Source organism: Periplaneta americana, chromosome 8 (assembly GCF_040183065.1).
Source record: "Periplaneta americana isolate PAMFEO1 chromosome 8, P.americana_PAMFEO1_priV1, whole genome shotgun sequence".
Taxonomy (NCBI): Eukaryota; Metazoa; Arthropoda; class Insecta; order Blattodea; family Blattidae; genus Periplaneta; species Periplaneta americana.
In genome coordinates this window covers 152,563,308-152,707,486 of record NC_091124.1, presented here as the reverse complement: position 1 = coordinate 152,707,486, position 144,179 = coordinate 152,563,308, and the positions used below count along the sequence as shown (strand labels likewise).

The 144,179-nt window shown below is 35.7% G+C and overlaps 1 long non-coding RNA gene across 3 annotated transcripts; it reads left to right on the top strand.

Moving 5' to 3' along the window:
- The first annotated feature begins 49,382 nt into the window (after positions 1-49,382).
- Positions 49,383-108,587, top strand: LOC138705154 (uncharacterized). Of its 3 annotated transcripts, XR_011333643.1 has the most exons (8): positions 49,383-49,649; positions 50,099-51,721; positions 51,815-52,733; positions 58,299-58,459; positions 71,561-71,795; positions 76,716-76,965; positions 85,563-85,715; positions 106,952-108,587. It is a non-coding gene; the product is annotated as an uncharacterized lncRNA (long non-coding RNA). The 3 variants fall into 3 exon arrangements; XR_011333644.1 differs by lacking the exons at positions 49,383-49,649; positions 50,099-51,721; positions 51,815-52,733 and adding an exon at positions 52,813-52,897 and having other exon boundaries at positions 106,952-108,581; XR_011333642.1 differs by lacking the exons at positions 49,383-49,649; positions 50,099-51,721; positions 51,815-52,733 and adding an exon at positions 52,949-55,647 and having other exon boundaries at positions 106,952-107,942.
- The last annotated feature ends 35,592 nt before the right edge of the window (positions 108,588-144,179 follow it).

The following is a 144,179-nucleotide window of genomic DNA, read 5'->3' as shown; positions in this document are numbered from 1 at the left end:
GATGAAGATAAACAAGCCATGTCATGGAAGCCAAGTATCGGATCACAACTTAAAATGTGCTGTCACATAATGCACTATGCAAACAATAGTTCCAAACGTTGAGAAATTGCTGAGGGAAAAGAGAATTAAACAAATCCTGAAAAATCAGAGCTAATGCCAGTGTTGAGTGAACTAATTTCTACATTACTATTCCTAGGGTTTATATAATCTTCCAATTCACTGTGGGCTAAAGCAGGGAGATGCACTATCACCTTTACTTTTTAACTTCGCTCTAGAATATGCCATTAGGAAAGTCCAGGATAACAGGCAGGGTTTGGAATTGAACGGGTTACATCAGCTGCTTGTCTATGCAGATGACGTGAATATGTTAGAAGAAAATACACAAACAATTAGGGAAAACACGGAAATTTTACTTGAAGCAAGTAAAGCGATCGGTTTGGAAGTAAATCCCGAAAAGACAAAGTATATGATTATGTCTCGTGACCAGAATATTGTACGAAATGGAAATATAAAAATTGGAGATTTATATTTCGAGGAGGTGGAAAAATTCAAATATCTTGGAGCAACAGTAACAAATATAAATGACACTCGGGAGGAAATTAAACACAGAATAAATATGGGAAATGCGTGTTATTATTCGGTTGAGAAGCTCTTATCAGCCAGTTTGCTGTCCAAAAATCTGAAAGTTAGAATTTATAAAACAGTTATATTACCGGTTCTTCTGTATGGTTGTGAAACTTGGACTCTCACTCTGAGAGAGGAACATAGGTTAAGGGTATTTGAGAATAAGGTGCTTAGGAAAATATTTGGGGCTAAGCGGGATGAAGTTACAGGAGAATGGAGAAAGTTACACAACACAGAACTGCACGCATTGTATTCTTCACCTAACATAATTAGGAACTTAAAATCCAGATGTTTGAATGGGCAGGGCATGTAGCACGTATGGGCGAATCCAGAAATGCATATAGAGTGTTAGTTGGGAGACCGGAGGGAAAAAGACCTTTAGGGAGGCCGAGACATAGGTGGGAGGATAATATTAAAATGGATTTGAGGGAGGTGGGTGTGATGATAGAGACTGGATTAATCGTGCACAGGATAGGGACTGATGGCGGGCTTATGTAAGGGCGGCAATGAACCTCCGGGTTCCTTAAAAGCTATTTGTAAGTAAGTAAGGGTTTATATAATATGTTTTGTTCAACATTTTCTTTAACAGGAGCAGTTTATACATTTACAGTAATTGCCATGCATTGCCCGAATAATTAACATGAAATGTGTATTACATTTCTGAAAGTAATTATAAATTTATTAACTTCTAACTTTGTTGAAAATAGGCTACAATGTTTTTTTTTTTTTTTTTTTTTTTTCAAATTGCTTAAGATAGTTAATTTAGTTATTTCTATTCAGCCCGTATCTTTTTTCATCAGAAAACAATCATAAACCTTTGCAGTAAATTCATATTGTGGTCCCGCTACTGAACATCTTACCTGCCCTGCTACGACTTTCCCTTGCCCAGCAGGCGAGCGGGCAAGGCTTGATGACGACACAGTGCTCTGAGTTGAGGACCACTGGCCTAGGGACTGGACCAACAGCAATATATCACCTGAACAATCTAAGTACAACATTCGTATAAAAATATGCAACATTCAGAAAGGTAAACATTACACTGCAACCAGACTTGCAATCAAAGTTCATGCTGCAAACATGCCGCGTTCCTATGTGGGCTGTACTTTGTAACTTGGGTGTAACTTGGGTGCACAACCCGAGTCTATAGCTTCAATAAAATCGATTAGGCACGTTACCAGGAGCGTATTTAGGCCTAAGCAGACTAGGCAGCTGCCTAAGATGGCTATTACTGATAATTTTTTTTTATATTTTTTAAATTTTATTCATAATTCTTTAAAAGAGTACATGAACTTAAACGCACAATGAAAAAGATATCAGTAACATTGGCAACAATCAGTTAAAATTTAATCAACAGTCTGCCAAGGAAAAATGACAGTTTTTCAATATTAGTGTCACAATGCAATCATTAGTACTTTTTTCAATGTTATGCCCTCTCACTATGAGAGTCTCACATAATAACATTAAAGAACTTATGGTATTATATTACGATACGCTAGGAAGGCAAATCTCGTTGCTCGCAATCATAAGCTTTGTGATGAACTGATGAGAACGCAGCTAACTCTGTCATAAGAGTAGCTAGTATCAACACTCAGTAATCCCCATGCAGACTTAAATTCAAAGAAAATACCGTCAGTCATTATGGCCAGCCAGCCGGAAGCTTGGGAGTTCAGTTTAATTCGAAACAGTAAAGAGTGCAGTTGTTTTGTACCTAGGTGACTTATATTTTAATATTCATTATAATGAGTGACAGTCGGAAAAATCTCAGTGGTTCTCAATACCAGAAACACCTCTTATTGAGGTTCTGGCTGATATGTAAATCTATAATCAGACAGTAATCTTATTTGACGATATATATCAGAGGAAGAACTGCGTCTAAAATCTGATTAGTGTAATATTTTGCTAATCGCGATATAAGCAATGGAGGGGGAAAGGAATTGGTCACCCTACCCCATTATCTCCTGGCCTAGTTACCTTATGAGTGATGCCTTGATGGTGTCACTTGTGGAGTCCAGACCTGTCTTCGGACAGTTGACTAAACAACAATACCGGAAACTCGAGAAAGACAAGGCAATAAAAAGAGAGGAAATTGTGAGAAAAAGTGCAAAAATATGCGTTATTTAAAAAACAAACATAGCCAGCTTGGTCCAGTTCGAGTCCAGATAATAATGTGGCGAACAGTAGTTACCGAAAATAGTGGAGCGTGTGGTTTATTTTAGTCAGGCGTTTCCGATATTAGAAACAGTAATAATGACGCAGAATCAATTATTTCAGTTGATCCAAATGACGCATATAGGGCGAAATAAGGGGCGGGAATATTTTTCTCTGCCTAGAGGCGCCAAGTAGCTAGATTCGACCCTGCACGTTACACACCGTATGGTGCAAGAAACATGATGCATGGCACATGGATTGTGATACATAACGCCATGTTATTTGATCTAATGAGTCATTCAGTATGGAGTCATTGGATGATGAAAATCTTCTGCTGTTGTCAATAATAAGAATGCGAAGATAATGGCATAGGTTTTGGATTCATTGGTCCAAAACGTTGAAAATCATGGTGCTTGTAATGTTTTATTGGAGGAGTTAGCACAGCATCCAGACAAATTCACAGAATATTATAGAATGTCGAAAGACTTATTTGAAGATATGACAAATTGTGGATATTCCTAATAGATGGAAAACATGTGTGAGTATTACACAAGGACATGGAATTTTCACTCTGATTTCTGAGATATAGTGTTGGTGCTAGGGTTGCCAACTATTTTTTAAGAAAATACGGGAGACTAAGTGGTCTACAATATTTGACATAAAAAATTATTCAATTCAGTTAGCGGCACTAAAAACAATTTTATTCTACATTTTGGGAGTTAGGCTTAAATTAAAGTATTTTGAGATATTTTACCTAGCGTAATAGTTTCAAACAAATTGTAAAAATTTCCTACATGAGTAGTTGAAGTTGACTGTGACTTGCAGTTCTGATTTGATTAAAGTGTTGCGCTCCTTTTTCAAACACCTGAGGATTGCGAGACTTCATATGTGAGTATAGGTATATATCAATGTTAACAGTATTAAAAAAAGCTTGTTAAAATTGGCCATAAAGTCATTTAAATATGTGCTCCTGCATATATGACTTACCAGTATATGTCTAAAATGCAGGTAGTAGGCCATTGATGATATAATGAGGAGAGTTTGGCTGGCACCGTGGATCGTGTCTCGGCATAGCTCAGTTGGAAAGAGCGCTCAGCACGCAGAGTTGAGAGGTCCTGGGTTCGATTCCCGGTGCTGGAACGAATTTTTCTCAAAATTAATAGGTATCTACATGTTGACTACTAACAAAAAATAGTAGTCTTGATTATTCAATGAGGATGGCGAGACCTCATATGCGAATGTATGTATATATCTGTTCACTTACTGTTCATAAGAGAAGACACTCTTAGTGTGAGCTTAGCTGCACATTTCAGTGCATCTCTGGAACAACAGAATCCAGTATATAAATCACCTTCAACCATGTAAAAATTAAATGTTTCAATTAATTTTTACATTATGCAAAAAAGGCTCGAATAGAAGAGAAATGCGGAAGTCGGGAGACTGATAAAACTTGGATGGTGCCGTATGTTCAAAAATGGGCGAACCAATGTCCATGATGAAGAGAGAAGTGGTCGACCAAGTACCGTGAATGCAAAGATCTGATTCGTTTGGTTGATGAAAAGGTTAGAGCAAACCGCAAGTTTACCATGTCAGAGCTTAGTGAGGATTTTCCACAGGTTAGTCGTACTCTTCTGTAGGCCTACAAGGTGATTACCGAAGATTTAAGCTACCGGAAACTTTCTGCCAGATAGGTGCTTAACTCCTATCTGAGGAACAAAAGGCTCAGCAGATGGGAGCAGCACTGTCCTTTCTTGAGCGTTACGAAAGAGAAGGTGATGCTTTTCTCGATCAGATTGTGACAGGAGATGAGACTTGGGTGCGGTATGTGAATGCAGAAACAAAGCTTCAATCAATGCAGTGGGGGCATACTCACTCCCCGAAAAAATTTACAAAGTGTTGTCAAACACTTTCCACGAGGAAACTTATGACAACTGTCTTCTGGGACAGGAAAGGAATTTTGCTAGTGGAGTTCTTGGAGAGGAATGCCACAATTAACGCTGAACATTACTGTAACACACTAACAAACTTGAAAAGGGCCATTCAAAACAAACGTCGTGGCATGTTGAGCTTGGGGTGATCTTCCTGCATGACAACGCCCGGCTGCATACAGCGCGTCGTACTGCGACCAAACTGCAAGAGTTCAACTGGGAAGTATTGGATCACCCTCCCTATAGCCCAGATTTGGTGCCTAACGATTACCATCTCTTCATGCACATGAAGACATGGCTTGGCTCGAAGTGCTTTGGTGATGACTAAGAGTTGAAAACCAGCGTTGTAGGTTAGCCGAATTCTACGATTGCGGAATTTCAAAGCTCGTCAAACGCTACGACAAGTGTCTCAATGTGACTGGAAACTGTGTGGAAAAATAAATTAGAGTGTACAATTTCAAATGTATTGTAACCCAATTCTGTAACTTCATTCACAGGTTTGTAAAAAATAAACGGCTACTTTATGAATAGCCCTCGTAGAACAAAGATACATATTGCTTTTTTATATAAAAACATTCTAGCATCCCCAGAATGAGTAAGTTACATACTCGTGCTCAGAGGGCATTCCACATAATGTTAAGATATTTTATTAAATAACAGAGCAAAAAGTAAAAAAAGAAAAAGAAAAAAGAAGAAGAAAAAACATATCACAATAATTGAACTTTAAATTTTCTCTCTAAACAGGAATTTTTAATTGATTTTTTTTAAATAAGGAGCATTAGTAAATTGTACACTATCTACCAAAAAGTAATTGGGCACCCAGGATTTTACGTGCTAGATGTCATGTTTCGGTGGCTACTGTGTAGTGGTATGCAGACAATAATGTTCACTGGTTGAACTGGCCTGCACAGAGTCCTGATCTCAATCACATTGAGCACCTTTGAGACAAATTGGACCGGCGATTGAGGTTTCGGGAAATTTGGCCAACTTCCATTGTCCAACTGAGTGCCATATTGCAAGAGGAATGGCGACGCATTCCAGTGGATATCCTACACAAACTAATGGAGAACATGCCTGACAGGGTGGCTGCTGTTATAGCAACAAGAGGTGGTACCACGAGGTTCTAAAGGGGCAAAATTAGTGCCCAATTACTTTTTGGTAGATAGTGTATATTTGGGAATTTAGCTATTAAGTTATCATGTTATAAAGCCTTGGACCGAAGTTGCTACTGTGATTATATGCTACAGCTGTGATACATTTAGGTTCTGTTAAGCATAATATATGTTTTCTGATCTTTTGGTTTTATATTTATGTCAGTGATGTCAAAGCAAGCGCATTTTTCTGACCTTGACGTCGTGCGCGGGCATCAAGCGCTAAGTATGGAAAGAGGAAGGGTTGTGTATATGAGTAAGCAGCCTGTAGGATTAAGAAAACAGTGGTGCACAAACTTCAAACGGAACGTGACATTTTATGTCGTTATTTTTATATGGCTTCTTTCTGTTTGCTGTTATCTATATTGTCTGTAAAACAAAAGTACTAATACCAATTTTTTAATATTGCAGTTGTGTTTTAAATGTTAATAACATAATTAAGAGATAAGAAGGAATATTCACATAAATTCCATAGTAGTACAACTATACTGTACTAAATGGATGAAACACATCATTCATAAAGAAAGTGATATCCCAAAAAAAGAGATTGAGTATGACATGACAAGTTGTAATTGATATTGATGATACCTTTAGCCCTATAAAAATAATCAATCAACTAATCAAAAAAATATTACAATACAAAGCAAAGTTACCTAGATGCTGTATATGTTTTAAGTGTAACTAATATTCCATAACAAAACTCTTGTCGCATTATGCTTTTAAGGTGATATTGGTGAGCAACTTCCTATCATCAGAATATTAAATTATTTTCGCGAAATGTGCTGAAGCTATAGAGCTGACATTTTTTTCAACACATGGGAATGTATCTTTTGCTTATGATGTTAATTGTAGTTAATTCATTTCCATGCGAATATTTTCAAAACTTTCAATACACTATCTTCAGTAATACGCATTTACGGTATATTAAATTAACGAAAACATTCTGTAAGGCTACTAAATAAATAGGCCCATATCTGAAAATTTCACTTTTCTATAAAGAAAGTTGAGAAAATATTTCTTTTGAACAAAAAAATCAAACTTGTTAAAAATGAACATTAAAATTAAAACTTACACTCTTATAATGCACTTACACTTCCAGACAAATCTAAAAATTAACATGGATACAGTTTTAATAAGTTCTCTTCCCTTTATCTATTGAATCAGTGCTGGCCATCCCTGAACATAGCTCGACCAAGCGGCATATACTACCTCTTTCGTCTGTCTCTTTCCTTTCCTCTGTAAAGCGCTCAGGCTCTCCTGAGCTCTAAAGCGCGCGCTTGCTTCTATGGGCATCAATTGACATCACCGATTTATGTGAATATAAATTAAATATATTTCGGTTTTTATGTACGAAATTCAATAATACATTGTTATAAATTTGATGGAAGTCAAATACTTTAAATCCTGAATACAACAGTTCTGAAGGATAATCAAGAGTTTATTAAGGCATAATTTTATTATTCTTTTCTGTAGCAGAGTTATTGGCATGAGGGAGGTACTATTAGCACTATATTAACTTCACACTTTCTTAAACATCAACCATAGTATACCAACTATTTACTTTTCTAACACATACTGCTACCACCACCACTAAAAATTTTGTATCAACACTTCAACCATTAATGCTTCATTATACTACTATTTAACGACCCTGTATTAACTACTAGGATATTTGGCATTGATTGTATTGGTAATTGCGTGATGGTATTTGACAAGATGAGGCCGAGGGTTCGCCATAGATTACCTGACATTCGCATTCGTCTTATGGTTGGAGAAAACCTCGGAAAAAACTACCAGTAATGAGCACAAGCTGGAATCGAACCCATGCCCGAGTGCAACTTTGGATCAGCAGGATCCTTGTCCTTGTAAGCTTTTTATTTGTTATACACATTAATGATAACATTTTCACAATTCACTTTTTTTGCTTTAAAAAGCTAACAATTTGTGTCTACTTACTGATGCCCACGTTTTTCTTCAGTGATATCGTACACCGCAGCATAGAATAATGAATCCACAGAGAACTTGATTTCTTCTTTTCACTTTTCATTGAAAAATATTCCAGCATAAACTTTTCAGAAATATTCTCTACTTCTTTTTTTACACCACTCTTCAAACTTCTTATATTCCTCTTCGTATCTCTGTCGCGATTTTGTTGGAATTAATAAATCAGTACAGCTGTTAATGAAATACCATTGACACTTATATTTATATGTAGTCATGGTGACAATAACGACAATAATAACATTCTTCAAATGTTTCTTGTACATGGCCCTCTATATGAATCGATGACCTACAAAGCAAATGTATATAGCTTCAAATGTTTCTCGTACAAGGCCCTCTATATGAATCGATCACCTACAAAGCAAATGTATATAGCTGACAATAAAAATTTTACATTTAGACAATATTCAATTTTACATTATTTTTTTTATCAAAGCGGATAAAACTTTGTAGGATACACATGTCGTAACTTCATATTACAATAGTAGACTGGTTATCAAACTCGGCCTGCAGCCTTGTTTGACAAAATCTCGTATTATAAAATAAAACGTTACGACATTAGTATCTAAATAACTATTACATTATGTTTTGTGTAATATTAAAATGCTTGATAATATCGTATTGTCAGTGTTCTTACATCCTGTAAATGCTATTTTTTTTTAATTTAAAACATTTAACAACCAGTTCTACATTGTGGACAAATTAAACAAGCAGTGATCTGACTGAATGACACGACATGTAAAAATGTGATAGCTTTCAATTGCATTATATTAACTTCTACTGAATCATGTCATTGCTATATAGCCTACTATATACCATATCTAAATACTGGTAGGCCTATATACATTTTTTTACATATGATTTATTTCAAAAGTTTCATTTATTGGAACTGACGATTACGACCCTCCCAAGTACTAACCATTTTAACTCAGTTTTTTATGATTTTGCGTTATCCTAGTTAATATGGTCTTAAATTGTTTCTTTTTCTTCGAGTACAATCATTGTAACTCTAAACCTCCCCAATTGTATGTAAAATCTTATTGTTACTCTACATATCTGTATACACTAATTTACACGATCATTTTAAAACTTCATTTTCATCTCCTGAAAAATGTAAGAAAGTGAGTTACAATGTTAGTACTTGTGAGGGTCGATATCAGAATACATGATTTGTATTCAAGACTTTACCGTTTCTATGGAAGGACAAGCCTCGAGAAGGATTAAACATTGTAAGTTCAATTTTATTTAAATACCAACTTGTATAATGCAAGATGTCACATTTTAAACGTATTTTAGTGTGAGCACAAAATTTCCATTTCCTATGACAAATTCATAAATATATTCACGCGAAATTATTTTGCTAAGGAATCCATCCTTCATTATGGGGGGGGGGGGGAAACTGTGTTAACTCACTTGTAATTGAGTATCTACTTAACCTTACAAAAGGACTAAAGAGCCAAATTAAAAATAAATAAGTGCAATTCATATTTTATTGCAGAATGAAGTTATTTCATATTCTGCATTTCCCTACAAGAGTGCTAAGTGAAATTCGTAACTTCGTAAGTAGTTCCTATGAGCATCAAATGGCTTCAATGACGTCACAACCCAGTTAGCCACGCCAGTTTCCTTACAAAAGTGTCAAGTAGCAATGATTTTCGTGTGCATTGCCCTCCTTCAACATATTGTAACAGCTAGTCTGCTGTATTTCGTGTTATAGCTTAGCGAGTATAACTAGGTAGTTGCGTATAATATATTGTTTCAAATTCCTGAACCAGTCATTAAAAAGGGAAGGTTGAAAGAGTCTGGCAGTGAACAGAATGAAAGCAAAAAGTTAAAGGCAGCAGGAAATGAATATATGATTCCAAATAACGTTCATTCATCTACCTGCAAAGAAACCATATTTATTAGAGGTAAATCTAAACTGTGTAGGCTATATGTGTACGTTAACTTGAAAATGTATATGTTACCAGTACTGTTAATCCTTTGCAGCACAAATTAATTTTTTATGTTTTTCATTTCATGGATCATAACAAAGCTTCGATCAATTTTTTTCAACATTTTAACTCTGCACACAATTTCAAAACACAGATGGCACCTCTATGTATACTTAAGAGCTGGTTCCTTGGCAGAATATCTGTGCCATAAAATTTAGAAGGAAAGAAAACTGTGGTTCTTCTGAGCAACCACTATGCAGCAAAGGGTTAAAACCCGAAATCCATTAAAACCAGTTTCAACTGGTAAAAACTAGCTTAATTGTGTGCGTGTATCTAATGCCTACCCACTTCACTTGCGTGATTCGGATTCCGCATATTTTGGATAGATGGCAGGACTATGATCCATTTTCAATTGTACACTACTTCGGCAGGCCACGCTGTACATGATGTGTATCATGTGAAGAGTTGTGTCGTGTACTAGGGTGAGCATATGTGTAAGTGTTCGTGTAAGTGTAGTGTAGGGAATGAGTGAGGATGATGATGAAGGTGAGGAAGGGAGAAGAGGAAACCCGGTGCTGGCACATAGCCTACTCCTGTCGAATAGCAACAAGGGGGCCACCAGGCTTAATGTCCTCATCCAATGGTCTAATCACTATCAACAGTGACATATGCCTTCTCTTCATATGCACTGTAGAGAGATTTGGGATTTAACCCAGGCATATTGGTGCACAATTTAGTGATTAGAAGTTCTGCACTGCCACAAATTTTACATGAAAATCTCTAATCCCACCGGGAATCGAACCCGCTGGCTAGTCTGGAGGCAGACGTGCTGACACAGAGCTAACTTGGCAGACCTGCTTAAACAAATGTACATAGATAAAAAGCGAGTTTTCGTAAGTCTGGAATCAGTGACATCCCCCATAAGGATATACATAAATATACTTGGACTTCTCCAGATGGATTGCCACACAACCAAATAGATCACATCTTGATAGATAAACGGATACATACTAGTATAGTAGATATTCGAACTTTCAGGGGTGCAGACTGTAATTCTGACCATTATTTGGTGATTGGAGAATTAAGAGAAAGATTATCAGTAGCCAAGCGTGTAAAGCAACAAGTTAATATTACTAAATTCAATATTTTGAAATTAAAGGACGAGGAAGCTAAGCAAAATTATCAGGTCGAAATTTCGACTAGGTTTGCCACTTTAGAAAGTTCCGACGAAGTTGAGAAAGAATTAGATGTTAATAGCATGTGGGAAAATATCAGAGATAGTATCAAAATTGCAGCTGAGCAGAGCATAGGTTATTATGAAACTAAGAAAAAGAAACCGTGGTTTGATGAAGATTGTTGCATGGTAGTAGAAAGAAGGAAACAGGCAAAATTGAAATTCTTACAGGATCCAGTTGAGGAGAAGAGAGATAATTATTTCAATGAAAGACGGGAAGCAAGTCGTACACTTAGGAATAAAAAGAGAGCTTACTTGAAGGAAAAACTGAATGAGGTAGAAACAAATAGTAAGAATAAAAACATTCGAGATTTATATAAGGGTATAAAGGAATTTAAGAACGGATATCAGCCAAAGGTAAACGTGATCAAGGATGAGAATGGTGACTTGCTTGCAGACTCTCCATCAATCCTAAACAGATGGAAAAACTATTTTGCGCAACTATAACTATATAAATAAACATATAAATGTAATTAATAAATAAATGTAATTTAACAACACTGTATTGTACTTAAAGCAAAATATACCGATTTTTTTTGCTACTAATATTTTATTTGAGAAATCACACATGCACTGGATATTTTGGGCCCCATTGCGCCTTTATATTACAAGGTAAGTTTCTTAAGAATGTTAAGAATATTGCAAATCATATATAGCTGACAGTTTTATACACTTTCCTCAAAACTAGCAGAAGTGAACATGTGTAGTTTCTCACATAACTGATTGAATAATTTTAAAGCACCACAGAAAATAATAAATCACTAAACTGGAGAATTAGGTACCGCAGCTTTCAACGTGGCAGTGCAATGATAATCAAGTACACAATGTTGCCAACATAAGGGCATGACGTCATTACCAGGAGAAATTTATTTTTTTCTCGTTCGCTCCCTCATTCTCAACATTACTGACAGATAGCTACACTATTATAGTCCATGGAGTGCAGTTTCATAGAAAGGACTTTGCCGACAGACCTTCTACTGCCCCCTACTAATTGCTTGTCATAAATAAATGTGTTCTTACTGTGACGAAAATCTTGTCTTTGCCTGTTAGTAACCAATCACAACCCTCGTTCAGAAGAATTGACAGGATCCTGTCAAATTCACGTGGAGGCAGAGTTGCCAAAGATTTTCTGAATTCCAAGAATCCCATCAGTTAGCATGAAAGTATAATTGAGAGTGTATTCTGTAGTATTCATTGAGCAGTCGGCTCGTGATATTACGTTGTTTTTTTTTTCCAAAACACGTGGCATCCAGATGAGGATGACGGCCACGAATCCTCTCATTTCGAGGGTCGCCAAGATTGTGGCAACTGTGCAATGTTGGGGTGATGGACTGGTCAGAGGTGTTTGTGTAGAAAGTCATAAATCTGTAAGTGGGTGTTCAAAGGAGCCACCAAACTGCACTCTATGATATAAAAATAGACTTTAGCAACAAGGTTAGATAAGGAGATAAGTACGAGGCGTGTTCTTAAAGTAAGTTCCGTTTTCAATTATAGCCCTCGCATTGCTGCAATCGTTATTTTGCGCATGTGTGTTTCCTTCTTCAGTCCTCAGGCAAGCTGTGCATGCAGTTTCAGAGCTTCAGTCCGTGTGTGTGGTTAGTTGTGATCAGTTGAAATCTTTAAAGTGATCGAGCACCCTGCCGACTGTGAGATGCGGTCTGTTATCCATTTCTTGAATGCGAGGAACATAAAACCAGCTGACATTCATCGTCAACTTTGTGAGGTGTATGGTCATGATGCCATTAGTGATGGAATGATCAGGAGATGTGTTAGGAAATTCAATGAGGGCCATGTCTCTTTGCATGACGAGCAGCGTACCGGTCGGCCATATTTGATCAATGACGATTTGGTGCGTGCTGTCGATGAAAAAATTCATGAGGACAGGAGGTTCACAATTTCTTCGCTTTCCTTGAATTTTCCACAAATGTCGCGGAGTGTTCTCTACAAAATTGTGACAGATCGATTACAATATCGAAAATTGTGCTCATGATGGGTACCCCAAGATGCTCACTGAGGAACACAAAACCAAACGAGCTTCCAGTGCATTGAGCTTTCTCACACGTTACAGTGAGCAAGGTGATGAGTTTCTTGACCATATCATGTCAAGTGACGAGACTTGGGTGTCTCACATGACACCTGAATCGAAGCAGCAGTCCATGGAATGGAGGCACACTGCATCACCAAGGAAAAAGAAATTCAAACAAACCATGTCAACACGCAAGATTATGTGCACTGTTTTTTGGGACAGAAAAGGGGTCCTACTCATCGAATTCTTGCCACAGGATGAAACCATTAATAGAGAAACCTATTGTCAGACCTTGAAGAAGCTCCGTCGCGCAATTCAGAACAAGAGACATGGGATGCTGACCGACGGAGTTGTGTTGCTTCATGACAACGCTCGTCCACACACAGCTCGTGACACCCAAAATCTCATCTCGAAATTTGGCTTCGAACAAATTGACCATCCCCCCCTACAACCTGGATTTGGCTCCGAGTGACTTTCATCTCTTCCTTCACCTCAAGAAGTTCCTCGGTGGTGATGGTGACGATGAAGTGAAAACAGCAGTGCGGGAGTGGTTCACATCGCAGGCGGGCGAATTCTACAATGAGGGGATAGAAAGACTTGTGCCACAACTCGGTAAATGCCTCAATAATGGTGGAGATTATGTTGAGAAGTAATTGAAGTGTGGGGAATACAATGCAACAAAAAAGATTTGTAGATATCTTCCCGTTTACTTACTACACCCTTTTGGAACTTACTTTAAGAACACGCCTCGTACATTAGTGTTAATTACACACTTTGCCAGTGATAAGGTTGGAGTTTGACGAGGAGATAATGTATTAATGTCAATTACACACACTGTTGATTTCAACGATATTTCCTGGACCAAATCATATTTCTCATTAATTTCGCCGTGTTAAAGTGTTATGATATCTTCATTCATTCATTCATTCATTTATTTTATTCCATAGATCTTACATGAGCAATGAAGCTTTAAGATGTGGAACATGTCAACATTTTACAATATTACAATTACAATTTTTACAAATTTTTATAGTTTTACAATTTAGTAATTTTCTACAATTTTTACAATTTTTTTACATTTTTTTTTACATTTTGGCGAGATGTAGTGAGATGAGATGAGGTCCGAGGATTCGCCAAAATATTACCCGGCATTTGCCTTTTCGGTGGGGGAAACCTCGGAAAAACCCAACCAGGTAATCAAATCAAAGGGGGTAATCAAATCAAAGGGGTTGATGCCAAGGACTCGCCATAGACCATCCGGCTTCAGTCCCATGGCTGGGGAAAACCTCCGAAGAAACCAAAGTCCAAAGGGGGATCCAACCCAAGCCCGAACGCAGCTCCGGATCAGCAGCCCAGCGAGTCTGCCGACTGAGCTACATCGATGGCTCTACTAAAAGTATACAATACATAGCCAATCAGATTATTAAATTTACAAACGCAAACGATCATTCATAAGTTGAGCTATATTATAATACAAAACAATTTAATTAAATTTACGGCATAAACAATTCAACCAGTTGTGATATACAGAAATTGATAATACATATCATGCAAACTACTTCAAATTACAAACACAAACAATTTATCAGTAGAGCTATATAGATTACTATTCAATTTAAAGCATATACAATTCATCGGCCAAAACTATACAAGTATATACAATACAAAGTAGCATACTTTCATTAAGCTATACAAATTTGTGCAATTAATATCAAGTAGATTAATTCAATTTATAGTCATAAACAATTCATCAGTTGAGCTATACATATTACCATTCAATTTACAGTAGGTCTATATACAATTCATCAGTAGAGCTACACAGACTAGTAATCATTTTAAGAACATATACAATTCATCAGCCAAATTCATTCATTCATTCATTTATTTTATTCCATAGATCTTACATGAGCAATGAAGCTTTAAGATGTGGAACATGTCAACATTTTACAATATTACAATTACAATTTTTACAAAGTTTTATAGTTTTACAATTTAGTAATTTTCTAAAATTTTTACAATGTTGTACAATTTTTTTTTTTTTTTTTTTTTTTTTTTTTTTTTTTTTTTTTTTTTTTTGGCGAGATGTAGTGAGATGAAATGAGGTCCGAGGATTCGCCAAAATATTACCCGGCATTTGCCTTTTCGGTGGGGGAAACCTCGGAAAAACCCAACCAGGTAATCAAATCAAAGGGGGTAATCAATCAAAGGTGTTGATGCCAAGGACTCGCCATAGACCATCCGGCTTCAGTCCCACGGCTGTGGAAAACCTCGGAAGAAACCAAAGTCCAAAGGGGGATCCAACCCAAGCCCGAACGCAGCTCCGGAACAGCAGCCCAGCGAGTCTGCCGACTGAGCTACATCGATGACTCTACTAAAAGTATACAATACATAGCCAATCAGATTATTAAATTTACAAACGCAAACGATCATTCATAAGTTGAGCTATATTATAATACAAAACAATTTAATTAAATTTAAGGTATAAACAATTCAACCAGTTGTGATATACAGAAATTGATAATACATATCATGCAAACTACTTCAAATTACAAACACAAACAATTTATCAGTAGAGCTATATAGATTACTATTCAATTTAAAGCATATACAATTCATCGGCCAAAACTATACAAATATATACAATACAAAGTAGCATACTTTCATTAAGCTATACAAATTTGTGCAATTAATATCAAGTAGATTAATTCAATTTATAATCATAAACAATTCATCAGTTGAGCTATACATATTACCATTCAATTTACAGTAGGTCTATATACAATTCATCAGTAGAGCTACACAGACTAGTAATCATTTTAAGAACATATACAATTCATCAGCCAAACTATACAAACATATACAATCAAATTAGTTCAATTTACAAACTTATTTTCGTTAAGCTATACAATTCATATGAAGTAGATTAATTCAATTTATAAGCTTAAACAATTCATCAGTTGACGTATACAGTACATACAATTCATCAGTTATGCTAAACAAAAAATACAATACATAGTAAACAGATTAAGTCAATATAAAAACATATTTTAGTTGAGCTATATAAAATTGTACATGTCATTTAAGTAGAATAATTCAATTCACAAGCATAAACAATTCATCAATTGTGTAGAAGGTATGAGTATGTAGAAATTTGGTTAATTCTTTTCTGAACCTTTTCTCGTTGTTCTTCAAATCTTTAAGATAATTAGGCAGTGCATTGAAGACTGTTATACATGAATAGCGAACTCCTTTTTTAAAACAGCTTAGACTAACAGAGGGTAGATGAAGATCTGATTTATGTCTTGTATTAAAATGATGAATGTCTTGATTAGTACTGAATTTATCTTGGTTCTTAATATACAGCATCATTAGGGAAAGAATGTATTCACAAGGTAAAGTCAAGATTTCTAAGTTTCGGAAAATATTTTTACATGAGGTCCTTTTATGCACACCGGCCATTATTCTTATAGCTTTCTTTTGTAAAACAAAAACGTGTTTAGCTTCAGACGAGTTACCCCAGAATATTAAGCCATATTTCATTACAGGGTGAAAATATGCAAAGTATGACATTTTAAGTAAGTTTATATCACCAATAGTAGATAAGGATCTTAATGCATAACAGGCAGAGCTCAATTTACGAGTAATACATTCTATATGCCTTTTCCAGTTCAAGTGATTATCCAATTCTAAACCAAGAAACTTTGTGCTTATAGATTCTTTGAGATGAGTTCCATTTAATCGAATACTGTAGGAAACCTGAGCACTATTGTGTGTACTAAATTTGACTGCACTGGTTTTATCAACATTAAGTGCTAGTTTATTTGCATGGAACCATTCATTCATTAGATTCAGCACTGTATTAGAAGTGTTTATAAAATGATCGTATTGTTTGCTTGAAATAATTACACTTGTATCATCTGCAAATAAAATTACATGGGATGAATTGTCTATGGTCAAGGCTAAATCATTAATATAAACTAGAAACAACAATGGACCTAAAATTGACCCCTGCGGAACACCATGTTTAATATTTCTAAATTCTGAATAAGTAACTTTATGACTATTTGGTACATTTACTTCTACTTTTTGTTTTCTATTTGATAAGTACGATGTAAACCAACCCAACATCTCATCTTTAATACCATAAAACTTCAATTTTTTTACTAATATACTATGGTCTACACAATCAAATGCTTTAGCCAAGTCACAAAAAATCCCACCTACATGTAGTTTCGAATTTAATGAATTTAGTATTTCATCCACCAAACTAAAAGCAGCATTCTCTGTCGATTTTTGTTTTCTAAATCCAAACTGTTCTAAAACTAATATATTGTTGGACTCCAGGTAATGATATAATCTATTATACATAACTCTCTCAAACACTTTTGAAAATGTTGTTAATAATGATATGGGTCTGTAATTAGCAATAGTACATTTATCTCCCTTTTTGTATATTGGTTCTACTATTGAATATTTGAGTCTTTCTGGAAAAATACCACATTGCATTGACAAATTGCATAGATAGCTTAACGGAGGGGATAATATTTCAGAACAAGCTTTCAGAACTTTACTTGGAATTTCATCATATCCAGAGGAATATTTTGTTTTTAGTTGTTTTATCACATGCATGATTTCTGCTGCGGTAGTGGGAATAAATTTGAGACCTAAAAACTCAGTGTTAAATGCATCAGTTAGGTAACCAAGTGCAGCATCTTCTGCACAATCTTGAATGTTTAAGTTCTGAATAATATTTATATAGAAGTCGTTAAAATGATTTGCAATTGATTTTGGGTTATCTATTTTACTATCATTGATTTTAATGCAAGTAATATTTTCACTCTTTGAATATCGATTAGTTTCATTTTTAATAATATCCCAAATAGTTTTAATCTTATTATCTGAATTTTGTATTTTTTCATTCAGATACATTTTCTTTGCATCTTTTATAACTTTTGTCAAAGTTTTACAATAATTCTTGTAGTAATTAAGAACATGAGGATCATCACTATTCCTACTCTTTAAATATAGATTCCTTTTCCTAGCACATGATATTTTAATTCCCTGAGTTATCCACATGTTTTTACGTTTACATTTTTTCACCACCTTGACTGGAAAACATTCATTGAAATAATTCGTAAATGTAGTGAAAAATGCATTAAATTTATTATTAATATCAATGGTATTGGTACTATATACATTTTCCCAAGATTCATTTTGTAGACATGTATTTAAATGATGAAGAGATTCAGCATTTATAATCCTTTTTTTTTATTTTTAGATTAACACTTTGGAATTTTTCACTCATATTGAAAACACTTAGAATTTGTGCATCGTGATCAGACAGGCCATTGACTAATGGTACTGTTGAATAGGAATTCAATCTACTTTTATCTATAAATATATTATCAATGGCAGTACTACTTCCAGCTTGTGTTCTAGTTGGAAAACTTACTGTGTGACTAAGATTATAAGTTTCAAGAAGTGAGTTTAATTTTCTTTTACATGAGCTTTCTGATAGATAATCTATGTTTATGTCACCACAGATTACAAATTCGGTATGTGGTTTATAAAGTCTTTTCAATAATGAATCTAAGTTAGTTGTAAATTTCTTATAATCTCCCATTGGCGCCCTATAAACACATAAGATAATTAAATTTGATATCTCATAACCAATTTGTATTCCACAGATTTCAATATCTTGTTCAAGGCAAACATCAGATATATCAATTTTACTAAATAATAGATCCTCTCTGATAAAAATACAGGCACCCCCTTTTTGGAAGACATGTCTACAGAAATGAGAACCTAATACATATCCATGTAAAGACAGTTGTAGTATTTCCTGTTGCTTCATATGATGTTCAGTTATACATAATATCTGAGGTTTATGCTTTTGAGTTGCTAAAGAAGTGATCAATTCATCAGTTTTTTGTTTTAATCCCCTAATATTTTGATGAAAAATAGTGAAGTTACTGTGTTCATTACTAGAAACATCAGAGCATTTACAATTTAGTTGAACTTGTTTCAAACACCTTACTGGTGGGAGGTTTAACCTAAAAAAGGAGAAGCCCTAGCATTAACTAACACAGGAATATTACAACTCTGCTTTTTAACATGGCTGCCTCTGATGCTATTAGCAATAAGAACCGAAAGGTGCTCCTTGCCTCTACCATTCAGATGCAGGCCATGTAACGTATATTCATACCTTCTTATAGGGCTTACATCTATCAAACCAATGTGTGATGCCCCAGGTCTCATCAGAGCCCGCTCAAGCCGCATATTCACGCTCCGCACCCTCCTGTGAAGATACGGCTTGTCGTACCTGCTGAAAAGACTGAGAAATCCCACATTGGTATGGCTGCTCATCTCAATTATGTTGTTGATATCTTTCTCAATAGAATAGTTACAATCGTTATCAATACTATTACCTGGCCCACCCACTATAACTACATGATCCCTCTTAGAAAAATCTGAACTCAATTTCATCATATCCTCAACAACATTCTTGAGAGGAGCATTAGGCTTACATACACTAGATACTTCAAACTCATCGCCCAGTTTCGACTTCAAAAGTGAGGAAATACCTCTTGCATGGCTGCTTCCTAAAATCAATACTTTACTCCTACAATCATTAACCTTATCTGTTTTCTGACTTACCTTTACTAGTGTCGATACTGGGTCTGAGTTCTCCTGATCAACATTCATTGCTTGAAGAGCACTGAATTTGTTGGTGTATTAAAAAGTCGTCATTATACTCCATAGATCTTGCATTTAAAATTGCAGGGATTTAGTATTAAAGAATATCATCACCAATTTTACTAGCAACATTTTGATTCTCTTTTGTTTCACATGGCTTAGTATGGCCTGGTCACTAATGACACATGCAGCTCACGACAGAAAGAACTTACTGTGAGATCAAACTACGCATGCCCGGACTTGGTTAATAAAAACCTAAACTAACTAAACCTAACCTTCGTATATGCAAGATATGTAACTGTAGTACAAAGGTAACTTCATTTGATTTGGAATGTACACGCGAAAATAAATCCAGATAAGGATCACGCTGACACTACAAGAGAATACGTGAATGCACAGTTTGATCTCACAGCCAAGTTCTTCCTGTCGTGAGCCCCAATGGTGAGCATAGTTGGCACTGCTGTATGGCAGGCATTATCCAGTTGTTCCAAATGAATAACAGTTTTTTCTTTTTTTAAGTTGACTCTTCAAATGTTACAGATAGAATAATACAGAGTGGACTCCTCGAACTTCCATGATTTCCATTGCTTCTAAAAAAAATAACACGAGGATTATTTTTTATTTTATCAGGAAGAACAACAATAATAAAGACAATACACCTTCATCTCCACCTTTCATATCTAAAAAACAAAGAATCGAGGAATAGGGACTAAGTATGGAATATTTGAAATTTTAATGGCATCTGCAGCAAGGCAACATGAAGAGGATGAATGCCAGATCTTCGGGAACTTTATAGCTAAAAGATGTAGCAATGTTCATCCATAACATAGAGCAAAATCCAACATGCTATTATAAACGTTTACTTGATGTGGAATTGAGGCAGTGTGTCCAAACATGCCATCCAGTTCTTTCTACAGTTTACCGTATACATTGTTCTCAACATCATACTGTAATGTTCATCCACCACAATGCCCGTTACCATATTAAGAAAATTCCTTCAATTCTCCTGACCTTGTCAAGCAATGTACTGATTACACTCAATTCAAACCCAAATTTTTCTAGCATCAAGTACATCCAATTGCCAAGATGTGGATATGAATTTTCAGGCTTTCTTCATTTTTAAAAATAGTGTTTCATGGTGTTACTTAACCTTTTATATATTGGTAGAAAATAAGAATACCTACCTGTAGACTTCTGACACATTACCTGTGCACTCGGCTGATGTCAGAGTGTTGTGGAATTGCCTCGCTATAACTCACTACAAAAATATCAGTTCAAGGAGGCCTACTTAGCGCAGCAGAAGCAGGAAATATACGCTTTTTAGAACCACATGACAAGTAGACGTGTTTTTTACTCCGAGAGAAAAATTAAAGTTTTCTGGAAATGTAGTAGTGTATGCACAGAGTCTTTCTTCTCTGTCTTTTATCGTTATTTTCTCCATTAACAGTCAGACAATGCACAGAAAAAGTGTCCGAAATCTAAAAGTAAGATTGAATATTCTATTAAAATTACTATACTTGTGTATTTTGTTTAAGTCCTTCATTAACCCTTCTGCTGCCAATAGAACTACCCCACTGATGATTTGTCAATATAATTTTCAGTTTTCTCCATATTTCTTTTTGGAATTCCATGTATTTCTCGTTATATGCCTACTAACAATTTGAATTAAGAATAACATAAATAATTAATCTAATTTAAGATATAATTCACATTATTCATGTGGGGTGATCTTGTTACCCTCCTTCATAGTCTGTCATGAAAATTCCAGGGTATAAAATTCAATCTGTAGCTTAATTCTCTTAATTTCTAAGTTAGTCTGCTTTCAAATTATTTTATTTTGTGAGATTTATACTAATTTTTATATTGTTATGTATATTATCATGATTTTTTGTTCCCTATTTGAATTTTTTATTTCTGTGTGTTATGGTTTTTCTAAAAGTGATTTTGTTTGAAATAATTATTAGTGGAGCCTCTTTTCGATTATGGTTTATTTAACGACCCTCACAACTGCAGAGGTTATATAAGCGTCGCCAATGTGCCGGGATTTTGTCCCGCAGGAGTTCTTTCACACGCCAGTAAATCTACTGACATGAGGCTGTCGCATTTAAACAAACTTAAATGCCATCGACCTGGGACGGGATCGAACCCGCAACCTCGAGCACAGAAGGCCAGCACTGTACCGACTATGCTACCCAGACCAACTTCCTCTTTTCGACTTGTTGTTGTTGCATAGGTGGTGCTCGAATATTTCAATTTCAACAAAGAACTAAAATTTTATTTATTAGTTTTATATTTTTATTATAACTTCAAAAAATTTTTATTTTATTTTATTATAAACAAATGTTTTTGAAATGTTCATTGTTTTATATATGGTGTTCTAATATTTAAATTTCAAGAATGAACTGAATTGATTTCCAATTTATGTTATAGTACTGTGACTTTCATTGCTTGTATGGAAGTGTTTTCTACCATGTCAAAATTATGTAGCATTAAGGAGTTTGTCTTGAAATGAAAGGGAGGTAAATTTAAATTTACTGTTCATGTTACCTCATTGTGTCATTGGTAACATATCTAAAGTTCGTTAATTTTGGTATACTATGTTTTCAGCAAAATGGAAGAGGACTTTTGAACCACTCTGTATTTTTTAAAATAGGATGATTACTTTATATTTTTACTTTTTTTAAAGTCAATAATACATACAGTAAATTGTTTATATTTCAAATGCTTGACAAAGATCGGTATATGTGGTAATTTTATTATCCTCCCCTTGGTAGTACAGTAGTAAGTTGTAAAAAACCTTGGTAGCAAGATGGTTGAGAACTTGATACACTTCAGGAACAGTAATACTTATAGACTGTTAGGAAATTGTGACTAGATATTGCGGATAGTATATGAATCACCAAGCAATCAGAAAATGCATTGTCATTGTTAGATTTTCTTGGACATAAGTAGGTTCTCTATTCTATGTGGTATCCTTTTTCTTGCTACCTAGTAGCGTCCCCAGACGTCCCAGTTTAGCTAGGATAGTCTCGAATTTCTAACATCTGTAGGTACCCCTGTCCCAAAAGAGTGTGTCTAGGATGCCAAATGTCCCAGTTTGCTCCAAGTATAATATCGTTTATGTGATAAGGCATTGCAAAAAATTTTTTTCTTAAATTTCCTAAGTGCATCCCCGCCATGTTATTACAATTATTGAAACATACTTATGTACAAACTTTCAGATGTTTAGGTCATATTTTGACCCTTGCCTACCTCAATAATCAACTTTGCTATAAGGTACACAACATGTACAAAGCAAGCACGAGCTACTTTTAGTTTTGCAAATGAATGAGAGCTCTTTGATAACGTGAGATCTCTCGTTTTTGACACTACAGCTTCAAATTCAGGATGGAAAATCGGAGCACGTGTACAGCATGAAAAATTACTGGACAAAAACTTGTTTGTTGCTTGTCTGCATCACGTTTTTGAGAGAATCTTGTGTTCGGTTCACAAGAGATTGTTTGGTGAAACATCAGGTCCTGAAAATGACAATTTCATTCAATTCAGGTACCGGTACTCTATTTGGAAAACTATCAATACAGAAAAAAAATTAACGACCATACAAATCAAGGACAGGTCACTGAAACTCATAATGGAAAATACAATTCAATCACTGAAGAGAATACTTTCCACCTCAAATAGAAATAACTTATTACCTCGTGCTGATTATTGGAAGTGTGCTGAACTGATGTTGTTAATTCTGGGAGAAATACCTGAATGAGGAATACACTGGTTAAAACCTGGAGCAGCTCACCACACTCGATGGATGCCGTCCATTTTGTATCCAGCAAAGATGTTTGCTTTCAGTGCTCAAGCAGGATATAACAAGATCATGATCGATAAATTAGAAGCACTATGCAAATTCAATGCACTCTTCTATGTTGAAAAATGGCTCTCTTCATCCAATGGTGCCGATGCAGCCTACAATGATCTGAAGCTGTGGCATGAGACTTGACCAAATACCGCAAGCACGATCCTCAAGTTGCTAATGCAGCCATACAAGCCATGGAAAGACACTTGTGGTATTTAACCAAAGAGTGTGCAGTGTTCTCCCTATTTTCAAACAGAGTTACTGATTCGGAATGGCAGAAAATTGCTCGGACATTATTTCGATTTCTGAGATCAAAAGAATTTGAGAGGGGCATTCCAACATTTCCAATCCTGAACCACAGTACGAAACTCTCGTCTCTTATTGCCCCTAAATCTTGGTTCTTGAGGGCCAATGGCTTGGAAAATCCATTAGCCAATGGCATCTAGATCCCAGATATCAAGAAGCTGAGGCATACATACGGCATTTCAAAGTGGTGAATGATCTCTCTGAATGGGCCATAAAGGTGATTCAAGACTTCTCAACTAGTGTTATCAATGACGAAACTCAAAAACAGTACTTATTGCAAGTGGTTAAATATCATTGCAAACAAATTCCCAACTTTAAAAAAGAGACATTAAGGATGTTAACAGCAGCCTCCAACAAACCTTAAATTCAGTAAATCTAGTGATTTGATGTGGATATTGTATAGCTGAGGGCAAGATTTAATTACAGTACTTATTAATTACTATATATGTGGATTTACAGTATTGTATAATGACCTGCATTAAAAGAGAAACATTTAATATTACATTTTCACATTATTTTACTATAAGAAAAGAATGTCTTATTAGTCAGTCATGTTGGGCGGGGTCAAGACATGACCAAATTACCTAAAACTTGGGGTACACTCATATTTTATCAAGTGAAACAACATAGAAGGGGTGCATCTCGGAAATTAAAAAAAAAAATAATAATTTAATTTTAAAAATAATTTTCCCCATATCCTCATGCAATGGCCTACCTATTTAAAATTTCTCAATTTCATTAGCAAATATTCAACTGGTTGCAGTTCTATCCCCTCTGACACTCAATGAGAATATCTTAGTATGAGTATACATTCTTACTATTTCCGGTGTTGGTCATTCTGATTCTGATTGCTTCTCTAACTGGCATTTACAGTTGCAGTTCGGATACATTTGCACATGGGAGTTTTGTTTTAGTTTTATTGAATTTGAATGTTAATCATTATTAGATGAACATTAAAAGTGTAGACCATGTGTAGGAAGTGAAGTCTGTTCTTTGAATGTAGTTATAGCCATTCGTTCTCTTGTGAAACCTACCTGCACATAAGAGGAAGAAGAAAGTGGGCTTAGAAGCTTCCCTCCCTAAAAGCTTCCACTTGCAGCTAGCTAGCTAGCTCACTTACCTCCACCATAGGGTTTTTACTATGAGCAATGGTGCACACATTCATTTGGTTTCACAAGATAACGAATTGCCTATATCAGTTTAGTTTCTTACCAGCATGACTAAGAGAAAGTGCCTTTCTTGTTTTACTGAATATGAATGTTAACTATTATTCAATGAACGTTAAAAGAATAGACAAGTGTAGGAAGTGTAGTATTTTGTTTTATACAGTTCAATAGCTATCAATTCCTTACCATCATGCCTAAAAGAAATTATAACTTTCTAGACAATGTAAAAGTGCGATATCCTTAATTGAAAAAATTTATTCAAGTCAAAAAGTGAAAATCAGTGTTCAGCATCAGTCACGTAGGTAGGACAGATATTGTAGACTATATCAAGACTACAAAGCACAAAACTGCAAAATTGGCAAAATGCTCTCGTCAAGCATTCCCTAAATTCTTCAGGTACAAATTTATAGGTAAGAAAAAAAAAGGAATTGATTATCCAAGAAGCCACTTCTGCATTTAACACTATCGAACATAATCAGAGATTCAGAATTGATGAATTTTATCTCTATTCTCTTTAACCCAGGAGTGGTCGCTAGGAAAAAGTCACGCGCTTGGTCACACTTGTGGGATTCCCTTCACATTACGTTTTCTAGTTCTTTTTTTTAAATAATGTTCAAATCTGTAATAAATAATAAATTGGTACTTGCATTGACTGTTGTATTTATTTACATTGAAGTGAATATGAGTAGGTTAGGATAAAAAAGGACATGAAAATGTGGCACTAGAACAAAATAGTAATAAACTACGCAGTTACAAGACAGACAATTTTAATCAATACGAGTAAAGTAGGCCTATACAAATAAGAATTGAAGGTAACGCAGATCAACGTAAACATAGAAAAAAATGCAATAATTTCCATAAAAGCCTCATGTCTACTACTCCTTCTCTTGGTCAAGTAATAAAATATCACCATCTCTGGTTTTCTTTTCGCTCCTGTCATCATCTATTCGGTCATCATGATGAATTGTTGACAGAAGCAACACACTTTTATTCCTTCTTAGAATAAACGATGCCAACATGCCTATTTTTTTAAAAGCTGAACATCTCGTTCCTGGATGATTGCCACACAATTGTCACACAGGTCATTGCACCTAGTGTAAGATGACACACAGCAATTGTCACATTTCGCCTACTTCAATATAACCTACAGCATATTTTGACATACTGTACTTATATGCAAGTTAAATAAGAATAATATTAACAATTTTTTTTTAAATATATATACATACAGAGTGATTCAGGAGGATTTACTGTCACTTACGGAGCTTATTTCCGAAGACATTCTGAGCAAAAAATGTCATCTAAACATGAGTCCTAATCTAAATATTTTCAGAGTTACACTAATTTGAAGTTATTTGTAAAATACCATTATTCTTGAGTTTTAAGGGTAAAAGAATATTACAGATAAAGAATGAACTATTCAGGAGTATAATTTCTTTAATTAGCTAGAATTCTGAAGCTAAAAATGTGCTGTGAATTCCATAATTGCTTCGTACAGAATTTTTTTTAGATTTTTAACTACAAAATTACCTTTTTCTTATGCATTTATTACAATTCCTACAAATCAATTGCTTGTAAATTCTTTAAGATTGTACATTAGGACGCATAATTAAACTGCAATGAATCAAGTTTATAAAGTCGTATGATTTGTAATAATTTTTGTGATAAGTGCGTGTGAATGATGTACTTTTTAGTTAGAAATTGAAAAACAAAATCTGTAAAAAGCAATTAACACATTTTTAGCTTCAGAACATTAGCCAATTAAAGAAATGATACTTCTGAATAGTTCATTCTCTATTTGTAACATTCTTTTACCCTTAAAACTAAAGAAAAAAGGTATTTTACTAACAATTTTGAAATTAGTGTAACTCTGAAAATATTGAGATTAGGACACATATTTACATGAAATTTTTTGCTCAGAATGTCTTCGGAAATAAGATCTGTAAGTGGCGGTAAATCCTCGTGAATCACTCTGTATATTTGGAAAAGTTATTGAGTATCATAAGTATTGTTTATAATTTTGAGGTCGATAAATTTTACGAGTATTATTAAATTTTATTGTATTTCATACTTAACAAATCGAAGTCATGCTCACAGGAACGTAGATAATCCAGGATTTGGCCCTCATTTTTATACAGTACACATTATAACACTCAGCAATACTGTGCAACCGACAATTGACTCATGCGTGATTCATTCTGTCTCTTCCTTATTCTTCTTCTGGCATTGAGTTAAAAAATTTGTGACATTTCTTCTTGTTCATTTTAATTTCGTTCAATAATAAACACAGAGAGGGGTAACGTTTTTCAACCATTAGCTGGAAACATTGATGCCATTCCTCTGTAACGTTATTAGTTTTTGGCTCTTGCAATATGACTGCATTGTATTGGTTCCATAAATGGAGTGCATACCTCGGACATACAGTTCGTCGTCTTCCCCTTCAATCTTCCTCGAATATAAGTTACATTAAAATAATCTGCAACTTTTAATAACAGTTCTGAAATATCTCCATACAACTAGTCATATGCTAAAGGTATATCTGCTATTGGAACAAAAGCCAGACTTAACAGCTGATGTACTCCATTCCTAAATGCCCTATTGTCTGCATTGTTATATGAAGCTTGCAAATCTGTAGCCTGTACAATCCTATAAACTGATTGTCCCATGTGAAAGAATGAATGTGCCCATTGGGTCGAAAACGACCCACTTCTGTTATCAGTCTCCCTGCATTGTGGAAAACACCATGCAATTATTTCTAACCTAGGTACATGTAGGCTTACATGACTTAGCTCAAAATGTCTGTACTAATTTAAACAAAATGTGTCATGGTTTGTTACCAACCTTGGATTATTTGGGTTCATCTGTAGCGCTAAATGCAACGTGTAGGGCATGTCAGCCACAACAATGCTCATTTAAGGAGAAAATTGCGCAGGAAGAAAGAAATGATCCGCAGTAGTGTAAATAACAATTTCATCAACAATAAAAGAAACAAAGACCTTTAATAATAGAAATGAAACTAACATTTATGGGTGGGTCGAAAATTACCCAGTGGGCATAAATCGCTGATTAAGGTGAATGTCGATGAATGCTGATAACGAGAAATTGCATCATAGCTTCTGCCTTTGTTTATTATTTTTTCAGAGGAGGAATTGATATTTTTGTATGTGTCGCGAATTGCAATGTTGCCAATACAATTCTAGTAGGCCTAAATAGTGCTATCTGTCCAGTACTCTCGCCAACGACAATGATCGGTACCGAGAGGGTGCATATTCACTGTACTTGAGCAATAGCTGAATTTAATACTGTCACAACGATACACTGCATTGATGTCGTGAAAATTAGACTGCACTGTACCGCTACGCCTGAGATAAGAGATTGTCACATACTTCATTCCGAGCAGTTGTCTTGGCTGCCATAGATAATAATTCATCAGACAAGTAATATAAGGGGCATTTTAGAATATCATTTATCTCACTATTATGTATCTTTATTTCTAGGCCACGTTAGTTATTGTGCAGTCACCCTTGTCCTTTTATTGGTTTTACCTCATTGCCAGGAGAAACTATTTTATGTTTAGCTTTCCTAGTAAGTTGTTATTATCCCCTTGGTCGGTGGAGGATAGATGTACCTTGCCTAATTGTTACACAAATTAAGGACTGCTTTCTATATTGTTAAGATTGGCTTTTATGTTATTATAGTAGCCATTATTAGTACAAGTTCGTTAGCGTTTTATTTGCTATTGTTAAATCCCGAGACAGTTCAGAGTTTACTTATTATGTCATCATGTTCTGTATCCTGTCATGTCCTCGGCAGGGAGAAGGACATTATGCCACAGTTACAAAGACATATATGTGCTTTAAAAGCATAAAAAGTCAAGTAATATGTTAAACTCTTCCGAAGTGTTACTTTTACATGGAAGCTAAGATGCGTATTCCTCTCTCATGTATCTTTTACCCTTCTATAAAGAAATTCATGTAAAGTTTGTGATCATGGAGCTCATTGAAAAGTATTTTAAATGCTACCATAGCATAAAATATATTTTATAACTATATATTTTATAACAATACAGGTAATGAGCATCATTATATTTCGAAAACAGTAGTGGAGCACCACAAGTGATTACAAATATTCTCTTCAATTCTTAATTTTTTTCAATGTTAATGTTTGAACTAATACAAAACATATATTACAAATATTCTAATTGTTACATAGGAAATTACATATGAATTTTATGTTAAGCTGCAAGATACAAGGTGCAGTAAACATATTTCCAAACTGTGCTCGTATTTATTATACCATTAAACATATATGTGTCACTGAAGATTGCTGCTTTCATGCCTGTTGAGTCAATCTATCAAACAGTGTCAGATTGTCTTCAAGCCTTCAGTACTCGTGTGGGGAACACCTGTCAACCAGCGTGTTTCTTTTCATTGTTGTATTTCCTAGAAAGGATTTACAATGGTGAGACTTTAGGTACCTTCAAAACCAAGTTCACGTTCTTTAGTTTCAGTCTTGAAGTTCCTCGTATAACTTGCGTAGCTAAGGTTTTATTCTTCTGGGTGGCAATTGTCAACCACGCGACTTTTTACATTACGTTTTCTGTAAAGTTTTGGTAAATATTCATTATCACTTTTGTGAGTTATATACTGTATCTTTAGGGATACAGTGATACCTGCCTTTGCGGTCACTTCATTTAAACGGCCACCTGGCCAAAAGGCCAATTTTCTCTGGAACCAATTGGATTTTCCATAAGATCAATACAAATTCTCTCTTTATGTAGCAGCCACTTCATGTGCCAGCCAGCGGCCGGGGTCTATTTGGATTGGACCTGACTATAACAGTCACTGTCCAACAAAAAATCTTTTCACGGATACTGTCTGACCTATTTTTTCGATGGTTAGAGGACAGGAAGCAATAGCTAAGTGTACAACAGTATACCCTCCATATCTTGGGGTTAGTTGGTTACTGTTTTATGACTCTTTTGTCACTTTCCACTCCGACCCTGCACAGCTATAAATTCTTATTCGTTTTTTAAGGATTGAAACACGGACTTTTTCTATCGAAAATGTCACAGTATGTTTTAGGTAGTTAACCATTCTAATTTTTTTTTTTATTTTCTTTCTCCTCTTTCTATCTTTCTCTATATGGACCAGCTTTTACGAATTTTTCTTCTTTTCATTCACTTAATTCAGAGGAATTGTGAAGTTAGTTTGAGAGAGAAATCATGTCTAACAATAAATTTATAGTGGTGTTAAGTTTAGAGGAGAGACGAAAAATGATTGAAGAAAGTGAGAAGGGAACGTCTGTGAGAAAAATTGCAGAAATATTCAAATATGGAAGGACACAAATAAACGGTATAATTAAGAATAAAGATGAAATATTAAAAGAATGGGAGGAAGAGAGAATCTGTGTTTAGTAATGTGAATGATTTCATTTACGAATGGTTCAAGTGTGCGAGGGTGAAGAAATTGCCAATAAGTGGGCTTATGATTCAAGAGAAAGCTCTTGAAATTGCCAAAGAACTCAATGTAAGAAATTTTGTTGCTAGTAATAGTGGTTAGAGTGCTTTAGAAAACGGCATAACATTGCATTTCGTTCTGTGTCTGGTGAAGAAGGTGACATTACAACCAATGTTATTGAAGAATGGAAAAAATAGACTGCCTTCAATTCTTGCAGAATATGAACTCAGAGACATTTACAGTGTTGACGAAACAGGTTTTTTTTCAGGGCCCTCCCTAACAAAACTTAAGTTTTAAGAAAAAAGAGTGTAAAGGGGGGAAGTTGGCAAGACAGAATAACCCTGCTCTTTTGTTTTAATGCTGCAGGAGAAAAAGAACCACTCTTAATGATAGGGAAATCATTGAAACCGAGATGTTTGAAAAATGTTGACGTGGGCTTATTGGAGGTGAAGTGGACTGCCAACAATAAAGCTTGGATGACATCATCATTGTTTGAGAATTAGCTATGCATTTCAATTCCAAGATTAAACGACAAAAACGCAATGTGATCCATGAAATTGGTGTTTCTTCTCCCAAATACCCCATCACACCTCCAGCCCCTTGATCAAGGTATTATCCAATCATTTAAACTGAGGTACCGCAAGCGAGTTTTGAAACGGCTAGTTGCAAGAATGGAACAGGCTGACATTAATATGCATGATTGTTGTACGCGCACAGTCCTAAAAAGTCAGTAAAATTCAGTATTTTCATGCTGATGCATAAAAAAACGCAACCTTAATCAAGCGGCCACCTGATAAAACGGTCATTTTACAAGGTAACTTCAGATGGCCGCTTTAGACAGGTTTCACTGTAATTCATATAATGAAATTTTCTCATGAAATTTCGGCCAGTGTATGGGACCGGTGCCCACCCAGCATCGTGATGCACTTGGGACCTACGATAGTTAGCGAAATCCGGTTGCGAATGCCAGCTATAACAGCTGGGAGGATCATCGTGCTAACCACACAATACCTCCATTCTGGTTGGATGATCGTCCACCTCTGCTTCTGCATGTGGGCGTGAGGCCAGCAACCGGCTGGTCGGTCTAGGCCCTCCACGGGCTGTAGGGCGGATTATTATTATATTAATTCATATAATGTTAACATAGCTGACATCAAGGAGATGTATGGGCAAAAATTTCAACAATATATTTAATATATTAATAACAAAATCATATAGGCCTAGGTAAACAATATGTATATGACATATTCACACACTACTACAAACTGAAGACTGCATATTTTTGGACGATTAATACTTCCCACTCCGCTCGGCTTGGTTGTAGCAACAAAAGAATCTACCTGCAACCCTCCCCCCCTCACCGATGGCAAGAATACCTCAGGTCCCAGCACTAAACTCGTCGGAGGAAGACAGTAGTTTATTGTCTTTAGTACAGAATGGGTATGTGGTTTGCCACTTATACCTAGGATTTGTTTTGCTACCTGGTAGTGGTTTGAATTTAGTTGTGCCTCTATTTGGGCCTGAGGCTTTGGTAATATGGCCATGGCGTAGTCTTGTAGTGCTATCAAGAAGTTGTTGTATAGTAGGTGACGTGCCATGGGGTGATTTCCACAATATCTGCTGGTTATATACTTAAATATTATTGCTCTCCATTTTAATTTCTGGAGGAGGTTTGAGTAATGTGTTTTTCCCGAGAAGTTATTGCTCATATCTACACCCAGGATTTTGATACAGGTTTGGGTATCTAGTCTGTGTTTCTGGATTTCTATTTCATTCCATAAGTAAGGGCGCTTTCGACTTTTATGGAATATGATATGTTTACTTTTCCTAGGATTTATTGTTAGTCCTCGTTGATTAAGGTAAAACTGGATGGTCTCAATGTCTTCTTGAATGTATTGTTTGAGATTTTCTGTAGGTTTGTCTTGGGGGATTTTGGTTGTTATATATATCAAGGGTATACGGGAAAAACGATCAAGGTCCATCAAAAATCGAAATTGAATTAATAATGCTATCTTATAGTGGAAAAGAAGTACTATCATGTGGTCTAGCTAGTAATAAGAACTCATCGTTCTTGACATTCCACTACGTCAATTTCTATTAAATACACACATAAGAAAGGATAAAGTGCTTAAACTTTAAAATTCGTTTTTCTCGAAACTTTCTAAAATGGACCTTGATCGTTATTCCCGTGTACCCTTCATATGTCATCAGCGAAAATTAGTACGAGTATGTTGCTTTTTTGTAGTGGGAGCTGTGATAGGCCCATGATGTAAATGGTGAAAAGTATTGGACTGAGCAACGAACCCTGTAGTATTCCTAAGTTAGTAATTCTGGTTGTTGTGTTTCCATAGGCTGCCGGGAAGGACACAGTTCTATTGGTCATGAGATTAATGATGACTTAATTCTGTGGCCGGGAGGAAAAAGGTCTTAAGTCAATTTTTTGTGTAAATGATATATTCTGAAAGCGGAAACAATTCTCTACAATCTGGTAAAACGGTTAAAGTCAAATAAGACTCCTGACTGGATTTATAGAGCATTACCAAATGTCCAAAGTATTTTTTGAATCGAACACACACAGAATAAAGGACTTAAGAATATTTAATACTTTATTCCTTACAAACCATCACATGTTTTCTTTCCATGCTTCCCTATTAAGAAGGTCTAAAATGTATTTTAGCCATTTTATCACATACCGATGCCCTTTCCTTTTAAAACTTTAAGCACGAGGGTAAACAGCCCTATAATTGTTTAAGATCCATTTTGCATTCCTAATAATTCACATTTCTCATTTAATGGCTTCATTGCCAAATGCAAGGCACTAGACAACAACATTTCTCATTTATTTTGATATGAAAAAGGTCTTATGTTTAATAGTCCCTTCTACTCAGTTTGGGTTCTAGTCTTAAAAGGGCTTAAGTGCGGCTATTTTTGGAAATAATCAAGAAAATTGTTAATTGAGCAACATTACCTATTTTAAAAGAAATATAAACAAATAATATCCAGGAAAAACGCCTTAATTAAAAAAACTCTATAATTGATACCAATTTCAATCTTTCTACTGCTTTCCTGAAAAGTATAAAATTTCTGCTTAAGACCTTTTTCCTCCTGGCCACAGAAATATATCTGGAGGGAGTGAAATTTTTCCATTTCTTGTTGTAGATTTGAGAGTATCACTGAATTATAGGCATTTGATATGTTCATCGCTTCTAGATTGAGTTGTTGCCTTTGGGTCCATGCTGATAAAATATCTAAGACTATATGCAGTAGACAATGTGTTGTATTGTGTCCCTTTCTATATCCATATTGACATTTGGGCCATTGTCCCATTCTTTCCATATAAACAAATAATATTCGTTGTGTTAGAATTTTTTTCAAATATTTTCCTTATGGTATTTGTTAGGATTATCGGACGAAAATCTTGCACCTGGAATCCTGTCGTTCCTGGTTTTTGTATGGGTATGAAATAATATTGTCTCCATGAATTAGGGATCGCATTTTGTTTTAGAATATGTGTGTATGCTTTTGCTAATATTGTATAGTATTTGTCAGGCAAATTTTTCACAATTTCATAAGAGATTCCATCAGATCCCGTGACCATTCCTTTCTGCACTGTTTGTAGTGCTATTTTAATTTCTTCAGGCGTGATGTCTGTTGTGAGGTTATCTGCCACCCCGTCATAAATGAAATGTAGCAAGCGGTTTTTATTCTGGACCTCATGTGGTGCGATCATGTTTAGGAAGTCCTCCTGTAACTTAGGGTGTCTTTGTATAATGGAGTTTTGGGGACTTTCTTTTCGTTTTATTTGCTTCCACACCATTGAAGTGGATATGTGGCCTGTAATTTGGGAGCAGAAGGTTTTCCAGGCCTTGCGTTTGGCATTGAGAATGAGCCTTCGTATCTTTGCCTTTTGTCATTTGTATGCAATGTAATTGGTTAAATTTTTTTGGCGGATGAAAATTTTTGCCATTTCTTTCCTCTTGTTGATTTCCTCCCTTATCTCCTCACTGCACCATTTGGGTTTGACAGTACTGTGCCAGTTTTTGGTCGATTTGGCTGGTTTGTTGCGATTTTCCTCAAATTGGCTGTAGTCTGTTGTGATTTGCACAAGCTGCTCAATATCCACTTCCGTGCCTGCCTGTATGATAACTACTTTTGTGCTCTGTTGGCGAATTGTTTGTATGTATGTATGTATTTATTCACACCGCAATGGGTATATACCCGGTGGCAGTGGTAACTAATTACACTCAATAATGACAATAATAAACTTATTAATTAAAAATACAATTAATAATAATACTAATAATTAATACTAACAATAATTTATAATAATAATAATAATAATGATAATAATAATAATAACAACAGGGAATATCCTAAATTAACCCTTTGTTACTCGCGTTAAATTTCGTAACGCCAGTACTCACCTGGATTACAATGGTAATCCACATTTGTTTTTGTTTACAGACAAGGTTTAAACATTGCAATTAGATTTAAATGTTAAGAAATATATTGTTTTCAGTTATTACAGTAATGAGAATGGATATGTTACGCATAACGGAACGTATTCAATATAAATATTAATAATGAAATATATTATAGTACACAAATTGCATTCAAGTGACATGTTTGCATAATATTTCCACACTGGACGTGTCTGTGAGTCATATTTATTGTTGCACCATAGTTATGAGTTAGTTCACTATCATCATAATTATGTAGGATATCTAGCATTGTTGCTCACTCGCTGTTTGAAGGTCACCTGAACTCTTGATGTAATCTCTTCCGCAGGAAACGCAAGTTCACTACTGCTGACCTTTCTTACGTCATATTTGATAACTAAATACCTCACTCAGGGGTGTAGCAATGAAAAAATTCAGGGATGTAACAATCATTCTCACTTCACTTGTAATATTTTACTAAATTTTTTGTGTGTTGTAAGAAGGATATTGATGCACTTTTATTTTTATGTTTGCTGTTCACACTTTACACACGTGAGTCTAATCTACATCTGATTCAATTATCTGAGTAGACCTATGCATTTCTTCTATACTGTTCAAACAAATTACATCTGAATGAGTAGGAAAAATTCTCTTCAAGCACTGGAAACAAGATTTTCTTGTGCTCTTGTGTCTTGTTCTACCACACATGTAGCAAATACCAATACCTTCTGGCCGTGTTCCTTCGTCTTGATTTGTTTGTGGAATGCCTAAAAGTTGCTCTCCTCTTCTCTTTATTTGTCTTGAAATTGTCTGTTGGGTGATACGCTCGAAAATTAGTGGCTTCATTAGGTCCAGAGCAAGCGTTTTTAGGAAGTTTTTCCGTAGAATTTTTTTTTTTTTGTTTGCAGAATAAATAACAAGAGCATTGACACCTGCTATGTTTAGTAAGTCAAAGAAAATAGTCAGAGACCAGTGGGGTGAATTTCTGCTTACATCATAGGCTGAGCATAACTGTTTCAGGACATCCACAGCACATTTAGTTCTATTATAGAATGACATTGTTTCAGGTTTCTGGCTTCGTCCCGTTTCCTCATCCATTTCCTTATGATAATGCATGGTTGATAATGCTAACACTGTTTTGTTTTTCTTTGGTACATAAGAAATAATTGTGCACCTTTCATTGAATCCAAACAATGTACTGTTAACTTGCCTGTCTTGACTAGTTATGAAATGGGGAGGGATTTCTCTTTTGTTTTTTTCCAAGGTTCCTACAAGTATAAGTTTTTCATTTTCTAGAAGATCTAAACACAGAGGAATGCTCGTGAACCAGTTACCGGTGGTCACATTTCTTTCTGTTCCTTTGATGGGATGAACCAGCCTTTTCACCACTGCAAGTGCACTGTTACTTTGGTAAAATGGACAATCTGGTTGAATACCAGCATAAATTTCCAAGTTATGAGTGTAATATGTTTTCACATCCATCATAGCAAAAATTCTGATCCCATATTTTGCTGGTTTAGTAGGTATATACACTTTCATGGGACATCGTCCTCTCAACGCAACCAACTGCTCGTCTATAGTTACATATTCGCTTGGAATGTAGCACCTTTGTGACTTCTGAACAAATAACTCGAACACTTCACGTACAGCAGCCACTTTATCAATTTCTTTCCTTTCTTGCCTGTTATGAATGTTATCAAAGCCAATGTTATCGTAACAAAAATTGGAATCTATTGTAGGTCATAGTCTGGTAAATTGACTCTATACCTGTGCCATTTTTATCCCATAGTTCTCTTACGTTCAGTCTTCCCGATTTCAAAGCGCCAGCAAGATACAAAATACCCTAGAGTGCTCGAATTTCAACGTCATTTGTCAATTTGCAAGCTCTGTCACGTCCGTAATTACGCTTCACTTTTTCAATATAAATATTAGTACACCTTACTATTACATTGATTATTGTTTGATCAATAAAGCAGTCAAAACATTCTGTGTGTGTCCGCGCATTTTTTGCAGCTCTTTTAGGGCCCGGTAAATGAATCACTATATTCTGTGCTCTTCTTCTCCCTCGTTGAGCTACTGGTTCTTTCTGCCAAATTGTCTTGTTGTCTCTCCCCTTATAGCAGTTTCCATCATTTATAGACATTAGTCTTTCATCATCATCACGATAATCATCATCCTCCTCCTCCTCCTCATTGTCTTGTTCTGAATTAGAATCGTGAACTTCATTCAAAAGATCTTCTCTGTTGCTTTCATCATCACTTTCATTTTCTATGCCATCATCCAGATCTTCATCTAGCCACTTGCAAAATATATTGCTTATATTTTCCGTACCCATTGCAGCCAACTACAAAGAGGATGGAACGATATCACACATTTTTTTCATAAAGTTACTGCATTGTATCACTCAAAACCATATAAAAACAATTTCACTTATCTGATAAAGTCAGTACTCGCGTGGATTACAATGGTAATCCACTCGGAAAAATTGTGTATCGCTTGATAAAACTCCGTATAACTTTGCAAAGCGTTGCGACAAATATGTCTAAACACCAGTAATGCCTCACTTAGACTGAGACGAGAAATTGCATTGACGCTCAACTACGCAGTGCTGCAGGCGGTGGCGTAATACAGGATTACTATTGTAATCCACACGAGTACTGAAGGGTTAAATGAAACGATCCCTTAAAATAACATTTGAAATAAATCTAATTTGTATCTTAAACTTAAGATCGAACTAAAACCCACGAGTATGATATGTTCATATCTGCACAAGTACCTTTCAACATTACACTCATTTCGCTGTTAACTCACTCACTGCACTGGAACTATGACACATTTCACTGATTCTATCCTGATTTCACTAACACTTCAAAAACATTTCACTCTTCAAATACTTTGCACTACCACTATAAACTATGAAGCTTCACTGACAGGAACACGTTTCACTTACACTACACACTTCACTGACACAACATAATTCTTCACTGATACAACACTTCAATAACAACATATCATTTACACCCTTTATATACTATGTATAATTACCGTCTATTAGTAAAGGCCTTAAGTCTATTTTTAAATACATTTTTGGTTGTTGGTAAAGCCTTTAGTAAGTCTGCAGGTAAAGCATTCCAGTCCCAGATAGTATGATCGAGAAAAGAAAACTTTCCAGTGTCCGTCCTCTGCCTTCTTTCCCTCAATTTATATGAGTGGTCGTTCCTTGAAGAGTAATTTGGCGGCTGCAACCTATTTTTTATTTCTCTCCAGGCAGGCTCACCTCTGTATGTTTTGAACAATGCGCATAATCGAATTCGCGTTCTCCTGTCCGTGAGTGTGTCCCATTTTAATGGTGAATTTTTCCGACAACACTTAAGAGCCCGTTTTTTAATCTTTTCCAGTGTCTTAATATGTTCTAATCTGTAAGGATCCCAACATGCAGCACCATATTCCATTACTGGACGTACTAGTGATTTATATGCAACCTCTTTGGATTTATCAGAACCTTTTCTTAGTACCCTCATCACAAAGTGTAATGCGCTCCATGCTTTTCCTGCTTTGTCTGTAACGTGTTCCCCCCAGCCGAGATCGCTGCTAAATGTTATTCCGAGGTATTTACATTTGTTAACTTCCGTAATGGTTTCACCCCCTAACGTATACGATGCGACTATTTTATTTCTTTTCCTTGTAAAGCTGATGGCTTTGCTCTTTAGAGAATTTATTTTCATTTTGTTGGCTATTGCCCAATCGTTTATTCTATTGATGTCATTCTGGAGAAGAGTAGTATCTTCATAACTTTTTATTTCCCTGTATACCATACAATCATCCGCGAATAAGCGAACCCTAGACAAGATATTAACTGGCAGATCATTTACAAAAGCCAAGAATAGAAGAGGCCCCAAGACACTCCCCTGTGGGACCCCGGAAGTAATTTCAATTGGGTTCGATAATTCCTCTCCTACCTGTACTCTCTGAGTGCGACAAGTTAAAAATTCCTTGATCCACTGGAGCACTCTGAAGTCAATCCCCATTGATTGTAGTTTTAACCAACAATATATCATGTGGGACTACATCGAATGCGCGTGAAAAGTCAATAATCACTGCATCTACTTGGCTACTGGAATCTATTCCGTTTTCTAAATCCTGACATACAGTTACTAATTGACTCTCACATGAATAGCCCCCCCGAAATCCATGCTGACAGTTATGTAACCAATTTCAGTCATCCCAATGCTGCCTTAGATAAGCTGAAATAAAGTGTTCCATCTGTTTGCAAACCACAGAGGTGAGGCTGACCGGTCTGTAATTTTTTGTATCTGAGCGAGACCCTGACTTATAAATTGGCACCACTATTGCATCTTTCCAATCTCGCGGGACAATACCATTGTTAATTGATATTTCAATTATATGCAATGTCGTTTGATTACTTGGTTGATTGATATGGATATGGGAAAATGATCACTGCTCATATTATCCATTTTGATTTGCCAGGTCGCAGTTGGAATGAGATTGTTTGAGAGGAAAGTGACGTCTGGTGAGCTATTTTACTGTCCTTTCTTATCATGAATAAAATTCCTCCACCTTCTCTTTGTAGTCGGTCTAAGTGTATGATTGTGAAATCCTGGATAGTAAATTTTGGTACGAGTGTAACCATGTTTCAGATATGAAAATTATGTCAGGCTCTTCTTGTATAATAAATTGTTGGAATTCTACCTTTTTGTTTTGAATGCTTCGGACATTCCATTGGATTAGTTTAAGACCTCGAAGACCTTCTGGCATTTGAACTGGAGTTTTTTTAGAATTTTTTTTTTTTGACTCTCATTAACATTTGGTAGAATTTGTTGGATCATTTTCTAAATTTCTAGTCTCTCATTTTCCATTTTGTTCGGCTTTTCGGGCTTTGTTTCTCGGTAGGGAGGATTTGTTCCCGCGTCCTTTGGACATTGTGGGGTTGATGCACTACTTTTCTTGTTGGGGAGTAAGTCCTGGGTTATTGTGATTTCTGCTAATTCTGTATATTGGACCTCTTTACCATATAGTTCTTTATACTGTTTGCCTGGTGTGGTTCGACACTGGACCTGCTTGTTGTTTTCCTCTTCGTCTACCTTCCTACTCTGGGGGAGCCCCGGTTTTGATGTAGGTGTTTCTGTGGAGTCTCTTTTTTTCCTACTTGTTTCTGGTTGTGTACTATTTTCTACCTGTGGGCTGTGTATAGTTTGTGTGGTATATATTTTTGGTAGCTCCGGAAAGTTATCTTTATTTGTATTTGAGTTGTTCTGTATTGCAACTGCTGCGTAGGACTTGCAACCAGTTAGTAGTTGCATGGCATCATATCGTGAGATTCATGTTTCATTTGCTATCTGCAAAATTTGTGTTTCCAGCTTTTTGTTTGGACAGTTATCATCTACTAGGGTGTGAGGGCCCTGACAGTTGCTACATTTATGCAGGTGTTGCGACATCGTTCCACCGGATGTGTGTCACCACATTTTCTGCACTTCTGTGTATTTTTACAGAATTTGGCTGGGTGTCCAAATTTGAAGCAGTTTAGGCATTGTAATATGGAAGCTTGAAAATTTTGTATTTCGTATCTGTTGCAATACAGAGTGAGGGCTTTTGGCAGAGACTGTGACCTACATGTTATTGCTACAGTTTGGGTGGGGATATATTCTACTTGCCCATCCTGGTTGATGCTCCTTTTTTTGAAATGATGGATATGCATGATTTTTGCGCCATCTTCCATTTTGGCTGCCTGCAATATTTCCTTATCTTGAATGTTCACTTCCACTAGATGACTCTCGATTTTCAGCAGACGACAGGCTATAGGTGTAGCAGGGATGCCAATATCTGCAAACGAAATGAAACTAATGTGAGGAATGTTACAACAGGTGTGCTAAACGTGAGGAATGTTACAATAGGTGTGTAGTAGATTACATTAGATGACATAACGTGTGTATTGCGTTATATTAGGTTTGGTTAGGTGTGTAATGTTAGAACAGGTGTGTAGTATTTTCTGACAGGTTACAACGTTACATTTTGTGCTATTCTCAGATGTTATTTTATGTTAGGTTAGGTGAGTACTATTCTCAGACGTTAGGTTAGGTTAGGTGTGTACTATTCTCAGACGTTAGGTTAGATTAGGTTAAGTGTGTACTATTCTCAAACGTTAGGTTAGGTTAGATTAGATTAGGTGTATAAGCCTATATGAAAGGTTACGTTAGGTTAGGTTTATATTGTCGGACTATCGGATCTGTGCCCCCGTGAGATATGCGAACTGAACCCTAATTCCTTCTCAGCCTCGGTAATTCATTTCTCTCCCTGCATTTCTATCTCTCCCCTTTCTCTCCCCCACTATTCACAATTTTGAGCCTCCTTGCGGGACAGTTTATTTGCACTTGCAGTCCAGTGTTGTCAATTCAACATGAATACTGCAGCACGGAGTTACAGTCTTGGCTGTGACGCAGTAATGAAGAAAAATATTATTAAGCAAGTAATAGCATTTTGCGATGAAGAGAAACAAACAGGTCATCTCTTTCCTATAAATAAGGCAACGATGAAAACAGCTGCGATCACTTGTGAGACTTATTTTATTTCAATTGATTACGTATTAAAATTACTGATTTACCTAATACTAATACAATATGTTATGTAATTTATATAGGCAAGTCATAGCGCTTAATAAAGAAAATCAGGAGAGGGAGAGTCTGTGGAGGAGATGAAAAGTTAGAATCACCAGGGAAGAACAGACCTAGAGAACCTTTAATTCTTGTAGATCATATGAACCGATGTATATTTTAAGAAAAAAGATACAAGAATTTAATACCTTGCAGAAATAAATTCCGACATTGAAGAAATTACTGAAATTACTGAAGGTTACGAGAGAAGCAATAATTTCCAAGGTTGGAGAGAAACGCTACGGAAAGTGATTCGAGACATGCAGTTTAGGTTTAAAAAATGTAGAAATACAAGATGTATTTTGATTGAAAGAAATGATACTGTAGCATGGAGGACCAGTTATTTATGACAACGTTTGACGGAAGTTTGGCAACATCCCTATTCGGCAAGGTTCGTGGTCTGCTGTTTGATGTGGTGGGAGGAAAGCGGGTGGAATGGAGTGAGTACAGGCGTTAACTTTTTCAAGAAAGATGACAGCGCTGAAGGGGCACAGATCCGATGGTCCGACAATTGTCGGCACAGCATATCTTGAGGTACTAAGATGCAACTTCAACATTTTTCCCCCATTACGTGATCACCAGCTGAAATCTAGTGTTTTTGCAGCCCCCAGGTTCACTTCACTACTGGCAACACTTACTTCAACACCCACATGTTCTGATATCATGATAGTCATTTTGTATTTCTTATTAGATTAGATTTTAGATTTATTTATTTAACCTGGTAGAGATAAGGCCGTCAGGCCTTCTCTGCCCCTCTACCAGGGGATTACAACTATAACATGAATAATAAGATTACAATTAATATTAAATTTACAATTACAATTACAATAAAAATTAAAGTACGACAAGAATACCTGATTAATGAAAGCTAGACATTTTATCATAGAAGTTAAGAACAAAGAATATTTTTGTATGTACTAAATTACAAATTAAACCTACAATAACAAAATTCTATAGTGATGAAATTACCGGATATTGAGATATTTTGTGGTAGATTAAAAGAACTATTTACAAGAAACCATGTCTGAACGAGTCTCAATTACTGACCAAGTGCCTAGTAAGTTTGCGTTTGAATTGAATTTTATTTCGACAGTCCCTGATGCTAGCAGGTAACGAATTCCAGAGTCTTGGCAGGGCTATTGTGAAAGAGGATGAGTATGAGGAGGTGCGATGGGATGGTATTGTTAGTATTGTTTCATGGCGAGAGCGTGTGTTCAGATTGTGGTGGGAAGAAAGGTAAGTGAAGCGAGACGACAGGTACGAAGGAATAGAAGAGTTCAAGATTTCGAAGAGAAAGAGAAGTGAATGTAAATTTCTTTTCTTATCTAGTTTAAGCCAACCTATTGCTTCCAGGGATGGGGTAATATGATCATATTTACGAACATTGCTTACAAAACGTACACACAAATTAGGAGCACGTTGAAGTTTCATTTTGTTGTCGCTGGAAAGGTCAATCAGTAAAATGTCAGCATAGTCAAAATAGGGAAATACAAGGGTCTGCACAAGGGACTTTTTTAAGCAAGAGGAAAGATGAACATTTATCCTTTTTAGCACATGAATAATAGAATATACTTTTCTGCAGGTTTCTGTGATTTGCATGTCCCAGTTGAGATTATTATCCATGTGAATGCCAAGATTTTTTACCGAAGAACTGAAAGGGATATGCACTGTACTTACTTTAACGGGGGAAATGTCGAGGTGCTTTACAGCGTTGGTTTGCCGTTTGTGTCCTAATATGATTGCTTGTGTCTTTCCAGGATTGATATTAAGATGGAATTTCTTTGTCCATGTCACAATCGAGTCAATGTCTTCGTTCAATTTATCTATAGCGTCATTTATTCGATCTAAGCGGGAAGAGATGTAGCATTGAAGGTCATCAGCATACAAGTGATAGTTACAATGCCTTACATGAGATGTAATATCACGGACATATATTGTGAACAACAATGGTCCGAGTACCGAACCCTGTGGTATACCTGATGTTATGTTAAGCCAGGAAGAGCTTCGATTCCCTGATACAACACATTGTTGTCTTTCCCGTAAGTAGGATTCGAACCAACTCACAGCAGTCTCTGACAAATGCAGATTTCTCAATTTATGGGTGAGCAGGTCGAAATTTAGAGTTGAAAGCTTTGCTAAGGTCAAGAAGTGTTAGTATTGTTACTTTATTAGAGTCGATTGCTTCACGAATGTCTTCTGTCACTTTAAGTAGAGCAGTGCTTGTGTTGTGTCCAGCTCTGAAACCTGACTGATACTTGTCGAATAGTTTGTGTTCGTTCATGTAGTTAGTAATTTGTCTGTGTACGATTCTTTCCAGTGCTTTTGATATGGCTGGCAGGATACTGATTGGTCTATAGTCGTTCGGGTCGGTGGGAACTTTGACTTTTGGAAGAGGAAGAACGAAAGCTTGCTTCCATATTTTAGGGAAAGTTGAAGTGATTAAGGAACTATTGAATATGTGTGCAATTGTAGGTATTACTATGTCTTGTATTTTCTGTATGAGTAATATGCTAATGTTGTCTGGCCCTTGAGCTTTCGTCTTGATGCGTCGGATGGCTTTCATTACGTCAATAAGAGTGACGTCAGTAAAATAGAATTTGTCTCGAGTTGGGGGAGCTGAGTCAGGCAAAACTGTGTCTTGTTTCGTTGTGTTGTTTAAGGTCGGGTCCTTTACAAAGTGTTCGTTCAATCGGTCAAGTGGGATGGGTATGTCTGCTTGTTCACTAGCCCTTCCAAGTCCAATGACCTTCAGATTTTTCCATAACTCGGAAGGGGTTGTGTTGGGCTCTATAAGTTTGTAGGAGTATTTGAGTTTAGCGTTTCTTATTAGTTGAGTCGTTCTGTTTCTTAGGTGTTTATATAAGTTAAAATATTCGTCGTTTTTATTGCGGGTGTATTTCCTATAGGCTAAGTCGCGTTCGGACATCAGGCTACGTATTTCAGTCGTCATCCAAGGGGCTGGGGTCTTTCTGGTACGTTTGGTCTTTAATGGTGCGTGTTTGTCATAAAGTTGAAGTATTAACGTATTGAATAAGTCTACTTTCTCGTCTACAGTTCGTAATGTCCAGATCATGTGCCATGGAAGTTGCGCAGCGTCTTCTTTCAGTGCAATATCATCTATTCTTTTGATATCCCTGTAAGTAATTACTCTAGTAGTCGATTTAGGACACTGCAGATTAAACGATAGATAAATGATATCATGCCCTGATAGTCCTGGTGCAGGCAACTGTCCATGCGTCAGTATTTTGTCGGCATTGTTAGTAATTATTAAGTCCAGTAATGTGTCTGTACCTTCCGTGTGATGTGTGGGAGCTAGGGGTAGGATTACCATATCAAGGCACTGAAAGAATGATTTAAGTCTTTTAGTCGTACTAGAATGTAAGTCAAGTAAGTTTGAATTGAAGTCACCCATGATTATAACGTTCTCATATTGCGGCGTTACGTTTAGTAAGGCGGTTTCGAAATCATCTACGTCATATATATGTGGGGGTTTATATACGACACACACTAGACATTTTGTAAATAAGGTGCAAATTTCAATGAACATGAACTCGGGTTTGGCAGAGTACTGGCTTGGAGAATGATGAATAATTTTAGGTCGCAAATCGGATCTAATATAACCAGCCACCCCTCCGCCTCTCTTGCCCTCTCTGTCATTACGGCAAAGCGTATAGCCAGGAAGGTTTACGAGAGTGGAAGGAAGATTAGGATGTAACCAAGATTCGGAGATAAGAATAACGTGAATGTCTAAAGGTGAGAAGATAGAAGAAAATTCGTCAAAATGACACAACAGACTTTGAGCATTCACGTGAACAACATTAAGTGACAAAGGAGAGAAAGAAAGCGCAGCCTTGAGTATGTCTGTGGTACAGGGCAGTGGGCAGGTAGGATTGCTATTGTTCGTGTTAATAGAGGGGACCGGTCTCTGTACACTGACCTCAGGGACTGTCGGGTGAACATGCTGCTTTTTGTTCTCAATTGTACCAACTTATATGCAATTCAAGTTTTTAAATTATTTTCTAGCAATAATAACTTAAAATTACAGTACTAAATGATAAAGAATGTGAAGAAGAAAAATAATTAATTAATTAATAACGTTATTATATGGTAAAAGTTAAAGTGACTTACAGTACTAAATGATAAAAATAAGAATGAAAAAGAATTAATTATTACGTAAAGTTACTGATAGAGTAAAATTTAATATAGATTGAATATTGCAGTATATTAAAATTAGTTGCCTTACTAGTTTTACGCAGCCGACTCGTTCAGATCATGTCTTCTGGGCATTTAATTCTGTGTTTGTGCTCGCCTACTTTGACAATAATGTCTCCGTCTTGTGTCCACACGTTTTTCAAGCTGTATTTAGTTATGCATTCTTTTAACAGATTATGCCTGGCTTTAGTTAGATCTTCACGGACGGTAACAAGACTACCCTTTAACAGTTTTTTGTTTCTGAATACCTCAGCTCTCTTTCTATAGCTGACGAATTTGACAATGATAGGCCGAGGCCTATCACTGTTTCTTCGCCCCACTCGGTGACTTGGTACACTTGAAATTATTATTCAGGCCTGTCTGCTACTCGATTTAAATAAAATTCATTAGATTTATTCAAACGTAATATTGTGCGTGCATTTTATATCGCGATTATAATATATATAATATATTCCGGGAATTGCGAGTTGTACGTGAAGTTACTATTTCCATCACATCACTGGGCCGTAAGAATAAAGTTGAGCATATCCTTTTACTCTACTATTTTGAAGGATGTGCTTCAGATTTTAATAATAAAATGCAGAGCAAAACCTTCTGCTCTTGATGACGCAATAGGAAAAGAGCACTTGCTTCACAGGAAGAAGCATTTGCATGGAGCGCAACCTTTTGCTTCAGAATTAGAAAAAATGTATGAATAAAGTGAAGCATATCCTTAGATTCCGAAGCATATCCTTCTAAAAAGTGAAGTCTGGTCAGGAGCAGACTCATCTCTGTAGTTTACTGATCTGGTTGAATTACCAGTCGCATTACGTCTTGAAAAATACTACAAATTACGTTGGTGTACTGTTAGGGAGCAGTATAACAGTTTATATACACTTAATGAAGAAAATATCCAATGGATTACATCACATTTTCTGGAGGAAACACAGGAAATAAGAGGAGGGGCCCAAGTGCTAGCGCGCTGTCTACAATCCCGGAGGCCCGGATTCGATCCTTGGCCAGGTCGTGTTGGAATTTGTGGTAGACAAATCAGACGTTGCAAAGAGTTTTCTCGGGATACTCCCGTTTCCCTGCAACATTCCATTTCATCTATTATCTGCAATAGTAAAAATAGGTTAGAGTGAATTCTTGGGAGTAGTAGGGGTTTCCAATGCTGATATAGGAAGGGCTTGGAGCTCCGGTATTGCAGAAGAGATGGGTATACATTGGACCACTATGAGTAAAACTATTATTAATGTATTTAAATATAACGGAAAAAGCAAACAAATGGCTCAAGTTGTCACCATCATTACAAGATATAAACCTGAATAGTTATAGAAATTAAATTTTCCGAGTGTAATCAGTGTATTAGACTGCACTCGTGCGTATTGCTAAACATACACAGCATGGTGATATGGTGATAAAATTAGGAGTATGTTGCAAGCTACATGCAAAGCAAAAGAATGCTTTACTAGTGTTGCAGTTGGCCAGGGTCCGTTCTTGACTGTAGAATAAGGAAAAATTCATCAGTTCGTGATGTGTTCAGTGGATTTAAAAATACTTGTCCTATTGAGTGACGGCTTCGAACCATGGCTCATGGTATCATATCGAAATCGGATTTTTAAATAAAGAGACAGTTATTTATAACAGAACGTTCCTTTGGCCAACTATGAAGCAGGTTTCCCATTCCACAATACGCCTGTACGATGCTGCCTCAAACATCCCAACAGTCATATTGTTTGTTGCTTTGTGTTGCACAATGTAAGCTAGCGAAGTACCTATATGATCATAATTATGACTTTACAGACAATATATAGGATTTAAATGAAGATGAAAATACTGAAGAGCAAGAGGAACCTGCCACTAGAAGGACTTCAAATACATTCACGTCACTGCATTGGTATAATTTTACTACTCGTATTTTATTGATGCATACAGATTAACGTAGAAACTTTAATTAACTATCAGTATTTCTTATAGTAGGCTTAATTATAATATTTAATAATGCTGTTATGGGTACTTCAAAGACGCATGTTAAGAGGAATTTATTAGTATGCCGAATTTTCTTACAATAATTTTTGTCATTTTCTGAAATGCTACCTCTTTTTTTTTCCTTTTCACTTCTGGAACTTGTCACTTTTTTCTAATATTCCAGGATGTGTAGCTAAAAATATAATTGTACTTTCAAGGGGCACAAAGCTACCGCTGTCTGAATCGGAAGATGCAGTTTTAACCACGTGGAATCCTTATTTAGTTGTGATTGAAATGTAAAGTAAAAGTAAATCCATGGCTTAACAGCCCTGAAGGGCCAAGACCGACCAGCCGTTTGCTGGCCTCACGTTCACATGCCGAAGTAGAGGTGGGCGATCATTCAACCAGAATGGAGGTATCGTGTGGTTAGCACGATGATCCCCCCAGCCGTCATAACTGGTTTGCGAAACCGGATTTTCGCTACCTATCATAGCTCCCCAAGTGCATCACGATGCTGGGTGGGTACCGGGCCCATACACTGGCCGAAATTTTATGAGAAAATTTCTTCCCTCACGAGGACTCGAACCAGCGTGCATTCCGTAACGCAAGATGCCTTAGACCACGACGCCACGGTGCGGGACTGTGATTGAAATGAGTGTGGTTTATTATAATCAGAAGGAAACTTGCTATGTCATTGGGATGCCTACCATTGCTGCTTATCGCATTTCTTTATGAAACCGAACACCCGCACTCAGCTGACAAAGAGCGCCGACAAATACACAGTACTGCAACATGAAACGACACAACAACATTCGTGAGCACATGCTCCTGTCTTAGAAGCATAAGGTCGAAGGATAAGGTAGAGGTTATTCTTACAATTCGAAGCATATGCTTATACTTCAACCTCTTGCTTCGGAGCACATCCTTATACTTCAACCTCTTGCTTCGAAGGAAATCCTTCAGTTTTATTCTTATGGCCCAATACTACTCTGTGGCAGGGGCGGACCGTCCTTATGTGCTACAGTGCTACAGCACAATGATAATTTTGGCTCAAATAATGTATTTGTAATACCACCATAGTATTTGATCTGTCATTTGACAATTTTCCGTGGTTATGTTCATGACGCGTTATAAAGTGTTTAGTCTTCGTGCCTTCTTTGGTGCCTCAGGGGGTTCGTTGTGCTACTCAAAGCCATAGACAAATCTCAAAGCTCCACATGAAAAATGTAGACAGTTATGCGCATGTGCGAAGCTGAAACCACTGCTCTGATTGGCTATTTTTACGCGGGAAAGTGCTGTAGTCAGCTTCAGCACAACACAGCTAGGAGATTGCAAAAGTAAAGCGTAACGAAAGAATGCTTGTTTGTGGAAGAATTCGGAACTATGTACAATGTATTTGGTAATTCAAGTGTCCGACTGCTGCTGCCATCTACCAGTAAAAATTCCTGTCAACAGCTATACTATACTGAACAAAGAGTGTTTCAGATATAAGTTGGATTTCTATACAGAAGACCTGACTTCCGAAATATAGATGGCTGTTCAATCGAAGTTGTTAAATATTTTGGTTACAACACCAATGACCACTGCTGAGCCAGAAATATGTTTTTCTTCCTTGAAACGCAGAAAAACGTTTTTAAGGAACACTATGTCCCAGGATCGCCTCACTGCTCTTGCAATACTGTCAATAGAAAAGTGTATGATGTCCAAGATGGAGGGGTGTAACACCAAATGACAACTTCTGCAGTACGAAAGAACGTCGTATGGACTTCACATTTCATCACTAGGCGAGACTCCAAATTAAGATAAATACATGAGTGTAGGCCTCTACAGTAGGCCGATACATATGATTCTGCTGAGGTAAGAGCATTATTTTAACTTTAAAACACTATTCATATAACAATTACATTTTTATCATAATATAAGGTATTCTCCATAGAAGCTACATCAAAGAAGGCATGTTTCACTGGCTTATGAGAGATGTATATAGTGGTAAACACGTGGTTTATTAGTTTGCTGTAATAACAACTTCCAACTATCCATTAGAATATACAGGTATCAAATGACTTTTATGTTGAAAGTATTTATAGCTCCAAACTAAAACCATGTGTTACTAGTATCATCTCACAGAAGTCAATGGAACAAAAGAAAATAGTGTCTCCTATGGTGTAGTTATTTTGGAGAATTACGTAATATAATTTTACATAACCTTACAAATATTTAGTCTAATGAAAGTGAATAAAATCAAGGTTGAAGTTAGGTTAATGTGTAGTTCATATTTTAAAATGCAATAACCATTTTATTTTAAGGTTATAACATGTCCAGAAGGAAAGAGTCTAAAGAACTTATAGGCCTACATCAAGAAAGAAAAGGCTTTCGTTACAGAGCAGCTTACAATAAGCAGTGGTTAATATGTACAGACAATTGAAGGCTGAAGCAGAATAGGAAGATATCTGTCAAACCAAAGCGGTTCTAATGGTAAGAATTGCAAATCTCTTGTAAGTAGGCCTACCTGTTTTTATAGATAATATTTGACAGGATCAGTACAGATCTTATTCCATAAGGTTGCATCCATGATAGTGTGTTAAAAAATATTTACACATAATTTAGCATACGAAGACTTTTCTGTAACCTAATCTAATGCAACTTCATTATAAACTAATGCATGTGGTTGAGTTTACATGCAACTGAATTTTGAAAAATTTTAAGCTTACTTAGATATACAAGTCCCAAATAAAGTGAAGTCCCATCACTGATAACCTTTCGTACGTACAAAAATATTCTTGTTAGAAATTAAGTAAAAAAAAAAAGTATTCATTAACGCAGAAGAATATTTTTATTATTGTCCCAAGTACTTCAGTGTATTACCATAATCTTTAAGGCTATAGGAATAATTAAAAAGGAGCATATTATATGTTTACTTGTTCCAGATATAGGTACACCACAGGCATGTATGTATAAGAAGCATTAAATTGGACTCTCACTTTGAGAGGGGAACAGAGGTTAAGGGTGTTAGAGTGTAAGGTTCTTAGGAAAATATTTGGAACTAAGAGGGATGAAGTTACAGGAAAATGGAGAAAGTTACACAACGCACAACTGCAAGCATTGTCTTCTTCACCTAACATTATTAAATCCAGACGTTTGATGTGGGCAGGGTATGTAGCACGAGTGAGTGAGTCCATAAATGCATATAGAGTTGTTAGTTTGAAGACCTTTGGAGAGGCCGAGACGTAGATGGGAGGATAATATTTTGAGGGAGGTGGAATATGATGCTAGGGACTGGATTAATATTTTCAGGATAGGGACGAATGGTGGGCTTATGTGCATCAGATAATTTTTCCAAGGAAGTCATTGCAAGATTTGTATATGATAGACCGAATCGAGATGAAGAAAATTATGGCAGTAACATTTTTTTTTTATAATTTTAATAAGTTAAAAGACTGTAGACTTTACTCTTATAATTACTTCTTATTTATCACTACCGGTACTATTTTCATTCCTGTTCAGGAAAAATAGTAACAGCCATGCTGGTACTGGGCCATGTAACAGGAAACTATGATACATACTTCATTTGAAGGATCACGTTCGTCATTAAGGACAATTTTGAAGGAAATGTGGTTTAAATTGAGAGTAAGAGTAAGAGAAAGTAAAAATATTAATTTTAAGAGAATATGTGAGAAATATGAAAAGTGAGGGTCCAAAGTCTGTTGTTTTTCTGGATGAAACGTGGATTTTTATGAATGGCAGGCTTTATTACAAGATTTTAAGATAGTAAAGGGAATAAATGTTGTAACATTATTAATTCCATGTATATTTCATAGACTGTGCAACACATTCATGGAGCAAACCATCATCATTGGTGGTAAGGTTCAAGGAGTTATGCATTGACCTGCTGTGGGAGAAAGACTGGTCATTGTACAAGATGGAACCTGGTAGTGTAACTACAATACTATTAAACTATATATGGTGTAGTAACTTTTATTATATGTTCTATCTAGAATCTAAATATATTGTGTCTTTTATAGATGCAGATTTAACTTTTTGCATCCAATTTGAAGACTGGCCAAGATTACTATGGTGCCATGAATACATTCCAGAAGTGGGTGGAGAGGTAGCTTATTGTTGGGTTGAGAAATTTAGATCCTTCGATTATTATTATTATGGACAATGCTTTCTACCACAATAAAATTGCAGAATAGAAACCCACAACAAAAGGAGACCCTTTATAAAAATGTTGGCAAGTACACAACAAATTTTGATGGCGAAGTTGAAGCCATTTATACATCACTTCAAAATGTATTTGTTTGGCTAAACCAATGCAAAAACATAGTCATCCTGTCTGACTCCAAAGCTGCAATCCAGTCCATCAGCTCAACTACATCCCCTAAAATGGAAAAAGTAAAAGAAATTCATTGCATGGTAAAACAAATTCAAATGCTAAATAAAAAAGTGGTCTTCCAATGGATCCCGGCCCACTGCGGACTGAACGGTAATGAGAAAGCAGATATGTTAGCAAAGAAAGGAACTTATATCAACTTAAAAACAAATTTCAAGTTCCCATATGAATCAATAAAGCGAGTCCTAAAAAGAATAAGTTACAGCGAACAGGCAAAACATCAAAATTCAAAATGGAAAGAATCATTCAAAGATCCAAAACTAATTCCTGATCTACCTCGAAAATCTGCCGTGGCCATGTTTAGATTGATTACTGGTCATGATTGCCTCAGTAAACACCTTCATCGTATTGGAGTACTGAATTCACCTAAATGCTTACTGTGCACCAGAGAAGAGGACATGGAGATGGAGCACCTGGCTAATTGTGAAACTCTTAGGACATTTATGGACCTTCCATCAAAATATTGGGAAGCAAGAAGGATGATGACTTCATTGTTAAATCCAGAGCATTAGACACACACACACAAAAGGAGATGAGATCAGTTAATGGTAAATATAATTTCTGTAGAATCTGAGTAATGAACTTTGATGTTAAGTTGCATTATTTATGTTTAAATGTGAACTTTGTTGATATGGCTGAGACAGAATGGAGTTACCATTGCCAGACAATGCAAACAGGAATAAACGACATTTGGAAAGGTGATTCTCTAAATGTAAGCAATTCATAAGTAATTTCCTCCCCCCCCCCCACTAACTGTGGTTAATTGACTGTTTGTCATTCAGCCATATAAAGCGAGTTGTGTAGACCAATTTATCAACACAATCATTGCCCAAGGTGTGTCATAGGATGCTGGTTTTTCGAATACACCATCCAGGCCATGATGGTTACCATTTTGCACGACATACAGCAGGACAAGTGCATCAGAGGCCACTAATTTAAGAAAAGTGAAAATATCTCTTATGATCAGACACTTCATATCAAAACCCACAATTTTTTTTTAACAAAATATGATATGCCTACAGATAGATTGCTGTACATTCAAATACAAGGATGCTAGATGATCTCATCATTGATAAATTCAAGTTGTGTTTTTTCTGTTGCGTAGGACTTAACGATAGAGTTTCACTTCCAGGGATTAGCTATCATGGTGTTCCAAGAAGCCAGTGAGGCTTATTTTGTTGGTCTCTCAGATACACCAAGCTCTCCGACATCCATGCCATAAGGGTTAACATTTTGCACAATGACTTCCAGCTAGACTGCGACATCGATGTGAGGTCTGTATTCAAGCAGGAGGTGGACATTTTGAACATCTTCTGTAATGACAACGACCTGCGGAAAGAAAAACGTTCCGGTGAATTTCAATGTTGTGAAGGCCATAATTCGGAAATGAAGCATTTCCGAACACATGTTGTAATGAACTATTTTGATTGTCTACTTGTGGGAAATACATACCTGAAATTATGCCCTGTATTTTTGAAACACCCTGTATAAGTAAGGTACCTATTTAAGGCGGGTTGGGTGGTACCACAGCTCTCTCAGTGATCACATTGAGTTTCTACTACTCCATACTACAAAACTAAGGTAAACTAGAAGTGTTTCTTTTTAATTCTCTATACTGGCCATACCAAAAGGAAGATTCATCAATTTCTGTGATGGGAAATTGATTCAATTCTAAAAAGGCAAAAGCCAAATCTGCAGTTTTATTGCTGTCAGGTGGGCAAAAAATAGTTCCACCCGAGAAACTTCTCCAAATCCTGCTTCTACTAGTAATCTGTTTATGCAGACAACAAGCAGTAAGAAGTTGGAACCTACTACAGAAAATGTTGAAGTACCGGTAGGCCTAAAGTATAATTCAGTGTCAGACAACGTGGACTATATCTTCAATCACTCACTCTCTCTGAATTCCCTATTTTCTAATGTGTTATGCAGTAACTGTGACAAACCAGGGAAAAGCATGGGTTTTGCACCAAAGTAATAGTGAAGTGTCAGAGTTGTGGTTGTATGTTGTACCTCATTTATTCCAGTCCAAAAATAACTGAAAATAAACATAGGGGTAAACCATCGTTTGATGTCAATAGAAAAATTGTACAGACATTCACAACTTTTGCAAAGGGACAAGCTGCCATTGAACATTTTAGTTTAGGGATGAACATATTATAGCCATTTATTGGTTATTTCTAAAGAAGCGGAAACATTTCAAGAGAATGTTTGTAATAGCGCTAGAGAAAAAGTAAAATGGGCACACTATAAATAAGACCCTGAAATTGTAGGAAAATAAATAATTTATATTGGTGTAACTTTCGATGAGAGTTGGATGAAGAGAGAATTTACAAATAATTATGGGATATGCTGTGTTATAGATATTCTGACAGGCCTCGTAATAGATTTTGGGATTCTCTCCAAATAAGCTTACTGCCATACATGATTTTGACAGCAAAAAGTCTTGGCAGTGAGAGTCCAAAATTCCATTTTTGGTATATTGGGCACAAATGAAAATGTGACAGGAATTATTTAGGATCATCTCCAGCATTGGAGGTTGAGGCTGGAGAGAGGCTCTGGAAAAGATCGGAGAAACTGAGTTTCCAATACACTACATTTTTGTCAGATGGTGACTCCAAGACTGTCAACCATCTCCAGAAACTAAATGTATACAGCAATTCATATGCCATCATCAAAGAAGAGTGCCTGAACCATGTTTCTAAGAGGTTAGGTTCAGGCGTAAGAAGTGAAATAAAAAAATGGAAGACAATGGGTATAAATTTGGGAGGCAACACTCGGGGCAACTTGAAAGACACTACAATAGTGAAGCTAGGACACTGTTATGGGGGGGGGGGGGCTATTGTATCCAATATTCCTGATGTTGTAAACATAAAGACTGCTGTGTTGGCCACTCTGTACCATTGTAGAAACTCAGATTCCAAGCCAGAACATGATAAGTGCCCTAAAGGAGTGAACTCTTGGTGCCTCTACAATAAAGCCAAAGGGAAGGGAGAAAAACCCAATTCCCATAAAGAAATGGTCAGTACTCCCCTTAATGACACTTGTGTGGCTAAAATACTACCTGTATACCAGAGATTGTCATCAGATACCATTTTAGCCAGATGTACAGGAGAAATGACACAAAATGCAAATGAGAGTTTGCATAGTGTCATGTGGACAAAGTGCCCAAAACAAAATTTTGTGTCCAAACAAAAGGTACATCTGGCAGTAATTGAAACAGTTGCATAGTTCAACCAGGGGTCATACCAAACAGAACTCTCCAGGACACCAACACAACCTGTGTCAGAAATAAAAAAGAAAATTTGCAAACAATGAGACAGTTGCTGCCACAAACAAAGTGTTCGACATTATTTGGAGATTGAGAAACACAGAAGACAGTAGGAAAGGGTTGCCAGAATTCACAGGGAGAGCATTTTGAAGCAGAAGGAAGGAAAAACTTATGGTTCTGGTGACTTCTGATTGGTGAGTGTCAATTATTAGCATGTAATATATACAATAAACTTTAAAACTAATTTTCCGTAACTTTTTTTTCATCATTCTGGCATGTACTTTTTATAGTAAATATAATCCAATGTTCTTGAAATTTTTACAGTTGGTAGATACATTGCCCATAAACATGGCCTAGTATGGGTTTTGCCAAATTTTGATTTTGAACAATTTTATGATTTTTTAAACAATTTTTATTTAATTTTAAATTACAAATTTAAAAATTAGGCCTAATTATATAGTTTTTAAAATAATAATAGTAAGACAAAATTGATGCTAGGCATTATTCTCCTGCCGTTTCTGTATAACATATTACAACTTTGTAAAATTAATTTAAATTTTTGACCCAAAAGTAACTTATGTGTTCAATTTTTTTTTTTTTTTTTCAAAAAGTATGTATGCAATGAAATTGAAATCTTGTGCATATACTTACAATGCATAGCCAAACATACTGTGAATATTTGATTGAAATCGGAACGATAGGAAAAAAGTTTCTTATAATGGCAGAGTGTCCCCTTAAGAAGGGTTATAATACTGATTTTAGATTATGTGCAGCACACGTTTTCCGTTATTAACTTCACACTATAATCAAACAAGAAGTTAAGTTACATACCTAATGTCTTTGTTGTCTTCTGACAGTTAAATTTTGTGTACCGATATTTTATATAATAAACCCAGACAATGTTGTATATGTTCTAACAGTGTGAAATCTTAGCCTCAACTCTACCACCCCTACTTGTCTGTTAAATTCCTCAGCGGAATGTTTGGAAAAAAGTGGAAGGCTATTCCACCAATTTAGCTGTTACCCCGTTATTCGTAAATTAAATATAACTTATGATAATTTTAGAGGTGTAACAATATTTTAGCACATGAAATCGCTCTAGTTCTCAATGAAATTATGTTCTATGGATTACAGGAAACTAATTAATTCCCATTGATTAAAGTTCACGTTAACACTTTGTTTGTTAGAAACATAAAATTACTTAGTCATACGTTAAAAAGTGTTAAAATTTTAAAAAAGGTATATTCCTTCGACAGACGGCCCGTTTCGACATGATGTCACGTCTTCTTCAGTGTCTCCTGAACTACTGGTGATCTTGAATTCTGCGATGTGCATTTGTCGATTGTAGGGGTGGGGGTATGTTGCTTTATGGTGGGGGCTGGTTGTTTGTGTGTTATGACGTATCATATTAATTCCCAGTTCTGAAGAAATGACTTATAAATAATTGATGGAACAGCCCCCATATGCTCAATGCTTTTTTCTTAACGTGGAATCCTCTATACTCTCTGATACTTGCCACATGGGTAGGCTATCCTATTTCTGGCTTAATTGGGATAAAGATTTCTATGGTAAGTACATTAAATGTTATCGATCATCATGCAGCACATGATTTTGAGGCATTGCTGTTCTGTATTCACCACTATCGCTGAGGAGACGATAGAATTGTTGACTTGTTTGGAATATCACGGACAGGAAACTCTATTCGAAATGTCTTTTGCTTTGTGATCAAGGAACTTGTAATACAGTACCGGTAGGTTTTATCCAAAACAACATGCTGCACAAAAGAATACTGTATGTTTGCTAACTTCTCACTAAATACACTTCTCAACAATAATGGAAGTCGGCAGTCGTATTATTTCAGTCATGACCACTTGTACTGATTCTCGTAGTCACTGTGATAATAAAATTCAATAAATTATTTAAAGATTACATTGAATTCCACAAGGAAGATATAACTAATCAAAATGGTAAAGGTTTATATGGATCACTCAGTGCTTCCATGCAAGGCTTATACAGAAATACCAATCAATCAATCAATCAAAGGACATTATGGCGCATGTCGGCTCCATTTCGATTTCACAAAACGCTTCCACTCTGTTCTGTCTTTTGCTAGTTCCTCCCAGTTGGTACCGTAATTCCCATTTCCATACATTCCTTCTGAATTTCATCTTTCCATCTACTTCGAGGTCTTCCCAGTGGCCTTCAGCATAAAAATTTGCATTCTGTAGTCTGTTAAGTGTTTCATGTTTTCTGTTATTAGAATTGTCTATCAAAACACCAAGATATTTGAACTGATTGACTATTTCAAAAGTATAATTTTTTATTTTAAAGCTATTGGAATCCTTTTTGTTCTAGTGATTACCATATAGGCTATTTTGTATTACTCTCGTTAATATTTAATCCAATGTTTTGTGCTTTTTCCATTAATTCAATAAATAGCTGTCTTATTTGAAGCTCATTTCTTCCTATTAATAATAAATCATCAGCATAGCCTATGCAAAAATTTTGTGTTGTCCACCCAGGTTTATTCCAGCTGGTATTAAGTCTGTCGTATTATCTTCTCTAATGCTATATTAAATAAGATTGGCAAGAGAGTGTCACCTTGTTTTAATCCTGTTTGATTTACGAATTCTTCTGATATAATTCCATTTGTTACTACTTTGCTTACCGTATCTTCCATACATATCTTACATAGTCTGATTAATTTCAAAGGTATTCAAAATTCGGCCATTATATTCCGTACACTATATACAGTCTATACAGAAATATGGTATTTGTAATTCAATTTTAGATCAGATTTCAGATTTATTTGTTTCATTCTGATTGATTATGATGTGATTTACAGATACACTGTCTATGGTATTGCTCGCTCTCAACTGCATTGTTCGTGACCACCGAAACTGAAATCTGGACCACTATGTAAAGAAGCCGAGTGTAGGTCTGGCAGAGCAGCAATATCCTGATGGCAGCTTTGGAAACCTCCACAGCACAGCTCTGGCAGTACAGGTACAAGATCTTATTCAAACATGCGAAGCGATGGTGGATTTTGAGAGATGAGCACAAGAAAATCTCATTTCCCTTGCACACAGGTTTACAAAGATGAGTTTTTGAAGTGGTTCGTCTACATAAAGAATTAATAATCAATCTGAAATGTAAATGATTCGTTCACTGTATCAAGTAATCACATATATCCTAATAAAATCGATTATTTTAGGGCAGGTACGTGTATTTAACATTGACCATTGTACCGCCTTCACATATTGATATAAATGAGCTGTTCAGAGCAGAAGTGGTGTAAGTCAAAAATGGGTAATGAGGGTTAAAGTAAACATTCTGTAAAATACAGAGCAAAGTAGCAATTAATATTCAATTTATTTAAACTATTAGTAGTCAGTGAAAGCAAGAATGACATATTAATTGCTACTTTGCACTGTATTTTACAGAATTTTTACTTTAAACCTCATTACCCATTCCTGACTTACACCACTTTTGCTCTGAACGGCTCAAATCTACTTGCTAAGTAATTATTTTAAAATAATAGAGCTGTGATAATTATAAATAAAAGCATATCTGATGATTTAGTGGTCACTATGCTTGCATTTCAACTCAGTCCTGGAATAGGATGATGGATTTTTGGACGGAAAGATTTTTTTTTTTTTTTTTTTTTTTTCATTTTCATTTCATTTATTATATTCCATAAATCTTACATTAGCAATGAAGTTTTAAGATGTGGAACAAGTTAAAATTTTACAATATTACAATTACAATTATTTTTACAATATTTTACAATTTTTACAGTTTTACAATTTTGCAATTTTCCACAATATTTTGGCGAGATGTAGTGAGATGAGGTGAGGCCCGAGAATTCGCCAAAAGATTACTTGGCAGTTGGGAAAAACCTCGGAAAACCCCCAACTAGGTAATCAGACCAAAGGGGGTTAAATGAAGTGAGGCCGAGGACTCTCTATAGACCATCCTGCATCAGTCCCATGGCTGGGGAAAACCTCGGAAGAAACCGACTTTCGTTGGACTAGAGAATAAATCTGTGGGCCTCATTTACACGATTAGTTATATGTAAATGATATTTTCCTTTGATATTGAAGACAGGATTCTATATTGGTAATATATGGAGTGTCTCAAAAATAGACCATCGAAGTAATTGAAGGGGTTTTTTTGGAAAAAAAATTATTAATCATGTCATTTCTTAAGGTGTTACAAAAACTTCGGGAAACTGAAGTACATTTATAACTTAAATTGCCTCATAGAAATATACATGTAAATATAGGTAACTGTGGAAAGTTGTTGTTTTAAGAAAAAAATTCTCTGTTGTGGCTGAAATGTGCCTCTCCTTTAATCTTCTTTTTCTTTATTACATCCTATTTATTCTCTTTTCGTTGTTTACGTTTCTTCCATGGGGTTACTTCTGCACCTAAAGATGACTCCATAACTAATACAACAATTCGCGTGTTAAAGTTTTTTTTTTTTTAGATGACTTTTGCTGTGTACATAAGAAGCAATACTGCCAGTCTATTACGGTTTAAAATTGTATGCATAAATGTTTCAAGATGATATGAATGGGATATTTGTAAATGCCACCATCAACCTGGTCAATGGCTGTGTTCACAAAAAGTCTTTGGACTATTGTTGTTTTATGAAAACCATTGAAAATTTCCACTCCTATAACATAAGACTAAGGTTTTTTTTTTTTTCCACTAACAAATAATTCAGTATAACAGGTGGTTGTGAAACTTGGACTCTCACTTTGAGAGAGGAACAGAGGTTAAGGGTTTTTGAGAATAAGGTGCTTAGGAAAATATTTGGGGCTAAGAGAGATGAAGTTACAGGAGAATGGAGAAAGTTACATAACGCAGAACTGCACGCGTTGTATTCTTCACCTGACATAATTAGGAACGTTAAATCCCAATGTTTGAGATGGGCAGGGCATGTAGCACATATGGACGAATCAAGAACTGCATGTAGAGTGTTAGTTGGGAGGCCGGTGGGAAAAAGACCTTTGGGGAGACCGAGATATAAGTGGGAGAATAATATTAAAATGGATGTGAGGGAGATGAGATATGATTGTAGAAAGTGGATTAATCTTACTCAGGATAGGGACCAATGGCTTGCTTATGTGAGGGCAGGAATGAACCTCCAGGTTCCTTAAAAGCCATAAGTAACAAATAATTCAGTAGATGGTCGCTACAATATCCTCACCACATGCTTATTATTATCATCTAAAATTTTCATTTTTTTTTTTAAACTACGGTTCTTTTTTAAAAAAACCCTTCAATTGTAATAATAACCACAAGGTTAAGAAATATGCCAGTGAAAATGCCTCATCCCTATTTCAAATATTTTTCAAGTTTTCGTTCTATGAATTTGTTAAACCCTGGTCCCAATAATGAAAGTTAAACAGTGTTTGAAAGGTCGAAAGAAGGGTAAAGAGTATGTGTTATTTGTAGGAAAGACATTCCCTATGTTTTGTTTATTTTCGCTCAAAAAATTTTCAATTTTTTTAATAAGTAAAACTATGCAAACCCAATCTAACTTAAGAGTGATTACGCAGATATGGAGAGCTGTTCCCTGATTGTGCAGCAAGTCAGAAGTTTAACAGTTCGGAGCTATGTAACAGATTGCTCAACCTTATAGGCTTTGACGGTTACAACTTTTGTCAGGTTTACTATGCTGCCATCTAGTTGTTACATAAGGAGTGACTCCCATAATTCCCATTTGAATTGCATTAGCAATTGAATCAGTTGGAGCTAAAAGAAAGTGAGTCACTTTTCACAACTTTTCAGGAAACGCAAAAAACATTCCACTAATAACACAAATGTATATATTTTTATGTTATAGAAGACAAAAGAATATTTAAAGGTCTTAGTTGCTTGTTCCACCGTTTGATGCGCATGACATCTGTTGTTCAAATTGTCGCATAACTCAATACTGCATATTTTGACTTAGTTCCTTTTAGCTCCGACCGATTCAATTGTACTGCCATCTCGTGTTCATTTACAACGGATGGGTGGCGATCCTGGCGATCCTGGCGGTTGTTTTCTTCAAAATGCTACCGATTTTAACATAGGGATGAGGAATCTGTTGTGATCAGGGGTATAATGTACGTATGACGTACACCAACACACTGCCTAATCACAAATTATGTTTGATATCTCAAGAACCACATGAGTTCGAAGATTGAAACCTTCTGCTTTTGTGTGCTTTTTTTTAAGTTGAGGAACATTCCAGAAATTTTATCGATTTTTTAAGACACCCTGTACATGGTCAGAGTAACTTATAAAGAAAATAGTGGGGACATGATTCATAGTCTCACTGAGCTACTGCACTCCATGTGTTCTTTACAGGTTTGATGTTAAGTTCCATCATGATATGCTCATTTCTTCTATGATCAAATTTTGTGTGACCTTCAATCTTTCTGATGAAACTCATTCCAAAAGCTGTCATTCTGCTTATATCCTATCTTTTTAAGTCCAAGCTTCTGTTACATAAGCCTATAATTCCAGTTCACACGAGCAGAATGTCTGCGGAACGGCAGCCGCGCGGCGGCCGCACCATTTTCTATGACACATTAATTTAAATGTAGCAGTTCACACAGGACGGACAGACTGCGGCAGCGGAACGTCTCCGCATGCCAGCCGCATCGCCCATAGCGGAACGGACTCCGCACGGTGGCCGCAAGTTCGCTATGGGCTATTGAATTATATTGTATCAATCACACGAGCGGATGCGACAGTTGGGCAGCGAGTGTCCAGACGACATATCTTGGCTTTTACGAGAGCAGGCATGCTTTGGCCCTTTGTGTGTCTATAGGCCTATATGCGACGATTGTCCAAATCTGACAGGTGACCTGAGTGACATTCGTGAATCTGATGCTGACAGGTGGGCCATCCTGCATCAGTCCCTAATAGAGCTAGGTCCCATTTCACAGACAAGTAGCCTGATAAATCTCAGGGCTGGAGTCCCAAGCCCTTCCTGTCATCGTCGGCTGACAGATAGGCATCCTATCTGAGCCCCAAACCCTTCCTATATCAGCATCGGAAATCCGTAAGTCCTTTTACTATTGCAGATGATAGATGAGGGGAAAGTGGAGAGTGTTGGTGGAATGTTAGAAGGAAATGGGAGTACCCCAAGAAAAACCCTGTAACATCTGCTTGAGTCACAGTCGACATATCACACTGTATTTTAGTACTGGCTGTTGTAATTTTTTTTAACTTTTAGTGGTGCATTACACATTGTGATTGTTTCGATGAGTGATATAGATGTAGAGAAAGTTGACGTTGAGGTGATCGAGAATGAGAAAAGGCTATATATTTAGGACATTCAAAATGAAGAGTACAAGGACAGAAACAAAAAATGTTCAGCATGGTATGAAATTTGTTGTGCACTGTTTCTCACTTTCATGGAACATTCTGACGCAGAAAGGAAATGTGTTAATAAATAGTCCTTGTCAAATATTTCTCGCATAAGCCTATACAGTAATACATAAATTATTTTAATTTATGACATTTACCTTTTACTTCATTAATTTCTCTATGTACTTTTTAATAAAAAGTGATAACTGATAACATTTCAGTTTCTGAAAATAAAACAAACGGTAACCTTAACATATTTCATTCCAGTAAACTCTATTTGTTATTGATAATTCCTTCTAATCCCCTTCTACTAAAGTACCGGTAATATACGTACAGTAATATATTTTCTCCAAAGTGAATACGAAATTAAATACACTTATTACTCATTCATTTCAACAATTAAATGCATACAACTATTCGCATTAATTTACCATACATGTTATAGAAAGCATTATATTGGAGGTATAGCCAGTCATATGTTAATATATTCTTTCTGAAGGCATTTTTCAGAGTATGATACAATAACATTCATCGAAGCTGGGAAATGTCATTTTGAAGTTAATTAAAATAAACTGATTCCTCTTTGCGCAACTAGTTAAAGAACACATGAAAAGTTCCTTGTAATAAAGGACTGTTGACTATTGGATGTACTCAATGTCTTCATCTATTCAATAAAATGAATTATATCATTAATAATAAAATGAAAACCTATAAAAACCAAAACTTACTTTTCTTATCAATAGTAATTGCATTTCGAAGTATGCTACACTAGTACTGCACGGTGATAAGCATCTGTGGCGACTGTCCACCTCAAATCCTTCCGTCTGTCTTTTATCCGCTTGTGTGGCCTCAGAATGGTGCGGCCGCCGTGCGACTGCCATTCCGCAGACATTCCGCTCGTGTGAACCGGGCATAAGAGGACAGGTCTCGCAAGAGGCTTAAGCGAGTGTATTAATTTTTGGCCTCTGAAGGCTTCAGTAGACCTACATTGTAGATAATACCCATTGTTTTTGTGTATTTTTTAATGGCTCTACCTTTAAAGTCTAGATTATATTCCAAATGATTAAATTCATTCACCCTCTCCAGAATTTTGTTGTCTGGATAAAAATTTTGCTTCGGGTGGGTTCTTTATCACAAAATGCCATGATTTTAGTTTTTCAGATTAAATTTTCATATTTTATTATCTACTCATTTTATCAAGATTATAAACTGAGCTTCGTAAGTCATCTTCTGAAAGGTACCAATAACACTAGATAATTCTCAAAAAGTAAAACATCAATTGTATTATTTCTGTTTATTTGTATACTGCCATGAGGTGTTTGTTTCCATTTATTGATAAGTGCATATATTCATAATAAACAGGAAAGGTGATAAGCCAGATCTACATCTTGATTGGTCTCCAGTCTGTTAAAATATCTTCAATTGTAATTCATATTTTGGTGGATTTGTTAGAATTTAAGAAATAAATAAATTTAACGTTAATATATGTACGGTATTTCAGTTGAAGAAATATAGTTCTCTATAGGCTAATACAAAGTCTCTAGATAGACGTTTATCCATCAATGTGCAGCCGCACATGTTGCTGATAGAGTCAGATATTCATAGGCCCCTGAGTCAAGTAAATTGCTCATGCAAATTACAAATTACAATAACTACCTATCTTTATTATAGAAGATCTTTGAAACGATGTCCTTGTGCCACCACACATTTTTCACATCTTTTAAGAAAATTTGCATGAACACACATTGGTTCTTCTTCTGAAATTGTTGAAATTTCCCTTCTTATATTGTCTCTCAATTGTTCCAACGTATGAGGATGGTATGGCCATACCTTCAAATATTTTCTTAAGTAATGCTAACGAGAGATCAGCTGTATGCATTATAGAGCAGGGTTGTTGAAAAAATGCCTGTGTACAATCAATGTCAGTTAATTCATCTAGGAATGGTGTGATTATGTTATCCCTCTGGTTCTGTGCATTCACGATATTTTTTTTTTAATTCAATCAATCGTTTATTAATGTCATGAGCAACAGTTTGTTGCAATAGACATAAAATAAAATAATATTTGACATAAAATATAAAAACAGATGAATACAACAATACAAATGAAATACAACACTGGTAATAATAATAACAACAATAACCAATACTAATAATAATCGTAATAATGAAGAGCAAATATATTTACAGTGGAGTCAAGAAATTCACTAATACTATAGAATGGATGGTTGATTAACCAATTATACAAAATAGATTTAAATTATATATAACTTGCATCATGTGCCTTTTGTGATAACTTATTAAACATTGTTATAGCAATACAATTGAACCATTTTTTGGACTTACTTAATCTAACTCTAGATATGAAAGACAATAATTGTACCTTGTATTATAGTAATGAACGTCTGTTTTAGGGTGATAAGTGTTAAGGTTTTTTCTTAATTTTCATTAGACATTGAAATATATATAAATTTATGACAGTTAAAATTTTTTCTTGAATAAATAGTGGTCTACAATGAGTGTCATATGCAGACCCTGTTAAAATGTGTACTGGTATACTTTTTTTTGTATAATGAGAATCTTGGATATGCTACTGCTATTTTCCAAAATATACATACCATATGATAATATACTATTGAAAAAAATTGAAAATTAATATGTTCATCCCATGCTAGTTTACAATCCAATACAAGTCCTAACAATTTTACCTGTGACTGAGCTTTGGCATTCGATGTATTTTTCAATGAAAATATTATATTTTGAGTCTTATTTAAATTTAGACTGAAACCATTCACTCGAAACCAATTTACTGCAGTATTATGATTTTTTCATAATTGAATTTAAAATTTTTATATCAGTATGTGATGAATGAAAAGATGTGTCATCTGCAAATAATATAGATTCACAACTAACATTTTCTGGAATGTCATTCACCATAATCAAGATTAGGAGTGGTCCCAAAATGGAACCTTGGGGCCTGTAAGATCTGTAAGTCTGTACACATTCATTGCGCACCATACATCAAATTTTTGGTCATGCTATGGCATTTCTCTACAAGATCGGGCTTTTCTGCACTGTAGTATTTGTGTCGCTACATGACCATATAAATAAAACCATGTTTCATCAGGAAAAAAAATTAAATGTGGATCAAGAGAGCCATTGTTAACATTGTACAATACCCAATTGCATGAGTACCTCGTTTTTACTGTGACAACGTTATTTAGTTCTTTTTAGGATTCTGGTTATTGTATTATTTGTGTTTTATGTTTTGTGAACAATCTTAGCTAAGGGCGCAAATAGCCATAGTTGCTGACGCACCCTTCTTAAACCCCACTAACCACTAACCCAATTGCAGAAATTTACTCTACTCACATTATCACATGGCTGCAATTCCTGAAGAAATAAAGTACATTGCTGTTATTTATTAGGCACATTAATTTTGAAATCTTACAGTGGATATTCTTGCAATACCGTATACATTTTCTATTTATTGAAGAACTTAAAAAAAAAGTAAACTGTATTGGATTAACTCGCATATGTTGAAAGAACTGAAAGACAATAATATAAGAAGGGAAATTGCAGCAAGAAGAATAGGTAATGCGTGTTAATACAAATTTGCTTAAAAGATGTGAAAGATGTGTGGCAGCACACTGAAATTATTTCCAACATTTTCTATGACAAAGGTGGGTGGTTACTGTAATTTGCATGATCAATCCATGCACTTGACTTCAGGAGCTATGAATATCCGACTCTGCCAGCAACAGTGTGCTTCATGAACGTCTATTTGAGTGCTCTGTAATATTTTCAGTGATGAGTTTTTTTTTTTTTATTTTAGTAGGTTATTTAACGACGCTTTATCAACAGCTTAGGTTATTTAGCGTCTGAATGAGATGAAGGTGATAATGCCGGTGAAATGAGTCCAGGGTCCAGCACCGAAAGTTACCCAGCATTTGCTCATATTGGGTTGAGGGAAAACCCCGGAAAAAAACCTCAACCAGGTAACTTGTCCCGACCAGGAATCGAACCCGGGCCACCTGGTTTCACAGCTAGACGCGCTAACCGTTACTCCACAGGCGTGGACTTCAGTGATGAGACATATACCAAAGTTATACAGACGTAAATGCATTTCGAGGTATTTCAAAGTAGTTGTTTAGTCAACTGTCCGAAGACAGGTCTGAACCTCACAAGTGATACAAGAAGGCACCATTTATGAGGCAACTAGGCCTGGAAATAATAAAGTAGGTTGGTCAGTTTATTTCTGTCTCCATTGTATACATCGCCGACTAGCTACATATAACACTAATCAGAATTTAGATGCATACAAACAATTGTTCTTCCTTTGACACATATCGTCAAGTGAGATGTACTGCCTGGTAATAGATGTACATATCAGTTGTAACCTCAATCAGAGGATTATTTCAGAGTAATAGGATAAATGTTTATTTTGTCTAGTTTGTCCATTTAAGCCTATTTTAAGAATAAATGCCCATTTTTGTCTTTTTCGTCTATTAATAGTACATTATGCAACGAGCCTATAATGATAGTAATTAAGAAGCGAGTATGGATGTTTATGAAATGAGTGCAAGCAAGTTTCATAATTTTCATACGAGCTTCTTAATTACTATTATAGGCGAGTTTCATACAACTTTTTATGCTCGACCATATTTCTAACTTGAAATTATTCAGACGTATACATTTTATTTGTATCTGACAAGATCAGAAGTGACCTTTTCTAGGTCGTGAATTGTGAGATGTGCGCAGACGCGAAAGTATTGATTTTTTCCGAGGAACAATAGTGTCATTGACCTTGATGTAATCCTATTAAACTTGATATAAACTTGATTATTGAATTCGACATTGAAAAACGAGATGACAAATTGAATTTATTTGAATATTATTTACAATTAACGCTAATCATTATAGTAACAGAACATAACCTTCTGCGACAGTATTGGATTTCCAGCCTCCGTGACTTTTTGCTAATTCTCTTTTGATTGCATATCCGAGAATAATCGATACTTGCGGTTTTATAATGGTACAAAGCTGACTTGTCATTGGCTGAACACCTGTAAGCTGAGTTGTCATTGGCTGAACACCTGTAAGCTGAGTTGTCATTGGCTGAACACCTGTACTTTAATGAGTAGGTGTACCTTAATGACATGCATTAAAGGACTGCTACCAGGTGTATAATTACTACATTTCGGCATGGTCGATCATAAAAAAATTTAAAGCATTGGCCTACTTATTTACTATTTTAAGTTATTTTCACAACCAACATTTTATTGGCTTCAATTTTTCCTTTTTATGTACAATTTTAATGTTCACTATCCCACAGATAGGATAATCTTTTATAGAATTTATTTCAATATACAGTATAAACGAAATTACCAGTGTGCTTAAAATCTTCTCCTGTCCAGCCAGTTGCCATTAGTGCAAAGTACAAACTAAACTATATTGTCTCTAAAAACTGGCTTACAGGAAATAAAATCTGCCATATAATGAAAACTAATACTACAGTTGTGGTATACAGACAGAAGTCTATCTATGCTAGCTTACCTCAAACATGTTCCAGTTACGTCAGTTGAAGCACAACGATTTTTTCTGTTTTGAAAATTGATCTGTTCCATAGAAGGCATAATTTAACATCAGAAAATCCAAATACCTACGTTGTGATAATGTGCAACAAATAGCTAGATATGCTACATGAATATCATATAAATTAAGTGATAAAATACTGTATATTATTCCTTACCTTACATTTATAGTTTTTTTTATGTTTCTTAACTCTCGCAACTTAGCTGTTCTAGAATTTCATGCTACTTATCTGGGGTCTTTTTGACCCCAAAAATTTTTGTTGTTAATAATTAGGATATTTTGTACCTTACTGCATTTTTATTTACAGTATAAGCAAATTTAAGTTTTTATTGCACCTAGATTTACTCACTATGTTCTAACAATGAATGAATTAATTATAATTAATTAATTAATTTCATGGCAGATTATTCTGTATCTGTATTCTTATTTTCTCAGTTACCAGAGAACATATTCACTTTCCTTAAAATGAAGCACAAAATGGAAATTGTTAGTGCATCAAGTGTTAATTATTAAGTTCAGAAATGAATTAATTAATGAATTTAATCTCTTCACCTGTTCCAGTAGAAAGAACAAAAAGTTAATTTTACAAATACAAATAATTATTCTTGAACCTACAACATTTAACCCATGGCTTGTATGGCAGTTTATGCTATATTTGTTTCATTTGTTCACTTTGCTTACAACAAAACTCTATCACTGCAAAATAATTCTAAGTAGAAAATAAATGCGTGTTCTGTAGCTGGGGTCATCCACGAACCCAAGCAATAAACAAGAAAAGAAATCAATATATAATAAGTATGAAATAATCATTTTAATTGCAAAGGAAATTAAAATAACCAAGAATAGCATATCTAGGTTACTGGAATGTTTCAGAGTAGATGAATGTAGATATTAACAATAAAAGATGGTGTGGGATCAGAAAAGACCCCAGGTAAGTGTCGAGAGTTAATTGCCTTTTTTGCCTGCCTATTGTGCCTTTTCATTTTTTTTAATTGTCCTTTATGCCTGCTTACTTTAAGTATTATAAATGCCTATACATCTGGGCTCTAGTAATAAGAATCGTATGCACAATAATGATGAGTTAATTTTTACAAAATGATTTCATCATACGAGATTTTAGACTTTCGCAGTTTATTCATCCAGTAAATCATACACAATTATATATAGCACAAATCAAAACAAATACATAAATGAAAATAGTACCGTAAAATGGGGTAACTTTGCACCATCTGTGAAAACCTTTTTATATAGGTGTAGGGGTGTTTACGTGAACCAAGTTTACCGTATCTGTTCATCACTTCCACCAATAGATGGTATATGTGTACAGTATTTTTCCACTGTTTGCGGTCATAGAATTTGTTTATGGTATTTCTATACCTTAACAACAGAACGTGTGCATAATTTGATTGAACTATAGATCAAATTAATTATCTTTCATCACAGATGGTGTGCACAATCTCAAGATAAGTTATACTTGTATCTGTTCCTTATTCATCCATTTAGACTTTCTAGTTTCGCTTGTGTAGCTGTTTTGTCGGCAAATTTAATCTAATCAAGGTGAACTTGCGGCTAAATTGAGGTTACTTTGCATAATAACACAAACAAAATTTTTTTTCAATTTTAATTGCATTATTTTCATTTGAGGACCTTCCATGAAGTTAAAAACACTTACTATAATTCACACTTTGTATTGTAGCTAAATTACTTGAATTTGTTTTTTCTTTTTAATACATATTAAAGTCATACATGGTCTCTCACTGCCAAACTTGGTAACAATCTGCAAATATGCCAAAGGGAAATGCTGAGAAAGATACTAGGCTTATCAGTGAGGGACATAGTTCCAAATGAAGTGCTCCAAAAAATGTCAGCAATTGGTTTGGCTTGGACATGTACTAGGGATTAAAAACAAACAGTGCTGTCATCAAGGCAGTGACAAATCATTCAAATCCTGCAAATGAACTGAAAGGGAGGATATTATGAAATATGAATGGGAGAATGTAATTAGAAGACTAAATCCACCCAATAAAGTATTAAGAAAGGGCTTACTTATATTCCATTCCAGAACTTACACAAAATAATATGTATAATTTTTTTACAGTTATTCACGTACTGTTATCTGACTTGTCATTCAATCAATCAATCTAGGGCATTTCAAAACCTAAGAGGTTTTTAGCCTCATTCACGATATATTGCCATTTGTCTCTGTTCTCTGCATCTTCTATCGTCCTCCCACTGTAGAAAGATTATCTTATATGGAGACGAGGTCTACCAAGAGGTCTCATACATCTTGGAGAATAGTCGAAAGGTTTTTATTAGAAGAGAGTCTTCATCATGCCGTAGAACGTGTCCAAGCCAACGTAGTCTTTGACTTTTTATTAAGGCTATTATGTCCGGATCTTTATAAATATCCCTTGTCATTCAAAAGAACTTAAAATATTTTCGAAGCAACATTTTAGAAGAATGTGACCACTTGTATTGAAATGTTGTGTAATTTTTTCAAAAAAGTTTTGTCCGCGTTGCTATTTATAGCAGTTTTTGAATCTGTGTTTCCATTTTTTCTGTTCCTGAAACAGTATATTTTCATTGTTTAACACGTGTATGGTGTAATGTAACACCAACAGTGGCAAACTTTGCACGAATTTTTGACAGATTATAAATTTCAAAAGACTTTTATTTTCGAAGATATGACTGGCTAAATACATTCCCGCATACCCCTAGAACTTATAAAATAAATGCCTATCTCAAAATTAAACATTTAAAGACTCCATACAGATTCAAAACAAATTTTTAACTAGAAAATTGTGCAAAGTTACTCCATTTTACGATATATAAATATACTAAAATAAATATAAAAATACACTAAAACGGACATAAATGAACAATATGTGATAAGGTCTTACAGAAAATTTTCTGTTTTTCAATAGAAATAGGTCTATCTATATTGGTTTTCGATTTCTCTGAGGTTTCAGAAATAGGGTCTACTTGTAGGTTTTGTTCTTTGGATATATCACCCAATATAGGCTATAGAAGAGTTTCCTATCCCGTCATTTGTTCGTGATTATTCCCAACAACTTGATATATAACAACAACATCAAATTGTCACATTCCTCTGTGTAACTAACAGAAAAACTATTTTCGCATTATAGGCTTTAGAGGCTGCAGATAGTGAACTTGCTGGTAATGGTGGCAACATTGGCCCAGTGCACTGGAACCGCAGCAGTGCTATAAACTACCTGGTATCATGTCAGGCTCCTGATGGTTCATTTGGAGACGTGTTTACAACCACTGAAGTTGTGCTTGGCTTGGGACCACGACGACTCAGCTCTGTTAGAGACCTCAATTGTGGTAGTGGTAATTCTGCAGGAACTTTCACTGCTAGTGGTAAGTGTAACATTTAATAAACAAGCACAAGGAAATGAAAGAATTCAAGAAATATAGAATCAAACAGATCGACCACAAATGGATACTGATATGAATTCAATAAAATTATATTCATATAAAATAGGCTAGGCCTAGACTTGTATCTCTAACATTGGTATTGTTATGATAATCAACACAGGTTGATCTTTATGACGAACATAAAGTATTATGAAGGAGGGTGGAGCAGAGGAAAATTCTTTCCGGCACCGGGATTCGAACCCAGGTTTTCAGCTCTACATGCTGACGCTCTATCCACTAAGCCACACCGGATTCCAATTCTGATGCCGGATTGAATCCTCTCAGTTTAAGTTCCACCTCTTAGTTTCCCTTTAGTGGCCAACCCTCATGCACTGTGTAACATAGTGTGTGGACATTGTGTCACTGTCACACATCCACTTTTCTTTGTCTTAATCACTTCATTAAGACATCATCTACAGCTTTCTTCAGAGTTTCTTCATTGTAGTTTTTGTAAGGCAGGCTACCTACTGAGGACACATGCACGTGTGTGGTATGATGGATCAATACGTACCTAGGCGTACCTATATAGAAAAAAAAAGCAAGTACCAGTACTTGTTAGTATTCATGTATAGCTATAAATGCAAATCAAAAGTACCTAAATTCATTTTCAATGCAAAACGAGCACATTTTGATGTGACAAAGTCACCCCAAATCGCTGTTAGAAATGGCACATTTCCCCAAAACTCAACGAAATAACCTAAAATGTTGGCTTAATAATTGTGACTTTCATTGGTGCTTAAAGTAGACATATTAAGGAATAAAAATGTTCTTACCCAATGCTGAGCTTTGGCAACGAAGCCATTAGTGCTGAGGAATAGAAATAAATACTCACCAGATTACTGAAGTAAGTTCAGACACCTGTTGCAATAGAAAGTTTGCTGCACAAGAAATTCACTGAAAAATGTCAACAACACAAAAGCTCCAGTACAACCATCTGTGGAACCATAAAGTCCAATCTGAAATTTCCATACTGAAACTGTTCTGTCATATATCAGAATGAGGCATTAGTAACCTGTTTCATTGGAACAAATGTGAGATTGCGCCACTTATATTTTTCCGTGATATGAGACAAATCACCCCAACTGACGGTAGTCTATGTAAAAGGGAACACAGAAAAATGTAGTCAATTAAATGTTGACATTGGTACCCATCAGAGACCGGAACTTTGGCAGAATGCCATTTTAAATGTGTTACATATCTTCATTTTGAAAGTAAATCTGTATGAATTATACCTTTGTGATTGAAAGGTCACAGTTTTTTGTTGCCCTTTTCTGCCTTTTTTTAATATAAATGCCTAATTTACAAAATAAATGCTTTTATTATTTATCTATTATTTATTAATTTATTATTAAAAATTACCTACAGGTATATTTTAATTTATTTCTATAACCGCTACAATGAAAGTGACTTCACCGAATGTAATATTATTATCTTTCAGTCAGTTCATATTCTCTTTGCAACAATGAGTGCTGCTGTGCAGAAATGTATAACAGTAAGTGTTTTAATTATCGCTTGTGTTTATTTGCAAGACAACAATGAGTGCCAGTCTAACATTATTTCAGTTTTCTTTGCGACGTTGTTGTAGCTATCTAAATATTTCACATCGCAACATATCAGTACAACCAAACACAAAAATGCCCTTTCCAAAGCTACTGGGAAGAAGATTTCTTTGCTTCCAACAGTAATTGCAACATCGAGTCGAAAATCTTAATTTTCATTCGACTTATGTAAAGCTTTTCTTGCTGCCAAAATCCCTTTGTGAAAAGTGCAAGGTTGTGGGTCTAGTGCAAGGTTTTTGTAATTGCCTTTTATTGCGTATTTTAGCTATTTATAATGCCTTTTGCCTGCCTATTTGAGCTACTTATGATGCCTTTTTGCTTGGCTATTTTAATGATTTATAATGCCTAAACTTCCGGTCTCTGGTATCCATTAACTTAAAAATGTGAATATTGTTGTGTATAACATGGTGAATATGAACTATCCTTCTGTGTAAAATTATCCCATAAAGCCCGTGTTAAGTATCCTATTACATAAACAGCATAAATTTAGTAGACCTACAATAGTAATTACTGACCAATTAAATAGATGAATCCATCTTACAGTAACATTTCTAAAGTTTTAAAGGCATTGATATGAATACCCCCTCCTCTGTTTTTTAAGAGCTTCGATGTCAGTTTTAAATGCATTTCACACAGTTTGCAAAAGGTACCATCCCGAGTATGACCAAAATACAACAAATGATATTTATTTTTCCCATCATTTTTTATATTTTGATTTCACGTCCAACCATTTTATTCATTGACTTACCTAACAGCACTAGATGAAGGTAACACAGATGGAATTACCAGTTCACAGATTTCGCATTCACTTACAGACAATTGAGAATTAACTTCATTAAATGCAACAGGTGCTCTTTCCATTGACTTCTCAATATGATATATCTTTTCATTTTAAGAAAAGTAAAGAATGTCTCTTATTTTGTCATCATACACTGAAATATTTATATTTAGGCTACTTTACATGCTACAACTGTTTTAGTAAACAAAATTATTATATTTGCTAAACAAAACTAAGACTGAAAATCACTGTAATAAAAACACAGCACACCTGACTTCTTAACAGAAAATTCAGATAGTTTAAATGTCAACCAATCAAGATCGGCTGGCACACACCAACCTTTTAAGGAAACAACTGCCTGAGAATTTACATGACACAGTAATTTGTTTCAGTTACTTAAAGTCATATCACATTGAAATACAGTATAATGCTCTATAAATTATATATATATTTTTTTTTTTACTTTTAAAAATTCTGAAATCTTCCGTGGAGACATCATGGAATCCAGGGGAGGATCTCCTTCCTCAGCCACCTCTTGAAATCATCACTGATTCCGAGTACAATGTTTTTTAGTTTTTGCAGGGTATGTGGATTATTTTTTGGTCGATAGTAAACTCATCCCTTATGAATTTGCTCTCTAGAGAGGTCTAAGGGACAAAATGTGGAAAAATAATCTACATACCTTGAAAGAGCTGAAAAACTGCATCTTGAAAAATACTGTCTCCATTTCTTGATGAGAACTGCAGCAAGTGATGCATCACTTTTAAAGCAGATTCGACAAATATTTGGAACAAGATAGCGGACAGTTTCAGCACCTTCTTTCTTAACTTGAGTGAGTGAATGATGGTTTAAATGCTTATATTTAGTAATATTTTATATTACTACTTTGTGGCATTGAATTACCAATACTGACTGCGACTGTAGGGTTGCCATATGCCATGGATTTCACGGACAGTCCGTGATTTTATAGTGTAAGAAGAAAGTCCGGACTGAAAAGACTGAATTCCGCGATTTTGAATGCAGTCAGAAAGAAATCTGGAAAATTACAATATATTTATGGGATAATGTGGAAATTATACTCAAAAGATGATCTTGCGAATTGAATGAGAGCCTTCTCTTTGACTGGGTTATCAAATTGGAAAGTCTTTCCTATCAGACAACAAAGAGGAAAGTTCTAAAGATACTCTTCTGCACAAAATATGGGTAAATTTTTTGTCATAACTCTGTTTCTGTGGAGCAGTGCTCAGAATTGCTGAAAATTGTGGAATTTTATTTCTGTGTACCTGGGCATAATGGCAACATTGAAAGATTATTTCCTTTGATTAATGCTTAGTCAGTGGACAAAAGAAAGGAACAGATAATCACTTAAATCAGTAAATGTAATTCTGCAAGTACAGTATAATATGAAAAATGTAAATTGCAATTAATTTAACACGGTCATTCAGAAACAAAGTTACTTTCTTCTATTCACAGTTCTTAGTAGTATGAGTGTTACTGTCACAAACTTGAATGGTCTGCACTAAAATAAATAGTAATAATGTAATGCCCATGCCAAATAAGAAGGTGATAGATAAAATAAAGTGTATTACTGAAGTGTCCAACTCTGTCCATATTAAGTGAATAAGTGATACTTATGTGTGTTTTGTAAATAAATTATTTTTAATATCCATATTTAATACAGTGTGCGTTTCTTAGAAATTCGTATGTTTCCTGTTGCTGATTGAATTTACGTGTCATTCGTGTCCTGGTTTTGTCTTTATTATGGCAACCCTACCTGCAAGCAGTTTGGCCAATAGCAGAATTGCTGCATTGCGGTTTCTCTATAATCTATTCACTCAGTATAACAATGTAAAACAGGATGCATGAGAACTGATTGGAACAGAATTAAATGTATATATCATTAATTAGAATGGAGAATAATTAAACAGAATGTAATAGACTGGAGCAGAATGAAACAGATTGCAATGAAAAGGAAGGAAAAAATTGAAATTATTTAAGTATGGTAGAATGCGAGTAAAAACCATCAATAATAGTGAATTCGGAGGAGAAATATGTGTAATCATTATATTTTATTATACTCAGTTGTATAGCTTAGACAGTGGCAATTAACTCTGGAAACACGATTTGTCTTTTGTTCCAAGGAGAAAATGAAATGTCAAAAATGACTTTAAAGATCTACATACCATTTTATTCGTTATTTTCACTATAACATTATAGACTTCATTTGTTCTGAGACATTCCCTAGTCCTGCCAGAAAATTTTCATCTAGAAATTAGAGTATTTTTCATATATTAATAGTACCACCAACACAAAATTGTGGCCGTCTTCGGAGTGGTATTTATTTATTATTCTGTACTTTATTAATTTCTTTTCCTTTATTAGTTTGCATATTTTATGTTTATAATTCTTTAGGTAGATTATATGAATTGTATGTAATGTAGTAACAAAACTGTACAAATAACCAAAATGTTTAATTCAGGGAAAGTCAAAACAACACTCATATTTGATAAATCTTTGCTCTTCCAGTAGCTAAACTCCAGCCGTCTACAGCAACAACACTTCCTCCTACTGCTGTGGCAAGTGTGGATTCAAATTTGACAGTGGAAGGCACGACTCCTCAACAAAACCCTAAAGGAGATGACCTTGCAACTGTGACATACACATTATGGGTTGGAACAAACGTGACAGAGAATTTCACCATCAGTGTGACAGCTGAGAAGAATTCGACTTTTTATCACATAATGCAAATATCTGCAGAACAAGATTCCCACTATGTGTGAGTATCATTTGTTACCGCTACTGAAACGTAGGTACCCACATTCATATGCCTCCAGATGTGGTCTGTATAGACCCTCCTGAGTTCCGATATTCTCAAACACATTAATTTTGATAATTATTCACTTAATTTAAATACCGAAGTACCTAGGGGGACCAAAATCACATCGATAAAAATGATGGCACAAAGGTTCTAAATCAATCAAATCAATCAAACTCTTGTATCTCCTCATGAGGAGCATAGGGCATTCACAAAATGCCTCCATCGGACCCTATTTGTAGCCATCTTCTTCACTTCGCTCCATGTTTTCCCCTCCCTAGCAATTTCCTCCAAAACTGTTCTCTTCCATGTATTTTTTGGCCTTCCTCTTGTTCTACTACCCTGTGGGTTCCAATCCAAAGCCATTCTTTCTACTGCTCCATCTTCTTTCCTGATTGTGTGCCCTATCCTATTCCACTTTCGTCTTTTGATTTCTATTGTGATTTCTTTCTGATTTGTTATCTTCCATAGTTCTGAGTTTGTGATTATATCTGGCCATCTAATTTTTAAAATTCTTCGTAAACATCTATTAACAAATGTTTGCAGTTTATTTTGTATAATTTTACTTGTTTTCCATGTCTCACAGCCATATAATAAGACTGATTTCACATTACTGTTAAAGATTTTAATTTTTGTAGATCTAGATATAATATAAGATTTCCATATTGGGCACAACTGGACAAATGCACTATTTGCATTTTTTATTCGGTTCTTTAAATCCTCAAAGGCTGCACCATTCTTGTCAATTATACTACCCAAATATTTAAATTCTTGAACAGTATCAATGTTGTTGTTATTTATTATAACTTTATCTGTCTTTTTACTGTTTAATCTCAAAGGTTCGAAAAGGAGGACATTATTTGAAAAATGAGGACAGAAAATATGTATTTTGATTTAGACTTATTATACTTATTATGTCAGTATCTATTTTATTACAAAATATTTACAGTACAGATTTAGGCTTATATCATACTTAGAAGTATATTAATTTCTATTTCATTACAAAATAATTATGAAAAAACTTAATAATAATGTTTTTACAGTTAGCTACATATGAAAGTCAACGGAACTATAATTGAATAGCTTATTTTGGAAACATAACATGTGACATTTTCATGTATCGATATGTTACTTCTTTTAACCAGCGTGGTCTAAGATACTTATGACAAAACTTGATAATATAAAATGATTTTACAGTTAGCTACACATGAAAACAACGAGCATAACAAATAGGAGCAAAGAATGTTATGATCATTGGCAAAGAGTATATTCTGTCGTTGCTGCTGCCACCTACAGGCAAATTACTTGAGAAAGGCGTCAAATCAGATAATTTCACAATATCAGGCATACAAGTTACGAAAAGGAGGACATTTCTCGATTTTTTAAAAATCCGTCCAGACCCCCGGACAAAGGTCTAAATAGGAGGATATGTCCAGACAAAAGAGGGCATCTGGTCACCCTAGAAGTACCTACTTATTAAAACCTTTTTTATTAAAATAGTTGTATTCCAAGTAGAATGTTGAGATACAGTACCGTTGCAATTATTCGAGCCAGCCCAATTCTTTCATTCTTTCTTTTTCTTAACTCATTTCCCGAATTAAAAAAAACAGTCACAGAGTGATGTACTAATTGAGTAATGAAAATCAACTCTGAAGATATGTAGGCTATTAAAATGTTTAATGTTTTCAGTTGAATTTCAATTTTAATTTACTTTAGTGTTTGTCACACTGTGATTAAGCACACACTAACATGAATGTTGAAAGAAAACGAAAAAAAGATCGTGGATTTAATAGAAGATTAAGTTCAGAAATTGTGAGAATTAAATGATGAGATACCTACTAAAGATAAAAATTGACGTTGAGTTCGAAATGGAAAGTATCATCATTAGTTCTTACTGTGGATTTGTGGTTGTTGTATCCAGTGCCATACATCGTATGGGAACCTACGATTTATTTAATTAATTGTATGGGGAAAAGAAAATTTTGTCTGTATGGAGCCATACGACATATGGGCGCCTAAGTTTTGTACAGATCTTAGATCATCTCTTGCTGTTCCTAATGTATTTCGTTTGATGTTCATAAACAAAAATTGTCCACCTCTGCAGCACTGGAATCCAGAATTATATAAAATAATGGTTGAAAAACAAGAAGTGCTGCAAATACACATTCCAAGATTCATCGAGAGAAGTGTGCATCTACAGTGGGGCTACATGGTGTGTTCTTTAAATCAAGCTTGTTTTACAATTAAAATCTAAAGCAAAACAATTTCTTTACTTCTTCTTTAATATTAAAAAAAATCATTAAATGACAGTCGGAGAGATTGAGAGGGGAGAGTAAAATATACTTCAAGGAAAAAAACAAGAGGTGGGGCGTATGGTCAATAGAAAAATTACCATGACAGCACTGGTTGTATCTAAGCCTACATTCTTTCCTTGTCCAGTATTTGTAGTCTATTACTACTCTTAGGAATGATACTTTTGTCAATTCAGTCTTTCATAATTGAGTCTTTTTTTAATCCAGTTTTCGGAACCATAAAGCTCGAATTACCAATAAGGAAAATATAGAGTTGTGTAGAGGACTGATCAACCCCTCACTTTAACCCTACAGTAGTTGCTGTAAGTTACTGTCACATAGTAGTCGCTGTGGACTGGCACTCCACAAGCAAATAAAAGAGTTTAAATTTATTTACAATCATAAAAAAGTTATGGACAAACATGTTTGTGGAAAATATATATCTTAAAAAAATGATGTGCGAAATCATTCAGTTATTAGAGTCTTAACTATGTGGACGATAAGAGACAAGATGCTTCGTATGATATTGCTCACACCCATGTAGCCGAAACATTTTTACATGCATCTCGAGTTTCGTCTTTGTCGCAGCAACACATGGGAGTCATAATATAAATATTTATATATTGTATTAACAGACAAGGAATACTAAACAGATGAACGAAATATGTAGAAAAGTTATATGAGACAAGGAACTGTTCAGATGACTTAGGTATAGAAGATGAAGAAGTCTTATCAAAAGACGAAAAAGGACTTTCTATTTTAAATGAAGAAGTTGAACTAGCGCTTAAGGAAATGAAGAATGGGAAAGCAACAGGAGTTGATGGAAACCCCATTAAATTAGTGAAGTCCTTGGGTGAAGACAAGAAGCAAATTCTATCATTATGCAACGAAATGTATAACAAAGGCGAATGGCTTAAAGATTTTACAGAGACAGTGTTGATTCCAATACCGAAGAAAAATAATGCCAAGAAATGTAAGGAGTTCAGGAATATCAGTCTAATATCGCACTTGGCGAAGATTCTCTTTCGAATACTGAATCGACGTTTATATTCTAAAATGGAAGAACAGTTGGAAGAAGAGCAGTTTGGCTTCAGGAAGGGAAAAGGTAACGAGAGATGCAATAAAGAAGTGTATGTAGAATTTGTGGACCTAGAAAAGGATTTTGACAGAGTCGATTGGAAAGAGAAAAGACTGGTCAGTAATCTTTATAAAGAGTGAAAGTCAGGATATGAGAAGAAATGTCAGAAGGAAGTGAAATTGGGAGAGGAATATGTCAAGGACGTCCCTTATCACCTACCCTGTTCAACATCTACTTGGAGGATTAAGTAAACAACTATTTTCAGAACATGGGAGGAGTGATAGTAGGAGGAAGAAGAATAAAGTGCATGAGATTTGCTGATGATATGGTGTTATTAGCAGAAGAGGAAATGATACTAAAGGATATGCTTCTGGAGCTAAATGACAGCTGTGAACAGTATTGGATGAAGATAAATGCAAATAAGACGAAGAGCAAGGTCATAGGAAGAAAAATACAGAGCAGTAGAACAAGTGGACAGCTTCAAATACTTGGAGTGTACTATAAGCAGTAACATGAGCTGCTGCCAGGAAGTCAAAAGGAGAATAGCAATGGCCAAGGAAGCTTTTAATAGAAAAAGGAGCATCTTCTGTGGACCTTTGAAAAAAGAACTAAGGATGAGACTAGTAGAGTGCTTTGTATGGAGTGTGGCATTGTATGGGGCAGAAATATGGACATTACGATGAAGTGAAGAAAATCGAATAGAAACATTTGAAATGTGAATATGGAGAAGAATGGAGCGTGTGAAATGGAGAATAAGAAATGAAGCTGTGTTGGAAAAATTGCGTGAAGAAAGAATGATGCTGAATCTGATCAGGAAGAGGAAAAGGAATTGGTTGGGTCACTGGTTGAGAAGAAACTGCCTTCTGAAGGATGCACTAGAAGGAATGGTGAACGGGAGAATAGTTCGGGGTAGAAGAAGATATCAGATGATAGACGACATTAAGATATATGGATCATATCAGGAAACAAAGAGGAAGGCAGAAAATAGGAAAGACTGGAGAAAGCTGGGTTTGCAGTGAAAGATCTGTCCTTGGACAGAACACTAAATGAATGAATGAATATTAGATTATATTAGATCTTTATTAGCCAATAAAATTACAAGCATACTAACTTGATTAGTGAGGACTAATTGTAACAATAATAACTGCTGAAGATTTAACTGACATTGCAGGTCGCTGTGGACTCTTGTTCCTCAACTGATAACAACTGATAAGCAAATGCGAGTTCAGAGCTTAAAATTTGTGTCAATAATGAGAAGTCTTTTGTTGAAAGCTATGAAAATTGGGAAGAAACTGGGATTACAGGTATGTGGGAAAACCATATGCAGGACAGTCCGTACACAACCAGAAGACCTTAAATATAAAGTGAGAAAAGTAAAGTTAGCAATTCGGAAGCATAAATTCAACATTGGTCCCTTTAGGTCACATTGTTGGGGACCCTACTGTACTTATGAATTGTATTTTATTTTAAGGGTTACAAGATGGATGACACACAGTTATGTCATTCAGCTGGTTCGCACTGGTTTGCCTGAATCCTTGTTAAATTTGTCGCAGTTCGTAGAACCAGTTGTTAATTTTTTTAAGTGAAAATGTAAGCTTCTTTAAAGAAAGGAAGAATATTAATTCGACAAGAAATTCCCTAGCTTTAATACTGCAGTAAACATAATGCAAAAATAAACGACAATACAGCTCGAAGTGATCATATTATTATATTGTTATTTCTCGCCAAAGTATGGAAACAATCAGAACAGGAATATGGTAATTATGCCTGCAACCTTGAAACCCATCTGCGATTATGTCGACAGTCCAGTACCCCTTCTGCTTCAATGCTACTAGTGCATGTAGAACAATGAAATGTGTTCAAAAACATAATTTAGCGAAATTTGGAGGAAACAACTTTACTTATGTACGCAGATGATATGGATCTTGTATCGCCACATAAACAAAATCTTTAAAGAGCCTTGAATGCTTTGACAGAATGGGCAGACAAAAATCGTTTATGCAGTAATGAAAGAAAGACAGTCCAGATGGTCTTTAGAAAAGGAGGCCGACTTGCAAAGGAGCACTCAATAATGCACTAGTGTCAACAACTTGGGATTGTCAACTCCTTCAAGTGCTTAGGGATCACCCTAAAACCAATAACAACGTCATACCGCATTCATATAAGGGACAGAACTGCAGTTGCAACAAAAGATATGTTCGAAATAAAGACCATTACTGTGCTCTCATTGGACACTGCCACGGTACTTTTCTGCTGCAAAATTGTCCCTATACTGATAATGAGGTACGGAGTAGAATTAATTGGTATAAACTAAGTCTCAAAGACCTAGAGGAAGTGAAAGCATGTTTCAAGAAACGTGTCCTTGGTATCTCGAAATGTAGGCTACACTTTCCCGGCTGATTTACGAACTGGCCAAGGAAACTTTTGTATTTGAAGACCTCAGGATGCGACTCTCACCACCCTCTACCACCAGACCATCAGACCATCTACTAGAAAACGCCTGAAAAGAGAAGAGATATGGCCAGACTTCTACTGCACGGGTGATGCGATGGATAGAGGATGGACACAACCAAACTAAGATCTATGATTTACGCTTACCACCACAAAATATGCAAGACAACCTGTTACCATATACCTGATGATGACTGTGTGTGTTCTTTATGTGAATCACATTGCGACAGATACCACATAACAAAATGCAGAAATTGGCCTGTTTCTATAAAAGAATATAGCAAAGTGTAAACACTCAACAATATGCATGTTAGTGCACTCTTCCTCTTCTCAAAAACATGACTTAAAAAATATGTAGACTTTCTACTACAAAATACAGAGTCTTTCATAAGTAACGAGTCTGTCAAAAAATCAACTGTTTCGGATAATTTTTTGAAATGATGTTCATCCTCACGAGAAAGAACCCTTCCAGTGCCATACAATCGATTTGAAAACAAACATCCCCCCCCCCCCCCACCGCCAGAGGAAGCTACCTATCCATGTGTAATGTGCATTTGATGCCAACTTAAAATGGCCTTCTGTATCCCAAGGACTTAAATTGAGGACCTTTTTGCAAAACTTGCTAACTGGAAAATTTGCAAAATTGAGATTTTGGTGGATTTGTTAACATAAAGCATGCCTCTACACGATGTTAAAGTTATCTTAATAAAATTGAATTATTTCTCTTCATTGTAGTGTGTCAAAGTGTGATGGTTGCATCTATAACCCACTTGTCTCCATTCAGTTTTTTGTGTCTCCTGAAAAATTTAGTTTTTTCAGTTAGCAAGTTTTGCAAAAACGGTCCTCAATTGAGCTGGAGAGCATGGCCTTCTATATGCCAAGGATAATAGCACACGGCCATGCCTATATACATTGTTGTGATAGACTGGAATGATAGAATGCCACTCAGCTGCTTAACATTAATGCAGATGAGAAAAATTGCTGCCTGGTTTGAATTTGAAAACAGTATTGCTCAAATTAAGCATTTACTCTGTAGACGAAGTGTTTTCAGGTAGGTGGATCAGCCAAACTGGCTCAATCTGTTGGCCTCTGCGATCACCTGATTTAACTGCCCTGGACTTCTTTTTCTGGGGATTCATCAAGGATCTATCTTTGCGACTAAGCCACACACCGTTCTTGAATTAATGGAACAAATTGAACACACGATACAAATGGTTACACATGACATGCTCACCAGAGTCCATGAAGAGTTGATACGTCGCTTACATTTGTGCATTCAGTGAATGGAAGATAGTTTGAAAATTGTGCACCATAATTTGTCAACAATTGAAATTGGTTTTACATTATATGTTTTAATCAAGCTTTAAAACACTAACCATTCTTTCATTTAATAGCTCTGGCAGTGAGGGGAGAGGGTGTTTGTTTCCAAATCGACTGTACAGCACAGGGAAGGGTTTTTTCTCGAGAGGATGAACATCATTTCAAAAAATTATCCAAAATAATTAATTTTTCAATAGACTCGTTACTTATGAAAGACCCTGTACACTATTAAGTATATAAATAAGATACCGTCATTTCCCATAACTGGAACACAACTATGGTCCATTCAAATTTTGTACTTCGTAACATAGTACCTCGTTTATCTATATATTTTTTTTTTCTATACTGTAGAAGTTTGGTGACTGTTACTGGAGACCCTCACTGCACCAATTACCTACGGCAACTTATAGGAATAGCCATCCAACGTGGGAACACAGCCAGCATTTTGGGAACCTTTCCAGACGCCAATTCTCTGGATGAGATTTTCTTTATTTGAATGTCTGAAAGTAAGACAAGGGTGAAGTACAAAGCCTCTAGAATGAAGATAACACTCCACTCACGGCAAGAATCGAACTTTTGCTCACTAGATGGCAGCATATTGCAATTCACTTAATTAGTGCAAAATTAACGTGCTAAGAAATGAAAACGGTCATTGTCTGGTGAACGAGTTAATTAACGACTATAAAGACAATTATTATGGATTTTTTGTAGTTTCCTGTAGGCCTAAATGGATATTTTTTAACTTCAGATACACTTTTATATAAGACATATTTAGAGATACTGTAATTTGAAGTCAAATCACTGCAGCTATCTACAAACGGTCTATGTTACTTCTACAATGTTCTTTGAATAGTTGTATCATGGACCATAGTTGTGTTCCAGGATCATAGTTATGGGAAATCACGGTACTTAATTTTCCTGTTTTTACACTTGTCCTACAATTTTTAATTCCATTTTTATGAAATAAATTACTTTTTTCATCAAGTGTATGGTATTGGCAATACTGGATCTTATGTTTGAATCTCATTTCTCTTATTTGCAGAGAGCAATCAGTATAGTGCTGTAGTGCAATGAAACGTCAAAACATTTGATCATTTGAGCATGTGTAGATGCATTTTCAGATGTTTCAAACAATATGTCAGTGTGGTCAGATATTCAAAGCTAATTGATATTGCAAATATTCTATATTTCTCTTCTCTCAACATTTGTGAGTTTTTAAATAACTCTATACATAATTCTTCAATAGCATGTTGCTGTGCAGTTTCTCTTTATTTATAGCTGCTTATTGTTACCTTACTTAACATATTTCATATTAAAATTATGAAATTTGGATCATTAGCGAAAGAACTGTTTGTGGAAAATTAGAATGCCACCACTGATTACACATAAAATAGCTTCCTGTACAATTCTTTTTGCAGTTTTGAGGCAACAGAGTGGCCCAATGGACATTATGTACACACATAGCAGGCTACAAGGAGGAGCCATCTTGTTATCATTATTGGCTGCTGTATCAGGTACCCACACTGCCTGAACCAGCCAGTCCTCTGGAAATAATTTTGTCATGCCAGTCGGTAAGTTGAATTACTGTTAAACTGATGCTCAGATAGTATATCTTGCACGTATTTAAAAATAGTAGTAGGACGACTATATCGATTTCAGTTTTTAGGATTTTTAGGTTATGTTTTTGAACATTTGAGAGAAAACAAACCTGTTTCATTCATTATACAGTACATGCTCTGAGACCTGGCATGAATAAACTCTGTTCTTATAACTCCTTTCATAGACGTACAGTCACGGAAGAAAAAACTGGCCGATGTGCAGCAAAACTAGTAATGTTACTTATGCTGGTTTTGTTGTGATTATCACAGTTATAGAGCATTGGTCCCCAACTCAGAGCACTGTGTCGTCATCAAGCCTTGCCCGCTTGCCCGCGGAAAGTCGTAGCAGGGCAGGTAAGACGTTCAGCGGCGGGCCAAAATATGAATTTACTGCATAGGTTTATGATTGTTTTCTGATGGAAAAAAGATACGGGCTGAATAGAAATAACTAAATGAACTATCTTAAGCAATTTGAAAAAAAAAACATTGTAGCCTATTTTCAACAAACTTAGAAGTTAATAAATTTATAATTACTTTTAGAAATGTAATACACATTTCATGTTAATTATTCGGGTAATGCATGACAATTACTGTAAATGTGTAAACTGCTTCTGTTAAGGAAAATGTTGAACAAAACACATAAAAATCCTAGGAATAATAATGGAGAAATTTAACTCCATTCAGTCCACTCAACACTGGCATTAGCACTGATTTTTCGGGATTTGTTTAATTCTCTTTTTCCTCAGCAATTTCTCAACGATTGGAACTATTGTTTGTATAGTGCATAATGTGACAGCACATTTTAAGTTGTGATCCGATAATTGGCTTCCATGACATGGCTTGTTTATCTTCATCATAGGAAAAAAATTACTGTTCGCACAGATGGCCTACGTGAATCCAAAAAAGGATGTCTGTACATTCGGGGAAATCTAAGACATGGAAAGTTCATATAGAAGTCAGATAACTTCTTTTGTTTTGATTTTTATCCTTCAATTCACTATCGTAAAGTAAATCAATAAGTTCTAATTACAAATACTAATTGAAAATCAAATTGAAAATTTTCCTAATCTTTAAATCTCGAATCAAATTTCTGGTGCAGATCGTCATGATGTGTGAATATATTCTTCGAAGTCCAAAGTCTTAAGAAACTAGTATGCCTATATCGTTGTTAATATTGAAAAATGTGCTGTAACTTATCCTTTTAGTTAAGCTAACGTTCCATAATTAAAGGTGGTTTATATTAAACGCCTTCACTCTGTCATATAACTGTGTAATAATCTTGTTGTTACCATGTAGAAAACAATTTAAAGCATTCAGATAATTCCATTAAGAAGGCAACTTCACAAATCCATTTTTTCATTCTTCACTTATGATACAGACTTTTTTTCTTCCTCCGTGAACGATGATGTTTCCTCCCTCAGTTCAAAGAACCTATTCAATAATTTGCCACGACTAAGTCACCGTATTTTACTATAATATGACAGATCGCCTTACTCGCTATTGCATTCATCAAGAAAGACTTAAATTGACAATGAGCGAGACTTTTCGATATAATTGTGTTGGTGGTTTTTCCAACTGGACTACTTCTATAACACCATTTTGATTTGTTTTGCACATGATTTCTGTTGGTGTATAATGTAGTGAATAGAAATAACTTCATGGGATACATTAACGCTTTTCACTTCGTCCCTTAGAGAGATTGGCTTTCGGAATGGTTTTATTTACATTCTACAGTATTCTGTAGGTTATGCAGAGCCGAAGTTAGGTATAGTGCCGCTCCTAGGCAGTGCTAGATTTTGCCGTCCCCAAATCCCACAAACAGTTTATGGACAGCTATTATACAGGTGACGTTCAGTTAAAGTTATTTTTAAATGAAATGTTACAATTCAGAAAACAAAATTTAAATGTTATGATTTATTTAACGACGCTCGTAACTGCAGAGGTTATATCAGCGTCGCTGGATGTGCTGGAATTTTGTCCCGCAGGAGTTCTTTTACATGCCAGTAAATCTACTGACATGAGCCTGTCGCATTTAAGCACACTTAAATGCCATCGACCTGGCCCAGGATCGAACCCGCAACCTTGGGCATAGAAGGCCAGCGCTATACCAACTCGCCAACCAGGTCGACTTCAGAAAACAGTAAATTACTGAAATCAAAGTACATGCATCTTACTTGTGAATTATAAAGACTTTCTTCGGACTTTCTTCACAGAGAAAGCAATGATGGTATTATCAAAGTCGATCTGACGAAGCATATCAGACTCGAAGCAAAGAAACATAATACTCAAACTTATTCATTGTTGAAACAAAATTTATTTTTGAAAGGCAGGCTGTAGTTTTTTTTAAGCATGGTTTCTGTTGGTGTATAATTTTTACGAGTATTTCTTACTTCGACAGGAGTATAAAATAAATTGAAAAATAAACTCCAACTCTTTACAGAATAAACTTTTCAAATCGAATTATATAGTGGACATACTGAAAAGGATTAAATAGTATTGTTGATGATATAGGCCAGTGTTTCTTAAACTTTTTTGAAGTGGGGACCACTTTTTTAAGTCAGAACAGTTCCGAGGACCACAACTATCCATGGAAAGAGGTCATCTTTTTGGATGATATGTTTATGAACTATAGCAGGCCAGTGCACGTATATCGACCGAAACAATCCAAGAGATTTGACCGTGAATATTTGTGGTCCACAGACAATGCAGTGGTTGTTTGTCTGTGTCGGTGTGGTACAGATTTCTGGTTATGGTGGCGGTGCACTATGGAGGATTCATGGGCATATGAATGAGCATCAGTACACCAATAAACTGGAAAATGTGATGCTACCTAGTGTTCGTGTGTTTAAGCCCGAAAACAAAATAAAATTCCAACATGACTTGTTTTCGGTACACACATGCATCGCCGTGCAGCAGTGGTTCAACATTCACAGGGATGATGCCGAGAGGTTCCATGGGTGCCAAGAAGTCCTGACTTAAATTCCATAGAAAATGTGTGTACGGAAGTGCAACGCAATGTTAATGTGTAACTACAGAGTTGGTGTCCTAGGATTGCAGATGAATTGTGGAATCTCATTGCAGATGTTTGGGATGATGTTGCATTGTGAGATAGATACAGTAGGTCTATATCCAAAGCCTTGTTAATTCTGTAAGTAGAAGAATGGATGCAGTGATCAATGTCAACGGTTTATGGACAGGCTATTAAGTCCAGAAGAAAACTGTTGTATATAACTAGAACTACATAGGTAGAAGAACATTTTAATTTGTGATATAAAGTACATTCAGTATTAATTATTTTACTTCAGGAATGTATTTTTCTTTTCTATTTTTAGAACAAAAATAAACACTGTGGGCCGTATTCATAGACATTCTTAGCATGGCCTTTCGGTGGATGATCAGCGAACTAACGTTTTTCGTATTCATAAACCAGTGTCAGCGATATGATATGATATATGATATGATATGGTATGGTATGATATGATATGATATGATATGATATATATATGATATGATATGATATGATATGATATGAATCCTGTTCAGCACGCTCGTAGCCCGGGCTAGCGAAATGTCTATGAATAGCACCCTGTAGCTTTAATAATAGAATAAATAAATAGGTTTTAGTAAACACTAGAATCACTTATATAATCAAACGTTTTCCTAAATTGCACAAAAATTATTTCTAACTAACAAATCTATTTGTGTTTCTCTTCCCTCATTACTAATTGTTTACCGAAAGTAATTTATAGGTATTTATTTATTTAAATTTAACTGAATGTTCACTTATATAATTTGTATTGGATTACCTTAATCAATTTATATTTATTCTACTTTAACTAACTGTTCACGTCTATATCATCTTACCATTAAGTTCGTATGTATTGTATCTATCTCAATTTTGTTTACTCTTCGTCGTCTGTTTTGCCAGGAAGATATTAAAGTAAAAATAAACCATAAATAAACGAAGTACCGTATGTCTATAGAGTAAAGAGAGACGAACAGAGGAGTTGATAATGAAATCAGTAACATTCCTCATACCTGCAATGGTAAAAACAATTAAATAACAAATTTCTGTACATCGACAAAAACACGAGAGTTTCAACCTTATAGAATGTGAATAGAAACAGTACGAAAGCCTTTCTCTCCTAGTCCAGCAACTTCGAGTAAACAGTACTCTGTACTGTGATAATCACAACAAAACCAGCATAAGTAACATTACGAGTTTTGCTGTTCATCGGCCAGTTTTTTCTTCCGTAACTGTACATATCTTATTTTATTTTTCACATCATTTTTGACACATTCATTTACACCTCACCTCTGGCTACTAGCAACAGGCATTTATAATGAACACCGATCAAAATACCCCTCATTTCTCATGCAAAACAACAACTGAATAGATTAACTTACAGTGGACTATAGTGGACTTTTTGTTATCAACAAACAGCTGGATACATTAAGAAGATTGATTATTATTGACACATTCATTCATAGTGTTCTGCCCAAGGGCAAGTCTTTCAATTCAATTTATTAAGCCATTAAACATACAGTGATAGGCTTCGTCACAATACAGAAGGGAGGAAAAAAAACATTGGCTACATTTGAAAATACACATATAATTGAAAACAGTAAAGTTTAATTAGAATGAAAACACAAAACATTTTGAAACTCTAAAATTAATGAAAACACTTCACTCTTAATGTAATAATTGTAACTAAATGTAAATAACTTTATTAAAAAACAATTTCGTATGAATTTATGTTAAGAAACTCATCTACAGACTAGAAAAGATTAATTAAAAGCCAGTTATAAAATCTAGCTTTGAAACTATTGGTTGGTAACTTATAATACTGACTGGGAAGCTTATTATATAGTTTCATCCCCATGACAGAAAAATTTGTACTAGTTTTATGTAATCTACAATATGGAATATTAATTTGTTCACTATTTCTAATTTCATGATCATGTATATTGGCTATTAATGAGTAGGCCTAATTGTCTATATTTTGTCGAGTGCAAACCCAGCATTCTCCAGTCCTTCCTATTTTCTGCCTTCGTCTTTGTCCCCTCATATGATCCATATATCTTAATGTCGTCTGTCATCTGATATCTTCTTCTGCTCTGAACTCCTCCCGTCCACCATTCTTTCCAGTGCATCCTTCAGTAGGCAGTTTCTTCTCAGCCAGTGACCCAGCCAATTTCTTTTCCTCTTTCTGATCAGTTTCAGAATCATTCTTTCTTCATTCACTCTTTCCAACACAGCTTCGTTTCTTACTCTGTCTGTCCATTTCACATGCTCCATCCTTCTCCATATCCACATTTCAAATGCTTCTATTCGCTTCTCTTCACTTCGTCATAATTTCCATGTTTCTGCCCCCATACATGTTTCTGCTACACTCCGCACAAGGCACTTCGCTTCCAGAGATCCACAGAAGATGCTCCTTTTTCTATTAAAAGCTTCCTTTGCCATTGTTATTCTCCTTTTGACTTTTAGCACACTTAACTTCTAAATATTTCTTCGCAATTAGGTCGTTACAACAGTCTCTCAACTGCAGTATCTTAAAGACAACATATTTTGTCTATTTTCATTCCCTTATGTCCTACAGAATAATATTTTTTGGGGAAATTCAACAGATAGTAAAAATATAGCCTTTTCTTATTACCAAAAAGAGCAATTAGAATAGGTAATAATTGGAACAAAGGTAGAGAATCATGTAGACCATTTTTTTTTTTTTTCAAATTAGAGATTCTGACCTTAACAGTTGAAGCATTCAGAGCTAAAGTGAATCAAGTCACAAATTTTCATAAATTGAGTTTATTTCATTTTCTGATTATCTGAAGTTGGATCTTTTCCGAGCAGTAATGGATCAAGTCTTAATTCCAAGCATTCGCCTGTAGGTGACACCAGTCACTTTTAGCTCAGATTATTTGTTCACGATGTTCTGAGTCATAGTGGATCAAGTCACCAAAGCGTTGCATCAATTAACATCACAATTGTTTATGTTTTATAAATCTAGAATTTGAGAATGGAGCAATAAAATTATTGCTAGTGAAATTAGATAATCCACTAGAGCAAGTTAACTTTAAGTCCTATTATCTCAAAACTACGTCTCATGGACTTGATTCACTTTAGCCCTGAACGCCTTATAATAAATTTCTAAATTATAGACATCAGCTCAAAGAATTTGAGTAACCACAAGGGTCCTGAATACAATAAACATGCACAATATAATGTGATGTGATACATTAAAGAAAAAAGAAAGTTAATTATTGAAGGCAAATATAAGTTGATTAATTGAAATAGAGATGATGATGTAATATTTGAAGAGAATCCTTGATAATATTTATAAGAATAGACATTACATAATCAAAAGGAATGTGAAGTTCCTTGATAATTCCATGTGAATTTTGTAATTGAACCTCTACTGCCAAACAGCAAACCAATGACAGACCATTGTTTAAGAGGGACGTTGTACTTTTGAGAAAGATAAAGCAGACAAGGTTCATATATGGACTTCTTCTCAATATCAACTTCGATGGCCTGATTTAGGTTTCTTTCGAAATGGATAGTAGGGTCAAGAACAAGCGCCCGTTTTAAGCGTCCGTTGATAGCAATAATGTCTGCCCTTCTAAAAGAACCATCTGATGATACACAATGTACTTCCACATGAATCTCCCAATTTAAAGTTTTTAACGATGTCTCCAAAGCATGTCGTACACGATGATGTCTAGCATTGATCAGCAGCTCGCCTTTAGGGCATTGTCCAAGCACATGCCCAAGTGTTTCAAGCTCGCTACAGTCTGGATGACGGCAACGGGTTGTGCTTGGAGTTCTGCCCGGTATTGCGTGAACCGCCGAAATATTGCTTGACATTTTTAAAGCATTGGTCCATTCTGAGGAAGATAGACCCTTTCGATTGCTTACCCATGAGTTAGCCTTGGGGAGATCACTATAAACAATAACCCCTTTACCACGCAAGGTATGGTTTGTCCAAGTTTGGAATGCGTCATTTCTTAAGTGTTTACGAATTTTACGACCTGACCAGTTGATAGCATCAATAGCTGTGATATTCAATTTTGACAGAGCAGAAACTTTTTCACTTACAAGGTCCCTAACATTGTGGAGATGGGAGTCATCAACACGAAGAAGAGTATTACAGATATTTATGTGTTGTACATAAGCTTCCCAAGATGCTTTATTAACGAAAGACCATGATATTTTTTAGGGGAGTAGAGCATTCCGTTTGGGCAGTCATGAGGAAGACCAATAAGCTCTTTGCATGCTCCTCTGGTAACTTTATGTAAATCATTAAGAAATTTGGTTTTGATTTGGTAGAGTGGAGCACACTGTAAGGGATAAGTAAGAGTGGGCCAGAAATATTGATTCATAATCGTTACCTTCTGATCAGGTTTTTATAAAGGGGAGAGACAGTTTAGAAATATTTTTACTGAATGTGATAAAAACTGCACACTTATCAAAAACGATTTCATCATTAAAATTAATACCAAGGTATTTAATGCGGTCACTAGGATTAGAAATGGATTGAGTGAGCGAACCATTAGCGGACATGACATTAAACTGGGGTAGGACACCACTTTTAATCGCTATTAAATTGCACTTGCTAGGGTTAATAGCCAAACAAAGGGTAGAAAGGTTACTTTCTGCTAGACTAATCAGAGATGTAATTCCATTTTCACTACTTGAAATCAAAGCAATGTCATCAGCAAAAGCAACGGCAGAGAGATTGTCTAGAGTAGGATCTAATGAAAAACCATGGGCGTGCGATACTTAATGATACCGTCGATTGCTAAGTTGAATAGAGTAGGAGAAAGTGGACTGCCCTGAGGAACACCTTTTTTTACCTCAATGGGCTTAGTTTTCCCGTTAGCAATTTCAATTTGAATCTGGTTCCTTATTAATAATTCAATTATTAAATTTCGTAAGTTACAGGGCATAGACTTCATAGCTAGTGATCTTTTAACATGCTAATGTCCTACGCTTTGCTTACATCAAGAAAAGCAACAAAACAATCAGACTTATTATTTTTCGCGTGCTTTAGACAACCATTAATTAATGAGGTGTTAACATGGGTCCCTGGTGTAGAAACGAAACCCCTTTGGTGAATGGAAGTGGAAATATAATGTTTTAACTTAAAATCTAGCACTTTCTCAATAAGGCATCGCACTACCGAGAAGATCATAATAGGCCGCCAGTTTTTCAAATCACTACGGTCACCTCCTTTGTAGATCAGGATAGTTCTTGCCTTCCGAAGGGGAGCAGGTACAACTCCGAAGTGAAGCATGGCTGATCCTAGCAGTGACAGAAATTTCGCTGACTTGAGATGTTTAAGAACTCGGACAGTAATTCGATCAGGTCCTGGAGCTGTATGCATCTTCATTTTGGTGAGTGCAATATTCATTTCTTTTTCAGTAATCATTATAGAATCAGAAAATTCGGATGTATCACAAGAAGGGAGAAGGTTAATCGAAGTCATATTATTGGAATGGCCTAATATGTCAGTAAAATGATTTTCAACTATATCTTTAGAAAGGGAACAAAACCGTTGTTTTTCAGTGTTCATTATTTGCCGTACTACCTTCTTTCGGTTATTGTAGAAATTATATTGCGCTAAATCATAAGAGTATCTTTTTCTGTTTTTATCTTTTTGTCTTTTATTCCGCTTTTGTGGATTGGAAGTTTCAGTATAGGTGTAGCGTTTGTTAAGTTTCTCATTACGGCGAAGATTAAAATATTTGACAGCTGGGTGTTGAGGTCCAGAAAGGGAAGAAATTGATTCAACAATGAATTGGAAAGCTTCAGAAGTAACTTGATCAAGATCTTGATATATATTATTAGTTATAATGTGCTGTAATTTATCTTCCCATTTTTGCAAAGGAGATAAGGATGAGTTTGTAGGCGTAATATTATTATTACTAGTTGTGGTAGATTGATTTTGAGTCTTGTTCGAAGAACACACATCTGTATTTAGAATATCAATAGCAGATAAATTGGTAATACTGGAATCTGAATATTTGGCAGTTATAAATTTCCTCTTATGTAATAAAGAAAATTTTCCAACTATGTAGTATAAAATACTAGCAGAAAGAATGATTTTCATATGCCATCATCATATTTATAATGCTATGAAAGGGGAGTACTGGTATGTTACATGGCAGTAAAAATTTTCAATAGTCGTCCTGAAGACATTAAGAATCATAACCAAAACCCTGCATTATTTAAGGTAAAACTAAAAAATTACTTAATATCTCACACTTTCTATTCTGTAGATGAATTCTTGACATTTCACAGTACTGTGTAAATATTTAATATTATTAAATGGTAAACATATTGCATCGTATAATATGTTATTGTTATGAAGGTTTTTAATTTTGTATATATTTCATATTAGCATCCATCCAGAAACCTTATAGCCACTTCAGATTCAATGTCACTCCTAATGCTAAAACCCATATTTCCATAGAAGTGTGCTACTCATATCAAAATCACCATTAACAACTTTCAAAACAGTAGTGTCATCTGCTAAGATAATAATTTTCCCTGGAATTTAGCTGGTAAATTATTGACATCAACAATAAAAAGAAACAGGCACAAAATTGAGCCTTGAGCAACTCCAACATTAACAGTAGACCTATACTGGGAAGGTATTTTCCCCTCAAATTCATCAACTGCCTATTCATAAGATAACAAACATTCTATTAAGGAAATCTCGTTTCGGAATATATATGATAAGACTTTCTTGTGTTAAGTTCTAACGTACCTTGTTTACATGTTTCGACCTATTTATGGGTCATCCTCAGAACTGGTCGTTGTTGGTCTTGGCGCCTCTTGTTTTGTTTTCTGTGAGGGTGTGTTCGTGTGTTATAATGTAGAGTCAAAGAGTGTGTGTGTTTTGAAATTGAATTGTGTGCTGAGAATTTCGTACATATTCCGAAGTGATACAGTGTTAAAAGTTGTGTAATCAAGATGTATATGGAAATCTCGTTTCCTTTATACCATAAAATTTTAAGTTTCATAAAGCAAGCAATCAAATGCCTTACACAAATTTCATAAACAAGTCAGCGAATTTTGTTTTAATTCAAGGATACCAGTATTGAAAACCTATAAAATTACCATTAAGGCAATTGATTTACCATGCCTAAATCTGCCTAAAACCAAAGTATTGCTCATGAAGCAAATTATTTTCTTCAACATATGTAAAAACTCTCTATTCATGACATCCTCTAATACTTTAGATAATTGTTCAAATTATACTTAAGTAAATAAGGGTATTATAATGTATCGGGTACCCGTATACTCAGATACAATAGTAATATGACTTCAAAACTGATAAAATTCAATTCTGTTACCGTAAATTTGCCAGTACAGTAATTAACTGAAGTGTATAAAGTATTTTAATTGTCTAATAGAGTTTGAATTGAAATTCTAACCAAAATTATTTACATGCATACTGCTGCAAAGTTCTTCATAAATGTGTTCCAAATAACATAAACACAAAGTTTTAATCAGCGAAAAGCTCAATGTTCAATGCAACAAATTGCCTACATTAGATAGAACTGAAGAAACATAAGAATATCCTGATTTCTTCAGAGCTCGTACGACAAGATTCTATGAAAAGTGACCCAGTACAGTTTGAAAAGCAATATGGCTGTAACCCTGCAACAGGCTATTTAGCATCAGTATTATACTGTGGAAACATGGTTACGTATAGTTTATTTTGACAAATTAAATTTCATTATTAGAAAACTGACCATATTTGACAGATGAAAAATTGAAATTACTTCAGACTTCATTAATAATGGTATTGCTTCCTCATTTCTCAATGTTTTGTTTTGGTAATGCATTCTTCTTCTTATTCTTCTTTTTCTTCTTCTTCTTCTTCTTCTTCTTCTTCTTCTTCTTCTTCTTCTGCCTGACAAGTGTTAGGCCACAAGGCCTGTTACGGTCTCACATAAAATTTTCACGCCACATCTTAGCAGGACGACCCACAGATCTTTGGGCATGTGGTACATAATCATAAATTGCCTTTGGGAGTCTATCATTCTTTCCAAATGATGTTTCCAATTAGACTGATATTGAACAGTGTAATCTAAATCTGGTTGAGTTTTTAGTTCTTTTAAAATTTCACAATTTCTTGTCAGATCCCATTTAGTATAGCCCGCTGTTCTTCACATGAATCGCATTTCACAAGCCATTATACTGCTTTTATCTGCTTTCCTCAGTGTCCATGCTTCGCTGCCATAGCTGAGCATCGGTCGTGCCAATGTGTTGTAGAGACGTATGCGGGTGTGTTTCTGAACCAAGGATGGTTTCATCACACCATTTATAATGCCCATTGCTCTTGTGTATTTATTAATTTTCTGTGATATGTCCAATTCTTCAAAAATGGGAAGATTGTAACCTAAACATGGGAAACTATTACATCTTTCTAATATTTTATTATCGAGACAAATTTTACTGTGTATTAGGTATTTCCCACAGAATGCCATAATTTTTGTTTTATCTGTTGAAATTTCCATATTGTATGTGGCTGCTACTTGCTGCAAATTATATATTGACCTTTGGAGGTCGTCTTCTGAAAGTGCTAATAATACCAAATCATCTGCAAAGAGAATTGAATCCAATTTAAGATGTCTGTTAATTTGTATATATCCATGGCGAGTTTGCTTCCACTCTTTAATTATTCACTTCATATAAATAATAAAGAGAATGTGTTCTATCATTGTAAATATAGAATAATTGAACATAAATGCTGAGTGGGGTAGATAAAAGTAGCCCACCTTCCTTTTGAATGAGAATGTGATATTTTGACTGCTTGAAATTCCATTATTGTATTCTATCATATCATAACGAAATAGGTAAACAGCTACAATAATAGATAATTTTATGCAATAATTGATTGTTGGCATTCTTCTTGCCAGTATTTCATCAATAGTTATTGTAGTCGTCCACAAGCATATGGTTGCCAAGGTCACTCACTTTTCCCTCTTTTCACTGCTATCTTACTCACCCTCCTGTCACTGCGAGAGGTTGGGGACCGGTTCTACTGTAAAAATCTGAGCTTCCTACACTGTAAAGAAAAAGCCGAAATTCAGTGTCTTGTTTAAGCTTGTGCAGTGCTCTTCCTTGTTACATACGTAAATAGTTAAGTGCCTATCTAAACTTACATTGTGCTCGTCTGTGTTTTATGTACATACGTACACAGTTAAGTGCCTTGTCTAAACTTATATTGTCCTATTGTGTGTTTTATGTGTACATACTTCAAGTATGCCTCACAGTCGAAATATACGCAGCTAGACAAAAGAGATTATTTTTAACGTTTACAGATACTTCAAAGATCTTTCTACCAGTGAGTTGCCTGCTATTTCTTCCATTTTTAGTAAAACACAAGAAGTTACGGCGAAAGCTTGTGGTGTGAGTTTAAACACTGTAAGAATTATCTGCAGTGAAGCGAATGGGTCGGCCTCCCTAGAAGAAGATGAATCACGCCCATATTTTCATTCTCCCCAGAAGAAGAAAACTTCCAATAAAAAGCCAGTGACTGGTATGGATGATTTTAATAAGGACATTTTACGTCGAACAGTGCACGAATTTTACGTTGCTGGACAGTTCCCGACGTGTGCTAAGATTTCAGAGGCATTAAGAGACAAAATTGGTTACAGTGGTTCGGGAGAGTCTACTCGATAAGCAGTCGCCCACAAACACAGAACTCTCCACTCCGAAGCCTCAGAAAGAAACTCGCACATGTTGGTGCCACGAGATTGCGATTGGGCTCTACCTAGTTCAAGATTTCATTTGACAGTTATTTCTCAAAATTATGTATAGAGTCAGGAGTCCAAGGACATCCTTTAACTTCGGAGACAGAAGGAAAAATGTAAAATGTTTGAGTACCTCATGAAAGAATAGGTGTAGATGCTAACCTTTGCTGGTATTTTTGGATTGTGGTCGCCATCTTAGAGCAAGGTCACATATTTTAAATGGGAAGGGGGTCATGTGGCATATCAAATGAGACTAAAATGGAATTCATTGCTGTAATCAGATTTGACATATTAAGTTATGTTCTACAGTTCAAAAGTTATTAACACAGAAATTTGAAATTACTGGTTACGGTATTGATGAAAGAGAAGAAAATAAGGTTGTCCTGGTATCTGGAGAATGCAGATACCGTATCACATCTGTAGACTTCAACAACCGATATCCAGAGCAACTGGAAATGTTCAAAAGAAGCCAAGTAGCAGTTGGTCAAAAACAGCAACTGATGAGAGAACCTCAACACTAGCCTTGGCCTCATTTGCCAATAATCCAAAATACAGCACATGAAATCTTTCGGCAGAAAGTGGTATCAATCAGTGTGTGGATTGTGTGAATTCTTTATAACAATAAATGGAACCTGTTCAAGAGCCAGATGCTGCAGAATGAATCCGATAGGCATGTCGAATTCTGCAAGACCAATGTTAGGTTCCCTCGTCAGTTTCCATTTTCAGCCGACTGCTATGTGGCTTGTCTTCAACATTCCCAGTTGTTCTAAATTTGGATATCAGGGATGTGATAGTGTTGTGGGAAATTGGTGGTCTTTCTGGACAATTAAATTTGCAGCTATGATACCGCAGCTGCTTTCCCCAAATATCAGAATCACCTCAATCCTCTTCTCTTTTGTCAATGTCATCTCCAGTTTACTGAAACTACTTATTACTGCTTATGGCTTTTAGAGAATCCGGAGGTTCATTGCTGCCCTCACATAAGCCCGCCATCGATCCCTATCCTGAGCAAGATTAATCCAGTCTCTACCATCATATCCCACCTCCGTCAAATCTACTTTAATATTATCCTCCCATCTACGTCTCGGCCTCCCCAAAGATCTTTTCCCCTCTGGCCTCCCAACTAACACTCTATATGCATTTCTGAATTTGCCCGTATGTTGCTACATGCCCTGCTCATCTCAAACATCTGGATTTAATGTTCCTAATTATGTCAGGTGAAGAATACAATGCGTGCAGTTCTGCATTGTGTAACTGTCTCCATTCTCCTGTAACTTCATTCCTCTTAGCCCAAAATGTTTTCCTAAGCACCTTATTCTCAAACGCCCTTATCCTCTGCTCGTCTCTCAAAGTGAGATTCCAAGTTTCACAACCATACAGAACAACTGGTAATATAACTGTTTTATAAATTCTAACTTTCCGTTTTTTTGAGAGCAGACTGGATGACAAAAACTTCTCATTTGAATAATAGCAGGTATTTTCCATATTTTTTCTACGTTCAATTTCCTCCTGAGTGTCATTTATACTTGTTACTGTTGCTCGAATATATTTGAATTTTTCCACCTCTTCAAAGGATAAATTTCCTATTTTTATATTTCCATTTTATCTGTGCTTCATTGGCTGGTCATGATAATATCTTTGAAAAATATTGGAGTGCAAGAGGTCAAATAACTTTATTGTCAAACGCCTGGCATTAGAAAACAACAACAACATATTTCCATTTCGTACTATGTTCTGAAACATCACTAGTAATTTCAGATTTCTGTGTTAATTACTTTTAAACCACAACACATATGTCAAATCTGATTATGGCAATGAATTCCTGAGAAAATTTTGGCCTTATTTGATATGCCACATGACAGCCTTCAAATTAAAAAAAAATGTATATTGATCTAAGATGGTGGCCATGTTCTGGAAATACCCAGCAGAGGTTGGTTCTGTCATCCATCCTTTCGTGAGCTGGTCAGATCTTTAATTTTCCCTTCCATCTTCGAAATAGAATGGTGTCTTGGAACTTTTTACTCACCTGGTATTATCATATAGATGAAATTGTTTTAATCAAGTTATGAAAACTTTGCTTTTGCTTTTCTCTTATAACTTAGAATTGTTTTACTAGCTATAGATAACAAAATTGGCATTTCCAAGTTAGAAAGGCCGTCTCTTTCCTTAAGTACAAGAATAGTGAAGATGAATATCGGTATGTAATCAGACACATATATAATTCTCAGTGATGTCACATAGAACTATATTAGAAGATCGAATCGCAGTGGTAATTTGCAGAACACTTTGTGAATCATACTGTGAATGAAGTAAAAATGAATGAATGATTACCAGGGCGTGAAACTGAGAGAGGAGTTTCCTGTAGCAAGACTGTGCAGGCTGTTGTTTTGTTGCCCGATCACCAGAAGCACTAAACATAAATTTTCTGATTGGATGCTAATAGGAAACACCATTGTATACCAGATATATCTCGTAGGCAACAGAAAGGCACACAGAACAACAAAAGAGCAGCTATATTTCTTTTGAGATTGAGCCTGATGACTATTTTATGAGTTGAAGAGTTCGCGGGAAAAACGATGATTGTCACAGTTTTTTTAAGGTTGATGTCATTAACTAATTCAATGGACCACTGCGAAATTCAATGTTGTTCTTATGAAAAATGGTAAAAAGGAGAGTTATCACCACGAATACAGTAATCCTTTCCTTTATTTTCTATAGAAACATCACTACATCTTGCAGTTATAGACTCAATTAGATCATTATCTAATCCTTAACAGAAATGTGACATTCATCGTTTTTCCTGTGAACTCTTCAGTTGTTTGTATGTTTATGTTATTTAATTAAGAAAATATGTGAAAATTTCATCAGAACAACTAATGTTTTATTTATACTTGTTCTGTTGACATTTTTACTTATTACCTCAATTAAATAACATAAACACATAAAAATAATACATTCGTCTTTAACAATCCTTATAATTTGATCAACAAAACAACCAATATCGCGTTCAAATTTTCAAATGTTAAGCTTCACAGCCAGACCAACAGGAGAGCACCATTTGTTCTCTGCTTCCCTGTCATAACATGCGCCGTGCACTTCTATTATTTTGTTGTTCTGTGATGATTACTATATACTACATCAGACATGGAATAGACTTGGTGCCGCAATAGCAATTGAAGATGAATTAATTTGAGTTTTGCTGTTCTGAACCTCGACATGTATTATAATATCAAGTAGTTTGTTTAATTTTCAGTCTATCACTTATCAGGGTATATAAACAGGAATAAATTCTGTTACATCAGTTACAATATATTAAGTTATGGATCACGAATATTTTCGACTTTTCATGTAAGTCATCTTCAGGTGATGTGATTTGCTGACAAATACAATTGAACATAGGTGAAACGATACAATATTAAAAAAACACACACTTATAAATCACATATAAAATATTTAACCTTGCTTGCTCATTTTAAATATGGTTATAAATCATGGCGTCAAACATAGTATTGAACTAAAAACATTCAGATGAAAAAATTAAGATAAAAACAATCAAATTAATATGGCTGCGATTAGGAGAAGTATATTTAAATGGCATGCAGTGTGCCAGTGTTGAAGAATTAAAATTGTTTAAAATTATTTAAAACTGAAGGCTTGAGGCTTGTGCATTTAATGCAATGTTCAACATGATCGAATTCTGTAAGGAGTAGACGTAAGATTCTATCCTCAGTCTCTTGCCGCAATGAGTGGCATTAATATCTGAAAAAATTAATCAAAAAGGTATGTTTTAATAATTTAGATGGAATTGAGTGTTAAAGCATGAAAATGCTTTAAATTAATACTTACGACATGTGTGCAGCAGGGGCTTTCAGAAGTTGCAGCCTTCTCATCTTGGCCTTACATGGATGAATGAGCTAGTGTGTTTTATATGAACAGAGTTTGAGGGGAGGAAGTGACTGGCTAAACTACTCAATGAGCAGTTATTCTGTAATATGATACAGAGGGTTATGTGAATTTGGGATCTGTTTGTTGAGCAGTTGTATATTATGATTATGGTTTTTTACTATGAAATATTACTCAGCTGTACTAATAAGGTATGGGTTGTTCACTATTTTCAATGTTTTATGGATATTATTAACTTCATGGCCGGTATCAATTAGGTGTGTGGCAAATTTTGATTTATTTTTATTGTTAAAAAAATCCGATTTATGTTCTTTAAACCTAGTGAGGAAATTTCTTTTGGTTTGGCCTATGTATTTCTTGTGCAATTCAATTGGTATACAGGGTGATTCATTATTACATTAAATACTTTGTGTATGTATTGTGGAGGTGAAACTAAGACTGAAACGTTATATACAACTTTTTCTCAAAACCTTTCATTCCAGAGTTCCAGTAGATGCCACCTATGTCGTAGTAACTGCATAGGCATTACTGTTCTCCCACACATTTGGTGTGGTATTGTGGGGAATCAGTTACTTGGACCTCGAGTTCTACATTCGCAGTTGAATGAGGAAATCTATCACGCATTTTTGGAACGTGAATTGCATGGTCTGCTACATGATATCCTTCTTGCAATGCGAATGAACTTATGGTTTGTGCACTATGGTACTCCTGCGCATTACTGCCGCAATGTAAGGGCGTATCTCAATGCTGCGTATCCAGATCAATGGGTAGGCCGTGCACAGCCAACTCCTTGGCCAACCAGATCACCGGACATGAACCCTCTGGACTTCTACCTTTGGAGCCACCTGAATTTGTTAGTGTATGCCTCTGCTGTACCTAACGTAGAAGTACTACAACAGCGAATTGAACATGCGTGTGGAATTGTTCATAATGAGTTGAATGGGTGGTGTAACATTCAGAGATCACTAAGGCGGCGAGCACAGGTATGTCTTCAAATTGAGGGACAGCACTTTGAACATGCATTACATTAAGAATTGTGCAAATGTGTGAAGTGTAGAAGAAATTGCTTTACATTCTTTACTGTGTTTGGTTTTAGTTCACAAAACGTGCATAAGTCGACTGCTGAGGATATGGGTTTAGTGACTTTGGTTGTTTTGTATTGAAGTCCAAGTACGAAAGTGATAATTAGTTTACATTTGGTGTGTTATCCTTTCTTTTTTTGGGAGCGCAAGTTCCACGCAAAATGGCGTTAACTTTGTAATTAAAGATTTTGAGAAAAAGTTTTATAGAACGTTTTAGTCTTAGTTTCACCTCTACATTACACACACAAAGTATTTACACGTAATAATGAATCACCCTGTATATCACTATGTAGATGTTTGTTATTTTTCTTGAGTCTATTGGGAATTATGCTATTCAGTTTGTTGGTTTTGTATGTGATGTTTATGTTTTCTTTTTTGAAAAAGGCTGAAAGTTGGTTGTTGATTTTTCCTACATATGTCATGGGATGCCGTGCTGTGACTTTTTCAGGGTCTGTGGGTTGTAAAGTAGTGGGTATCTTACTTCTTAATTTTCTAATTCTATTTCGGATGTAGTTCTGAATCATATTTTTACTGAAACCGTTCTCTGTAGCTAGTTGTATTATATATTTGTGTTCAGTAGTGTAAGCTTTATGGTTGAGAGGTGTGTTTATTAAACGGTCAACTAAATATCTGAATTTACATAACTTGTGAGAATATGGGTGGTTGGATGTTTGCTTTATGATGTAATTAATTGACATGGGCTTTGTTTTAAAATTCGGAATAGAATAATGCAGACATGTGAATAAAAACGTTGACTATGCAATTACGAAATTAATTCACTCCTTAGAAAAATCACAACGAATTACGTTGTTGGGACATTATGGCTAATACTTTCAGGTTAGGTGAAATTAAAGTCGACACCCTAACACATTTACTTTTTTAATTTTGTAACAGGAAAATGTAAAAACTGCAAAATATAAGAAATTTACTACATAAGAACAGAGTGAAGAGACTGTTTTTTTTATAGTTCCCATTTGTTCTAGAAAACTAATGATTGTAGAAATTACATGCTGTAGCCTATCTGTGGGAGAGAATGAAGATTCTGTTAATGTTCTTGAAACAGAATTCGAAGATTACAACGAAGGTATTACAGTCTGAAGGTGACCATTCATCCCAATTTTTCCGGAACAGTCCCAAATTAGACCCTATGTCCAAGATTTTTTTGATAATATGTCGGGACTCCTATTTGTCCCGAATTTTGCCAAGATGTCATCATTTATCCCGGTTTAGATTTGTTTTTAAGAGATGTGAACTGTAAAGTTGGCAAACATTCAGTTGCCACTACCAGTATTGGTAGTAGGCCTATATCTATAGAACAACAAAATAATAGAAGTGCACGACGCATGTTACAACAGGGAAGCAGAGAACAAATGGTGCGCTCCTGGTGATCTGCTGTGAAAATTTGAACGGGATATTGGTTGTTTTGTTGATCAAATTATAATGATTGTTAAAGATGAATGTTATTATTTTTGTGTGTTTATGTTATTTATTTAAGATAATAAGTAAACATTTCAACAGAACAAGTATAAATAAAATATTAGTTGTTTTGATGAAATTTTGACATATTTTCTTAATTGAATAACATAAACATACAAACTACTCGTAAAATAGTCATCAGGCTCTCGTCTCAAAAGAAGTATAGCTGCTCTTTAGTTGTTCTGTGTGGCTTTCTATTGCCCACGAGATATATCTTGTATACAACGGTGTTTCCCACTAGCATCAAATCATTGAAAAGTTTAGTGCTTCTGGTGATCAGGCAACAAAACAATGGCCTGCACAGTCTTGCTACCGGAAATTCCCCTAAGCCTATACAGTTGTTAAAGACGCACATCAAAAACAAAAGGCTTTTAAGTTATTATGATATAGTAAACCTTCACAGTTACTAAAGACGCACATAAAAAATAAACATATAACAAAGCAATCTACTGCCCATGTCTCACATCCTGAACCGAGAGCTCCCTAGTGCTTATAACCATGTCCCTTAGGTCTGCTCGGACCGGCACGGCAGCTGCAGTGTGCGGCACAGCAGCATATTGCATGTTCTGAAAACATTATCCTATGCCAGTGCAAGGGTTTTTACTCTTTATAATACCGGATACTCTAATCGTGGTTACCACTATCGCTATTATCTCTGATGGCGATTTCCTAAAATGTATGTAGACACTCGGCCACTCTTTGTTCATTATGGACAACTGCTGAATTACCATAGGGCAGTGTTTCTCAATGTATGTTCCGGGGTTCCGTGAGCTCTATATGATTTTAAATTTTATTCCATACTTTTTTACTTGGTTATTTAACAACATTGTATCAACTACTACGTTATTTTGCATCGATGGGATTAATGATAGCGAAATGGTATTTGGCGAGATGAGGTCAGGGATTCGCCAAACATTACATGACATTCGCCTTATAGTTGGGAAAAACCTCGGGAAGAAATCCAACTAGGTAATCAGCCCAAGCAGGAATCGAACCCATGCCCGAGCGCAACTCTGGATCGATAGGCAAGCGCCTTAGCCAACTGGGCTGCTTCGGTGGCTATTTTATACTTAGCGGTTACTGAAAAAATATATAAATATTACGAAAATATGAATCAATAATATCATTAAACCACCGATAATGATGATAATAATAATAATAATAATAATAATAATAATAATAATAATATGTTTGATGAAAATCTAAAACGGAAAATACCCGTAATAATTATCACTTTCATCACTGGTTTCTCTGCGTATGTGTTCAGTAAAACAAAATACCGAAAAGACAAAATGCAGAAGTACAGTAAAAATGAGACTACAACTTTCTGCCATACAACCAGATTGCAGGCTTAAAAAGCAAATACATTCGTCCCACAGAACAATATTGAGATACTAGCTTTCACTTGTCTCTTAACTGTTAAATACTAATAAAATATTACAAGGATTCCGCAGTTACACTTTAGATTAAAAGGGATTTCGCGGTGGAAAAAGTTTGAGAAACACTGCCATAGAAGAAAGATTTTACGGATGTGTACATGTGATAACCGTAATCGCAGTTAGGTCGATAATCTCAAGTAGAGACTGTAGTCTACCACTGGTATTAGTGTTTAGTTACAGGAATTGATGAGAAGGACATAATTTGTTTTGTGAGGGGACAGCCTATACATTCGCTTGTCCATGACTGATCTTGCTCTATAGCTGACGAAAGAAATTCTGAAAAGGCTGATGTGTTGAATGTAGGGTAGTAGGCACATGCGGTACCCAGGACCTCCCACTCTCCCTCTCTGTATCTCACTCCGCAAAGAAATAGCTCAGGAAGTGAGGCACGGGCAGTATATGACTTGTAATATTATTCAGTTCAAAGTTGTGGTATTTAATTAGGCCTATGTTTTTACTTCTAAACTTTAAAAACACTTTGTTTCATTTAATCTATTGAGCTTATTAATAAATGTTATTCGCTTTCATTCTGCAGGAGTCGATGGACTAATTGTTGAAGATGGGGATCATTACCTATTCTGGTACAAGAAGCTCTGAGTGCCACAAGAAGCCACCTACACATCTATGCACTGATGAAAAGAAGTTTTCACTTTTATTTCTACCATTGTCTACTCCAGGTTTACACAATATCAAAGATAAAATCATTACAGTAACCTACCAATACTGAACTGCCTGTGACATTTCATTGCAAATAAATGCAAAGATCAAAATTGGACCTACAGCCAGACTGAGAATTTATCTCTATTACCCTAATTCTCAAAATTGTTATGATGGCATTTGGCAGCTGGACTGAAGAAATTTTCGCACAAATAAAAATATATTAATTACACTTAGGGTACGATCTTACTTTTAAGGAATATGTATCATAAGTAGGAAACTTCAAGTATGAGTCTAAGAAAAGTACCAATACAGGATTTTTCTTTCATTTTATAAAATCAGCATACTCTCGACACACAAAAACACACCCCAACGAAATTCTCAACACACAACTCAACTTCAAAACACACACACTCTTTGACTCTACACTATATCACAGGAACACACCCTCACAGGTAACAGAACAAGTGGCGCCAAGACCAACAACGACCAGTTCTGAAGATGACCCATAAATAGGTCGAAACATGTAAACGAGGTACGTTGAAATTTAACACAGGAAAGTCTTACCATACATATTCCGAAGTAATAATATGTTTCCAATCTCTTATTTTGCAGGAAATGTTTCAATCTTTAATTATTATGACGCAAAATTATATTCTAATGAAAACTGTTCATGTTTAAATTTAAATAGTAACTTAACATTTAATAGTACATTATGCAACGAGCCTACAATGGTAGTAATTAAGACGCAAGTATGATTGCTTATGAAACGAGCGCAAGCGAGTTTCATAATTTTCATACGAGCATCTTAATTACCATTATAGGCAAGTTTCATATGGCTTTTTATGCTTTTATGCTCTAACTTGAAAAGTATTCAAAATTATGGTTATGTGCGAACTGACCTGAATTGTGAGATGTGCGCAGACGCGAAAGTATTGATTTTATCCGAGGCCGAATTTCATTGACTTTGGCACAGAATAAGATGAACATTACTGTGGTACAACCTAAAAATTGATTTATAATTGAAAAACGAGATGACAAATTGAATTTATTTGAATATTATTTACAATTAACTCTAATTATTATAGTAACAGAACATAACCTTCTGCGACAGTATTGGATTTCCAGCCTCCGTGACTTTTTGCTAATTCTCTTTCGATTGCATATCCGAGAATAATCGATACTTGCTGTTTTATAACGGTACAAAGCTGACTTGTCTTTGGCTGAACACCTGTAAGCTGACTTGTCATTGGCTGAAAACCTGTACTTTAATGAGTAGGTGTACTTTAATGACATGCATTAAAGGACTGCTACCAGGTGTATAATTACTACATTTCGGCATGATCGAGCATAAAATATAATAAAGAAGATGTTAAGTTCAAGGAACAGTTCAGATTCAGTCAGATTCTCTGAAAATAATTTTCCTACAAAAAAAATTCTTGTCCATCTTTTCTTAAAAAAATTATAATGTACGTAGATTGGTTGCTAGTGCATTCAGATGTGAGTGATTAGGAATGACGTGATTGCCTTGGACACATATTCGGAAAGAGTTCCAGGATGTTATAACTGGAACTTGAAATATTCAGGTGGCCCAATTTGTTTCTGGGTGTGTACAATAAATGTACAATCCAAAAGAATTCGTGCTAAGAATTTGTAATGCTTTCAAAATTTGAAAATTTTCGGCTCAGTTTGAATGTATGAATCTCGAAGTAATTTCAAAGATAATCATTAACAACGAAAGAAATTATTGTGTCTGGTCCATTGCTCTGGAGTAACGGTTAGCCTGCCTGACCACAGTATAGAGAACATACAGTAAAGACACCTAAGCCATTTCGTGGGAACAAATTCTGAGTGTGCATGTCACGAAACCGGGTGTATTATCTGGAACCTCCACCAGATGATTCTCCATCTACAACAGGCAGCATAATTTAATATTAACTGAAAACATTCATTACTCATCTTTTAACAATTTTAAAGACATGAGGCAAAGGAATGGCAATATAACCATAATAATAACTACTTCCGTATGCAATCATCATGAAAATATTCACTAATTGACGCTAACGTTCAAGTCACTGTTTGAGGCTTATGTTGGTAAAATTGATCCAAGTACAACATAATACATCATGGCGTCCGTTGCGGTGAAGTGCGAACATGAACGTCAACAATGGATATAAGTATTTTGACTTCCTAGTGACATAATATTAATGATAGATAATATACGTACAAAATTATTCGTATTACTGACCAATAAAATAAATAAATAAATATTTTACTAATATTTTAATAGTGGTTTGATACTAGCGACATAGTTGGATTCATTGAGAACTAGACCTTACTGAGCTTGAATTTAGTACCAACAACATCAAAGGTGCCGACAAGAGTTGTCCCTACTGATTCTTCTTATACTGTGGCCTGACTGTGAAACGAGAGAGCCCATGTTCAAATCCTGGTTGAGACAAATTACCTGATTAGGGTGTTTTCCGAGGTTTTCTCCCAACTATCTGAAGCAGAATTGCTGGTAACTGTCATTTCACCTCATTAACATCATTTCGTGTACCATCTAAATAGTTAAAGATCAGCCAGGAGATCGTGACAGACATGGTTCCAGAATTCGCCTACAGGTGTCATGTCTAGGGGAACTACACAAATCCCAGGGAGCCATAGGGGCTTCAAGAGAGTGGACTACGACATACCAAAGAGTGTAGTTAATTCAGACAGATGATGCCATGGTGAGTCACAGAATCTACAGTGGCACAGCCTTCTGGGCAAAGGATGCAGCAGAATGCAAGCAAGTGAATTGTGAACAGATGCCATTGATCTGAGGAGATAGCATATTAACAGGGAGATGAGGGACGTTCCTGTTGACGCAGACTCGTCAGAACTGGATGTCATTGCCGAATTGATAAGAAGGCATCAAGCAGTGAATCACCTGCTTGAAGAGCACTTCAAAATCATCACAAATAAGGAGGTTGCATAATAAGCCTAAGGCTGCAGTGCTTGCTTATAGGCCCTCCTCTGAAGAAAAAAAAAAGATTATTGTGATCTAAAACTATTTTCAATTATTTAGGTCTACAATAATCGTGTTGAAATTAAGACAGAGTAATGTAATGCGTAACATAATATAATGCTAACCACACATACAATAACATAAATACAGACATGGAAATCCTACACATACAACCCAAAAACCAAAAACTCAACATACTAGAATAATATGAAATATACAGACACACTAAAACACACCCTAATCAAATTCTCAACACACAGATCAATTTCAGAACACACACACTATTTGACACAACTCTTCATCACACGAACACACCCACACAACAGCAGTGAAGTTGAGATAGCGCCGAGATCTAGTAGGCTCTGAGGATGGTGTCAAGTAGCACCAAAACAGCTGTAAGCCACACATGCTTACATAATTAACACGAGTAAGATCGCCATTTAATCAATTATTTTTATTTTTTACTGTGTACATTATTTATTGAATTATCGGCTTCTGTTTTTGTGTGATTTGTATTTGATTCTAACAACATTAATATGTATTCCACTACGTTTATTTTTATTTTATGAGGTAAATTTTTATGTAACTACCCCTTTTGATCTCATTATGTACCTAAATCATATCAATATGTAATTACCAGAGAGAGCATTTGGTGTACGTAAACCGTTGAGTTAACTGCTACACGCACTAAATCATAATGTATTAGGGAGCAAGGAAGGGAGGGGAGGGAATGTCATCCTGTCGCTACAATAACAACGACTGGAGTACAGTTCCTGCAGCAAATTATTTTTACTATTCAATAATTTCACTTTATAATATTAAATAACCTATTGTTTATATTTAACATTTAATTACAACATACATAGTTCTGTGTTACATGATATTAATGTAGCTACATAAGAACAATATATTGCATATAAATACAACATAGAAAACATAGTATTTTACTTTTTACTACTTTGCTCTTCTTCATGACTGCATTTGTTACAGTGCACGACAATATACTTCATTAAGCTTTCCTGCTTTCAAATCGTCAGACTACAATAATCGCATTGATTTTTCAAACAGAGCTTTTCTGCTTTCATTTCGTCCGACCACAATAATCGTATTGAGTTTTCAAACATAGCTGCAATGGTAACATGATTTACTTTCTCTAGCTCTTCGGATGTCAATAGAAACATTTTGCCCACACCTTCAGTTTGAAGTGCCCCAACAATAATATTAGCAACGGATCTGTTTGCAATATTTGTCATTTTCTCTATAGATACCCACAATTTTTCATCTTTTTAAGGTTTCTCTAATGTCACGTAAGACATCTTCATAACGTTTTGCTAAATAACCCGTACGCAGAGTAGATTGTTGGGATAGTGGTCTACCTGTATATTTTTGCAAAAATAATCTGACACATGGGTGTTACAGTTTTTTAAATGGAATATTTGCCCTAAGGAACATGTGGCCCAAGTCTTGATAAAAATCACATTCCATATTTGAACTCGTGCGAATAGCTTCGACTTTCTTCAAAGTCAACAACTTAAAACATTCCTTGTGTCTTTTAGAGTTGTAGTGTTTTTGTACATGGTATCTCTTGTTCCCCAGTAGATCGACTTTACATACCATGCATGTAAGTTTTTTACCATCCATGGAAAAGTGCTGCGATCCGAACTCTTCAACAAATCGCTGCAATTGTACATGCCGAGGCTTCTTTTTTTCCGCATATCGTAAACTATGTTGTAATGTAAAGGCAAATAGATGCTTTGCACTTAGGTAAACACAAGTAGAACTAATTAGAAGGACTGCGATAGGAAAAAAGTAAATACAGGAAATAGTGTAGAAGGACCAATAAAGAAGAATATGAAGAAGACAGGAAATGCACAGCTATTGAAAACTATCTAAGACAGCACATATAACATCAGAGAGCTCTGTGCATACAATGACTGTACCTTGTAGGTAAGACCCATTCCCTCACCTTGTGACGTAGTCAAAGCTCTCGATATAGTAAACTTGTGTCCACTGATAACGTACCCCATCTGCTCTCTTTGGTAATTACTTAATTCCGATCCAGTTGTATGTTCAACTATGTAAGCAAGTTTTAATCCTGGTTGAGTGTAAGAGAAGGCCTTATAGCCTTAACTCTGCCACATTAAATGAAGCCATTATTATTATTATTATTATTATTATTATTATTATTATCATAAATATGTAAATTTGGTCACACTCAATTTGAATACACCAAATATACTGTGTTTGTCCGTATGTCTGCTCCGAACTATGAAAAAAAGCGTTCTATCTATTTTGTGCCAGTGTGACATTTTATTTATTTATTTATTTATTTATTTATTTATTTATTTATTTACTCTGGTGGAATGAAGACCATCAAGCCTTCTCAATATTGAAGTGTGTTAGGAATAATAACCAACGGAAACTTGTGTCAGAAACTCTTGTGGATAAATTCGTGAAACCTCTACTTAGTAATGTAAGGAAGTTCCACACAGAAAAAGTTTTCCAGTTTTTTTTTCTTTCAAGAGCAGAGAATATAATGGATTAACGAAGAAAAAGAAGAAGATATTGAAATTGCGAAACAAAGTAATATTTTAATTAAATACTACAAACATAAAGCCTAGGACCTATATCCACAAGCAACTTCACTAGCTGTTAGGAGCTGCCATCTAACGACAATTTTTTTCTATTCATGTTAATATGTTTGACCATTGAATGAGCAGACAGTTTAAGCAACCATCGGATGTGTTCGAGCAGGCGGTGCTTAAACACGATGAATGAATTATCACTAAAGTAAGTTTGAAGTTCTAGACCAGGTGTAATTTAAAATCCCGCGCCACACTCATACTCTAAACCAGTGGTTCCCATCCAGGGGGGAATTTTGAGGGTTTTAGGAGGAACATACTAAATGGTCTGTGGAGAAACTTCCGGGCTTATACCGCATTGTCTTGGTGCTAGTGGCTGACGTTTCGACCACTGTGTTGTGGCCATCCTCAGAGCAGTCGAAACCTCAGCCACTAGCACCAAGACAACGCGGTATAAGCCCGGAAGTTTCTCCACAGACTATGTGCACTGGCTGCGGAAGCCTATGCCAATATTTACTGAATGTTAATTTGTGTCACATTCGCTGAAAGTTAATTCTTGTGGACTCGCTTTTTTTTACCCCTCTTTTCACTTTCACTTTTTTTCCTATGGCCACCTTTACTATTTTCGTTTTCTCACGGCACACCAGTTGAAAAAGGTTGTTCTAGACTATGGATCTATCAATTTCTTTTTTTTTTTAGGAGGGGTATGAAGGCTAGCACTGCGGCCTAAGGCTTTTTTACCACTCAAAATAGTTCCTCTCCTGGTAGATATCATAATTCAGCTACGTAGTGTCATCTGTCAATCCAGTAATGTAAGCTCAAGTCTGGTGAAGCCCCACTTGAACATCTTTTCACCCCTTCCCCCCTATAAATAGTGTACTATGCATCCCCAGACTGATAGTATCTGCATATCAGTCACAATACTACATGTAGCTGAAATAATTATGAATATTGAAGAAGGGAGTGACAGCGGAATTATGAAGGGAAATGGGAAAACCTCGAGAAAAACCTGTAGGAACCTTGGCTTTGTTCACTAATATGACTCCATCATCTCCGCGATTTGAATCCAGGTCTGTAATCATCGTCTGCCAGTGCTCTGTCAACTGAGTTACCAAGGTGATCATTGAATGTTAGGTTACAGCTTGTCCAATGCTACTACGAAAGCAGTAGATGATTTTCCCAAAGCATAAAGAAATTTAGAACAAGTAATAATTAAATAGAAAGTTCCTATTTCTTCAAATAAAATAATAATGGAAAAATAGAGACTTAACAGGAAGCACTACTTACAATAACATGCTGAAGAATTTCAATCTCTCCAAACATAAATTACGAACTGGAAAACAATTTTGATACAAAATGGAGCATTGCTATATATCTACATCCCTGTATAACAATTAATTAGAAAGATTTTGGCTATCATGTCATCAGACAGGCACTATCTAACAATCTGGTCGCCACAATGGCCAGATCCTAACCTGTCCGACTTTTGGTTGTGAAGGAATTTTCATAGCATACCCAGCAACACTACAGCATCTGAAGAATACAATTTTGTAAGAAGTAAATAATTCGAGACATTTCCTGCAAGATATTGTACATGATGTCTCAGAAAACTGTGCATTTTATTTGGTTACTAAGGCCGGTATTACATTATCAAAGTTCTTTGAACAAAGAAATTTGAGAATTTGATACAAGAACTTGGATGAAAACTATCTTGGACCATTCTTTGACGACTTTCTGCATGTCGTTACATTTGATCAAAGTTACCATTGAAACAGCTTGAAAATGACAGATAAACATCAGCTGTTATGCGGGTAGGTAGGGAAGTAAAATGACATCTGTCAGTATGACCAGCATAATGTGTCTTCTTTCAATACAAAATAAATCTAACTGAAACAGAAGGCACTAAAACAACAGCTGAAAATAAAGAGTGAAAATGACAGAAAATTTTAATTACAATGTTGGAGTCCTAAAAATACTTATAAATTCATATGAGAACGAGTTTCTTTATAACTCGAAATGCCTGAATTATGAAAAGTCGGGAACTGTCCATTCACAATTCTATTTCAAAGACCTACGAACGACATCTCTTCAAAAAGCTAACATATTTTCAACCATCCTCATACGAGTTCATATGTCTGGTAGAGAGAGAGAGAGAGAGAGAGAGAGAGAGAGAGAGAGAGAGAAATAACTCGTCCGGCCTTAATTAAGGATGACCACGAGGATCCGGAAATTAATAGCAAAGAAATATAATCAAATATGAATATTGTTATAAAAATAAAATGTAATAATTAAGCACCATTGATTATCAATTATAAAATAAAATCTTGGAAGATGACTATAAATTATGCTTATAAATAAAAGATTTTATTTAAAATTAGCATATCCTTAATTAAGGCCTTCTGAGTGGTATAAATGAAACTGTATAATCTGCAGGGAATCTTTAAGAATTTGCGAGATGATTTTTTGAATTTCAAAAGATAATATTGATAATTGTTTTAAAAAATGATATGTAAATTTTGGTAAAGAACTCCGAGCACAAAAAAATAAATGTGTCACTGACCAATTGAAGAGAGGGATATTATACTTGGCACTAAGGTAGGGAATACAAGGTTCATAAATGGCCCTCTTTTCCTGATCAACCTGATGAGCTTGGTTTAGATCTCTCTCCATGTGTATAGTTGGATCTATGATAATAGCCTTTTGTCGTTGCCTGTTTATTGCTATTATATCCGCTCTTCTGCGAGAGTCGTCTTCAGAAATGCAGTAGACCTCTTCATGAAATTCCCAACCCTTGTTCCGTAGAAGACAGGCGATAGCTCCACGGACTCTATGATGCCTGTTGTTATGCAATAACTCTCCTTTCCGACAAAAGCCCAACACGTGGCCAAGAGTTTCTTTCTCATTGCAGCCAGGTTGACGGCAACAGGTCGTGCTGAAAGCTCTGCCAGGAACAGAGCGTACTGCAGTAAGGTTGCAGGATATCTTGATTGCATTAATATATTCCGAAGACGACAAATTTTTTAGGTGCTGACCCATGAATTGGCTCTTGGATATTCTTCATAGATGACTACACCTTTCCCCTTAAGAGGTAACTGACACCAGGATTCAAACGATCTCTTTCGCAATTCATCACGTAGATGTCTGCCAGTAGTTTAAGGTGTTATGCTGGCTTCAGGAATTTTCAGGCGCTTGAGAGCAGTTTTCTTCTCTTCTTCAAGATGCCTGACAAGAAGGAGATGATCATCACTGATTTGTGAGAGTCGTTTACAGATGTTAAAATGCTGAATATTAGCTTCCCATTCAGCCTTAATAAGCCCTAGGCCACATACTTTTATAGAAGAATATAGCATGTCATTAGATGTATCATCAGGAAGAGATATCATTTCTTTGACGGCACTTCTAATTACTTTATCTAGATCTTTAAGGAAGCGGTCAGGGAGCTGATCAAGTGGAGCACATTGCAAAGGATAGATGAGCCCAGCCCATATATATTCTTCATCTTACGATGTTTGGTGACGTATACATCACCAAACATGACTAGATCAGACGCTATGGACAGTACTCTATAACAGAGTCGCCAGTATGAAGGGATAATTCCAAGCCTTTGGCGTGAGACGATCTCGATAGCTCAGTGGTAGAGCGCCTGACCGGAGAACAGGAAGTCGCAGGTTCGATTCCCGCTTGAGGTTGTGAAAAAATTTTTCTTTTATACCATGGCATGATTGTGACTATAATAGTATTTAAATTCATCAACCATATATATTCATTCACAATCTTCAATTTCTGATCAGGCTTCAGTAATGGAGTTTGTGTAAGAATGTTAAGATCACGTGTTAAATTTGTTATAATTTTCTTTTTATCTAAGTATATTTTGTCGCGAAAATCAACTCCCAGATATCGAATTGTTTCAGATTTATCATCAGTACTCTATATAGCTTATCCATGAAGTGAAATGAGAGCTCCTCTAGTTAAAATACCTCTTTCGAGAATTATACACTTGCTTTTAATAGTGTTAATTTCAAGACCTAGTTCATCTAATTTACTTTCAGCCATATCAATGAGAGCTGTTGCTGACTTTTCATCTTTTCCAATGAGAGCCAAATTATCAGCAAATGCGAAAGCACTTAGGTTTTGAAGATCAGTGGAAAGTGTAAAACCATATTGTTTGCTAATTTCATGATCTGTTAAATTTTCAAGAACGCAATTCAGTGCCAAATTGAAAATTATTGGAGACAATGGAGATCCTTGAGCAATGCCTCATTTTACGCTTATTGGCTTGGTTTTTGTGTGGTTAGTTTCTATTTGAATTGTATTATTAGTTAATAAGGAACCAATAAGTCTGAACAGGTTCTGTGGAACGTCAGATGATTTAAGGGCTCTAAGAATATGTTCACGGCCAGCAGAATCAAAGGCTTTAGACACGTCCAGAAACAAGACACAACAGTCCTTATTAAGTTTAGATGATTGAAGGCAGCCATTTATTAAAGATGCATTGATATGAGTTCCAGGTATATTAATAAAACCTCTCTGATGAGCATTTAATACAATATAAGATCGAAGCTTAATGCCAAGGGCTCTTTCAATGACTCTTCGAATGATGGAGTGATTGTAAGGCAAACATACAACAATCAACTATTGCTTCACAAACAATTATTACAAATGATTGATAATAATATGGTCATTTTTCATTATATAAAAGATTTTATGTACAGTAAGAAAAGTTCCTTGTATTTAAGAACAGAAACAATAGGCTAAACAGTTAATGTCATTTAGATAATATATTTTTGGAAACAACATACAAAAACATTTCTTTGTGGATATTTAAAACTGCCATCTTAGGCTGCAGGGTGTATATATCACGCAGCACCTATATTACTCATACATAATACAAAACTGAATTAGGCCCATTACACACTTGAAGAGATCTCGCTAGCGAGAAAGTGGCGAAGACCCCTCGTCCACACACTTGGTGAGTTCTCTCTATGATCATCTATGCACTGCCTTCATGCAGAGAATATTTTTCTGATTGTATGAAAGCACTCATTGGGGGAAATAGTACAGGCTATGTATATTGTCATAATTTACAAATGATGTACGAATGCCATTATGTTGAATCTGAATCTTCAGGTGATGGAGATATGAAGGTATATGAACATATTTTGTTAATTAAAAGAAAATGTAGGCCTAAAATTAAAGCCAGAAAAGAACAGATAAGAAATTACATTTATCTCATGAAGATAAAGGCGAGTTTCAGTCACTGATTTCGGTCTTTCGGACTTGGATGATATGTTTAGGCTTTATTTCAGGTTGAATAGATCTCAGTTTTTTGCAATTCATGATATGGTAGAGGATTCTGTGCTATGTTCTGATTAAAATTATGCAAACTGTTAAGACATATAGATATAATTTCAAATGTTATAATTAATACTATTAAAGCTCATCAAAATAAAATATAGCCCTAGTTATTTTCAGATAATCTGATATTTGTCTCCAGATTTCTTCTTTAAGTTTAGTGTTTTTTATAGTTTTCATCCCGTGTATCATATAAATAGGCTTATGGGCAGGGCTGGGCAAAATACTGACATCCAAGTATTTCAGATACAAATACAAAATACTTCAAAGAATAGTATTTGAATTACAAATACAAAACACTTTAAAAAATTAACCAAAATACATTTGTATTTCAAATGCTCAAAATACATTTGTATTTCAAATACTCGATACAATATATAAAGAAATAAGAATATTACTGAAAATCTAAAATATTATATTAACATTAAAAATATTTTTATCTCGAAGTTTTATATGAACACCGTAACTGAACAGTCTTCCTTTTCCCAGTCAGCAATGAAATTATGCTACATATGAACAATTACTGCTCCCGTTCAAAAAAAATAGTTTCTCAGAAGTTTATCTGATAAGAATTCCCTTGCTTGTGAATGAATAAATCCTGCAAAACAGAACAGTCTTTCTACAGGCGCAGAGGAACACAAACTTGTATTATACTTTATAAAAGCTTGTTTTACTGTTGGGTAATTCTCTAGAGTGCACAAGTTGTCCCTTTGCCATTGAAGAATTGTATGAACTCATACTCCGCAGCAGACAAGTTCTTTTCTTTTTGTTTTTCAAAGTCTGTTGTACTTGAGTAGAAAACATAAAAAAATTTGTTCATCGTCTGAACTGACCAAAAGTGTAGTAGAAAACTGCTCAGCTGATTTCAGACACATATTCTGTATCCTCTTCTCATCATTTGGCGAAGCAGTGTCAGATAGCCTTCTCATCTTAAATGATGGGTAGAAGCATACTGCCAAAATAGCTCAATTTGCTTTAAATTTTGATGAAAGCAAACTTATTAGGATTAGAGTTACTTGGAATAGATGGCGTAGATTACTAGATAACAGAATATATAATCTGTTTTTGAGGGAAATTAATGTGGACAAAAGTTGGCCGTAATAACAAGTCTTCTCATTTTGCATTAAATCAAGGGCTATGGCAATGGGTTTCAGAACTGCACAATATTGTAAATTTATTTCAACTCAACAACAATGTAATTTTATTATCTCAACAATAGGATTTGCTCTCCACACAGTAACACAGTATCCATTAATGCACTCCACAGACGACAATGACAATTTCACTTGGACTATTACGAACAATGAACTGTTAATCTTAACTTATATTCACAAAGCACTATTTACAACACAGAATTGTCAGTTCTCAGTTCACAGCTCGTTTGTCTTGGCTAGTTCTTCTAGCTCAGTCACTCGCGCTCACAGATTCTCGAACCCCAGACCTTCAGAGGCGAGCCGCTGCACTTCGAACTCCGGGCTTCAGGCTTCACAGTTACGGACACAACTCAAGTCGCACTCTGGTCTCGAAGCTGGCTTCACTGCTACACAAGACTGTCTGGCTTGCTCTCCACTGACTTTAACAACGCTGGCTTACTGACTGGCTGAATAAACTGCTCAAGTTCACTCGCGTTTCTTCTTTTATAACTAAACCATAGTTACGAGAAATTTCTATGGGTGTCCAGAGATAGCTCTCTCGAATTATCTGGTATCCACTTCGACGGACTTCTGGACGATTCGGGAGGGTCCGTCCCCCCCTTCACTCCGCACGTAGCAGTTTGCTTCCATCCTCACTCGGCAGGTAGCAGATGCGCGCGCAACCTCCCCTCGCCGCATTGCCGTAATACACCCCCTCTGCCCTTCCTCCATCGGCCGTGAGATCGAACCTCACGTGGCCGTCACAATATTCTTCAAGGACTGAAACTCAACATCCTTGGCAATCCCAGTTTTTCATATATACTGTTTATATCATGTTTGAATTGTAATATTTGAGAGATTGAGTCATAAAGAGAATTCCATTGAGTTGGGCAAGGAAACTTTAATGAATATTTCAAGATGTCTGATATAATTTCTGAGGATTTGAGTCTCCTAAACGCATTCCATAATGCTGAAAATTTATCAAGTGTTGGGTGATGGATCCTTGATGCTGTTGGAGGTTTCTTTACGGCATTAAGGAAATCAGTTGTGGCAAGAAAAGTAAGTGTATGGCTAGCACATCTAAAATGGGTAGGCAAATAAGACAAAGTTCATTTTTCAAATCCAAATTCAAAACTTGAAGGACAAGAAGAAGAAGAAGAAGAAAGTATTTTGAGTATTTGAAATACAAAATACATCAATTTTATGTATTTAAATAGTCCACACCTATGGAGTAACGGTCAGCGTGTCTGGCCGCGAAACCAGGTGGCCCGGGTTCGAATCCCAGTTGGGCAAGTTACCTGGTTGAGGTTTTTTCCGGGGTTTTCCCTCAACCCAATACGAGCAAATGCTGGGTAACTTTCGGTGCTGGACCCCGGACTCATTTCACTGGCATTATCACCTTCATCTCATTCAGACGCTAAATAACCTAGATGTTGATACAGCGTCGTAAAATAACCCACTAACCCTATGTATTTAAATACAAAATACTTTCGAAAATCCTTACAAATTACAAAATACAAATGTATTTCAAATACTGCCCAGCCCTGCCCACAAGTTCGATAAGTTTCTGACTGCAATTATCAGCCATCTTTCCTCATTGTCAATAAAAACAATACAATTCATCGCCACTTGTGATATTACTTCTTCATCTTTTTCTACATTCAGTCGTCATAAAGAGTATAAATGTCAAACATCTTTGATAAATGTGTCAAGAAAATTCGCTGAGCTACAGATTTCAGCGGGAAATCGCTCGAGGTTTTCACCTCGAACGAGAATCTCTTCCAGTGCGTGGACGTCCATTTGAATCCATGTTATCAATCTTTGAATTTTCTCGCAACACATTTCTCTTCAAGTATGTGGCTGGTGAAGAGTAAAATTGGAGGGTCGTAAAAAGCATAAACACAAAGAAAAACACATGCAACATATTGTATAAGCAGGAAATAAGACAAAAATATCCTGATGCATGTATCTGAAAACTTAATGTTTGTATATCAGATGAACTCACTTTTTTTAGCTGTAGCGAATTCTTCAATAACCTTCTTGTTGAATTCAGGAATGTCACAAATCACTTTCTTCTCCAGAGACAGCACAGCTAAAAATGTTTTAATATGATTAGGGTTGAAAAACAACGCTCACTTTCAACTGTTGTCATTGGATGGTAACTATTATTTTCAACATGACACATTCCAAGAAAGTGCACGACATGTTATTGTTCATAAAGAATTGTAAAAGAGCAGCAGCACCGACTGCTCTGTGCAAATCTTGACGTCTGTATAAAACCTGCAATTCGGTTTTCAGTTTCTCGGCATTTAATGTAGGATAAGTTTGGTAGTGTCTTTGGGATCATTTGCTGGAAAGTAATCGCACAGTCCTTGAAATAATTACTAACTAAAAACAATTTTGAAGCACTAAGATGGTCCGAAAATTGAAATCTGTCTTTAATATTGTTGACAATAACATCGCATACTTCAAGAGCATGAGCACGATTGTTCCTTGGATTTGTGTATTCACTGTATCTTCGTTTGTTGTTAGGCTCATCAGCTGTCACCTTCTCTGATTCATAAGTTTTTCGAATTTCAGAAATGGCATCATTAAAGTTATCTAAAAATTCTCTAACTTTGAGTGCATTAATATTTCTTTGTCAAAGAAAATAGCTACGTGAAGCATAACTTCATGGTAAAATTCTAACCAAAAGAGGAACTGGGGATCCTTTAAAGTACGAGAAAATCCCGCTACCTGCCCATATGTATGTCTATCATTTGTTTCTGTGTCTCGAATATGTTGAAAACATTCTATTAGACTGTCTTTGTTTTCATACACACTATTTACAGTCCTGTGCTGAAAGTATCATCTCGTCGGGGGAACACAAGCGATCCTTTGAACAAACTGAGCAAGATAGTCCATTCTTTTAGGTGATCTTGAAAAAAATGGACCTATTGCCTTGGATGTCTTCAAAAAATATTCTACTTTGAGAGGATGACGATATAGCATTTTGTAAAATGAAGTTGCCTTGATGAGCATAGCAATATACAGTAAAACCCCAATGAGACGCTGTTCAAGGGACTGGTTGTAAACCGCGTATTAACCGGGACCGCGTAATAGGCGGGTATACTAATTTTGACTTACATACAGTATCTATTAACATTTTTCTTTATTGAAATACATGATTCATGAAAGGTAATACAGTATTACTCCGTTATGTAATTACTGTATTGTACATCAAAGACATTTACAATATGTACTGTGCTTGATTCTTTCGAAAAAAAGAAAAAGTCATTCATAGATGTTTGCCGTGTGTGTGTACTCCAAGTCCTCATGTTTACCACCCTTCAGTTTCTGCGATTACATCCTCCCGACGTCACAGCTGTAGTGATTGAGTCGCGATTTTTTATTAGCGTTCTTAATGTCGATGATGGGATTCCTAATGAATCAGACAGTTGTTTCTGATTGAGTACAGTTTTCATCGTACTTTCGTAAGATTTCCAATTTTTCGACACAGAAAGCACTTTCTGTTTAACACTCATTGTAATCACATTCACAGACACTTCAATACACTAAAGGACAACAAACTGCCCAGCAAAAAATTCTAGAATTTTATTATGGCCGAGTGAGGAATGCTGTTTGAGAGAAGGGTTAGCAAGAGGGTGAGGTATTGTAACTGTATGTAGGCTTTAAGTGCGCAGGTAAAGAGTCAAATAAGAGAGTGTAACAAGAGGTTAGGGTATACTAAGGTATGAAGTATGAAGGTTTAAATGTGCAGGTAAATGGTCGAATACCAATACTTTTCAGGTTAATGGCACCTGTGAGTTCAATGACCAAGATGTTTCTTTGCTGTTACAGTACATTGCTGAAAATTACATCGAAAATATCCCACAAAACAGGGTATTATGCGGGACTTGAACGCAACAAATGGGGTGTTTTATAAATGCGTTATATATGAAATGTGCAGGGACCGGACAAAAAAGGCGTATTACACGGGATAGTGTAATAAGCGGGCGCGTCTTATCGAGGTTTTACTGTATGTAGTTTGCATTAGGATATTGTTTCTTGACCAGACATTGCACACCACCCTTTTCCCCTCTCATAACAGAAGCCCCATCATCTCGGGAACCTTGTCCACCCCAATTTCATTTAGCTGCTGCAAAATTATTTCTGTTAAGCCCTGAGCACTCCTATCATATACCTAAAATAAGTCCCAAAATCGTTTTTTTAATTTCACTTCCCAACACATATCTTAAAATGATTGTTAGCTGAGATTTGTGCGAATTATCTGTTGTTTCATCAGCTTGCAACGATATATACTCAACTCTACTGCTTTCAGTTTTTATATGTTGCTGATATACTGACAACATACTAGATAACAAATCGTTTTGAATAGTTTTTGAGGTGCCTTTGAACATCTTCGCTTTTTCTAAATGATCTCTAGGGCACTATCAATTGTGGCAGTATAATTTATTAACGTTTTGAACACACTCACGTTACTCGAGTCCTCAGTTTCCTCATGACCTCTTAAGGTTAGTTCAAATTCACCACGAAACTTTACTGCATCAATAATGCATGACAAAATATATCTGTTCTTGTTCACCTCTTCATTATGCTTCCGAACATAAATTCTATAGCCCTCATCAAGTTGTTCTCTAATATTAATTTGTCCAATCAATGCGAAACTTAATTCATCGTCTAAATGAGATTGTGAGAGACCATGTTTTTTAATTTTGCCAGGAAAATGTTTTAAATCCGTAATACCAGTCCTTGCCCACCATTTATCGTCATCCCCAAACAGTACACACGGAAATAAAAGAATGCATTACTCACTTCACAGCCACAAATCCATTCACACTTTTCGTACTGTACAACGATTTGTTGATATCTGATATAAGCCCTATTTCTATCACTACACTCCTGTTTTATATTCAGAACGTGTCTTTTTGATTGTAAATACTTCATCATCATCAAGGTTTAGGCCTGGTAGCCTGTTCCTTCCTCTTGGAAAGTGTCCTCCCATCTATTGCGGGGTCTTCCGACATTCCTCCTTCCTTCCGGTCTGTAGTTCAGTATTTTTTGGGAGAATCTATCTTCATTCATCCTTAAAATATGTTCTTTCCAGTTTTTCTTTTGTTTTGCTAATCTGTCATTTAAGTTGAAAATTCCCAGTTCCGTCCTTATGTCTGTGCTTCTTTTCTGGTCCAATAGAGTGTAACCTGCCACTGATCTCAAAAATCTCATCTCTGCAGCCTCTATCCTTCTTCTTTCTGATCGAGTCAATGCCCAGTTTTCGCTGCCATACATAAGAACAGGGACAGCCATTACTTTATAGAATTTTAGTTGGGTCTCTTTTAGTGTTTTCCGGGATAAAGTTCTTTTTATTGTACCGCACATTCTCTGGAATTTATTTATTTTGTTGTTAACATCGTTATTTTCGCAATAAGATACGTTGCAAACCAAATAATTGAAACTACTCACCTGCTCAATTATTTTATCCTCTATTACTATTTTGGTCCTTAGATGCCTAGCCCCCAGAAAGCCCATTGCTTTAGTTTTTGTTAAAAATTTTTAAGATTATAATCTTTAATAACTTTCAATAACTTATTTGTTGCTATTTGCAAACCGTCCTCTGAATTACTTAAAATCACTTGATCATCGGCAAACAAAAGAGTGTCTATGCTCTCTTTGCCGACTATAAAATGTTCTGTTAAAATACTTTGCCATGACTGTGTCTATATATACATTAAAAATTGCTGGTGACAATGGGCATCCCTGTTTCACTCCCTGGTTTATTGCCACCCTTTTCTTCTTAATTCCTTGTCCATTTTCTATACTTATATATTTTTTCCTATACAGACTCTAAATCACCTTAAGTATATGTTTTGGGTATCCTTTATTTTCCATTATATTCCATAGTTTATTTGTTATAACACTATCAAATGCCTTCTCATAATCTATGAATAGAATATATGTTAGCAGGTTGAATTCTCTTCTTTTTTGTATCAGCTGTTGCATTATAAATAACAGTCTGAACAAGAACGTCCCTTCCTGAATCCGCATTGTTCTTCTTTCAGCAGAGCTTCATTAATTACGTTTATTCTTCTCGTCACTATTTTTGCATATATCTTATAAGGTGAATTCAAAAGGTTTATTCCTCTATAATATGTGCATTCATGTCTATTTCCTTTTTTAAAAATTGAAAATATTTTTCCCTCCAGCCATTCTTCAGGTATCCTGTATGTTCTCCAACATATGTTCATAATATCTAGAAGTCTATATTTTAATTCAAACGGTAAATACCTACTTAAGGAGCTACTTTATTCCATTAATTATAAAACACTAAATAATGATACAATATAGACTCGCAAGTTACGGTATACACATGGAACTCATTTAAGAACCGAATAAATTTAAACTATATTCCTTAACTTTGCTGACTAGCAATTTTCTAATGCAATATATTTATTTTTATTTTTAATGTATATTACAGGGCTGTGTCTTCTGCAACTGGTACTGATGATTTTAATTTACTTCTTTTGTGGTTTATGGATGGGCAGTATAGAAGAATGTGTTCCAGATCTTCATCATGTTTATTACACCACAGACAAGTAGGATTATCAGAAATGTGAAATCGGTGTAGGTACAATTGAGTGACAATGTGACCTGTTCTGGCTCTTGTTAAAAATGTTTGAACATGTCTGGGCAAGTTTTTGTGCATTTCCAGATCATTTGGTTTCTTTTGTACAGACTGTACACCCCACCTCTGGCTACTAGCAACAGGCTTCTATAATGAACACCGATCAAAATATCCCTCATTTCTCGTGAAAAACAACAACTGAATAGACTACAGTGGACTGTAGTGGACTTTATATTGTCAGCAAACAGCTGGATACATTAAGAAGATTGATTGATATTTATTTTTATATTTTAATTAAAGCTGGTACACGCACTGCTGGACAGACCACAAGCACGAACTCAACTAATCCATTTTTCAGTTACAAACTTTCTCTCAGTTGAAGTGAGACAGTTCCATCACCCTCGGGATCAACAAGGTTGTAAATTTTCACCCTCCAACCAATGTCACCCACCTCGACCGTAGCCGGCTAGTGCCCCTGCATCCACTTCAAGAATGAATGTATTTTTCTGACAACATGCGCAACAGTTAACTAACAGGAGGGTATTTCTATTATATTGACAGTGCAGACATTGAGTGCTGTGCTCCTGACCACTGAATCTCTATAAAAGGAAAGCATTTCTGACTACTGAATCTCTACAAAAAGCGTGCTATTAGATTGAAGTGAAGTAGAAAGTAACTTGAAAATAAAATCTTATCGAGTAAGGAAATTTTGATTTATTGCTCCAAACAGCGTCACTCCTCAAACTAAAGGAAAACATCTGAGAGAAGTTCTCAGAAAACAATCATTCCAGTCATGGTGCCAGCTCTCACATAAAGGCAAAGGTGTTTGTACATTTGAAGAATGCCCCAAAGCTAACTCCGGGATCTCCTCTAAAAAGTGTCTTTTGTCCTCGGAATACTCACTGCCATCAAGATGTCTTGCAACATCACTGCAGTGAGATCTGTCCCTGGCAGAACCTTCAGTACTACCCGTTGTCACCATACCGGCTGCAGCGAGACTGAAACACTTGGCCGCGTACTGGGGTTCTGTGAGAAGGGAGAGCTACTGCGTAACAACAGACACCATTGTGCCCGTACAGCAATTGCCAACCTGCTAAGAAACAGAGGGTGGGAAGTACATGAGGAGATTCATTGTGTGTCTGAAGATGATTCTCACAGAAGAGTCAATATAATTGCCATCAATAAAAGAACCCAGAAAGCAATGGTCTTAGACCCTACGATTTGCTTTGAACGAGACACGAATCAAGCACTGCAGATAAATGATGACAAGCGAGCTAAATATGTACCTTGTCTTCCATACCTCAGTGAAAAATATGGCATTTCGCTTTACAACTGGGATGTTGCAGGCTTACTACCAAAATTTACATGTAATATCCTTAAATACTTTAAAATTTTCTTTTATGAGGTTCAGAAGATTGTAATGGAAATTCTGAAGGCCTCTCTTCAAATTTTACACTATTATCTATATGTTAACACGTAAATTTTTGTTTTAATGTACAAATCGAATCAGTATTTTGCTCGTTTCATTTCCCTTTATCTTTTATATTTTGTTAATTCCGGATCCCAGTGGTCAACCTCACTTGAGGACGGATAATTTGAAATCTTAGTAGTAGTACAAAATATTTACTTCTAAATTAACAGCAGGGCAAGAAGGGAGAGTGTGTGTGACCCTATAGCCTTTCAAAGGAGCCGTGCCTGACTGTATCTATTATGAACGTAAATGACTTTGGTTTTTTAACATAATGAAAACAATTTTAAGATCTTTTGGGATGTTGATAGTAATACGTGAAAATAAGATTTATGAAAATTAGTACTAGTCTAATGCTGAGGATCTTGGATGATTTCCATTCTCCTTCTTGCTTCTCAGTACAATTTTGACGAAGGTTCATGCCGAAAGTTTTCAAGTGCAGAGCATTTGATCACTCTTTGTTTTCTTACGCCTTGATTAAGAAATACCTCTGATTGAGTTCTGGCTGATATGTACATCTAGCCCTATTATTATCAGACAGTATATCTCACTTGACGATATGTATCAAGGAAGAACAATGCATCTTAAGTCTGATTAGCATAGTACCGTATGTAACTAGCCAGTGATGTATGCAATGGAGGTGGAAAGGAACTGGCCACCCTATCCCATTATCTCCTGGCTTAGTTGCCTCATAAGTGATACCTTATTGGTGTCACCACTTATGAGGTTCAGATCTGTCTTCGGACAGTTGACCAAACAACAACTATTAAGAAAGCCAATATCAGAGCATACAATGCATGTTGGAGTTACTTGGAAAGTGAGAGACCCATCCTAAATACCGCAGTTTCTTTTATAGTGGATTGTAAGCGAACTAGAAAGAGCACCCATTAAAAATGCTCAGATTGGCTGCATAAAGCACATTTTATTACACCAGGTTCTAACATAAGTCGTAGAAGTAATCTTGCCAATGTATGATGGAGGAAAATGTGCACGAAGTTAAATAACGTTGTTGCAGGTTCAGATAAGTAACTATGGCAGTTTGTGGCGGATGTGTAATAGATTAAAGGACGAGAAGTATAAAATCTTTGAATATAGATTTATTCTATAAATAGTATTTATGCTTAGGGAAATTTTTGGCTTATTTATTATTTTTATTTTGTTGGTTATCTTTGTTATGGTTGGTGTTACTTTTTTGACCTTATTAGAGCGTAAAGTTCTTGGATATATTCATATTCGTAAAGGTCCTAACAAGGTTGGTTTTATTGGTATTTTGCAGCCTTTCAGAGATGCAATTAAACTTGTTGCCAGTCCTAGGGATTTAGTCCTAGTTTTATGCAGTCACTATAGTTCTAGGGAATTTGAGTGCCATTTGGAATAATTATAGGGATAATATTAATCCTAAATTCATTGTTTCTATGGATTCTTCGATTTTCTCTTTATAACTGAATCTTTCCTTTTATTTCATAATCTTAGTTTTATGTACCTATTTAAAATTTGAGTCAAACATTTTCTTTAACCCTCAACTGGTATTGCTTTTTAAAATAATGTACGTTAACGATATCTAATCCATATGGGTCTATATTGACCCATAGATACCAGTTGAGGGTTAAATTATATTTCCTAACAAAAATAAAAAAGTGTCTTTCCAATTTTAATTTATTTCTCAATGCTATTAGAAAAGAAAACGTGTCATCACAGATCATATGACGGTCCTTCTCTACATTCTTTACTTGCAACTTTTTCTCGTAGGAAAGTGATTAGGCCTGCACTGAATAACAAAAAAACATTTTCGGTGGATATCTTGGTATCCAACATGCGTTCTAAGACAACTGAAACATGCCGATTCCAAATATGCAAATCATTTGTCTCTATTACCCACCATTCTTGAGATATACGACATCATTATGTATAACAACTCTCAGACAGGAGTTTCAGTAGAGTATTTATTGCTACATGGAGTACTAATGAACATGGCTTCAGCTAAGAAAATGGTGCAAATGCGCCACGTGGCACATAATTATTACAGTAACATAGTTTAAGGTATAATACACATATAAAATACATACATATAGAATATACTTCCTTAATTTAAGGTGCGTTTGGTTTGAATTTCTTGGCTGTAGACTTTCGTTTGTGCTGAGCATATGGCATGTTGCGCTGAAGCATCCAGCAGTAGTCAGCCAACATCACTGCATTCCATCAACCCCGATAGCGTGATTCCATTACCAAGATGCCCTGATGAAACATTCACCATGTTCGTCACTGACTGAACCTAGGTTCTCGGGGAAGAAATGAAGATGTGAGTCGAGGAGATGCATTTTGAGGGACATGTCGCAACCCAGCTGATGCACTTCTGCACAACATTCACATAGTCAGTAGATTTATTATTTCCAAGGAAATTGGCTACGACTGACTTGAATGCTATATACAGGGTGGACCATTTAAGTTGATACTGTACAGTGTCTCCAAAACTAAGCGTTGTAAAAATAAATGTCTTGAATAAAAGTTGCTTAATATTATGGGGGAAAGTAAATGCCATTTGTCGTGTTTTATTTGGAGGACGTTGTGATGGTTATTTTAGGGTCAATTTAATTTTTTTAAATAGGAACCTACATTTTTTATGTTGTTTTCTCATTCCTCATAAAAAAACTAAGCAACTTTTGTTTGAAGCACTTTGTGATTGTTCTTACACCAATATTTCGTTACTGTAGGTACGTTAATAGAAAACCACAATTTAAGTCACACAGAATTGTGGGCACTCAAAGTTGGGTTTCTGGCATCTTGTCAGCCCATTTGTGTAGTGTGGATATAAAGTGAAGAATTGTGACGGTGTCGTGTGGTTCCTGGGGTAGCTCAGTCGGTAGAGCATTCATGCGGTAAGCGAAGGGTCCCAGGATTGATACCCGGCTCTGGAATAATTTTCTCTTGAAATTATTAAAGCCTGGTTCACAGGGAGCATCTACTTGAGAGCAAAATTTGCACACTATTAAATAACAATTCTTGTGCATACACTTAAATTGAAAATTTTTGTTTGAAAATATAAATAAAAGCCGCTCCACTGAGTAAAACACGACTTGAGCTTCAGTCCGCCACTGCACTCATCCCCGCGCTCTCGACCACTTGCTTTCTGCACCCTTGCCCCTAGAGCCAGTCCGGAGCAGCTCCCTTGAACCACGGAGTTATGGTGTGTAACATATATACCGTGTGTGTATATATAAATATATAAGGAAAACAGCTGAACAGATTTTAAGAAATGACCTTCATTTTGAAGCTTGGAACCCAAAATTTTTCGGAAAAATGGTAGTTTTAAGTGAAATGTCAATTATCCTACATCATTTTCCTACTTTCCAAAATCCAGCTGTCGTCAGTTTTGAGAAATAATGGGTTTTCAGAATAAAACAACACAAACACACTAAAATAAACAATATCACACGAAGACTAAGACCTGCAGAATTGCTGATATATTTAGAGTGCAGATGACTTAGATTCTCTTACATCATAATTGCAATATGTCGATCTTTTAAATTATGGTTTATTTAACGACGCTCGCAACTGCCGAGGTTATATCAGCGTCGCTGGTGTGCCGGAATTTTGTCCCACAGGAGTTCTTTTACATGCCACTAAATCTAGTGACATGGGGCTGTCTCATTTAAGCACACTTAAATGCCATCGACCTCGGCCGGGATCGAACCCCCAACCTCGGACATAGTGGGTGTTCAGTTCAAAGTGTGTCATGGCTCGCTGTATGCCGTCATGTGGCTAGCCGATGAGCCTAGAGAATTCAATCTTCCTACACTTCCACAGAGGCGTATTATCTATGTGCCAGAGAAGTTGCCTGGCAAGTACGGCGTTCATTATGAAGAGTACGTACCGATACGTACAGTAACGCCAGTAGTGGCAGGAATGTGAACTGTTTGGAAACATATACTGAGGCGAGTTTTTTCTTACTATCGGGGTTATGGGGAGAGGGTCAAGACGATTACTTACGTATTTGTTGACTTTAACTTCGACGGTCAACATGATCATGGAGCATTTGATTTGTGTTGTAGAATGTTGCCGTAGGCAAACGATGATAACAAATACCCTGCGTACGACTTGCCCGCGCAAAACACAGTTCGAAAGAGGTTATGGTAGCATACAGACCGTACACACCGCCATCTGTTGCTACGACGTTCAAGTTATATTGTACACGCTCTCAAGTTCAGATTGAACGCCTTGAATAATAGGCAACTTCTCTGACATAAAAGCTGAAACTCGCTTCAAATCGCTGACTCACAACAGTGACGTCATGACACACTTTGAAATGAACACCCAGTAGAAGGCCAGCGCAATACTAACTTTGCCACCCAAGGTGACTGTCGATCTTCATTTATGTAAATTTTTCAGAACGTTTCTGTAATGTTGATAATGAAAAACTTCAATACTTACTAAAAAGAATTTACAGGTCAGATTCTCTGGTATGTAATTTTCTGAGTATACAGCTATCTGTGTATTGGATATTAAAAACTACATGATGACATTACCATTAAAAATGAAATATTATTATAGTGAATGCCATGATGTATTTGTCACTAATTATACAGATTAATGCTTTAATGATGATAAGAAAGTGAAATCTTTTGGGTTTATATAAGAAGGCGTACAGAATATTTGAAGTTAGATCTTATTTCTATGCTATTTACTGAGTGACGGCTAGGCTATATAGTAGTCTATACAAAACTTACGTAATATAACAATATTGTTATTCAAATGAAATATTTTTATAATTATTAATCAAGTGGTATGGGTCTTTTCGATAGTATATTTCATAGTGGTGTGGTGTAGATATTTAAAGATGAAAGAATTTGTAAAACTTCACTTAGATAAATTTATTTCTTATTCTGCTAAACCTCCCCTTTTATCCGACTTACACACCACTGCGGATAGTGTTGACACATTCGGAACTTCCTATCACGGTATCGGCATGACGCAGGGCCACCGCAGAGAGAACACAGAGCAATCACAAGACAAGGATAACACCCAATCCTGTGTTGGGAAGGACATGCATACGCTATCCACACAGCTACAACGGGAGAGACCTATTGATAATATGCGATAAGAACGGTTTTTATTACTTAAGCATCGATTTGAACGAATAAATAAAATTAAACGTTCATAGTTATAGCCTATTTCTTGTTGAAATGTGAATTAAATAAGAAGTATATATTATTGGTTTCCTCATTATATACAGTATTTAGAAGCTGCGAACAGGTTAAATGCTACACGCTACTGTTGATTCCCCTCTCTCCCTTGCCATGATTTGACTACTCGTCGTAACAATCGTGGTAGCCACAGATGTTCCATTAACTGCTCCCGCAATGTATCTACGAAACTATTTTTAAACTTCTAAATGTAATGAATAAATGTCCAGTAAATACATTTTCATTTAAAAGTTGTGTATTTATAGGGTTAATCTTTTAATGATTTGCTAAAGTTTCACTTAAAATATTGACTACATTGTGTATGTTTTTACTCGTAAGCAAACGGTTTTTACATGCAAGAAATAGAACGCAGAGTGAGTATAAATGGTTGCTCCTCATTGGTTAAGGGAATGGAGTACAGGAGTTGAAAGATGGCCAACTAAATATATTTGAAAACAATTCAGACGCATAGATATTTAATAAGTAAACGAATAGGAACATACATAAATGGAATTAACTGTTCTAATTATACCAATTTGCTTCATATGAACATACTAAGCGCATCGCAGTGCAATTTCGTTGTTTTATAGAAGCATGACACTATTGGTACTGCTGAATGATATTATACCGAACGCTCCTCATTTTAATTTCGAGCGGGAATCGCAGATGTGCAGTTCATGATTGTAATCGGTGAAGTGTTTTGGGTGTGTGATTTAATGTTTGTGTTGGATAATGGGGGTATGGATAAATTTACGGCCTGAGAATATCTTCACGAGTTGAAAGGTTAGTTACACATTTTTATTGTACACTATATTTGACATTTTCCGAAGATGGTTTTTTGTTAAAATCTTCCGTCGGTAATTTGAAAGGTGAAGCTAGCGTTGAGGTTGTTACGTGATTTCGGAAGTGTAAATCGTTTAAATTAGAAGGTATTTTGGTCAATGTAGAGTATCCACCGCCCACTGAACGAATATTGGTTAAACGAGCGTTGAGCGACTTCCGCCGATTTTGGAATAGACACCGACGCACTTAGGTTAGGTTAGTTTAGGCTTTTATTATCCCGTAAAAATGGTTTAGGATTACTGTAAAACTGGCCTATGTCTCCTATAGTGGTGGTTATGTCCCATAAATAACATTCAGCATTTATTGTATTCCATGGATCTTACATTAGCAATGAAGCTTTAAGATATGGATCAAGTAAAAATTTTACAAAATTAAAATTTTTAAGCGAAATGTAGTGAGACAAGGCCGAAGATTCGCCAACAGATTACCTGGCATTTGCCTTATGGTGGGGTAAAACATCGGAAAAACCCAACCAGGTAGGCCTAATCAGACCAAAGGGGGATGAAGTGAGGCGAGGCCGAGGACTCGCCATAGATCACTCGGCATCCGCCTTCGGCCGAGGAAGACTTCGGAAGAAACCAATCAATCAGACCAAACGTTGAAGAATTTTCGTTAATCAGTTCTGCGTTTGTGTAAGATAGATTATAATATTATGAATTACTAGTTAATTGGCCAGTTTGTTCTAATCTGGCTTTCTCAGATAGGTTATGATGGAATCTTCTTGGATCACGAAAATAGAGGACCCATAATGAAATTAGACAAATATTTTGTACCATTTTTCATCTTGTTCTGTTTTTAAAAGATACACATTAATTCAAACTAGTTTATTATACTTTTTGTGGTTTTGCCGTACTAATCTTACTGGTGTATAAAGTTAACTTTCAAGTTCTAAAATAAATGCAATAGTTATTCGAGATCCGAGGGTATACCTCCGATTTTAACGATGTCTTAGTGAAGTACTTCGTTTAACCGTACTAAGCGTCATTCCTCGCAATGCAAGGTCTATTTCAAATTGAACTCTTTCATTCATTCAGTGTTCTGCCCAAGGACAGGTCTTTCACTGAAAACCAAGCTTTCTCCAATCCTTCCTGTTTTCTGCCTTCCTCTTTATCTTTTCATCTGATCTATAACTTAATGTTGTCTATCATCTGATACCTTCTTCTGCTCCGAACTCTTCTCTTGTTCATCATTTATTTCAGTGCATCCTTCAGTAGGTAGTACCTTCTCAACCATTGACCAAACCAATTCCTTTTCCTCTTCCTGATCATTATTTCTTCACCCACTCTTTCCAACACAGCTTATCTCTCGTAGTACACTCCAAGTATTTGAAGCTGTCCACTTGCTATACTGCCTCATTTAGAATTCGCAGGTTTACCTTCTTTGTTTTTATTCCTATGACCATGGTCTTCGTCTTGTTTGCATTTATCTTCATCTCATACTGCTCACAGCTATCATTTAGCTATTGAACTGTTTATTCATTAATTATTTACAAAAGCGTGATGGCCTATTTAAATATTTAAATTTTATTGTTTGTTAGTATTTTATACTTATTATGAAGTATAAATATTTAGATTCCATGCTCCAGTGTTTGTTACAAGATAGTTACCCTTAATAAAGCTTCATTAAGGCTAACATACGTCCAGTAGAAAAAGTAGGACTGCGTTCATAAAACGTTTGTTGGTACAGAGAAGTGTTTCGACCTTCGTTGTAAACCTCAAGTTTTTGTGAATATAAACAGGTTCTTGTACATACAGTATACTGTATTGGTATTGGCAGTTAAGCGGTTTCAAGACGTGACCATGGCAACCGCTGAACCTGTCACCCAGAGTCCATGCTGACATTCGCGACTTTTTCACGTTAGCACGTGGTAGCCAGCAGAGACAGGCAAACTGTCGATCAGGTTTGCCCATGACTGGTTACGTCCGTGAGCGGGCTTACGCTTCGTATCGTTCGCCTGTCTGCAACGTTCCCTCACAAGCAGGCAGGCAGTGTGGTTGCACGTGACTCCCAAACAGTCCTAAGAGTGACCCGAAAGGTCTTTTGGGTTCCGCCGACCTGCGCCAGACTGCTGCTTTCAGATGCATGATAAATATGAACCAAGTCATTCAAACCTGACAAGAAGCCTATATATATATATAGACAAATTACTGAAAACTTAATTTGTTGGCTTCTGAATCTTACCGTTAATAAAGACAAAGAAAACTATTTCTCTTCAACATAATATCCATTAAATCCAGCAGTTATTATAAATTACTTGCACTTTCTTTTTCATGGCAGTAATATAAATTTAATGCAAACCATTCAAACTTTCAGCTTCATAAATAAAAAGAAATCTGTCCCTCAGAAGTTAAATAGCAAATCAATATTTTGAAGAATGAAAAACTTTTATACATTTTACAGGTATTCATGAGGTTTTTAATTGTTGATAAGGAAAAAGTTGAAATGAAATATTTTCTTCCCTTCCCTTCCCTTCCCTTCCCTTCCCTTCTCAACTAGTCACAAGTTACGAAATGTTAATATTTTGTTGAGTCAGATGCACTTTGCAGGAATATGAAATGAATAATATTGTCTTATTACTTTATGAATTCTGTAGCGCAATAAATCGTAAATCTGTGTTTCTCAGTGGCGGCTCGTGAGTATTGAATTCAGAGGGGCTGCATACAAAACTAAACCATGCAACTTATTTAAAGATTAGTTCCATGCGTCTTGTCTTGTAGGATGCAAACTTTTGAATCATCATCTTATTAAAATCCGATATGTCGTTTAACATAGTCTTTAAAATGGAAAACATAGCTAATGCGGTCAGTCTCTCTTCTCTCATCGTATTTCTGAGATAGGATTTTACTCTCTTCAAACACGAAAAGCAACGTTCTGGTTCGGAAGTTGTCATTGTTATGGTGATAGCTATGCGTAGTAGTTCCACAACTTCTGAAAATGAGGCCTGCAAGTTCTCAGATAGAAGAAACTGCAAGAGCTTGACTGCATCACTGATATTTCTGAATTCTTTTCTCTGATACAACACAGTGAGTTCCGTTTTTAGTTTGTCTTTATCGAACATTGGAAAAAGCTTCACACATACATACATTTAGGTTATTTTCAAGAAATGAGCTTCTGTAGCATTCAAATTTTTCTTGACACAGAAGAGAAGATAATATCAGATGATCTATGAATTGGAATCGGGTGTTAGCTTGTGTGAAAATGAGGTCACACACTTCCTTGGCTGCTGCAACCCTTGTCTGATCCCCTTCGACCTTACGACACTTTTAGAGTTTTCATTTTCACAGATCTCGCTGCTCAACTGTGCACTGTTCCGTATTGTCTGTATGGCATTAACAAAGCTTGTTATGAAGAGTCGGCCTCGGTAGCATAGTCGGTTGCGGGTTCGATCCCTGCCCAAATCGATGATATTTAAATATGTTTAAATGAGACATGCTCATGTCAGTAGATTTACTGACATTTAAAAGAATCCTGCGGGACAAAATTCCGGTACACCGGCGACGCTGATATGACCCCTGCAGTTGCGAGTGTCGTGAAATAAACCATAATTTAATTTTTATATGCAGATTTGAAGCGTAGAAATATCTAACTGGCGATGATGTAGTTAGTTGTATAATATATATATATATATATATATATATATATATATATATATATATATATATATATATACACACATGATACACCAATAAATGAAAAAAACCGAGCCAGAAATTGAATTGAGGATCTTCGAGAGTACGCACCAGGGTGCTTGCCTCATTTATTGTGATGTTGTTAGATGTTTCAGATTACATTATGGTTTGAAAACATTCTAGCAATGGCTCCTTCTTCTCATGAACAACATTTACTGTTCTTATTTTAAAACTTCATCTTGTTGCCCCAGCTGATTGAATTGTCTTTGAAACACATTAACCTAATACAGACTGTGTGGAGATCAAGAGAAGAAAGCAGGGATACTGGATAAATTAGCAACAATATGCGAGCTTTGTAGGCTATTTTGTTCAGCGGCTCTTTCCATTATGAGATTCAACTGATGGGCACTTAATTTCACATTTCTCCTGAGTTGTTAAGGTACTGAACTGAATAGACTCTAAGTATTGTACAGAATTAGACATTGTCGCACTTGTTATACTCACAACGTTAAGGAAAATGTATTTAAAACTGCGCGCTACTGACAAACTGCTGCAAATTTTGCAGCGCCTGGAAACTATGGATTCACGGCGAGGGGCAGCAGGAGGAGGGGTGACCCTAACGCGCAAAGCATCCGAGACGAGACTGGCAGCTCCAGGGGAGGAAGTGGCTTCACCAATCCGTCCTTGTCTCTCGTTTCGCTCTGGCAGCACTAGGGGAGAAAGTGACTTCACTAACGAATGCGTGCATGTCAATGAGAGCGAAATTTTTGAAAAAATTCGAGCCGCTAAATAGAGACTGTATAATAAATGTATTTCACAACATAAAACGAGACAAGAGCCACAAATGTCTGGGAGTGCTGCAGCTCCGCAGCCCTCCTTCGAAAGCCGCCCCTGGTGTTTCTTTAATCAAGAAATATCTGCCGTGTTGGACCATAAGATAAAGATTTTTGAAGTGACTAAATAGCCACCGATCTTAGGTTTCAAACTAGTACTGTTTCATCTTAACCAGCGCAGACCGGCTTCCGTGAATGCAAGTCACTCTACCTTATAATACGAGCAAACAGGCAGACTTTCTTGGGTCCTGCCTGGACTGAACCTATAAAACCCGGGCTCCATGAGTTCAGGCTAAAAGTTAACTTGCTTTGTAGCGTCACCGGAACCCAAGCCTGACGGCAACCGGGTACGGGCGTGAGTCTTGTGTGCTTTGCAAGTCTATAGTAGCCAGCTGTTTTATTTGGAAGAATCTAATCTTCGTTACTATGTAACAGCAAGTATTGGTGTTCTGTCATGGCTATTCTTTTCGCAGTTGTTTTGTGTTGATGGAATTTGTTTTTTGTTGTTATTTTGAATTTAGTTTTAAATTTCACTAGCTGTGTGTGTGTGTGTGTGTGTGTTGCTAACGCGATTTATAGTGTTTGTGCATTTATAAAATGTCGAAAGACAGTAAGTTCTTACTCCCTCAGTTAACGGCAGTTTTACAGAACAAACTTTAACTTAATTATACCTCGAAAAATCAATATATTACCTGCGTGTATTTTTAAAATCACTCTCTTATTTTGAATAACATAATTTTCATTGGCGATGTGATCGCGAAGGGATTAATTTTATAATCCAACTTGTAGAATCGTCAGAAATAACATCACTATCATCTTTCGCTGTATTTACGTCATCAGGATAAAATGAAATAGGCCTGATTTGGCGTCATTATCAGGCCACTGATACTAATATCTGAAACGCCTAGCTCAGGTAAACCACACGCTCCACTATATTTCTGTATTGTTCGCCACACTGTGACATTCTGATTTATGTAGGCCTGTCACTTCCATACCAGACATTATTAGCTGATGTAAGGTTGCCCTTGCATCTTTCCTTTGTTACTGTAAATTTATTAGCATGAAATCTTGATTACGGTTTATACCTACTATATATTGTTTGCACACTATGTACAGTAGGTCTACCATATTGGCATTCACTCATAGTTTATAATAATAATAATAATAATAATAATAATAATAATAATAATAATAATAATAATTATTATTATTATTATTATTATTATTATTATTATTATTATTATAGTCAGAGTCCGTATGATATTATTATTACGAGTTCGTGTCAGCTGTTCAGTTTCGACCAGTGAGCTCTATACTAAATTTGAGACACTACTGAATGCTTTAAAAGCGTGACGCGATTGCTGAGCGCCTGAGCGTATTGCTATCTCTTTCTAACATAGTGTTGTCCTTGTCTCCCTTGCTGTAAATGTTAACGTACACAATATCAGCTTGTCGTAATCTTTAAAATTATTTCCGAAACTCCAAACTGTTTAATGTTTTCTATGGATGTTACTAAGTTATCAGCCTTGGAGTAAATGAAATCACAAAAATGATATTAAATACCGGTAGACCTACGCAGAAAAATAACATGGTTTCCAATAATGAAGTAGTGTCTACGAAATCTAGCGATCCCGAGTTCGACTCCCAGCAAACATTTAAGGAACTGGATGTCATTTTCGTAGTCTTTTTAGTATCGTATTATGTTGCCCTCAGGGAAAGGCCTGGCATAGACTAGTGTTTACACGGCAATTTTGATGTAAAAATATGTGGAAAAGACAGTTGCGTACGCATGACTTCTTGTTAGGGGCAAGGGCTTATATAAGTTTTTTGTTTGTAATCATGAAATTATATAGTTCTCGATGCATTTCACCCCAAAAAACATATACAATTTTTACTGTGACCTTGTTTCCCTATTGCGTTTAACACTTTTTTATTAATACAATTTTTCCTGTGACCTTGTTTCCCTATTACGTTTAACACTTTTTTATTAATACAATTTTTACTGTGACCTTGTTTCCCTATTACGTTTAACACTTTTTTATTAATAGGGTTTTTAAAGAACATTACGAATATTAGATTAAAATTACATGTGATAAAGATCTCTCAATTTAATATCATAAAATTTCCCCACGGTACGCCAATGGCAAGAAGTCTTAACCGCTGTATAGACGTAAAATCTATGAGGGAAAATGATTAAAAAAGAAACGATAAACATTTTGGGAGTTAAAGTAGGTTCCACAATTAATTGCCAGATCAATATACCAGTTTAATATTCCACTTAGCAAAACTAATAACCAAGGCAATATGATAGCATGCTATAAAAGTTCAATACAAAGATGGATAGCAGTTCTATGGATAAACAAAATTCCTTGGTACCAACGAAACGAAATTGGACCACAACAAGGTTAAATCAATATTCAGTAAAACCCTCTTCAGATTACTACATACTAATTACTACATACTAATTACTAATTACTACATACTAATAGCCGAAAGAAGTACTGAAAGCATAATTTGGGCTGTCTAATGACGAAGAAATGCAATATAGCAGCGTTTCTCAAATTTTTTTGAAGTGGGGACCACTTTTTTAAGTCAGAACAGTTCCGCGGACCACCTTACTCTTGTTCCCTTCGAAAGCAAATGTATCATTTTTGTAGCATATTTTAATAGTCTACCAGTATACTTATATTTTAAAATAGAATTAATTAATTAAAATTAATTAAATTAATTTTATACTAATATTAACTGATTAAGCTAATGTTAATAGAATATAATTTAATTTTGTTTCTTTAATAATTCAAGGCTATTAGAGTTTGGATAAACTTTAAGTTATTGACAAAATAATTAAATATATGTTGGTAGTCACATTAATGAGATGGATGAGCCTGCCGGTTCTTGCACAGTTGTTCTATACAGTATTTGGATGTATGCTGGTAAGCTTAAGTCGGAGATCGTCACATACATCGAGTCGATTTCGGTAGCCTACTTTGTTTTTATTAGAGTTAGTGATGAAAACCCTTTCCCTCACAGATACGTAGAAGCAAACTGAATTACAATCTCGAAAGCACCATTGTATAGTTCACTATAGGCCCTATTCTCTTTTCACTTGTGATGAGGTCCAGAAATTGACCATACCTTTCGCTTACAATTTAATTTTAAGTCCAGTCTCATTCGAGAGTTAAATTAACTGTTCTGAAAGTTTCTTAGTTTCAATATCGCAATGAAAGTGATCACGAACCTGTGAAAATTCGTCATATTTACTTGGAAAATAAGTTTCAAATTGTGACCTCAGAGTTGTATTATTGGTGTACGACGTACACATGGCTCCACAAGCAAAGAACCCTGGCCCACATCACTTCTACACAGATGACAGTGATTGACAGGCCAGTTAGGGGAAGTTGTCTTGCCAAAACTTTCAGTTGTTGCCACGTTTACTCCTGGCCGGACTCTTAATTTTCTTTTGCAACTGATTGGATTCTTTTCAGTGTATTTTCTATTTATCAACTAATTAAATCACTGTTGTTATTATTATTATTATTATTATTATAACAGGTTATCACCCATGATCGAGTTGTTAGCATATCTTTAGACCAAAGCGATGCGGGATCAAACCCAGCTCAAGAAGTGGCCGTAAAAACCCGCAGCATGCCTTCCCTAGGAAGCGAAGTAAAGCTGTTAATTCCATGCTGTAAATATATTGCATGTTAAAGAACCTTAAACCCTGAAGGAGAGGGTCCCTGAGAAAAATGACCGACTCTGTATCTAATAAGTCATCTGACCCTTCACCATTTTCAATTATTCTTCTAATAAAGTTCTTAAGATTTTGTAGTATAATGTATACTTTGTTTTCGTAACTTCGCCCTCTTTCCTATTGGTGATTTATTACAATTCTTACGCTTAGTCGGCTTCCTTTCTGAAGAAGGCCCTGGTTGTGGCTGTGGAGGCACTTCACTATTATTATAGTTTATACATTGCCGAAAGAAATTAAAATTGTATACTTTATTTTTTTTCATGGAGTGCAGTTTCATAGAAAGGACTTTGCCGACAGACCTTCTACTGCCCCCCTACTAATTGGTTGTCATAAATAAATGTCTTCCTTACTATGACGGAAATCTTGTCTTCTCTCGTTAGTAACCAATCACAACCCTCGTTCAGAAGAATTGACAGGTGCCCCTCAAATCCACGTGGAGGCAGAGTTGCCGCATCGTTTCCGAATTCCAAGAATCCCGTCAGTTTCACTGCATAATTTCGAAGGTCATCAGGATTGTGACAACTGTGCAATGTTGGGATTAGGGGACAGGATGGAATTGTCAGAGCTGTTGTGTAGAAAGTCATAAATCTGTAAATGGGTGTTCAAAGGAATCACCGAACTGCACTCCTTGAAATAAAATAAGGTATACATTCACTATTGACTATCGTAGGCCTACTGTTGGAGACCACAACACGCTGTTACTAAGACACAAGTGAAACTAATGCAGTGGCAGGAATTTTCTTTCAAAATTGGAAAATTCACAACACAGCATTCTAGGCGGCTTCCTGGCGGTATCTTTGTCCACGGTTTCACTAATTGGGGGAACGTGTCAGTCAGATTTATGGCCTCCTGAACCCAACTCTGCAACGAAGGTTCTTTACTTTTGAAACCAAGAGTACAGTACGTGACCATTTCAATGTGCAGACGGGTGTCGGCAAAACTACTAAGAAAGTCATAAATACATGAAAAGGTTCGGTCCTCTGTTACGAATTCGGGTGGTCCCTGGCTGGGTTAAATAGTTATGTTTTTATTTAACGACGCTCGCAACTGCAGAGGTTATATCAGCGTCGCCGGATGTGCCGGAATTTTGTCCCGCAGGAGTTCTTTTACATGCCAGTAAATGTACTGACATGAGCCTGTCGCATTTAAGCACACTTAAAATGTTAAATGTTATGTTTTATTTAACGACGCTCGCAACTGCAGAGGTTATATCAGCGTCGCCGGATGTGCCGGAATTTTGTCCCGCAGGAGTTCTTTTACATGCCAGTAAATCTACTGACATGAGCCTGTCGCATTTAAGCACACTTAAATGTCATCGACCTGGCCCGGGATCGAACCCGCAACCTTGGGCATAGAAGGCCAGCGCTATACCAACTTGCCAACCAGGTCGACAGCACACTTAAATGCAATCGACCTGGCCCGGGATCGAACCCGCAACCTTGGGCATAGAAGGCTAGCACTACACCAACTCGTCAACCAGGTCGACTCTTGGCTGGATTACAGGGGCGGCGCCAGATGTGCAGGGAAATGATGGCGAGAAACACCATTTTCATAATGGTTTAAATCCCTCTTTTGTTGTTTAGAGTAGAGTGGGAAGTCGGTAGACGGATAGGGTAATAAATTTCATCAAATGTCAGTACTAGGAGAAAAACTATCTAGATAACGAGGCTTTTACGCATTCTTAACGAAACACTGCTATGTTGCAATAAAATCAGTGTTCTTGATGATGAGGTATCTGATTGTCTATTGCTGTTTCATTTTGAGCCATAAATGGAATTAGGCTACGTGATTTTGTTTCTTAACTTCCCAACCAAAAATGGACTTACGAGGTTTAGAAAGGAAAATTGGTGGGAGCATAATAATTCTAAACACAATTATCTTGTTTATTAACATTATATTTATTGAAAATCATATAATAATGTAATAAGTAAAAACAAATTCTAACGTCTATATAGACAAAAAAAAAAACATGAAATATGAAACAAAAATAAAACTGGAGTTTAAAGCGGTAATAATTAATTGAACTCTGCCTAGTTATGAGAACCAGATAGTGGACTTTTCCCGTATCCTATTTTCACCCAGCTCCTTACACGCCATTCTCCAATACAGAGTGTGTTAAGAAATATAGTCTTACAAACATGAATCATTTCATCATTAATTAAAAAATGATAATGCAACATGTATGATCCAATGGCGTATTTCTGTTGTAGTATCTCTGGACATCCTCTGATTTTATTCGTCGTAGAGTGGAAATATTTAAATTTTGGCTTCACTTGTCGTTTTCCACTGTCTTTGTTACATTTCCACTTACCAGGTTCATTTTTACTGTACCCCTACTCGCTCCTTGCTAATGCTCCTCTTCCACGTTGCTTTATCTATTTTCCACCAGCCAGTTTCTCTGGGATGTCACCACTTCATATTTTTGCGTCTTACGGTATAAGAGTATAACCAATTGGAGGTATAAAACAGTAATAACTACTTGACCATGAAAATTACCCATTTTTAATACATAATATGTATAATTTTGAAATACAAACCTCATCAGAATCATTTTCCGAGGAAATGCCATGATCGTTTTCGCCAGGTACGTATGTTTTATCTTTCACGCTATCGTCACTGTCAAACTCATCATTTCCAAGTCATGTTCAGTCAATTCTGTAATTCAATACAATTAAATATTATAATATAAACAATGAGCGATTC